Here is a 122020-nt window from a genome sequence, read left to right as displayed (position 1 = left end):
TACCACAGCTCACAGCAATGCCGGATCTTCAACCCACTGAGTGAGGCCAGGGATGGAACTGGCAACTTTATGGTTCCTAGTTGGATTGTTTTTGCTGTGCCATGATGGGAACTCCATTTCTACACATTCTTTGTATTCATTAGTGCTGTGAGCTAAGAATGGCAAGCTTGAAATTTTTTGTGTGTGGAGGGGTGTGCCCTCGGCATGCAGAAGTTCCTGGGCCAGGGATCGAACCTTAGCCACCAAGCCCCAGAAGTGACAACGAGCCACAGCAGTCAGTGAGAATGCCGAATCTTTAACCTCCAAGCCACCAGGGAACTCCAACCTTGATTTCTTTACAGATGAGAAGTGGAGGTTCAGAAAGGTGACTTGCCTAAGGTCACTAGATTGTTTTTGGCTATACACACTGACCCCAGGGAACCTCTTTAATATCCCTTCTCACAGTCACAGAGGTATAGAGTGTTGTGGCTGAGAGGGGCTGCTTTGTTGTACTCCACAGGTCAGATCTGCACTCTGCCTCCACCTAGGTCAGGGGTCCTGAGAAAGCATTCTTAAAGAAGTGTTTTCTCACAGAAATCCAAAGGAACTGATAAGTGTAAAATTGAGGGAAGGAAGGGCAAGATTCTGGACAGAGGAAGCATCACACGCAAAGGTCCTGTGGCACTGAGAAGCAAGTCTAGATGAAGCTCTGAGGCAGGAGGAACAGGGTGGCAGGAGAGGATAAACAAAGAGGTGGGTGTGGGGGAGCCAGACCCGTGGGTCATATTCTTTTCACTCATTAAATACCTAAAGACTATCTTTTTTTTTTGCCTTTTCTAGGGCGGCTCCCACAGTGTATGGAAGTTCCCAGGCCTGGGGTCTAATTGGAGCTGTAGCCACCGGCCTACACCAGAGCCACAGCAACGTGGGATCCGAGCCACATCTGCAACCTACACCACAGCTCACGGCAACGCTGGATCATTAACCCACTGAGCAAGGCCAGGGATTGAACCTGCAACCTCATGGTTCCTAGTCGGATTCGTTAACCACTGCGCCATGATGGGAACTCCCTAAAGACTATCTTTTAAAAGTTCCAGAGTTCCTGCTGTGGTGCAATGGGATGGGCGGCATCTCTGGAACCCTGCGATGCAGATTCAACCCCCAGCCTGGCACAGTGGGTTAAGGATCCCGCATTGCCATGGCTGCAGCATAGGTCTGTGGCTCTGATCTGATCCCTGGCCTGGGAATTCCATATGCAGTGGGGCAGCCAAAAAGAAAGAAAGAAAAGTTCAAATATTACAGATAAAGCTGAAATCTTACTCTCATTCCAGCCCCTCTAAATTTAAAAAAATTAATAATTTCAGTATTGTATGTTCTATGTAATTCCTTATGAAAACATTGTATTATTCTGCAACTTGCTTTTTTCCTTCATCCTCCAGTAAGATCCATCTGTGATGTCACATTCCTTTTACCAGCTATCGGATGTTCTGTTTTATCTCTTCCTCTGCTGACAGATGTTTAGGTTGTTTCCAATTTCTCAGAATTACAGATAAGGCTGCAACATCCACTCTTAATCATGTCTCCTTGGGCACAAGTGTGTATATTTCTCCAGATGGATACTAAGAGGTAGAACTTACTGGATCCTGGGTAAGCACAGCTTTTCTAGATGCTGCCAGATGATCCTCCAAAGTGGTTGTAACAAATCATATTGCTGCTGTTTCTAGAAGTCCTTTATAAATTTACACAGTCAAATGTATCACTCTTTCTTGATGGTTCTTTCCTTCCGTGTCATAAAAAGGAAAAGAACCTCATGTTGGTCTTTTCTGCAGCTTCCTACCCATTTGTTAAGTTATTGTCTCCTGTCTATAAATTAATTGTTTCTGCCTAAGTTAACCAAAGTTGGTTTTGTGTGTGTGCGTTATTTTTTTGGCTGCACCTGCAGCACGTGGAACTTCCTGGGCTGAGGATTGAACCCATGGCACAGCAACAACTTGAACTACAGTAGATCCTTAACCCACTGAGCCACTGGGAACTCCCAAAGTTGGTTTTTGTTGGTTCTGTGAGAACTAAGACTCCTGACTAATAGAGACATTGAGAAATTTTTAAAATATATTTTATTTTTATAAAGTTTTTTGTCTGTTTTTCTTTTTTTCTTTTTTTTTTTTTCTTTTTAGGGCTGCACCCGAGGCACATGGAAGTTCCCAGGCTAGGGGCTGAATTGGAGCTACAACTGCTGGCCTATACCACAGCCACAGCAACTCAGAATACGAGCCTCTTCTGCAATGTACACCACAAATTATGGCAATGCCAGATCCTTAACCCACTGAGCGAGGCCATGGATCAAACCCACAACCTCATGGATCCTAGTTGGGATCGTTAACCACTAAGCCATAAAGGGAACTTCCTGCACTTGGATTTTTAACCCACTGCACAACAGCGGGAACTCCTGTTTTATTGACATTTTAATGACTTGTTGACCTACACGTCCATTTATGCACCAACTTCATTGTTTTAATTACTACAGTTTTATAACATCTTAATATCAGATAGAACAAATCCCTCCTTCCCCTCTTTTTCATTCTTTCTTTCTAATAGTCTGAACTATTATTGCATATTTTTCCCTCCCTCTAAAGGATGACATTTCATGAAAAAAAGAAATTTTGACTCAATTGCATTAAAACTGTCCAGCTGGGAAGAAAAAAAAATTTACATTGGGTCTCTCCATTCATGAATTTTTATCTGTCCATTTAGTGAAGACTTTGCTGTCCTCAGGAAAGCTTTATAAGTTTTCCACAAAGGGCTTACAACAGGTTTTGTAGGAGTTTGTATAGGCCTTGTTGCTAATGTCAATGAGATCTTTGCTCATTGATCCTTTTATTTATTTTTTATTGAAGAAACTTTTTTTTTTTTTTTTTTTTTTTTTTGCTTTTTAGGGCCACACCTGCACGCTAGGGATGGAATGGGAGCTGTAGCTGCTGACCTACACCACAGCAACACGGTATCCAAGCTGTGTCTGCGACCTACACCACAGCTCACATAAATGCTGGATCCCTGACCCACTGAGTGAGGCCAGGGATTGAACCCACATCCTCATGGATACTAGTCGGATTCTTTTCCCCTGCGCCACAACAGGAACTCCCTCAATGATTCTTTAAAATTGGTATTTCTGGTATATGAGAAAGTTGCTGTTATAGATACACTGATCTTCCACCAGCCTCTTTTCAGTACTTTTTTTTTTTTTTTTTTTAGGGCTGCACCTGTGGCATGTGGAAGTTCCCAGACTAGGGGATGAAACAGGTGCCACATCCACAGCAACACCGGATCTGAGCTGTGTCTGCATCCTGCAGCTCTTGGAAACTCGGGATCCTTTAATCCACTGAGTGAGGCCAGAGATCGAACTCTCATCCTCATGGATACTAACTGGGTTCTTAACTTGATGAGCCACAATGAGAACTCCAATCTGGATTATTAAGGTTGTTAAAGTTGGAATGATAATGATAATATTTAATAACCCCAGAGCACTATACAAGTGTTACTTAAAATTCCTCACTGGCTTTCATTATCTGTGAAAAGATCAATCCTTGCACCAACCCACCTGTCTCTTTTGTTTGCTTTTTAGGGCAAAACAAGTTCCCAAGCTAGGGGTCAATGCAAGCTGCAGCTGTGCCACAGCCATAGCAACCTGGGATCCGAGATGAGTCTGCAACCTGCACCACAACTCACAGCAATTGATCGAACCCCCATCCTCATGGATACTAGTCAGACTTGTTACCGCTGAGCCACAGCAATGGGAACGCAAACCTACCCGTCTTGTGATAGTTCTGTAGCTTCTCAAGACCTTCAGGGCTGATATGGGAAATGTGGTCTAAAAGGCGTGTAGCACCCTCTTGTGGGCCTCTGGATGAAAAGACGAACTATTTCCAAGAGAAGAAAAGGAGCAAGATTGGAGGAGCCCCAGAGTGCAGAATTCTCTGATCTTAACTTTTTCCTTTTTTTTTTGGTTTTTTTAGGGCTGCACCCGCAGCATATGGCTAAGGGTCAGACTGAAGCTGTAGCTGTTGGCTTACACCACAGCTATAGCAATGCCAGATCTGAGCCATGACTGCAATGTTGGATCCTTAACCCACTGAGTGAGTCCAGGGACAGGACCTGCATCCTCATGGATACTAGCTGGATTCATTACCGCTGAGCCACAATGGGAACTCCCCCTATTTTTTATTTTATTATTATTATTATTATTATTATTATTATTATTATTATGTCTTTTTGCCATTTCTTGGGCTGCTCCTGCGGCATATTAGACTAGGGGTCTCATCGGAGCTGTAGCCGCTGGCCTATGCCACAGCCACAGCAACACGGGATCCGAGCTGTATCTGCTACCTACACCACAGCTCACGGCAACTCCGGATCCTTAACCCACTGAGCAAGGCCAGGGATCAAACCCACAACCTCATGGTTCCTAGTCAGATTTGTTAACTACTGAGCCACAAGGGGAACCCCCAATTTTTAAATTAGCATTTTTTGAGTTCCCTTACGGTGCAGTGGGTTAAATATCCAGAGTTGTCACTATAGCCTGGGAACTTCCACATATCATGGCTAAAAAAAAAAAAAAAAAAAAAATAGAATTCTTCGAAATTTCTGGGAAAATTGTATTTTTACAAATAAAAACAACTTCAAATATGTCCAGGAATCTCCCTATTTAAAGGACTCTCCCTCCTGTGAGCCACAGCACCAAATCCACACCTCAGAGTTGTAAGTTTGATTTTATTATGCCACATATTGAGCAGGACACCCAGGAAAACTTTTCAGGCTACATATCCCAGGATCTTCTGGGATTTTTTTTTTGTTTTGTTTTTAGGGCCGCACATACAGCATATAGAAGTTCCCAGGTTAGGGGTCCAATGGGAGCTGCAGCTGCCAGCCTACACCACAGCCACAGAAACGCAGGACAGGAGCAGAATCTTCAAACTATACTGCAGCCTGAGGCAACGGTGGATACTTAACCCAGGGAGTGAGGCCAGGGATCAAACCCACATCAGTCAGGTTCTTAACCCCATGAGCCATAAGGGGAACTCTTCCTCTGTGATTTAATCAGCTGACTTAGACAACTTTTGTAGGAATTTGAAACTGCTGCCCAAGGCTGATGTCAGCTAGCTCTGTCTTCACTTACAGCTTCAGTGTCAGGAAAGATTAATAACATTAGCCAAAGAGTTGGTGTTTGTCTCAGCTGTCACACGTGGATTTTCTTTCATTTCTAGCCCATGTCTTTCTCTTACTGATCATATTTCACCCTCCCTGATCATCTCGCAATTCCTCTAAGGATTCACCAAATCCAAGTGAAGACATGAGGCAGGAACAACAAATATTTCAGTGCCTACCATATTCCAGATACTGTGTAGATACGACTGGGAGAAGAACACATGATTTCTGCCCTCCTGTAATCCAGAGTCAACAGGGGTGGGTGTGGACAGTTATTTGCATGATTGTTCATTAACCTATAACCAGAAACTCTGAAAAATGCTCTAGGAAAAAGGAGCTTGCTGAAGTCGTAAACATTGTGTTTTTTGGCCATGTATTCATAATTATTTTTCTATTCTTCACCTTGTTCGCCATTTTATTTACTGGCACACAGTAGGAGCTTCACTCATATTTGAATATTAAGTAGATGAATTTTTTCTTTTTTTTTCTTTTTGTCTTTTCTAGGGCCGCTCCCGAGGCATATGGAGGTTCCCAGGCTAGGGGTCCAATAGGAGCTGTAGCTGCTGGCCTACACCAGAACCACAGCAACATGGGATCTGAGCTGCGTCTGCAACCCACACCACAGCTCACGGCAACGCCAGATCCTTAACCCACTGAGCAAGGTCAGGGATTGAACCCACAACCTTATGGTTCCTAGTTGATTTGTTAACCACTGAGCCACAACGGGAACTCCTAAGTAGATGAATTCTTGGTCACAAAGGATGTATGATAAACATTTGTGGGATTGACTGGAACTGGTCAGGTCTTCTAGATGCTTCTCCAAGGGTGTGGATTATGCCAGCTCTGTGCAAAAGTGGAGCTACTTAGCCTATTAGGATTTTAGTTTATAGCCAAAGCAGCCCTTTTGATCTCTCTTATCATTACCATGAGATTTCTTGGAACTTCATGGAACAGAGTAATCCCTGTTTCAGCTAACAGCCTTTCCATATCCAATTGCTCACTAAGTACCTGCTGATGATAATCAGGACTGTGAGAAGCCCTTGATAAATATTTTAAGACAGATTTAACTTTTTTTTTTTTTGGTCTTTTTAGGGCTGCACCCGCAGCACATGGAGGTTCCCAGTGTAGGGGTCAAATCGGAACTACAGCTGCCGGACTATGCCACAGCCATAGCAACGCCAGATCCAAGCCACATCTGCAACATACACCACAGTTCACGGCAACACCGGAGCCTTAACCCACTGAGCAAGGCCAGGAATCCAACGGCAACCTCATTGTTCCTAGTAAGATTCGTTTCAGCTGCACCACTACTGGAACTCCTTAAGGCAGATTTAGATACTTCTGCAGCTCCCATTTTAAGAGAAACAGCCCCAGTTCCCTAAGCAATTTCTCATGTGACATGGTGAGTTCCTTTATCAGCTAGTTTTGCTCCCACTTAATTTTTTTTTTTTTGTCTTTTTGCCATTTCTTGGGCCGCTCCCATGGCATATGGAGGTTCCCAGGCTAGGGGTCGAATCGGAGCTGTAGCTGCCAGCCTACGCCAGAGCCACAGCAACGCAGGATCTGAGCCGCGTCTGCGACCTACACCACAGTTCACTGCAACGCCGGATCGTTAACCCACTGAGCAAGGGCAGGGATAGAACCCAAAAACTCATGGTTCCTAGTTGGATTCGTTAACCACTGCACCACAATGGGAACTCCCCACTTAAATATTTTAAGGATGATTTGAGTCTTGCCTTCCCCCTCCACGACTGGAGGCAGGAAAGTGCAGAAGGGGCCTTTGGGACTTCTGCTGTATGGTGACCACCAAAGCCCTTGCAGGGAGTCACCTCCAATTGCAAGGGAGGAGGAGATTATTACCCTCAGGGAAAAGGGGGATGATGGGTCCCTCCAGGGTATGGGGATGGAGATTAAGAAAAACCCTCAGGAAGGGAGGGGACAATGCCAGGCCCCTTCTCAGGCAGGAGCAATACCGGGGACATTTAAGGAAGGGTCATCCGACCCTGGGGGTGGGGGGCGGGTTCCCCGTAGGGAAGGGTGATATGAGAGAGGACCCCCTTAGGAAAACGGGGTGTCCTTCTCCCTCAGGAAGGACAATGTTGGGCCCCATCAGGAAGGGGACTGACACCAGGGTTCTCTAAGAAAGTCGGAACAACTCTGGCGTCACCCTCAGAAAGAAGAGAAGGTGCTCCTCCTCAGCAAAAGGGAACGTCTCAGGGGTGCCCCTCAGGAAGGGGGAAAAGACACCTGGATAGTCTCAGGAAAGGGGGATGACACTGGAGGACCCCTAAAAAGTGGGAACGGCACTGGGGTCACTTTCAGGAAGGGAGTGACTGCAGGTCCCCTCCCTACCTCAGGGTTCGTCGCACCTGCAATAGTCCAAGTTCCTCTGCTCCCTCAGATATCGAGTTCGACTAGCGAAGCGGCCGCGCCTCTCATTGGATTCTTTCTTGGCTGATGACAACCACGACAGCCAATCGAAGCACGGTGGAAAAATCTCCTGCGCGTCTTTGCCACGCCTCCTACCCCGTCTGCGCGCGCGCACCTTCCTTCCTGCTGTAGCTCCTAAGACCTACTCTAGGGGGCGCACAGGAGTAGGAGCGCCCAGTCCTACCTCCTTCCTCACCTGTGACCCATTTCATAATGACAGTACCTATTTCACAGGGCTGTTGCGAGAATTAAATGCAGTAATTTATGTAAAACAGTTTCTGGCACATTGTAATCTTCTGGCAAACCTGGGCTCTTGTTATTTGCATTTTACAGCATGAATCTGCTCAAACGAACTGGAGTAGTTGCAACCAGAATCTAGTCTGTGTGCTTATCTATCATGCTTTTGCAGATCCCAGATAACAAATACCGGCTATTTCTTTCCTGATTATGAAATAGCTTCCCCTTGATTATAAAAGTAATATATACTCATTGCAAAAATTCAGAAAATATGTAAGACTACAGAAAGAAAACACTGGTGCCTTTTAATCCCATCACTGTAGACACAATATTTGATGAACAAGTTGCCTTTTCTACGCACATATGTAAGATAGTATAATGCAGAATATTTTGAAACCTGTACACCTCACTGTGAACATCTTGTCATTTCAGTAAATATAGACCCATCTAGTTTGTTTGATTGTGGGTTTTGTTTTTTTTTTTGTCTTTTTGCCATTTCTTGGGCCGCTCCCACGGCACATGGAGGTTCCCAGGCTAGGGGTTGAATTGGAGCTGTAGCTGCCGGCCTATGCCAGAGCCACAGCAACTCGGGATCCAAGCAGCGTCTGCAACCTACACCACAGCTCACTGCAATGCCAGATCCTTAACCCACTGAGAAAGGCCAGGGATCGAACCTGAAACCTCATGGTTCCTAGTTGGATTCGTTAACCACTGAGCCACGATGGGAACTCCTGTTTGCTTGTGCTTTTTTAGCGCCGAACCTGCAGTATATGGAGGTTTCCAGGCTAGGGGTAGAATCAGAGCTATAGCCACTGGCCTAAGCCACAACAACACTAGATCCGAGCCGCATTTGCAGCTCACCAGCTCGCTTGATCCTTAACCCACTGAGTAAGGTCAGGGATCAAACCTGCATCCTCATGGATACTAGTCAGATTCATTCCCACTGAGCCATGAGGGGAACTCCACAGTTATGTTTTTGATAAATATTGTCAGACCACTCCAGGAAAGCTGTATGTGCCAATTTCTACCAATACTAACGAGCTATGAAAGTGCTTTGTTCACACCAGGATGGTGTATCTTTTCATTATTTGCCAATAGGTGAAAAAAGAAAACTGTCACCTTTTAATTTTACTTCCTTATATTTTGATGCTGTGAAAGAGGGGAGAATATTACCCACATCTCAGGATTCTGTGCATGTGAAACAAAATAGCAATAATAATATAAAAGTACCAGGCAGCTATCATTGTCAAACAGGCATTGGGGCAAGTGAGATCCCCGCCTTATTTCCCTGAATTTTTCTGACACTGTGAGATCACTTCTCAGCCTCAGTTTCCTCATCTGCAAAATGATAGTACATATCTCAAGGAGAGCTGGAAAGCTGATAAAATAATCCAACTAATGAGTCTCACATAGGGCAGAGTCCTCTAAATGCTGGGGAAGGTGGAGCCATTAGCCCCAGACCACTGAAGCCTGCAAGTGGCTGATGTCAACTTCAGAGAATGATCTGACTCCACCCCTTCCCCAGGTCCCCCTGTCCTGTTGAGATTACAAGGCCTCTCTGCCCTTGGTCACCTTTCCCTGAGGAAAGATGAACTCCCCAACAGGAAGATTTAAAGAGCCAGCTGACGGTCACATGGCACCTCTATCCTTTGACTCACATTCTCAGATTGTCACCAAGTTCCAATCAGGAAGCATTTGGGACATTACACCTACACTTTTACACTTGGAGAAACTGAGGACCAGAACCAGAAGGCTCACCCAGGCCACCCAGCTAACCCCTGCAGGATGGAATTGATACTGTTGTCTCCTGACCCCCAGCCCAACACCCTTTCCCCGACTGAAACACTCTTGGGAAAACATCTGTGTCTCCTCATTGCTTCTTGTGTAAGATTCAGATTCCCTGGAAACTTTTACCTAGTTTTCCAGCTTTGCTCCTCCCCCTCAGGGTCCAGGCTGGCCCCTACTCCTCTGGGCAGGGATACCGCCTCTGAATCTTTAAGCCAAAGTTGAGCAGTCGAAGCTTTGTATGCATTCAATTCTCTATGTAAACTCCAGCTTATGGGTCAGTACAGCACTGTCTGATGCAGTAGCCATTCATTACACGTGGCTACTTAATGTAAAGGAAAATTAAAAGTCCAGTTCCTCAATCACACTAGTCACACCTCAAGTGCTTAATAGCCAGGTGTGCCCAGCAACTACCCCGTCAGATATCACAGACATAGAACATTCCCATCATCACAGAAAGTTTCACTGGATAGCCCTCTCTAGCCTAGAACTTTTGTTATCCCTATTTTATTTATTAATTTATTTGGCCTGCAGAAGATCCTGGGGCAGGAATGGAACCCATGCCACAACAGTGACCTGAGCCACAGCAGTGACAATGCAGAATTCTTAACTGCTGGGCCACCAGGAAACTCCCATTCCCATTTAGTAAATGAAACAATTGAAGATCAGAGAGATCACACCCAAGGTCACACAGCTAGAGCTGGGATTCAAACTAGTCCTTGGCTGCTAGAGACAAATAGCAGAGCAGGTGGGTCAACCTCTCTTGAGATTCAGGGAAGCTGCCATCATTATCTTTATCCATGAGGAAAGTTTTGCTCATTAGCATAACGAATGTCAGAAATGTTTTATTGGTGAAATCAGGGCTTATTAATTAGCCTGATAAAGGTTGGAAAAATGGGCTTCCATGAGTGGAATTAACAAATATGTGGATTGGTTAAAATATCTGAGACTCATTTGCTTCCTAACCTTGCATGAACATGTTAAAAAAACAAGAGCTAAAATCCTGAACCAGTTCTGTGTGAACTTGGAGGATTCAATTTGCCTGATACACATTATAAGGGCCACAGGATTTAGGGTATTCAAGTTTGTTTTCGTGTTTTTGTTTTTGTTTTTGCTTTTTAGGGCTGCATCTATGGCATATGGATGGTCCCAGGCTAGGAGTCGAATTGGAGTTGCAGCTGCTGGCCTATACCACAGCCACAGCAATGCGGGATCCTTAACCCACTGAGCAAGGCCAGGGATTGAACCTGCCTCCTCACAGATACTAGTCAGGTGTGTTCTTTACCACTGAGTCACAATGGGAACTCCTTTTTTGGTTTTGTTTGAATGCAGCGTGAGGGCTGCAACACTGTAATGCTAGATGCTGGGAACTCATGGAACTGAACAGATGTAAATTCTCTTACGCCTGTGAATCAAGTTTAATGCCTGTACGGCAGAATTTGACCAGAGCTTTTATCATGACCTAGCAACCAGATGTTCAAGGCGTGGTCAGTCAAGTTCCCTTGGTTTCTGGGAATGACTCTGAGGTACCAGAAGAACCCGAGTTGCATCAGATAGGTTCCACATGAGAGAAACAAGGCTTACCTGGGTCTGCTGGCCTCCAAAGACTGTGTGGTCTGAACTTACGACCTGAAGCTCCTGGCTCCTGCAAAGCTGTCTGCCCCCTTCAAGGTTTAACTGCTTGGGGAGGGTTTGGACAGAGCCCACTCCTTACCCTCACCCTGCCCCAGAGAGACAGCAAGATGCACATCTTGAGAAAAAGGAGGGGGGAGTTTGCCTGTGGCGCATGGGGTTAAGTATCTGGCGTTGCTGCTGCTGTGGCGATGGCTGGAATCCCAGCCCAGGAACTTCCGCATGCCTTGGGCGTGCTGAAAGCAAATTAGTTAATTATTTTTTTTAAAAAAGAGAGAAATAAGATGGGAAAAGAAGCCACATCAGCCATGAAGATCGGTGAAAGGCTCGGTTTAATTAGAGACAAGATCGAAGGACTGATTATCGATCAGCAGACCGACTGATTGATCGACAAAGTGGACAACACTCTAGCAGCTCACGGGGGTTCCTGTGGCTCCCCATCTGGGTCCCAGTCCCCAGCTGCCAATCTTGCCCGGCCGGTTGGCAGAGGGGAGGGGCAGGCTCAACCAAGCCCCTCCCCCCCTTGATGACTCCCTGTTAAACAACAGCGCTGAGTCCACACTTCGGGGTCTATGTATGGTACAGTTTGTATAATACAGTAGGAATGGAGACTCCCTCCAGGAGACCCCCACCCCTCCTTCCCCTGACTGAGTCAGTGGGGGAAGGGCAAGTTTATTTTCCCTTTTTGCCTCTGTAGAATAATTTACAAACCAACCTTACAGTATGTACAAAAAAAAAAAAAAAAAGCTAACGAAAAAGAAAGAAAAAGGAAAACCAAAAAAACAACAAAACAAAACAAACCCACTCCGGTCACCGGCTGGGACTAAAACTATTAAAAATGAACCCTGTACAGCATCATGGGGGTGGGAGCGGGTGGCACTCCCCACTGGGAAGGACAGATAGATGGAAGGCTTGGGGGAGCTGGAGGCTACAGTACCGTGTGCTCAGAATCAGAGGGGAGGGAAACGAGAGAGGCCGGTCCTGCCCAAGTTGCAGAACCAGGCCAAGGGCAGAGGGGAGGGGGCAGAGGGGGTTTCTCCTTCCAGACAGTCCCCCATGGCTTGGAGAAAAATGGCCTTGCATCTGTCTGTTGTATTGCTCAGGGAATAGCTTAGGGGGAAGGGGGAGGCTTGGCAAGGTGAGGGCAAAGAAAAAATGACTTTGGTGCCAGGGTGGGTGAGGGCTGCCCAGAAAGGGAATGTGGGTATACACCGTTATTGCTTCCTCCTAGGGCAAAGAGTGGGGGGGGAAGGAGGATGCTGGGGAAGGGGGGGAGCCCAGGATGGGGGCTCTGGGCCTGGACCCACCCCACCCAAAGAGCAGGTGGGAGCCACTGCAACCCCCTCTCCTATGGCAGTGGGAATCATTAAGGCAGAAACAAGAGGAGAAGCAGCTGGAAGCAGGGGTGCGGCTCTAAGCCGTCCAGCCCCACAGGGAAAAAATTCAAACGGAAACCCAAGTGGAAGGGGAAAGGGGTGGCAAGTGGTGGGGGGAGGGGGAATCAGACCTCAGACCCCAGGTTAGTGATATGAATGTCCCTCCAAGGCCCCACCCCTGAATCCTAAAGCCCACAGCTCCTGCCCTGCCAGTCCCCCGTGAATCAGTATTGCCAGGTTTGTGCAAAATGAGGCGGAAGACTTCCGAGGGGAGGGCAGAGAGCCAGAGAGGGGCTGGAGCTGGGACCCCTCCAACCCTCCACCCCCAGAGCCCCCCTGCCCCCGAATGGCTATTCCTGGCTGGGTTCTAGAGACCCTCCAAAATTCAGAAGAAAAATCTGGAGGGAGACCCTACACCAGGCAAAGAGCCCAGAGAGGCCGGAAGACTAAGCCTGGAACCTAGGGGGGCAGGTAGGGGGGTTGGAGATGGATGAGGGGGAGCCGGGAACAGGAGCATCTACAGTTGCTGTGTTTCATCCTGTTTTTTTTTTTTTCCTTTTTTTAAAAATGTAACAATTAAAATTCCAAAAATAAAATCCCTTCCAGGACCTCAGCCCCTTGTTTCCCAGCCCCCACCTCCAAAAAGAGGCCCCGTGGGTGGGGGTGGGGGGAAAGGGGCAAAAAAGAAAAGAGAAAAAAAACCACTTTTCTGTTTTCTTTTTTCTCAGGAGGCCCAAAAGTCTTTGAGGCAGTGGAGGAGGTCGGGGGGTGATGGTAGTGGCAGGAGGCAGGGTGGGTAACAGGGTGCGGGGGCTGAGGCTCAGGTAGGGCCTCCAGCTGGCCCCCACCCTCCAGGAGCTGAAAGTGTGGGTGGATCCTCGGCCGACGTCCCTGTGCAGGCACAGCACGCCCTCTTGGCAGCCTGATGCTCTTTTTGGGCCCCCACCTCGGCTGCCATGGAGGGGAGGCCCAGAAGGCCCGGGTCCCCCTCTGGAGGGGGAAGGGTCCTCAAGGCAGGCAGAGGGAAGCTCTCAGAAGACAGGGCAGAGGGGCTGCTGCAGCCCACAGCATCCAGGGATGCATCTGGAGACGTGGGCCCGTCCTGGCCACCCGTAGCCACACTATCTGCTAAGTCTGCTCGCTGTGTCAAGTACATTTCCTCTACCTCCAAGGGTTGCTCAGCATCCCGGGCTGTGGACAATTCCTGCACTTTGACTGTACCCGGGCCAGTGGACACCTCCTCCTCCTCTTCCTCCTCCAGTGTCAGCTCAAATTGGAACTTATCAGGTAGGGGTGGGTGACCTGGTCCCCCGGGCTCCTCCTCCGGTGGTGGTGATGGGCTCTGCCTAATGGCGCTGTAGTACCAGTCCCGGTTGTCCTCCAATGTGTCCAGGATCTCTTGGGCATCGGGGTGGACCAAGTCAGCCCACGTCTCCCACAGTGGGTGTACAATATAGTCGATGAAACCAACCTGAGGGAGAGAGGAGGAAAAATAAACTGGGGGTCTGCTGGCACAGATGGCACTGCTGGGTTACAAGATCTAATTTTTTTTTTTGGCTGCTCCACCCATGACCTTCAGAAGTTCCAGGGCCAGGGATCGAACCCAAGGCATAGCCAGTGACAACATGAGGTCCTTAACCTGCTGAGCCACCAGGGAACTCCTAATAAAATTTTAGAAATGCTGTTACCATTTGACCCAGCAATCTTGCTTCTCCCAATCGACCCTGGAAAAACTCTTATACAAGTAAGGGAAAAAAATCACCTATGAAGTATAAACAAAAACTGAAAACACCTCCATATATACATCAGTTAGAGATTAGTTTAAAAAATCATGGTATGGGAGTTCCCATACCTGACTAGTATCCTTGAGGATTTGGGTTTGATCCCTGGCCTTGCTTGGTGGGTTAAGGATCTGGGATTGCCATGAGCTGTGGTGTAGTTCGCAGCCAAGGCTCAGATCTGGCATTGCAATGGCTGTGGCGCAGGTTGGCAGCTGCAGCTCCAATTCAAATCCTGGGAACTTCCACATGCCACACAAGCGGCCCTAAAAAGCATAAAAAAATATTGTGGCACATAACAGATATTCATTATAGCATTTTTGCAACAAAGAGAAACTAGAAACAACTTCATGGCCAACTATTGGCTAACACCCTGATATCATTTTCTCTCCTTATTGACAGAACTTGATTTTTCTTGTGAGAGGCAGTGCCTCCAGCTGAAAACTACATTTCTCAGCCTCCCTTACAAAAGAGCAGGTGGCCACATGACCACCTGTGGATGGAAGACGCTGGGGAGTGCCTCAGCTGGCAAAGCCTTTCTTCCCTGGAATGTAGCTAGAATGGCTGGAGTTTCAAAAGCATCTGTGATCACAAGAGACACCTCTGAGTAGAGAAGCCCCATGCTTCAGATAGTAGATGAGAAACACTAAAAATTCCGCCTGCCAAATTTGTGGAGCCAAAGAAAGCCAAATTCCTTTTCCAGACTTTCCATACATAAGAGAAAGAAATAAATGGGTAAAGCTTTTATCCTGTTTGAGTCACCATGAATTCCTAACTACTAAACATTTAATGTCCATCAACAGGGCAATGACTCCCGAAACTGTATCAGGCTGCACATGTGGCATACACAAGTTCCCAGGCTAGGGGTCGAATCCGAGCTGTAGCTGCCAGCCTATACCAGAGCCACAGCAAGCTAGATCCAAGCCACGTCTGTGACCTACATCACAGCTCACAGCAACAATGGATCCTTAAAGGCCACTGAGCAGGGCCAGGGATTGAACCTGAGTCCTCATGGATACCAGTTGGGTTCATGACCGTTAAACCACAATGGGGACTCCCACCATTATTTATTACTAGACAGTAGTGGAAAAGGATAAACTTAATCTATATGTAATAGTGTGGACAGATCTCCAAATCCTTGTTGGGAAGAAAAGATAACCTGTATAAAGATAGTTATATATTGATACAATTTGTATATTTTTCAAAAAGCTAAACCACAAACAATTGTTATTAAATTGCCTGTAAATACAAATACATAACAAAACAAATGAAACTGGTTTTCATCAGGAGTTTGTGCATTCCCCAGGGACATTTGGAAATGTCTGGAGACATTTTTCCTTGTTACCACAGGAAGGGGAGGGTGTTCCTTGCACCTCGTGGGTGGAGGCCAGGGATACTGCTCAACACCGTACAATGCATAGGATGGTCCCACCATGGAGAATGGTCCAGCCTCAAATGTCAATAGTGCTGAGGGTGGAACACTGGATGGGAAGGGCACACACACCAAACTGGGAAGAGGAGGTCTCGCCAGGGAGGAGACCAGGAGTGGGGAGGATGAGAAACTCTCAAGTTCACACATTAGGACTGTCTTTTACGAAACTGTGTTTCTGTTCCTCTTGTAAATTAAATAGGCACATGATGAAGACACATTATTTCACCTCATTTCAAAATCCAGGAGTTCCCGTCGTGGCTCAGTGGTTAACGAATCCGACTAGGAACTATGAGGTTGCAGGTTCGATCCCTGGCCTTGCTCAGTGGGTTAAGGATCCGGCATTGCCGTGAGCTGTGGTGTAGGTTGCAGACGAAGCTCAGATCCCACGTTGCTGTGGCTCTGGCATAGGCCAGTGGCTACAGCTCCGATTGGACCCCTAGCCTGGGAATCTCCACATGCCACGGGAGCGGACCAAGAAATGGCAAAAAAAAAAAAAAAAAAAAATCCACCAAAACGCCAGAATAATATGAGTGGCCAGATTCCTGGGAAACTGAGGGGCTGAAAGGACATGAGGTCTATAACTAAGGGCCAGGTAAATGTTGTTACTGATGTGATGGCAGGTGCCACAAATGAGTTATTGGAACTGCCTGGTTGCAGGTCTATGACTTATGAGTCCACAGGCTCAGTTCCGTGGTTCCAGGGAGGAGAAAGTGTTGCCTATTTCCCATCATGATAGGAAGGAAAAAAGAGACAAGGAAAAACTTGACATTGTGGAGGGGCAGGTTAGGACCTTCTGGGCCTTGGAGCTTCCTTCCAGTGCCACCCTGAAACTTTACCTGAGACTTCTCCACTGAGGCCGTGTGCTTGTCGCACATGGGGCTGATCTCCATGCCACGCTCCCGTTCACGGTCACCCTGCTGGAAGAACTCAGCCATGATGCGGTCAGTCCATTGGCGGTACAGCTCCAGGGGTTTGGTGGGGTTGCTGAGGTCCGCACAGTGCACCATGTTCCGCAGGACCTGCATAGGATGGGGATGGGGGACCTTCAGAGGCCAGGCCCCCAACTCAGCCTGGGGCCTCAAGGCATCCTTATTGCCCCTTTGAGAGGAGGGGGGATAGAGGAGGGAGGGGGGAGATGGAGAGAGGTAAAAGAAGAAATGAGGGAAGAGGAAGATGAGTGAGGGAGAGATAGGAGCTTGAGGAGCAAAGGGCAGAGAGAGGCAAGGAAGAAGTGGAGGTAGGGAGACAGGGGTGGGGGAGATGAAGACAGGGGCTGATGAAGAAAAGGAAGAGGGGGAGTTCCTGTGGCAGTTCAGCGGGCGAAGAACCCAACTAGTATCCACGAGGATGCAGGTTCAATCCCTAGCCTCGCTCAGTGAGTTAAGGATCCAGTATTGCTGTGTGGTGCGGTGTAGGTAGCAGATACGGCTCAGATCTAGCATTGCTGTGGCCGTGGTATAGGACAGCGGCTATGGCTTCGACTTGACCCCTAGCCTGGGAACCTCCATATGCCACAGGTGCGGCCTTAAAAAGACAAAACAAAAGTTAAAGGAAGAGGGAATTGGAGGAGATGGGGGGAGATGGGGCGGAGAGATGGGAGTTAGAAAGGATTAGATGGGAGTGGAAAGAGATACAGGAAGATGGGCAACGGGAAGCTGAAGGCAGAGGGGAGGGGCAGCAACCCAAACCGAAGTGGGGAGGGGAGGGAAAGGGTACAACCTCCTTTTAAGGTATGTGTGTAGTGGGGGAGAGAAGCACCTGGATGCGGTCGGAGTAGTTATCCAGCAAGAGGACCCCTGAGCTGGTCACTTTTTTGGTTTCCACCATGGTCTTCAGGTCAGCCAGGAGGGTCATGTGCTTGGACATGTCCGTGGCCAGCACCTGTGGGCAAGGAATTGTCACAAAGGCTGTTGAAGCCTAGCCTCCAGCCGTACCAAGACTGACCAGACCCAGGCCTCTGAGGTTTGTCACTGGGCACAACCGGCTCCCGCAAGCCCCCCCATCAAAGGACGTCTCCCCCCCGCACGGGCCTTTCTATTCCAGGCTCTGGCCTGGCACTGCCCAAAGCCCCCTCTCCCCAAAGGCGACCTTTCCCGCTCAGGCCCCGCCCCTCGCCCCGCCCACCATGTCGATGACCATCTTGCGCAGGCTCTGCCGCTGACGCTTGCTGAGGTTCTGGAAGATGTCGCAGTTGTCTTCCTGCAGCAGCTTGAAGCCCACGGCCAGGTGGTGGTTCTCCAGCACCGACTCGTCATTGTACATGAGCGCCAGCTCCGAATCTGTGGCCCAGGCCCGGGGCGGGCAGTCAGGGGAGGAGAGGACCCACCCACGCAGCCCCCCGTCGGGGCGGGCCGGTGTGGGGTGGGGTGGGGAACGGGGTGGGACAGCGCAGGCCCCGCCCCCGCGGAGGGCCACTCACTGGTGTTGATGAGGAACTGGTTGGAGACCCCAGGGTGGTCCACGTCATGGATGGCAGCTGCGAAGAGGGCGGCGAGAATCTCCAGGTCCGTGAACACGGCCTGGGGGCGGAGCAAGGGCATCAGAGAGACAAGGGTTAGAAGGATGGGGCATCAGAGAGACAACATTAAAGACAGATGGGGGGGGTCAAGCAAGATGGGGGTCAGGAGAGAGAGGAACTGGGTCAGGGAGTGATGGACGTCAGAGACCAGAGAAGCAGACTGGGGATGTGCAATCAGAGAGAGGGAGAGAGAGGGGGCTGGGGAGATATGGGGACCAGGCCATGCTCACATCCAGCGCAGGTGTGGCCAGCAGCACGTGAGTGGACTGCAGCACGTCTGCCGCATGCAGGCTGTTGTGGTAGGCCACATCGGGGTGGTAGTGGTCCTCTAGGGTCAGCATGTAGGTCACCATCGTGTCCACCGGGATGCGGAACTTCTTCAGCAGGTCCCGCTCCTGAGGGCAGGTGTACAGGGCAGTGACCTCCACTGGCCCTCAGCTCCCCGCCCCTCCCCCTCCCTGGCATCCTGCCCGGTGCAGCCCGCCCTACCTGGAATATTGTGTACATGATACAGCTGAGGGAACGGCCCCCGGCATAATCGGACACACAAAAGATGTTCAGGCCCCACTTGTTCAGGTTTTCCAGTTCCTAATGGAGATAGAGGCCACAGGTCACGAGCACTCAAGGCCCAGGACCCTCAAGACTCTTTCAGTTCAGAACCTTGGTCTGAAAGTGGCACCATTATTGCTCACTCAGTGGGTGGCGCGCTCAGTAGTATAGAATATGCAGCCCAGGTCCTACTGGACTGGAAGATGATAAAACAACCCCAGCATCTATCTCAACAATGCTCGTACATTATCTGCCAAGCATTCATTGCATGAAGCGCTTGATTTGGTGTGGCAGGCAAGGGAACCCAAACTCAAAGCAGTGACATAACTTACCCAAGACCTTGCAACTCACAAGCAGAAAAGGCAGGATGTGAACCCAGCTTAGTTGATCCCAAAGCACAACTCAAACTTTGAGCTAAACTGCTCATGAGCGCCAGGAGAAAAGGAATATGTGCTGATTTTCCATGTCTCCCCAGAATTCAGCACAGAGTAGGTACACACTGGGTGACTGAATATAGCGCTGGCCAGTGCTAGCACGCAGAGGGTTACAATAAATATCAGCTGAGTGAGCCACTGAGTGCGAATCTTGTCTTGTCCACTGTCTAAATCAATGTGGGAGCCCTTTGGCTTAAGGTTTCACAGAAAAGCCAGGAAGCAGTTCCAGGTCTGGCCAGTAGTAGACGCTTCTGCCTATATTCCCTTCACAGGTCAATGCATCCAACCATCCCCCAGCTGCTGGGGCTGCAGCTTACAAAGACTCACAGCTGCCCCTTTTCAAAATCTGTTCTTCTCTAGGAACTACATAGAGGGGGTGAGGCCATCTACCCTGGGGACAGCCCCTAGCCGATGACTGACACAAGGGTATAAAAGGCCAGTGTGGGAGTTCCCGTCATGGCGCAGTGGTTAACAAATCCGACTAGGAACCATGAGGTTGCGGGTTCCGTCCCTGCCCTTGCTCAGTGGGTTAACGATCCAGCGTTGCCGTGAGCTGTGGTATAGGTTGCAGACGCGGCTCGGATCCCGCGTTGCTGTGGCTCTGGCATAGGCCAGTGGCTACAGCTCTGATTCAGCCCCTAGCCTGGGAACCTCCATATGCCTCGGGAGCAGCCCAAGAAATAGCAAAAAGACAAAAAAATAAAAATAAATAAATAAATAAACCAAAAAATAAAAGGCCAGTGTGCTTGCCTCAAGGTGGGCTCAATTCGGTGATGCTGTTTGGCCTCCAGACCCCGCTGCGGGCTCCAGCAGAGACCACATCCTGGCTTATTACCGCCAGCCTATCCTGCTTCCTTCACTCCCTCTCTCCTCAGAGGCTCATAAAGCAGGTACACCCAAATCCTTAGCTCAGGTCGACTCCAAGTCCAGTCCTTCTTTGGGCCCCAGGAGAACCCTGCCCCTCTCCAGCCCAGCCCCTGCTGAGCTCCCACCCACTTGGGCCAGGAGCTCCTCTTGATCGGTCTTCACCCCAAAGCGGGGAATGCTGGAATCCTCATTCAGGCTGCTGCTATGCATCATCTTTTTCACCCCGGTGATCTGTGACATGGGCTGGAACTGTGGCCCAGGGGGCAGGGGCTGCTGGGAAGGTCTCTGCCGTGGTGCTTGCTGTTTTTCATGATCCTTCATTGTGGGTGATGGGATCTCCACTTCATTCTGCTTATCTGCAGGGGGCAGAGGTAAGACAAGCATGAGTACCCCTACAGAAGCTCCCTCATCTGGACCGCTGACACCCCACCACCCCCATGCCCTGGGAAATCTCACCCAGGAGGGCAGACCTCTTCCAGGAGTCAGGCTGTTGGTTACTCATGGACTGGAAACCAGAGGGGAGGTGGGAATTCTTCAGGGAGGTGGTGGGCTGGAGTGGGAACCCCAGGGCCAGCCCTGAGCTGTGGTGTGGCCCCAAGCCAATCACCAAGTCTGGCAGGGGGACAGTGTGGGAAGTCAGGAAGAAGGGTGTGGATGCTAGAGGGAGCCGCTGCCTGCCCTGAATAGGCAGGGAACCTTCTTGGGCAGGGAAGACACCACCATGGTGACCGAGAGTGCTGGTGGGAATGGACAGCGAAGGGAGGTGGGAGGGAAGGGTGGTCTCTGGCTCCATAGACCCCACCTCCACCCCCTGGACACCAGCCTGCCTGGGGGCCAGCCCCAAGAGAGCCCTTTTCCTGAGCTCTTAAGGGCTTCCAGAGCCCAGCCAGGGTCACCCATTGTGACCTGGGGCCTGCCAGTCAATGACAGGGTCTAATGGGGGTCATTTACATGCCATGCTCTTATTGGCCAGATCTCAGAACGTGGGAGTACCGCACCCCCATTGGCGGGAGCTTTTGAAACTCTGAAACCTTCTTCCCTGCTTGCTGGAGGGGAACCTTTGGTGATAAATCCTGAGGGTGAAATTATCCTGAGTTGGTGGGGGGGATATCCTCAGAGCTTTGGGGTTCAGGATGAGTTGGGGGCCCCCATGAGCTTGAGGGTGCCAATGAATTTGGGGTATTCTACTGTCTTCAGGGTTCCACTGAGTTAGGAAACTAAGTTTGGGGTTTAGGAATCACTTACTACAGGTGGTCTTCTTTTTTTTTTTTTTTTTGGCTGTGCCCACAGCCCTGGGCCAGGGATCAGGATCAGGGATTGAACCCACACCACAATCCAAGCCTCTGCAGTGACAACGCAAGATCCTTAACCCATTGCACCACAAGGGAGCTCCCTACAGATTCTTAAGCATGAGAATCCTATTCATTTGGTATCTAAAGTTTGGGAAGATCTGGAGTTCCTATTGTGGCTCAGCAGAAATGAATCCAACTAGTATCTATGAGGATGAGGGTTCAACCCCTGGCCTTACTCAGTGGGTTAAGGATCTGGTGTTGCTGTGAGCTGTGGTGTAGGTCACAGACATGGCTTGGATCCTGTGTTTCTGTGGTGGTGGTGTAGGCTGGCAGCCATAGCTCCCATTCGACTCCTAGCCTGGGAACTTCCATATGCCAAAGGTGCGCCTTAAAAGTCAAAATAATAATAATAATAATAACAATAATAATAATAATAGGAGTTCCCATCGTGGCACAGCGGAAACAAATCCAACTAAGAACCATGAGGTTGCGGGTTCGATCCCTGTCTCACTCAGTGGGTTAAGGATCCAGCATTGCTGTGGCTGTGGCGTAGGCTGGCAGCTACAGTTCTGATTAGACCCCTAGCCTGGGAACCTCCATATGCCACAGGTGTGGCCCTAAAAAAGACAAAAGACAAAAAATAAAACAAACAAATAAATAAATAAATCTTTGCCCAAACAACTTAGCATTTCTAAAAGAACTGTCAGGCAACCAAGCTTGAAAAAAATAAAATAAAAAATAAAATAATAAGAAGAAGAAGAATAAAGTTTGGGAGGGTCTACTGGGGAGAGGAGGTCATACCAAGTTGGGGATTTGGTTGAATCTGGGAGACTTTTCAGCTTGGAGGTATTTAAAGGTTAGGGGGTCTTTTATGGACTCCTAAGCACAAGGGTTCCCTTAAGTTTGAGAACCCTACTGAGTCTGGGCATCTTTCTTGAGTGTGAGGGGTTTTCTGAATTTGGGGGGGAAACCCAAATTGGGAAATTCTATTGAATTTTGGGAGACTTTTTAGTCTGGAGGCATTATTTTATTTATTTATTTTTGGCTGTCCCCTGGCATGTGGAAGTTTCTGGGCCAGGTATTGAACCCAAGCCACAGCAGCAATGCCAGATCCTTAACCCACTGTGCAACAAGGGAACTCCCTGGAGGCACTTTAATTTTTTTTTTTTGACTTTTGCCTTTTCTAGGGCCGCTCCCGAAGCATATGGAGGTTCCCAGGCTAGGGCCTGAATCAGAGCTGTAGCCACCAGCCTACGCCAGAGCCACAGCAAGGCGCGATCTGAGCCGCATCTGTGACCTACACCACAGCTCACGGCAACGCCGGTTCCTTAACCCACTGAGCAAGGCCAGGGATCGAACCCACAACCTCATGGTTCCTACTCGGATTCATTAACCACTGTGCCACGACGGGAGCTCCAATATTTTTTTAACTAAAAAATTTTTTTTGCTTTTCAGGGCTGCACTTGCTGCATATGGAAGTTGCCAAGCTCACGGCAATGCTGATCCATACCCACTGAGCAAGGCCAGGGATTGAACCCAAATCCTCGTGGATGGATATTAGGTTTGTAACCCACTGAGCCACAACAGGAACTCCCCTGGAGGCATTTTAAAGTTTAGGAATTCTCTTTGAGTTTGAGGGTTTCTTGGGGCCTTGAGTTTGAGTTCCAATGGAACTGCACTAAGTTTGGAGGGGCTTTTCAGCTTGGAGAGATTTTAAATGTGGGGGTCCTAAAGAAGCTGAGGCAACACTGAACTGGGGGACATTGTGAGTATGGATACTTTGAGCATGGTGACCTTCAGGGAGTTAAGAGTCAGGGTCCTTTGGGCAAATGTGAGCAACAGGACCCAGGGTCTAAGGTGGCCCTCTGCAGTCAAGATATGCAACACCCCCACCTCCAACCCCAACACAAAGTGCTGCCCTTCACTCACCCAGGAATGTAGTGGAGATGTACTCAGAGACTTGGTTTCCTGACCTGCTCATCTCTGACAGGTGTGTGAGTTCACGGTTTAGCATCCTCTTGAACTTAAGTGAAGGAGGTAAGAAGGAAGGAATGATAGGAGTCATGGCAGGGCTTACGGGGAGGTCAGGCCCTCCCAGGAAACTTCTGAAGAACCCATGAGTCCCTCCTACTTCTCTGCTCAGCCAACAGAGCCCTCAGCAAGCTGCTGGAGAGGAGGGGTCAGCCCTCCCTCTCTTCCCAGCTCTGGATGGGGGTCCCCAGGCTTGGGGAGTCAGGACTCAGCATACCCCTCCCTGACTGAGGAAGGGGGTGCTCCTCTGGCCATACTTCCCCCCAAGGAGGAGCCAGAGGGGCACCTGTGGAAGGGAGGGGCTCCTGCCTAACGGGAGCCAATGGGGTGTCAGGAGAATCCCATCACCATGGTGATGGGAGTCTCCTTAGCAACTCCCCCTCCAACCAGCTGCTGAGCTGGGGAAAGGGGGGCAGGCTGCTGGCCCTTTAACCCCTGCCTTCCCAGACCTACCCCAGCCCAGGTCTCAAAGACAGGGACCCCACTTCCTGGGGTCCTGGCTCCCAGCCCCCAGCCTGGTTTGGAAGGAGCAAATGCAGTCCCAGAGTTCTGGGTGGAGAGGTTTGACCGGGGCAGGGAGAAGAGTGAGCTGAGGAAACCCTAACTGAGTCACCCAGGGGAGGGGGGTTCTCATCAGAGCCCCCTCTCCCCCAGCCTCAGAGCAGTGGGCAGATGCACAGATGAATGGAGCATATCCAGAACCAGGTTTGGGAGCTCCTCCTGGTCCCCTCATAGCACTTCACAGAAGCATCTGCTGTGACATTGTGCATGAGGAGAAAGGGCATCAGCTCCCCACCCCCAAGCTTTGCCAAAGCACCCCAAAAGCAGGGGAATACTGCCCAGAGAGGCAAGAGGGATGCTCAGCAGGAAGGCTGAGCCTACATGGCCCACAGGGGGATGGGTTTTCACTCCTCCCAGTGCTGCCAGAGGTCATGGGTGCACAAAAAAGACACACATACACACACAAGATGGACCCACAAAGTCACACAACCACACACAGAGTCACAGACTCCCATGCTTCACAGTTCCACACAGCCCCAGATACACAAATCAAGGATCAGACACAATAAGGCAGGCATGACACTGGGGGTCACACACAGCCCCAGATACACAAATCAAGGATCAGACACAATAAGGCAGGCATGACACTGGGGGTCACATGCCCCAGAAAAATCACATAGCTCTGGGCTCATAAACTTGACCCAAAACACAACACCACAAATCAGAGCCACATGATCTCAGCCAGGGCCACCAGGGCCAGGCCATGACCCAGGAAAACAAGCAGGCCCACACCACTGCAGACACACACACGAGTGTGCACTGACAGTCACACCCAGTGAGAAACCCACACTCCCAGCCACCCGCCATCCACGCCCAGCCCTGGTCACCAGGCTTAATCTCCAGGCTGCACACGTGCACAGCTGCACACACAAGCCCAGACTAGGGGCTGGAGGGTCCGAGGTGGGAGGGCCAGAGCTGGGTTTCCTGCCCATCCTCCACCCGGAGTTCCCCTACCTGGTCCCACCAGCCCACCAGCCACGGCTTGGAGCAGGTCTCGCAGAAGAAATCCACCAAGGGCATCTTGGAGTCTTAGCCCCGCTCAGGGCTGCCGCACACACAGGCTGGGCTTGGGGAGTCCCAGGGTCAGCAACTACCGCATGGGAGGGGGCGGGGTGGGGTGGGGGGGGTGCTGGGCAGGTGGGCAGTGGAAATGGGAGCCGCGGAGGGGCCTGGGCCGGCCCAGCAGGGCTGGGGGCTCCCTTCCCCTCCGCGCTCCCAGCAGCAGCCCTGGTTACATGGTCATTCAGCCCCTGGCCCTTATGGGCCCCCACGCGGCGGCAGCTGGAGGCGGCCAGGGACCCCTGCCCATGGGGGGAAAGGGTAAGGGTCCCGGGAGGAGGCTTCGGAGGCTCTGGGCTCCGTGTGTTCGCCCGTGTGTGTGCGTGTGCGTGCTCACTGCAGCACTGGCAGGCTGCATGCAATGTCAGGTGGTGCCGGGGGTGGGGGGGGCGTTAAAGGGGCATTGGAGCCCACGGGCCTCAGGCAGAACTCAGGTGGGGCTGCCAGGGATGGACAGGGAGGCGCACACACTCTCGAGAGGACATTCCCCCTCCGTGGACACACCCAGAGACAAAGACACACACCCACATGCTCCACACACAGACACACAAACACTCAGACACACCTTCCACACCAGTACAGCCACTTAACACACACACTTGAACACATACAGTCAAAAGCTTCCAATCCTATGCTGACAACACACACACAAACACATACATATGCACGCACACAGAGTCACAACTCTGATGTTCAACACATTTATTGGTACATAGCTGAGCACAGAGAGATACAAACGCCTTCAGATACACCCCTTCCAAGAACACAGACTCACATCCAGATGTTGAGACACACACTAAGGGACAAACACTCAGATACTGGACACACTCAACACTCCCAGAGACACACTTACAAACACATACAAATACCCATGTGGCCTGAGACACAAACATGCCCTGACAAATCCATAAGGTAATACTCACACTCACACCCACGGATACACACACACACCATTGTGGAAATACACCCACAGACCTATATTCAGAGACACAGTCACATTCTCAGATGTTCAACACACCCTCAGGGACACAATCGCCCTCAGACTGGCATGTTCCCAGACAAACCTCCACCCACAGGCATATGCAACCCCCCAACACAGACACTCCCACCCGCACATTCATTTCCTGATAGGCATCCACCCACAGGGGCTGCCACCTTGTGGCACAACTCCAAGGAATGTCATTCACATTGCCTGCTTTCTGAACGGTGCCCCCTGGAGTTGTGCAGTGCACACTCTGCACAGCTGTATATGGAAGCCTTGCACCCTTTCCTGCGACCCTGCAAGAGCGCATGCGTGCACACACACACACACAGTCACAAATACATGCAGATACACACTCAGGTTCACACCTGGACCAACTCACACCTCTAAATATATGCACACCTCTGGCACAGTCCCCACACTTACAGCCCCACATAATGGGCTGTGCACACCCATATACCCTCCATAGAATCACACGTGCATGCCACTCCTGATGAATCCTACTGGAACACTCCCCTCCCCACCCCAACATACTGCAGGTGTGTAGTCAACAAATTGACAGCCACACAAACACACAGCTGTGGATACACACTCTTAGACCCTACAAACAGACGATTTGCACCCCCCCAGAAGGGATGGTCGCCCATGGACAGTTGTACAACTAGACACACACACACATGTGCAAACACATGCACACCCCTGGGTCTTCAAGTCCTGGGAGAAGTGAGAATCTATAGGCGCTACAGATCCTGAAGCACAGCCCGGGGATTGATCCCACCCCATAGGCTCTAGCCACAGGTCGACCCCACTCACCAGCCCCACCCCATAGTTACCCCCACCCCACCCATCCCCAGCAGTTGGCCCCACCCCGCAGGCCCTGCACACCTTGTGGGAGGCCATCTCGCTGACAGAGCGGTAGGTCTGCATGGTCTCCAGCTGTTCCAGACACCAGTCCAACTCCTCCAATGTCTCCCGGGCCAACTGCTGACATGTCTCCTCTGAAGAAGGGGCAGCAGGGGCGGTGACTGAGAGAGTCCACATGGCAGACCTCCAGAGGTGATGGGGGCCCCAGGAGAGTGGGATGCTGGGAAAAGGGGTGAGACAGCCTTCCCCAGTGAGGGACCCCCACTGGGGTAGCAAGAGGGGTCCTTCTTATCCTCCTGATTAGTTACCTGACAGTGTGGCCTTGCAGACAGGGGTTGGGCCGCCCAGCGGGGACCTCCTGCAAAGAAATGGGGTTCTAACACCAGCTCAGTACCCCCAGCTCTGCCTTCCCCTTTCCATGAAGTGTGCTATTTTCTTTTTCTGAGCACTCTCTGTGTCCCATGTACTCTGCCATAAGCCTCTCACAGAGCCCCACAAGAACTCATTTTATTTTATTTTATTTTACTTTATTTTATTTTTTGGCTGCACCTGCAGCATATGGAAGTTCCCAGGCCGGGGATCAAATCTGAGCTGCAGCTGCGATGTACACCACAGCTGTGGCAACACTGGATCCTTAACCTGCTGGGCCACAGAGGGAACTCCAATAACCCATTTTAGAGATGAGGAAACTGAGGTTCAAGGGGGTGAGCTGGCTTCCTCAAGACTACACAACTGGTAAGGTCAGGTTCTATGTCTGCTTTGCTGACCATCCCTCCCTCCAGCTCCTTGAACCCAAGGATGGCTTTGTGTCCCACGCCCAGAGGGAATAGCAACTCTCAGCCACACTCCTACCCTCAAATAATAACTACTTCTATTTAGTGAGCATTTATTATGTGCTGGGCAATATACTAGCACTTTTTGTATATCACCTTCTGACTCGAATGAGGGACTGTTAAACCCCCATATTACAGAGGGGGAACAGGAGGTTCCAGAGGAGGGTATTTGTCCAGCAAGTTGGCATCAGGGCCAGAGTGGCCCAGAGGCTGGGGTGGCTGGCCACCCATGGCCTCAGTACTGAGTGTCCAGACCCCTTTATTTATAAAAGTTTCCATGGAGTTGCCATCGTGGCTGGGCAGAAACGAATCTGACTAGTATCCATGAGGACACAGGTTTGATCCCTGGCCTTGCTCAGGGGGTTCAGTATTTGGAGTTGAGCTGTGGTGTAGGTCGCAGATGCGGCTCAGATCTGGCGTTGTTGTGGCGGTGGCATAGGCCAGAGGCTACAGCTCCTATTCGACCCCTAGCCTGGGAATCTCCATGTGCCAAGGCTGCGGCCCTTACAAAGACAACAATAACAACAAGAGTTTCCATATCTAAGGCATTCAAATTGCAATGATTTAGTGGCTCAGAGAGAGCTGTTGCCTAAACAGAGGCTTGGAGAGGTCAAGTGCCTGCCTGAGGTCACATGGCAGTGCAGGGCTGAACCCAGGTGTGCTGAGCCTCCTGATCATGTGAGTTGGGGCCCGGCCTCCACTTACTTGTTGCTGGGAATGGGCACATTGGTCAGGAGTGAGAAGTTGCTGCGAACGCTCCGGAGACTGGCCAGCACCTGGGTCAGGGAGCTGCAGTGAGGAGAGGAGTCCACCCAGAGGGGCAGCCAGGGCTGGGCCCTTGTCCCCAGGTGTGTCTTACCTGGGCGAATGGCGTCACGATGAGGTCCTCTGCATGCCTGCAACAACAGGGGCAGGTCAGGGGTCCTCACTGTGGGCCCCTCCACCCAAGGACCTGCAGTGGAGAGGGGCTGGGGTGCCAGAGAAGCAAGTGGTGGGGCGGGGGCTGGGCCCAGGGTGGCTGGTGTGCAGGAGTCGGGGGTGGGGGGAGAGGACACTTAGACCCCACAAGGGTGACCCTGCTGTAGGGGTTGGTCCTGAAGGAAAGAGTCAGAGAGAAGAGCTCAGGTGGGTGGATGGTGTAGGGGTGTGTGTGCAGAGACAATAGGAGGGCCGTGAACACACTACAGGGGTGGGGCTTGGGGAGAGCAATGGAGGGGAGGGAATGGAGGGCTGGAAGGAGGTGGGGAGGTGAGATGGATACCTCGATGGGTAGAGGGCAGAGCCAGAGGCCTCAGTGAGAGGCAAGAGGGCTGAACAGGTCTGGGGGTGCGCATACCTCAACAGGTGGTCACGATAAGGGGGTCTTGCTTAGCGAAGCCTGGAGCTGGGGAGGAGGAGGGGGCTCAGCCAAGGTGGACACTCTGGGAGGAAATGCGGGCAGGGAGGGGCTCAAGTGGGGTTCCCTCCTTGCTGGAGGGACAGGGTGAGGTGAATGAGACTGGGCCCCCAAAACCAACTGGTCAGAGGAGGCTTGGGCAAGTTGAATGGGGGGGGGCTATATAGACATAGGAGGGGGCTTGGCCTGAGGGAGGGGCTCGGTGTGGCTGGGTGGGTGCAGAGATAGGGTGGGCGCTCATATCTCATTGGGTGGACATGCTATAAAGGGACTGAGCCCCTGGAGTTCCCTGGTGGCCTGGTGGTTAAGGATCCGGCATTGTCACCGCTGTGGCTCAGGTTCAATCCCTGGCCCAGGCAACTTCCACAGGCTATGGGCAAGGCCAAAAAAAGGGGGGGAACTGAGCCCTTGATAGGGAAAAGGGGGGCTATTATTGATTTATCACTGGGGCAGGACAGGTGTGGGAGGAGGGGCTTGGGCAGTGTCCGTCCCCCCCCCCCACCCCGCTCCTTGCTGGGAAAGGTAGCTTGCGTTAAGGCCAGGCCTGGAAGAGCTGGTGGGGAGGGATAGGGGGTGCTCACGCCTCGCTGGTGACCGACGAGTTCCGGGACATGGTCTTGGGTGACATGTCATAGTCGCTGTCAGAGCGGTAGAGGAAGGACTCTCGGCGTTGGCTGGTGGCCACCCCAGCGTGCAGCACGAGGCCCGGGCTCGCCTGCGAGTCCAGGGGGCTGCGGCCTGGTGATGGCGTCGGCCCATTCTCTGCCTCGAAGCTGCAAGGGACAGACAGGAAGAGGGCTCAGAGGGGCTGAGATGGTATTTGGAGGCGGCGGGGGGAGGGAGAAATAAGGAAACCAAGAAAATTCCTGGCAGAAAGATACCCCAAAGGAGACAGCAGACAGGGAATTACAGAGATCTGCTACTGGGTGCCTTTGCGTGCCCTGTTGCAGGAGCTGGGGGTCACAGCAGTGACCAAGACAGATTATATGCCCCTCACAGAGATGACACGGGAGGGCTAGACTATGAACAGGTTCACCTAGCAGCACTGCGAACCCCCAAAATTGTGGGATCCTCCTTGCTTCCCCTTGCCTTTGCACTCCAAATCAACCAAATCTATGCAGAATCTGTCCACTTATCACACCCTCTTTTTGTGTGTATGTGTATGCGTGTGTCTTTTTAGGGCTGCACTCACGGCATATGGTGGTTCCCAGGCTAAGGGTCGAATCAGAGCTTCAGCTGCAACTCTATGCCACAGCCACAGCAACAGCAACAAGGGATCCGAGCCACATCTTTGACCTACACCACAGCTCACGGCAACACTGGATCCTTAACCCACTGAGCAAGGCCAGGGATTGAACCTGCATCCTCATGGATGCTAGTCAGATTCGCTTCCGCTGAGCCACAACGGGAACTCCCCATCACCCCTTCCTTGACAAGCCCCACTTCATCACTTGCCTAGACCAGTGCATTCGCCTCTGCCCTGGTCCCCAGCTCCTGTCTTTGCTCCTCAGTCTGCTCCCCCAACAGCGGCCAGAGGGAGCCTGGAAACATCTGATTCAGGCTGTATCCCCCCTCTGCTCAGAACCTTCTATGGCTCCCAGATCACTCAAAGCAAAAGCCAGAGTCCTTGCTGTGGCCCCCAAGGCCCTACCCTGTGACATCCCACTCTACCCCTCATTCACTCTGCTCCAGCCATGATGGCCGCCTTGCCGTTCCCTGAACATTTCAGATTATGTTTCTACCTCAGGGCCTTTGCACAGGCTGTTTCCTTTGCCTGGCTCTCCACTGGCTTCTCTTTCACCTCCTTTAGGCTTCTTCTCAAATGTCGCCTCCTTAGGAAGGCCTCCCCAAACCAACCTATCTAAAATTTCAAGCTCTGCCCTAATACTTCATCGTCGTCACCCTTAAAATAAATACTACTTACCTGTTACATTCTATATTTTACTTCTTCACTGTGTGACTTCCCTGCTAGAACTAAGTTCTGCAGAGCAAGGATTTTTGTCTGCTTTTTTTCATTGCTGTACCCTTTTATTTTCTTTCCTTTTTCAGCGTCCCGAGTCAGGGATCAGATTTGAGCTGCAGTCTCAACCTAAGTGCATCTGCGGCAACACCAGTTCCTTAGGCCACTGTGCCAGGTTGGGAATCAAACCTGCATCCCAGCCCTCCAAATTCACCGCCGATCCTGCTGCTCCATAGCAGGAACAACATTGCTGTATCCTTTGGGCTGAGAACATGGCCTGGCATGCAATGGATGCCCAATAAATGTTTATCATGTGAAGCAATATACAAATGAATTTATTTTTTTCTTTGCTTTGGTTTTTTTTTTTTTGTCTTTTTAGGGCCGCACTCACAGCATATGGAAGTTTCCAGGGCAGGGGTCAAATCTGAGCTACAGCAGCTGGCTTACACCACAGCCATAGCAATGCCAGATCTGAGCCACATCTGTGACCTATGCCACAGCTCAGGGCAACGCCGGATCCTTAACCAACTGAGTGAGGCCAGGGATCGAACTCGAGTCCTTATGGATACTAGTTGAGTTCGTTATCTGCTAAGCCACAATGGGAACTCCCATGTAAATAAATACATGAACGAATGAATATATAGGCTGGATTGTGCCATGCAGAGAATTAGAACTAGGTGGATGACTGGAGATGTGATTTTATTTTTATTTATTTATTTATTTTGCCATTTCTTGGGCCGCTCCTGCGGCATATGGAGGTTCCCAGGCTAGGGGTTGAATCGGAGCTGTAGCTGCCAGCCTACGCCATAGCCACAGCAACGCGGGATCCGAGCCGCGTCTGCAACCTACACCACAGCTCACTGCAATGCTGGATCCTTAACCCACTGAGCAAGGGCAGGGGTCGAACCCGCAACCTCATGGTTCCTAGTTGGATTCGTTAACCACTGCGCCACGACGGGAACTCCTGGAGATGTGATTTTAGCTGCTGTGGTTGAGACAGGCCTCTCTGAGAAATTGAGCAGGGCCTGAAAGATGAGGAGCAAGCCACAGGTCAGGAGGTGGGACCAAGCACTGCAGGGTGAGCAAACAGCAAGTGCAAAGGCCCTGTGGCAGGATTCGGTTTTTGAGGAAGGATCAGCTAAGAAACTGGTGTGGCTGGAGTGGAGATACAGACGGATGACAGAGACATAGCTACAAAGAGAGTGGATATAGCCTGCAGGTGGTGGCAAGACAGACCCTTAAGAGGAGACAGGGAGAAGCTGGCTATGCCACTTCGCAGCTGTGTGACTTGGGGGAAAGACCAAATTTCAGTTTCCTCATCCACAAAATGGGGACAACCACCACCTGCCTCTGGTCATCCAGGTGACCAGTGTTAACACGGGTAAAATGCTCAGAATGCTCAGAATGGTGCCTAACACAGAGCTCAAAAAAGACACTGGCAGTTATAGGTCTATCCACCCCATATACACCACTTGAGGAGGGAACTCAGCAAGACAATAGATATGAAGATGTGAGGATGAGAGTGGGGAGCTGTGTGCCTGTGACATGCCATGTGACCTTGGGAAGGTCACTGCCCTCTCTGGTCTGTTACTCTGTTAAAGTGAAGGGGTTAGAGTGCTCAGCCGACTTCAGGCTATGCTCTGGTGGGTGCAAGGAGGTAGAGAGAAGAAATGGAATCTTTCCCTGCCTCTTTCTGGTTCTACTATTGAATGTCAGCCTAAGATTTTATTTGAATGTTCCCTCTGCTATGAAATAAGTCTGAAATTTTCTAGATCAGGAAAGTGACACCAGCTTCCATATATTGGGTCTTTTTTATGGACCAGTTCCCGGGGGGTAGGGGAAAGGGGGGGACTTCATTGACTCTATTTTACAGATGAAGAAAATAAAGTTCAGGAGTTCCTGTTGTGGTGCCAGGGAAATAAATTCGACTGGGAACCATGAGGTTGTGGGTGGCCTCGCTCAGAGGGTTAAGGACCCGGCGTTGCCGTGAGCTGTGGCATAGGTCGCACATGTAGCTTGGATCTGACATTGCTGTGGCTGTGGCGTAGGCTGGCAGCAACAGCTCTGATTAGACCCCTAGGCAGGGAACCTCCATATGCCGCAGGTGCAGCCCTAAAAAAGACAAAAGACAAAATAAATAAATAAATAAAAATTAAAAAAAAATAAAGTTCAGAGAGGAGAATAATTAGCTCTGGGTCACACAGCAAGGTCATGGTGGGGGTCAGAATTCAAACTCAAGTCTTATGATTCCTCCGATCAAAATATTAACCGTTGCCCTCTGCTGATGTGACCCTCAACAGAGCACAGTCCTCCCATTAGAGAGGGGTTTCTCAGCAGCCAGGCAGCCAAGATAAAAAGCGGAGTGGGGCTGGGGGCCCTGAGCATAGGGATTATCCAGTTGTAGGAAAGAAACTAGGAAATTTTTTTTTTTTTTTTTTGGTCTTTTTGCCATTTCTTGGGCTGCTCCCACGGTGCATGGAGGCTCCCAGGCTAGGGGTCAAATCGGAGCCATAGCTGCCGGCCTACACCACAGCCACAGAACTCGGGATCCAAGCTGTGTCTTCGACCTACACCACAGCTCAAGGCAACGCAGGGTCCTTAACCCATTAAGCAAGGCCAGGGAGCGAACCTGCAACCTCATGGTTCCTAGTCGGATTCGTTAACCACTGCGCCACAACAGGAACTCCAAAACCAGGAATTTTTAACAGTCAAAAATTCAAACTTTTTTTCAAAACAAACTTCAAAAAATGTTTTAAAAACACTGAAAATTTCTGCTCTGCAAAAGACATGTCAAAGAATAAAAAGATAAGCAGTAGACTGGGAGAAATTTTCTGACAAAGGACTTGTATCCAAAGTACATAATAAACTCTGGAAACCTAATAATAAGACAAACAACTCTATTATAAAACGAATGAGAGAGTTCCCCTTGTGGTTTAGCTGGTTAAGAACCTGACTAGTATCCATGAGGATGCGGATTTGATCCCTGGCTTTGCTCAGTGGGTTAAGGATCCGGCATTGCTATGAGCTGTGGTGTAGGTTGAAGAGGCAGCTTGGATTCGGCATTGCTGTGGCTGTGGTGTAGGATGGCAGCTGTAGCTCAAATTCAATCCCTAGCCTGGGAACTTCCATATGCTGAAGGTACAGCCCTAAGAAAGGAAGAAAAGGAGCTCCCGTCGTGGCGCAGTGGTTAACGAATCCGACTAGGAACCATGAGGTTGCGGGTTCGGTCCCTGCCCTTGCTCAGTGGGTTAACGATCCAGCGCTGCCGTGAGCTGTGGTGTAGGTTGCAGACGCGGTTCGGATCCCGCGTTGCTGTGGCTCTGGCGTAGGCCGGTGGCTACAGCTCCGATTCAACCCCTAGCCTGGGAACCTCCATATGCCGCGGGAGCGGCCCAAGAAATGGCAACAACAACCAAAAAAAAAAAAAAAAAGAAAGGGAGAAAAAAGAAAGAAACCAATGAAAATATGGACAGTTCTCCAAAGAAGATACACAGATGGACCAACTGGAATACCCATTCATCGTGGATGGGAATGCCAAGTGGTACAGCCATGTGCTCGGTTTCTTTCATTCTTTTTTTTTTTCTGGTCTTTTTAGGAATGGACCCATGGTACATGGAGATTCCCAGGCTAGGGGTCCAGTCCGAGTTGTAGTCTGTGACCTACGCCACAGCTTACGGCAATGCCGGATCCTTAATCCACTAGGCAAGGCCAGGGATTGAACCTGCATCCTCATGGATGCTACTCAGTTTCGTTAACTGCTGAACCATGATGAGAACCCCATGTGTTCAGTTTCTTAGGAAATTAAACATACACTTATTGTACAGTCAAACAAACCCACTCCTATATATTTACCTAAAATAAATGAAAACATATGTCCACTCAAAAACCTGCTGACTAATGTTTACAGCAGTTCTGTGCGTAGTCATCAAAACCTAAAAATAATCAAACCAAATATGTATCAACTGGTGAATGGATAAGTTGTAGGAGGTCCATGCCATGGAATACCATTAAGCAAAAAACAAAACAAAAACCCCACAAAAATGAACTGCAGATCTTCCTTGACTTATGGTAGAGTTACATCTTGATAAACCCATTGAAACTGAAAATGTCGACAGTTGAAAATGCATTTGAGGAGTTCCCGTCATGGTGCAGTGTAAATGAATCCGAATAGGAACCATGAGGTTGCTGGTTTGATCCCTGGCCTCGCTCAGCAGGTTAAGGATCCGGCATTGCCTTCAGCTGTGGTGTAGGTTGTAGACAAGGCTCAGATCCTGCGTGGCTGTGGCTGTGCCGTAGGCTGGCAGCTGTAGCTCTGATTAGACCCTTAGCCTGGGAACCTCCATATGTTGAGGGTGTAGTACTGAAAAGCAAAAGAAAAAAAAGAAAAAAAATGCATTTGATACTCCTAACCTATAGAACAAATATAGTTTAGCCTAGCCTACCTTAAATGTGCTCAAGGAGTTCCTGTGATGGCTCAGTGGTTAATGAATCCGACTAGGAACCATGAGGTTGAGAGTTTCATCCTTGGCCTCGCTCACTGGGTTAAGGATCCAGCATTGCCGTGAGCTGTGGTGTAGGTCGCAGACATGGCTTGGATTCTGAGTTGCTGTGGCTATGGTGTAGGCCAGTGGCTACAGCTCCGATTAGACCCCTAGCCTGGGAACCTCCATGTGCCGGGAGTGCAGCCCTAAAAAAGATTAAAAAAAAGACACCCCCCCCAAAAATGTGCTTAAAACATTTACATTAGCCTACAGTTGGGCAAAATCATCTAGCACAAAGCCTATTTTGTAATAAAGAGCTGAATATCTCATGTAATTTATTGACTACTGTACTGAAACCAAAAACCAGAATGGTTATCTGAGTCTAGAATGGTTAGAAGTGTATAAGTCATTCACCCTTCTGATTGCCTGGCTGACCAGGAGCTGTGTCTCACTGCTGCCACCCAGCATCAAGAGAGAGAATCAGATCACATATTACTAACCTGGGAGAGTACCAAAATTTGAAGTATGGTTTATACTGTATATGTATTGCTTTCACATCACTGTAAAGTTGCAATATCATAGATTGAACTATCATAAGTAGGGGATCGTAACTACCGTGAAATAATAAATACGTATATTTGGGAAGTTCCCTGGTGGCGCAGCAGGTTAAGGATCCAGCATTGTCATGCAGTGGCTCAGGCCACTACTGTGGCATGGGTTTGATCCCTGGCTTATGAACTTCCGCATGCCAAATGGGAACTCCCCGAGCTTTATCTTTTAAAATAAACCAGCAACCTAGTAAGTAAACTGGTTTCCTCAGTTCTGTGAATCCTTCTAGCAAATCACTGAACCCTAGGAGGGGTCGTGGGTATCTCTGATTTATAAGTGGTTGCTCAGAAGCATAGGTGACAACCCGGATTTGAGACAGACATCTGAAGTTGGGGAAGTCTTGCCCTTAACCCATGGGATCTGTGCTAACTCCAGTTAAACTGTAGTTCACTCAGTTGGTGCCCTCAGAGAACTGGAGAATTGGTTGATGTGGGGGAAAACACACATGCACACATTTGGTGTCAGAATTGTTCTGCAAAAGTAGAAAGAAACAGCAGTTTCCTTTTTAACTACTCATACACAAAATAACTTGGATGAGTCTCAAATGAATTTTGCTAAGAGAAAGAAGCCAGTGGTGCAGATTACATATGTCAAAACTCACAGAACTGACTAATAAGTGAATTTAGAAAAATTGCAGAATTTAAAATCAACACAAAAATCAGTTGCTTTTTTCTTTTCTTTTGCTTTCCTTCCTTTTGCCTTTTTAGGGCTACACTCACGACATATAGAAGTTCCAAGGCTAGGGGCTGAATCAGAGCTACTGCTGCTGGCCTACACCACAGCCACAGCAACACGGGATCAGAGCCTCATCTGCGACCTACATCACAGCTCATGGCAACACCGGATCCTTAACCCACTCTGTGAGTCCAGGGATTGAACCTGCGTCCTCATGGATGCTAGTCATTTTCCTTTCCACTGAGCCATGACAGAACTTCTCTTTTTCTTTTTCTTTTTTTTAAGGGCTGCACCTGTGGCATATGGAAGTTCCCAGGGTAGGGGTCAAATTGGAGCTTCAGGCACAGCCACAGCAATGCCAGAGCTGAGTCACATCTGTGACCTACACCAGAACCTGTGGCTCTGCCAGATCCTTAATGCACTGAGTGATGCCAGGGATCAAACCCACATCCTCATGGTTATTAGTCGAGTTCTTAACCCACTGAGTTACAATGGGAACTCACCCCAAATCAGTTTCTTTTCTATGCTCTAACAATGAACAAACCAGAAAAGATATAGTGGAAACAATTCCATTCACAATAGCATCAAAATGAATAAGACACTTAAGAATAAACTTGACTGGAGTTCCCACTGCGGCACAGCAGAAATGAATCCAACAAGGAACCATAAGGTTATGAGTTCAATCCCTGGCCTCATTCAGTGGGTTAAGGATCTGGAGTTGCCGTGAACTATGATGCAGGTTGCAGACGCAGCTCAGATCCTGTGTTGCTGCGGCTATGGTGTAGGCTGGCAGCTGTAGCTCTGATTGGACCCCTAGCCTGGGAACCTCCATATGCTGAGGGTGTGGTCCTGAAAAGCAAAAATAAATAAATAAATAAATAAATAAATAAATAAATAAACGTAACCAAGGAGATAAAAGATTTGTACACTGAAAACTACAAAATGTTCCTGAAGGAAATGAAAAACACAAATAAAAGGAAAGACATACCATATTCATGGATTGGAAGACTTAAAAATTGTCAAGATGTCCATATTACCCAAAGCAATCTGCAGACTCAATGCAATCTCTATTAAATCCCAACAGCATTATTTGTAGAAAAAAAAATCTACCCTAGAATTCATATGGAATCTTAAGGAACCCGAAGAGCCAATACAATTTTGAAAAAGAATAAAGCTGGGGGACTCACACTTTCTGATTTTGAAACTTACTATAGTAGAATCTAAAATATGGAACAGATGATCCTATCTAAAAATAACAAACAAACAAGCAAACAAAAAAACAGAAACAGATCATGGCCAAGAAGAGCAGACTTGGGGTTCCCAGGAAGAAAAGGGGAGGGAGTGGGATGGATTTTGGCGGTTTTGGGAATATAAACTGTTATATTTGAAGTGGATGGCAATGGGGTCCTACTATACAGCACAGGGAAATGTGTGTGATGGGGTTACTTTGTTGTGCAACAGAACTTGATGAAACATTGTAAATCAACTATACTTTAATAATAGTAATAATAATAATAACTTACTATAAAGCTACAGTAGTCACAACAGTGTGGTACTACATAAGGACAAATATACAGAGTAATGGAAAAGAAATGGACCAAAGACCAAAACTTAAGAACTAAAACTGCAAAACTCTTAGAAACTTCATGACATTGGGAGTTCCCGTCGTGGCGCAGTGGTTAACGAATCTGACTAGGAACTATGAGGTTGCGGGTTCGGTCCCTGCCCTTGCTCAGTGGGTTAACGATCTGGCGTTACCTTGAGCTGTGGTGTAGGTTGCAGACGAGGCTCGGATCCCACGTTGCTGTGGCTCTGGCGTAGGCTGGCGGCTACAGCTCTGATTCGACCCCTAGCCTGGGAACCTCCATATGCCGAGGGAGCAGCCCAAAGAAATAGCAAAAAGACAAAACAAAAACAAAAACAAAAACACTTCATGACATTGGATTTGACAATGATTTCTTGGATATGACACCGAAATCAGACGCAACAACAACAGCAAAAATTGGACTTCATCAAAGTTAAAAATCTTTGTGCATCAAAAGACATTATTCAGAGAATGAAAAGCAATCCACAGAATGAGAGAACATTTTTGCAAATCACATATTTGAAAAGAGATTAATAACTAGACTACATAAAGTATAAAGAACCCCAAAACTAAACAACCCAATTAAAAAGTGGGAAAAACACTTAATAAACATTTCTCAGGAGTTCCCGCTGTGGCTCAGTAGGTTAAAAACCTGGCTGCAGTGGTGCAGGTTTGAGCCTCTGGCCAGTGTAGCAGGATGAAGTATCTGGCCTTGCCACAGCTGCTGCATAGGTTGCAGCTGTGGCTTGTATTCAGTCCCTGGCCTGGGAACTTCCACATGCCATGGATGTGACCATAAAAAAAAAAAAAAAAAAAAAAATTCTCCAAAGAAGATATATAGATGGACAATAAATACATGAGAAGATGCTCAACACCACTGGACATTAGGGAAATGCAAATCAAAACCCAATGAGATACCAATGCATACTCATTAGGATAGCTATTATCATTTTTTTCTTTTTCAGCCAACCCTGTAGCATACGGAAGTTCCCAGGCGCGGGACTGAACCTGTGCCCCAGCAGCAATGAGCCACAGCAGTGACAGAGCCAGATCCTTAACCTTAGATCATGAGATTGGGCCTTTGATAATGCCTATTTTTTATTTTTATTTTTTGTCTTTTTGCCTTTTCTAGGGCCGCTCCCGCAGCATATGGAGGTTCCCAGGCTAGGGGTCTAATCAGAGCTGTAGCCACTGGCCTATGCCACAGCCACAGCAACTCAGGATCCAAGCCGCGTCTGCAACCTACACCACAGCTCACGGCAATGCTGGATCCTTAACCCACTGAACAAGGCCAGGGATTGAACCCTCAACCTCATAGTTCCTAGTCGGATTCGTTAACCACTGAGCCACGATGGGAACTCCAATAATGCCCATTTATTGAGCACCTTCTGTGTACTGGGTGCCAGGTTAGATCCTTTTAGGTATATAGAAATAACAAGAAGAAACTTATTCAGGATTTGCCTAGCACTATCAAAGTATTTTGTACACATTAACCCAATTAGATCTTCCACTAATTCTGTGAGTCAGGTTCTGTTAACATCTTGGTTCAATGAGGTGCTAAGAGGCAGCTCGGGGTTGGTGGTGCCTGGGTGGATCTGTGTGTTCTCCCTAGGCCCAGCCTGGATTTTTAGCTCTGTTGGGTGCTCGTGGGGAAGGGAGAGGAACATACCTCCATACTGAGGACTTTCTCCCTGGCCCAGGACCTGAAGTCACAGTTCGGGGAAGGTGAGACCCAAGCCCAGAGGACATCCAACTATCACTGAAGGCAGATTCTGCAGCCCCAGGTGACTCAGCTCACGTAAGCAGGAGCCAAGAGGCCAGGATGAGAAGAAGAGGTTCCCTGGGGCCCTGCTGTTTGTGCTTTCAGGAGCGAATGTCCCCTGGGCTGTGGAAGGTCAGAGGAGAGAGGACTGGACCAGTTGAATGCAGAAGAGTGTGTGTGCGTGTGAGGGGGGGGTCTCAGCTACCCCTTAGAATCAGACCCCAGAGCTGTGGGGACTTACCTCTCCCTGACTTGCTACTGCTCAGGGTGGCCAAAGTCAGGCTGGGGGTGGCTCCAGCCATGTTCCAATGGGACCTGAAGCCACAAGCCAGAGTCAAGGGCAGATGACAGGCCCTGACATCACAGTCACATCCCCAGACACTTCATCAGAAATGACTTGCCCAAGACTCCCCTTTGGACAGGTTGTCCACTGGATGTTCTTTTCAGATGAAGCTGCTACCTGCTTCTATTCCTCTGAGGCCCCTAGGCCTGCCCACCTGGGCTCTCAGAGCATCAGACTGGGCCTCTGGAGGACTGTGCAGCCCAGGGGCAGATCTAGGCTTCAGAGAGTTCTGCTGTAGCGGCTGATGGGAAACAAACAAGCAGTGGGGAGGGGTTGGGGTGGGGTGGAGGGAGGGGACAGCCAGGGAAAGGCGATACAACCTCACTGGTAGGAATCACAACAATGAAAGTAGCCAACTGCTATTGAATGTCACATGTTAGGCCCTCAGCTATGACTGGACAGGTGCTAGGGCCCCATTTTCCAGAGGAAGAAACTGAGGCACAGACAGGTTGAGTAACGTGGCTAGTGGTGAAACAAGGATCTGAACCTAGACAGCCAGGCTATGAAGCTACCCAGGAAATTGCTGGGTATCCATCTCCCCCAAGCCGGCCTGGCATCTCCCTGGACTCCCTGCCCCACTCCACCTGACTCTCTTGTAGGAGGTGCCAGGCAGCCTTTATGGAAAGGCCTGGCATTTGCTTTGTGAAGGTCACACGGAGGTTGGGGGCGGGCGCTGGTATGTGTCTGCCAGACAGGCGCGTGGTGCCAGGTGACATGGCTGTTTTGTGGGGCTGGGTGTGCAAAGAGGGTCTGTGTATGTGAGAGTCAGGGTGTGTGTGTGCCCAGGAGCACCAGGGTACCTATAGCTCTCTGTGTAGGTTTGTAAGTCTGTGTATGAGTGGGGTCTGGGTGTTTGCGGTGCCTGTGTGGATCTGTGTGTCTATGTCTGTGTGTCTGTGTGACCTTGGAAGAGGGTACCTGTGTGTCGCACATGTGCTGTCTGTCCCTGACTCTTCAGTGGCTATGAGGTATGAAGGCTACCGTGTGTGGCCCTGTACAGGCAGGAATCAGGCCTGGGTGTGTGTTGCAGTGAAAGCCTGTTCCTGCGGGCATCGCAGTGTATACCAGGCTGGGTGAGACCAGAGTTTCTGTTATGTGTTTGTCACCACGGCCAGGGATCAACTGCAGGGTTCTTCTTTGGGCCTCATCAGCCAGAAGACCCAGGCCTAGCATAGTAAACACCAGGTGACCTCGAGCACCCTGTGTGGGGGTGTGTCTGTGTTTATGTCTTGTGTGGCTGTATATGTGTGTCCCTGCCGGAGAGCAAGTGTGTGTCCAGATGTCTGAAGGGGTTGGTGCGGGACAGCAAGAACAACTCTGAGAATTCTGAGAAACTAAAGGTCACTTCTCCACCACAGCACTGTCCAGATGATTCTAAATACCGCCCCCCTGCCCCCCACCGGGGTCCAGTAGGAACCTCCTCCCCACCCCCACCCCAGCTTGGTTTTCAGCCTGGCAGCCCCAGCAAGGAAGGAGGGAGGGTTAAGCTGGAGGCACTGAGCAGAGCAGGACCGGAGGGACCTGGCTTGAAGCCAGTGGCCTGGGAGTGGAGCCCAGGTGACGCTGGACACCCATATTTGCTGCCAGGGTGAATGCCAGAAATCTAAGTTTAGGGGCACAAAGAGGGTGAAGAGATCCTATCTTGGGTAGGGAGGAAGGAGGCAGGGCCCAGCACCCATTCTGGGGGGTACCACCTGCAAGAAGCCCTCAGCAGCACCCAAATAGTTTAGGGCCAGGGAAGAGGGTGAGGCTCCAGGCAGACCCTGGAAAGCCACTTTGGGGACACCCCCAAAGCAGACTCCCCACCCACCCCACAAAGCAGCCAGAGCCCTCCAGTGGCAAAGGAGGGGACTGGCCGCAGGCCACCCACCTGACAGATCTGCCTGGAGGGTACCAACAGGTGTCCTCTTCGCTGAAGGAGAAGTGGACCAGGGACTCAGGGCCCGTGGGGGACAGTGCCAGGGCAGGGGGCCGGGGCCGGGGCCGGGCCCGGGGCGCCGCTGCACTGGAGCGCATGGGTGCCAAGCACCGTCGGGGTGCGCATGAGGACGGTGCGCGGTGGCGTGCACTGCTTGCCAGGCCCCCGAGGTGTCTGCAGCCACCGCCGGCGCCGCCTCCGCACCCGCCCTCCCGGTGACCCCCCTAGGGACGGCCCCGGGCGTTTAGGCGTCCCCTCGTGCGCAGCGCCTGGGCGGGCTCCGCGCCTGCCTCCTCCTGCGGGCCTCGGAGGGTGCCCGGGGCTCCGGTTTCCCGGGCTCCGAGCCCGCCTCTGGCCCCGCCTTCTCCCCCCCTCCCTGACGTCGAGCTGGGCCCGCTGGAGGTCTCCGAACGCCTTGAGTCCCAAGAGTGGGAAATAACTTGCCCGCGGGCGGAGTGTGGGGTCCGGTGACAAAAACTCAGGGCAGGGACGATGGGTGCGAGGGAGGTGGAGTTGGGGGCTTGGGGGGCCGTGGAAGAGAGGCTGGAGAGACAGAGAGAAACCAGAGAAGGGTACTGATTTCCCCCATCACGTTCTCCCAGACTGCAAGCTGGACCCCAAGAGGGGCTCCCAGAGGCCTCCACCCCTCCTCCTTATCTCTCCGCCCCTCTCTTTCCAGACGTGGGGCCGCGTCCTGTCCCTGCAGTGCCCTTAGCCTGTGTCTCCGGACTCAGGTTCTAAACAAGTGCATGCATAGAGTAGCGGGAAGAGAGTCAAGCAAAGGATCTTTCTGGGCTTCAGGGAAGTCTCTAGAGCCAGCCGGTGCCTACCTCCGGGCTGCCAACCTCCGCTTCCAAGACAAACGGACACTGGAAAGCCAGGCCGGATGTGGCCTTCAGTCTCCTTACCCCCAGGCTTCCAGCCCCTGCGGCCCACCCCGGGTCTGGCCAGGAAGGGAACTTCGATTTGCCCTCCTTGCCCGGTGCAGGCGATAACATCCCCCAGCCTGGGGGCAAGGCAACCCGCAGGGGGCAGCGCTGGCCCCATTTCACAGACCATTAGACTGAGGATAGCACAACGCAACGCAGGTCCTCAGGTCACCCTGGCTGGCAGGTTGGCCTCACTCCCCCAAAGCCCGACCGCAGCTTCAGGTCTGCACAGGAAGTGGGAGGAACAGTAGCGTTTATTGAGCGCCTACTGCATGCCTTATCAGATATCTCCACGGCAACCCCGGCAGGCAGAAATGATTTTTATCGCTGCCCTTTGACTGAAGAGGAAAGTGAGGCTGGGAGAGCCAGCTATGAATCCCAGACGCTGGCGCGCCAGATGGCCAGGGGGGACTCGAACCCACGGCCACCAGCGCTCACTTACCCAGCCCACGCCGGGCGGCTGAAATCCTGAAAGCTGCGGAGAAGCCGAAGGCGCCTGCGTAAAGTTGGAGACGGGCTGGCAAAGAAGACAGGCGAGGAAGGTGGTGAACGTGGGCGGCGGGGCGCACGCGGGGCCGGGGGCTCGGGCAGGAACGCCTCGTCCTCGGTGGCCGCCGCCGGGAAGGCCACCAGCTGCAGTTCGGGGATGCGGCCCAGGCTGCGCGGCTGCGCCATGGCCGCGGGGGGCGCGGGGCGGCCCCGCCTCGGCGGGCGCCGGGGAGCAGCGCCGCCTGCCCCTTGCGGCCCACGCAGACCAGCGGCCCTACCCCGGAGCCCACGGGCGCCACCCCGGCCGGCCGCCTCGGCCCTTCCGGCTACGCGCTGGGGCCGCCCCTGGGGCGGGGCCGCGACGGGGACACCCCACAGACCCCAGGGGCCCCCCACGGTCCCTCTGACGTCCTCACAATTGCCGGAAGCGCCTCTACAAACACCGGGGATGCCCCCTTAATCTCTGAGCCGCCCTCACACACACACACACACACCCCCGCGATGTCGAGAGGCCTCACTGATGGCAGGGGCATCCCCGAAGTCCCTCAGACTGAGATGCCACAACCCCAGGAAGTGCCCCTACTACCCCTGAGGTACACAACCCAGAGGTTCTCCCCCAAATTCCTGGGTTCCCCCCACAAAACCCAGAGTGCTCTGAGGCTCCCACAGACCCCAGACACTCTCATAGCTCCCCAGATGTCTCTTAGGAGAGTCCTCATTGCTACTGAGACATTCCCCCACAAACCCCACAAACCCCAGGGCACCCCAATAATCCCAGGATGCACCCGCAAATGCCACGTGTGCTCTGAGAGTCCATGAGAAGCCCCTTCAGATCCCAGGACAACCACCACGATTCCTCAGATGTCCCCCCACATTCCCTAGACACACCCCCTGCCTCTAAGTCATGCAGAGACCCCCCAAAAATACCCTCAGAATCCCCCCCCCCCCCGGCCACAGAGCATTCCCACAGACCTCCAAGAGGGCCCCCTCAAATCCTAGGGTCCCTCAGAGGCTCCAGGAATGCTTCCACAGCCCACCATCCGTAGCATCCCTGAGACCCCCAACATAATCTCAAGTACAGAGACCCCCAACATAACCTCAGAGGTGCCTTCAGACTCAGAGGATGCTCTCATAACCATGGAGATGCCACCAAAATCCTGGAGTGCCCCAAAGACCCCAGGGGTACAACTAGATTGCTCAACAGCTCCTAAGACGGTCTTCCAACCCTAAGCTACTACCCCCAGAATCCAAGATGTACTCACCATCCTTAGGGCACCCCAGAAGCTCTGAAGCTCTGAGTGTGCTCACTGCCCCAAGACCCCCCCATTGCCACCAGCTGCTTAGAATGTCTTTCTTTTTTTTTTTTTTTGTCTTTTTGCTATTTCTTTGGGCCGCTCCTGCGGCATATGGAGGTTCCCAGGCTAGGGGTCGAATCGGAGCTGTAGCCACTGGCCTATGCCAGAGCCACAGCAACTCAGGATCCGAGCCGCGTCTGCAACCTACACCACAGCTCAAGGTAACGCCAGATCGTTAACCCACTGAGCAAGGGCAGGGACCGAACGTGCAACCTCATGGTTCCTAGTCAGATTCGTTAACCACTGCGCCACGACGGGAACTCCTGCTTAGAATTTCTGAGGCACCTTTTAGAACTGGGGACCCCACAGCTAATGAGGCGGCTTCAAGAACTTGATGTCCCCTCAGTGCTGACTCAGTGGGGCCTGGAGGTAGTGGCTTTGCATACCCAAACACTGAGACTCTGTTGGGGGGCATATGATCCCATTTCACAGATGGGGAAACTGAGACTTAGAGAGGTGAAGATTCTTGAATAAAATCAGCCAGTTGGTTATCATTACACAGCCTATCCCACCTGTCTGCACTTCTTTGGGGTTAGGAAGGGGGAAGAACTCGTTTAAAATAAGAAAAGGGGGCAGGAGTTCCTTGGCAGCTCAGCAGGTTAAGGTCAGGCATTGACACTGCTGTGGCTCGGGTCACTGCTCTGGTTCAGATTTGACCCTGGCCCAGGAAATTCTGTATACTGCGAACACAGCCAAAAAGAAAAAAAGAAAAAGAAAAAAAATGGGACTAACCTCTATTTTAAATCTAAATTGCAGAGTTCCCAATGTGGCTCAGCGGGTTAAGGACCCAACTAGCATCCATGAGGATGTGGGTTTGATCCCTGGACTCCCTCAGTGGTTTAAGGTGTTGCGGCAACACCTATGTCACAGCTGTGGCTTGGATCAACACAGTTGTGTTCCTGCGGCTGTGATATAGGCTGGTGGCTGCAGCCCAGATTCAACCCCTAGCCCAGGAACTTCCATATGCTGCAGGTCCGGCCCTAAAAACAAACAAACAAACAAAAGCGAACTAAATTGCCTCTGTGAATATCCTTCCCTCTCTACCTGTTGGCTCCAAGGTCAAGCGGCTCAGAATTCGATGGCCTAGGCTTGAGCCTGGCCTCTGGCACTTAATTATTTGATCTTGAGCCAGTCACTTCATTTCACCAAGCCTCAGTTTTCCCACCTGTAAAATGGATAAAAGAGCACTACACACCTCATAGATGGACTTGTAAAAGGCTCAAAATGTTTCTGGACATAGTGAGCATCCAACGAATGTTAGCTACAATTATTTTTGGACAAAACATTTATGGAGAGCTTATACTTTTTTTTTTTTTTTGTCCTTTTAGGGATGCACGTGCAGCATATGGCAGCTCCCAGGCTAGGGGCCGAATTGGAGCTGTAGCTGCTGGCCTACACCACAGCCACAGCAATACCAGATCTGAGCCACGTCTGTGACCTACACCACAGCTCATGGCAACACCAGATCTTTAACTCACTGAGCAAGGCCAGGGATCGAACCTGCAGCCTCATGGATACTGGTCAGGTTCGTTACTGCTGAGCCATGAAGCGAACTCGCAATGGAGAGCTTATATTATGCCAGCCATGTACTAGCCAGAAGATACAGATGATGGTGATGATGATAATGATGACATAGGAGTTTCCATTGTGCCTCAGCGGGTTAAGGACCCAATATAGTGTCTGTGAGGATGCAGGTTTGATCCCTGCCCTTGCTCAATGGATTAAGGATCTGGTATTGCTGCAAGCTGTGGCGTAGCTCTCAGATGTGGCTTGGATCCAGTGTTGCTGTGGCTGTGGCTAGCAGCTGCAGCTCTAATTTGACCCCTGGTCCAGGAACTTCCACTTGCCTCAGGTCTGGCCCTAAAAAGTAAAAAAAAAAAAAAAGAATGATGACATAGCAGTTAAGCTTCAGAATGCTTCCTTTCAACCAGTGCCTTCAGCTATGATTTCATATAATTCTCACAAAACAATACTATTGTCCCATTTTATAGATGGGAAAACCGAGTCTTGGAGAAAAACAACTTGCTCAAAGTAGCATAGCCAATGAGTGGCTGACCCAGGCTGTAGTTGTCTGGTTGTCTCCCTTGATCACCTCCCTGAGTGCCTTTTTAGACACGTTCCTCCCTTCCCTACCCCCACCCCCCAGTTGCCTTCTTCATGAAGTTTTAATGCCACAGGTATCCTGTACATCTATTTATGTGCTGGGAGTATATCTGGGCTTCATATATAAAAGTAGGATTTTGGAGTTCCCTGGTGGCCTAGTGGGTAAAGGATCTGGTGGTGTCACTGCTGTGGCTCAGGTCACAGCTGTGGCCTGGGTTCAATCCTTGGTCTGGGAACTTCCACATGCTGTGGGCACACCCAAAAGATAAATAAATAAAAATAAGACTTTTTCCATATATTCACCCCAAGAACCAAATTTAATCCCCTTGGAGCCGATATCGCCTTGTTGAGAATGCAGTGGTTCCCAACCATGGCACTATTGACATTTAGCACCAGCTAATCCTCTGTCCTAGGGGCAGATAGTAGCAGTAGCAGAATCCCTAACTCCTCCTCACTAGACGCTAGTAGCACCCCCATAGCCACGACAGCTAAAATGTTTCCAGCCATTGCCACATGTTCTCTAGGGGGCAGAATGCCCCTGGTTGAGAACTGTTTCTCTAAACCCACTAAGACCCATGCTCTTGGGCCACCAGGACTCCTCAGTCCAGGAACACACAGAAAGAAATTCATATTTACCTGCCCCCAAGGTTCCCTGCACTGTTTTGCCGATTCCTCAGATCAGACTTTTTTTTTTCGTTTTTGGCCGCCCTGTGGCATATGGAAGTTCTCAGGCCAGGGATCAGATCTGAGCCAAAGTTGTGACCTGTGCCTCAGCTGCATCAACACTGGATCCTTAACCCATTCTGCCAGGCAAGGGATCGAACCTGCATGCCAGTGCTGCAGAGACACCACTGATCCTGTTGCACCACATCAGGAACTCCTTACACCAGACTTTGACAACACGGTTCTTACTAGCCCCATATCAGGGATGGGGAAGCTGAGACCCAGAGAGACAAGTGACTTGGCCAGCGTCACCCAGTCTGGAAGGAATACAGCTGGATTATGAATTGAGTTGTCTCGGAGGTCCCATTGTGGCTCAGTGGGTTAGGAACTCAACTAGTATCCATGAGGATTTGGGTTCGATTCCTGACTTCGCTCATTGGGTGAAGGATCTGGAATTGCTACATCATAGGTCACAGATGTAGCTCGGATCCAGAGTTGCCATGGCTGTGGGGTAGGCCGGCAGCTGCAACTCTGATTTGACCCCTAGCCTGGGAACTTCCATGTGCCACAGGTGCGGCCCTTAAAGAAAAGAAAAAAGGAGTCCCCTTCATGGTTCAGAGGTTAACAAATCCGGCTAGGATCCATGAGGATGCGGGTTTGATCTGTGGCCTCAGTCAGTGGGTTCAGGATCCAGTGTTGCTGTGAGCTGTGGTGTAGGTCACAGATGCAGTTCAGATCCCACATTGCTGTGGCTGTGGTGTAGGCTGGCAGCTGCAGCTCCAATTTGACCCCTAGCCTGGAACCTCCATATGCCACAGGTGTGGCCCTTTAAATAAATAAATAAGTAAATAAGTAAATAAATAAAACCAATCCTGACCATGGCCTACAAGGCCCTTCCTGATCTGTCCCATCACCTCCCTGCCTCACCTCTTTCCAGCACCACTTGCTCACTCTGCTTCAGCCACATGTGCCTCCCTGCTTTTTCCCCAACATGTGAGACACACTCCTACCTCAGACCCTTTACACGGGCTGTTCTCTCTGTTTGTCATTCTCAACTCTCAGGCACCCATATAGCATCCTCTTTCACTTCATTTAGGTCTCTGCTCAAATGTCACCTCCTCAGAGATGCCTTCCCTGACCTCAGGGTCCCTCATTTCTTTATGTCCGTTGTGTCACCATCTGGAATTATCAAATGCTTTTACTTGCTATTTCTTCCTCACTACCTAGTCTGGGAACCCCAGGACAGCAGAGACTGAGGCCATTTCATTCTTCACACCAGCCTGAAAATGCTCAATCAATGTTTATGGAGTGGGGAGTTCCCTGGTGGCCTAGGGGCTAAAGGGTCTGGTGTCATCCCTGCAGTGGCTTGGGTCACTGCTGTGACAAGGGTTCTATCCCTGGGCGGGGAACTTCTGCATGCCTCAGGCATGGCAGGAAAAAAAAAGTTGCAGAATAAATGGCTCTGTTGCAGATGAGGAAACTGAGGTCAGGAGAGATGAAATCCTTTCCCAAGGTCACATGGCAAGTTAAGGGGAAAGGCTGGTTTGGGGCTCTTACTCATGAGTGAAAACAGTGGGCTCAGACATCTTCCCAAACTCTGTCCTCCCTCTGTCAATCTAGTTCCTTCAGGCCCAAGGCCCTAATTTCCTGCAACTCAGAGGAGTTTGCGGTCAATCTGTTGCTGGGGAGAGAGGGGGGACCCTAGCAGCCAGGGCCCAGGACTGTGGTTTGGGGGACTCCCCCCTTTCCTTCTGCTAAGGAAGTACATTTTGAGGAAGTGAAGTTCTCAAGACACTATCTCCCGGCTGTCTGGCCCCAACGCCAGCCTTACTACAGCCCTGGGGGTGGGCAGATCTTATTCAGCAGGACTTACTGATAGAGTGAGGCAGAGAGAGGCATAATGCTAGCCCCAGGTCACAGAGCGACACAGTCAGCAGGGCTACAATCTGAATCTCACCCACTGGCCTGAAGTCCAGGAAACCTGGTTTTTAACCACAATTCTGCCCTTCCTCGATGTGTGGCCTTGGGCAAATCACTTGTCTCTCGGTTTCTTAGGCAGGAATGGAAAGCCAAAGAATAAAAACGCAGGTTGGGGAGTTTGTGTTGTGGAGCAGCGGAAACGAATCCAATTGGTATCCAAGAGGATGTCGGTTCCATCCCTGGCCTTGCCCAGTGGGTGGGGGATCCCGAGTTGCCATGAGCTGTGGTGTAGGTAGCAGAGGCCCCTCGGATCCTGCGTTGCTGTGGTGTAGGCCGGCAGCTGTAGCTCCGATTCGACCCCTAGCCTAGGAACTGCCATATGCCACTGGTGCGCCCCTAAAAAGCGGGAAAAAATAAAACCTCAGGTTGGTGTTGGGAGGCCCTGGCACGGGCATCATGATGGGCAAGCGTGCGAGGAGGCGAGATGGGAACTCCGCGTCCTCAACTTTTCCGCCAAGTTCCTCTCCATCCGCCAGGTGGCCCTTCTCCACTACGTACAGCCGGGGCGGGGGAGGGGGGGTGTTGGGGGCTGGGGTTTGGGGTGGGGTCAAGGATGAGAGTAGCGGCCTGGTCTCAGTCAGGGGTGGGCGAGAGCCTCGTCCTCAGCCTGCGGTTGACCGACCTGGCGCCCTCTCTCCCGGGCGCTCAATAAACATGAAATAATAATACGGGGCGCTGCGGCAGTGGCGGCGGCGGCGACTTGGCTCTGCTTGAGGACGAGAGTCCGGGAGGCAGGTCTGGACTCCGAGAGCACACTCAGCCTGTACCTTTCTTGTGACCCAGCAGAGGGCGCGCGGAGGAAGGGGCGCGAAGAGAGACTGACTCTCCGAAGCACCCGGCGGCGGGGATGTGGAAGCGCCAAGGACTAGGGGAGGAAAAGACCCAAGGGGAGTCCACCAGCCAGAGAGAGACCCCAGTCCGGCTGAGTCCACCCCCTCCTGGGGCAGGACAACGCCCCCCTCACTGGGGACAGTCTGGGGGGTCCAATTCAGGCGAATCCCCAACGCGCCCCACTTCACCACCAGAGTCCTTCTCTTCCTCCCGCTCCATCTGCCTCTTGACAGATCGTTTTTGGTGCCATGACTCAGCCCCACAGGGCGCCGGAAGCGCAGGCTCTTACATCCCCAGGTCTGGAGGGGGACTGTGGATGTCATCTCAGATAGGGGTTAGTGCCCTCTCTCTAGTGATTCCTGTGATTCAGGTCTGGAGGGCTCTCTGGATCCCCTTTTTGGTGCCCACGTGAACTCCAACGCAGGCAGCACTGGAACCCCCTGCGTGTGCTCCCTTTCTGGAGAACTGGGCTGGCGGATTGCCCATTCCTAAGAATCAAGATTCCCACTGGAGGCCTTTCAGTTTCCCCTTCCTCCTTCTGCCTGGTGGTGGGGGGAAGGGGAAGGGGGCCGGGTGCTGGCACCAATGTCCTCCCTCCCACCCAGCCACTGGAGGCCACACAGGCCCAGAGTGAAACAGAAACCTGAGCCCCTGTGGGGATGTGGTTGAGGTTCCCGTTTTTTCCCTTCCCACCCTAGAGGAGCAGGGTCTACCAGGCCCCACCTCCTCTCCCAAATCTGGGTCCCTGAGTGCCTATCTATGGAGCACACCCTTTGTAAGTCTTTTACAGACACCCCCAACTTCAGAGTCCTCTCCAAATCACTCCCACAGGGCAGTGCCAACAAAAGCTCCACTTTACAGTTGAGAAACTGGGGCTCAGAGAGGGCAAGACACTTGTGCCAGGACACACAGGCATCAGACAGACCTGTGCTGGCATCTCAGCTCTGCCACTTCCTGATTGTGTGAACTTGGTCAGGAAGGAGAAGGGGCTTCACCCCCCTGGACCTCAGTTTTCTCCAACAGGAATACCTTGTGGGGCACTGGGGATGCAGATGTGTGGAAAAGTCCTCAGCATGGAGCCTGAAAATGAGCCATTAAGAGATGGATCACACTAAGATAATGATGCAACCACTCAGCCACTATCCCCAGAGAGTCAGCACCCCTAGAGACCAGGGTAGAGGGAGTCCCTGGGGCCTAAAAAGGCAATAGCACCCAGTTTCTACTGCACCCCGCCCCTTCTCCTGGGTCTCTCAGGACAGTGACTTGAGCCAGTTTGGCTCACTGCCCCTGGGTCTTGGCATTTCCTGTTGACTCCAGCTTTGTTTTCCTTCAGCTTCTCTCCTGTTCCCTCTGGGAAATAGGCTGAGTGTGCTGGGCCCATGACATTCACTTCCTGGTGGGGGTAGGGGTGCTGGGGCTGGAGGTGCCCCAAATGGAGGTGGGTGGGTGACCTGGAGGCTGTGGTGCCTGCTAGAGGCCCTCAGAAAGAGCTAAAACATTAGGGTTCCAGCCTAGACAGATGTCCCTTAGGAACCAGAGGGGAGACCTGAATCTCACTGTCCTAGTGATGTTCCAAGTAGAAGGGACCCAGGGGAGTCAGGCAAAGTATGCAAAGCCATCAGTCATACATGTCATCAGAGCACAGAGTAGACCCCAAAGCATTATGGGAACACTAGGTGGTTGGAGCACAGCACAGTAGGACAGTTGGGAGTACACCCTGAAACTCAGAGCACCAACTCCCAGACACGGGGCATATGAGCAGCCGAGAATATGTCACAGTGTCTTAATCACAGTGTTTCAGGGAGCACAGACACAGTATGACACAATCACATTGTCCCCAGCAGTATACACATCACAGTGCCACCATCACTACATCCCAGAAACACACACTGTCACGATCACTGTCCCAGGGGCACACAGTCTCATCATCACAGTCCTAGGAGCATACACAGCCACAATCACCACGTCTCTGAGGCACAAAGGTCACGCAGTCACAATCATTGTACTGGGAACACAGTCAACACATCACAACACTATCCTAGAAGTACACACAGTCCCACTGCCACAATCATGGAACCCCAGAAACCCAGGCAGAGGATGCAGCCAAGGAAGCCACAGCTGGTTATCCCCAACAGCTGGAGCAAACTCAGGTCGGTGAGCGGATATCCAACACACAACCCATCGCTAACACTGATCCAGGAGGCAGGGACCCCCTCACTCTGTGGTGGGACTGTGTGCCCCCTGGGCACTGTTCCCTTCCTCTGGGCAGCTACTGAACCCTAACACTTCTGCCCTGAGAGGGGACTCCAACACAGCCCACAGGCCCCCAATCACAGTACTCCATCAAGAAACCTCCTTTACATTCCTGAGCCTAGCTACAGGGAAAGCCCAGGAATTCTGCCCCCAGTAGAGTCCTCCTCACTCCAGAAGGACGTTGAGAGCCCCCCCAGCCTTCAGGAAACATTGTGGTCTTACCAGACACCACCCTACATAGTGGCCCCAGGACATGCCCAAACACAGTGTATCTAGCCCTCAGCACAGAGTCCCCAGGAAAGCTCCGTCAAGCCGTACCCAGACTAGCCATTGCCCTGCACTGTCCTGTCACTAACGAAGGACACAGATCACTAAGGCTGCAGCCCTCAGCCAAGACCCGGTTAATGTCACACGCAGCATGGTGCCCCCTAAAGTCGACCCCAGAATCAGCTTCAGTAGGAACCTTCGGGTACAGTGCACCACCAGGGGTCAGGTCCCGGCCGCCCCCGCTGTAGAACTCCCCCCACCCCCACCCCCTCACTCGCACTGACCCCAGCCGCATCACAGCGCCCCCCTGTGGTCAGCAAGGCGAGTTTCGTTCTCTCTGCGCGCCTATTCGCTCCGCGCGCGTCCGCCGTCTTACCGCCTGCAGCTGCCTCCACCCGCGCTGCCGCTGCCGCTGCCAGTGCCGTGAAAGGACGAGGGCCAGGACATGCGAGACGTGCGCAGGCCAGGTCGGTCGCCAGTGTCCACGGCGTCGGCGCGCTCTATGGGCCGGTGTGGCGGCCGCTCGGGATCTGCGCGCTCCGCGCTGTCCGAATAGCCGCGCTGCTGGATACGGATCGGGGTCCGCGGCTGCCGCCACAGGTGCTGGGGGGGCGGCTTCAGGGTGGCCTGGCCCTCCCGGGGCCCGGGCAGAGACAGAGACAGGCTTCTCTCCGAGGGGGCGGCCGGGGGCTCCATGGCCCCGGCCCCCACTTGTACCTCAGGGGGCCCCGGCCTCTCCAAGCAGCACCCCTTTCAGCTATGCGCCAGCCGACGCGCCCGGGGCCCCGCGGGAGCGCCTGGCCTCGGTGGGGCCATGGCGCCCCAGGGACAGACCCGAGGGCGCTTCGGGCCGATCGCCCCCGGCCCGGGCTCCTGGGCTTCCTGTAGGCGCCTGGCGCTCCGCTCTGTGCCCGGCAGCGCTCTCTGCGCTCCGCGTCCCGCTCGGAACCAGCCCCGGCTCCTCCGCCCCGTCCCGCCTCTCCCCGCCCCCCGCCCGCCGCGGCTGTCAGCGCCGCCCCCCTCCTCCTCCGTCCGGGCCAGTGGGGGGCAGCCACCCAAGGAGGGGGGCCCTCCCCGCCCACGTAGAGTCCCGCTCCCCGCGGGGAGGGGGCTCGGGAACTCGGCTCTCTCCAGAGAGCCCAGCCTAGCCGCGGCGCGCATGGGTACGAAGGAGTTAAACGGTTAATCCGATCGTGAAGGAGACACCCGACTGGTTGCCGGTGTGTCAGTCAGTCCGTCCATCACGGTGGGGGTGGAGCCCAGTGCTGCCTTGTCTTCGCCGCTACCCCTGGCCAGGGGGAGGCTTGTGGGAAGTGGTCTCGGAGACACGGACCCGGTCCCTGCGACGGGCAGCGACGGTGTTCCGGGAATCTCCTGTTTGGTGGGTCGTAGGATGGTGATGATGTGTGCCTGGGGCGGGATGTGCGCGCACGTGGCCTCTTCCGAGGGTTGTGTGTGTTGTGTTGTCTGCTCGAAGTGTGTGTGCGCACGTGGCTGGCTGCTGCGGTCTGCTTGTTTCTCTGGATTTCGCTGTGTGTCTGCGTGTCTGGGTGAAGGATGTGTGTGCACATGTGCTGCCTGTTTGGAGGGTGTGCGCCTCTACAGGGTCTGTTCTGGTGGCTGAGGCTGTGCTTGTGTTCCCACGCGATTGGGTGTGTACTGTATCGGTCCGCGCTTGCGGAGTTGTGCATTCGATTCAGCCTTCGTTTGATTGTGGTGTCTGAGGGAGTCAATGTGTCGGGGTGTGTGTGTGTCTGTGGTCGGCCTGGGGCCGATTTGAGGTGTTTCTGGGGTGTGTCCCTTTGGTTCTGTGTAGCTCGAGGGGGACACCCGGTGGCTGATACCCCGACTGCCCGCCCACCGCTCTGTGTATCTCTGCCTCTTCTAAAGCGCTTCTGCAGGAGGTAAACTGAGGCAGGTCCTGGGCAGCCAGGGGAAGCACCCCTGTGCCCTTTTCCGGCGAGTAAACAGCCGCGCCTCCTCCCCGCTGCCCCCGCGGGCAAAACCCCCCTTCCGGTACCTAAATCGGGAGTCGCCGTGACTCACGCTCCCGCCTCCCCCAGCGCCGCGCGGAGCAAGCGAGCAGAGGAGCTAGCGGGATCCGAGCATCCTCCCCCCAGCTTTCCCCGCCCCGGCCCGGGCCAAGCCCTGGTGGTGGTGGCCGCGGGGCTCGAGGAGCGCAGACACTCCTGTGCCCCATCCCCCTGGCGGACGAGAGCTCGGCTTAACCCCTTCGGGTGCACGTCTGCAGAACCAAACCCCGCCCCTGTGCGCCCCCCTCAATGGCCCCCCCGCTCGCCCCGCGGCAGGCCGTGCAGTCTGCCATCGCCCTCCCTCTGCACTGCTCTTATTTAAAAAAAAAAAAAAAAAAAGTCTCCAACCCCCACAGCCGCTTTTCTCCCCGCCAGAGGGGGCTCCGGGCGTGGGTGTACTCAGAGCCAGAACCGCCCTCCCATTAGCAGCCGCAGGATGCACCAGAGGCCAGAACTGTGTCCCCCACTTCTCTCAGGGACCCTTCCCATGAGTGTACGCTCAAAAAGCTTCCAGGGGATGCCAAGTCCTCCCCAGATTATCGAGGGTCTTGGACTGGATCAAATTCTTGGTGGGTGGGGAGCCCTTGTGTTGGCCAAAGCTCTGGATGGGTAACAAGTGATGGTAGGAGGAGGGGGAAGGTCACAGCAAGGTTTGCAGAACAAAGAAGGACCAAGGCAGTGGGCCAGAGTTGGCAGCTGAAGCTGTGGCCTGAACCAGGCAGAGGCCAGAGGGATATTTGGGGGGCTGGGGAGGTTAGTAAGGGGGAATGACAGTCACTTCCTCTCCCATCTGGAAATGAACCATGTACCATGAAAAAGCAGACACCCTGGAGCCCTCCAACTGAGTAGATAAAGGGGTGGGTTGGGAGATCGAGGCTGCAGAGAACAGTGGCCTGGGGAGGCAGTGGGGGCAGGGGCCCAGCCAGCAGCCAGGACCAGCTCAGCTGTCTGGCTTTCAGATTCATCCTTGGCCCAAGATTGGGGTTGAAGAGCCCTCCAAGGACCCCAGATGAGAAAGTGCAGTGTGAAGCTGGGCTCAGGAGAAAGAAAAATGCCCCATCCAGACCTCCTCCAGGGTTTCACCATCCCCTTTTAAGGCCTGGAAGAAACTGCATCCTCTCAGAAAGGGAAACAGAGGTGCACAGCGGACTCGTGGGAGGCTTACTCCCTAGCCTATTCCAGCTTTCCAATCATGAGACCATCGTGGGGACTGGAGGGTTGAAAATCCTTTCGGAAATCCTGCCCCTTCTAACTCAAGCAGCTGCAAAATGGCAGAAGGGGTTTCTAGAGGCTGCAAGAGGTGCCTCTTGGAGGAGGGACATCATAACCTGACCCACCAGGTTCCAAGAGAAGTTTCAGCTAGTTTTGCAAAACGAAGGGAGCCAGGAGCTGGTAGCCCAGGAAAGGGCTGGTGGCTGGTGGCTGGACTTAACCCAGCTGGCCCTGTTCCTCCACCCTGTCTCCCAGCCTGGTCCTCTTCCCGCCTACCTGTCAGCTTTGGTGATGGAAATCCTCGGAGGGATCAGCAGTGGCAGCGTGGTGGGCCGTGGTGGCAGAGGGACCCCAGGGTCCAAGGGCTCAGGCTCAGTCCAGCCCAGGCCTGGGCCTGTGGAGAGGCGTCGGCGAGGGCGTCGGAGGTCAGCCCCCAGCATGTTGGCTTGGCTGGGTTCAGGGGTCTCTCTTGGCCTCTGAGGTGGGACAAGGGAGGGAAAGGGGTGCAGCCTGACCAGGCAGCTCTGAGCCCCTCCCCACAGTACTGTCCCTCTCTGGCCATCAGAGAGAGTGGCTGATGGGGATACAGGCTCCTTTGTCCATCTCACTCTTAGCCACTCGCTAATCCCTCCCACAGAGGGTGCCTTCTCAGCTCTTACATCTGAAGGATGCCTATTCTCAGCCATACATTTGGTGGGGCTCCCTTTTGATGTCCCAGTCCTGGGGATCTGGGCCCTCATGCCTTTACTCCGTCCCTCACTGCATAACCCCTCTAACATGTCACCACCCTCCAAGTCTATGAAGCCTCTTCTTGGCTTCAATGTCTGTGACCCCCCCCCCTCCCTTCCCTTACATCTGAGACCCTTAAGACCTCACACTCAGCACAGCCCCCCTCCACCCTACAATCCTCTTCCTATTTGGAAAGTCCCTTGAAAGACCCTGCCTTCTACTCCTCGGCTGAGAGCCTCTTAATCTGGGCAGCAGAAGAATAATGAAGTCAAGGGAGTAAACTGAGGCATCGGGGGAAACGCTCCCTGTTGCCTGAGGAAGCGCAACCAGGCCTAGTGGGCAGCCGTGTTCAGTAGGTGCCGCCCCGACCACCGCAGCCCAAGGCCCGCCCCTATCCCGGGCCCCGCCCCTCGCACCTCGTCGTGGGTCCAGGCCACTGACAGGACACTGCAACTCCTCTTCATCCCTCCAAACTAGCGCGCCTTAGGGGCTTCAGAGGCCATGTCGTCCGGGACCAGCGCCTGCTGCAGGACCAGGCCGAAGGCATCCGCCATTAATGCCCTGGAGCTCCCCCTGCCGGCTGAGCATGAAATCCGCCCCCGCTCCTTGCCAATTGCCTCTCCCGGGGCGTTACGTCAGCAGGTGGCTGACGCACTGCCTGTGGGTGACGTCACACGCCCGTTGCCAGAACGATAGCTGACGCACGGCTGGGCTGTGGACAGCGTCAATGCCGGGATTGGCCACTGGGGGGCCGGGAGCCTCGGGCCCGGGTCGCCCCAGCCCCCAGCTGTCCTCCCGCGGGGGCTTCCCCAGCCTGGGGATCCCTTAAAGAAGACGCGGAGCTCCCGCAGCCGACCGCGTGTGGCGCGTGGTCCGAGCCGGGGGCCGGAGGAAGCCTCTCCTCCGAGCTGTTGGGCTTTTATGCCAAAACCCGAAATAGCTCCGAGGTGCGGGGGCCGGGCGCAGCGAGACGGCGGCTTGGGCACAGATGGGGGACGCACAAGCAGAGGCGCGCGGAGACAGACAGGGACGCGTGGAAATAGAAACAGACAGACAGGGACACAGACGCAACTCCCGATGATGAGTGCGCTCTGCGGCCGGCGATCCCTGGCTAAAAGCTTGGGGGAGGGGAAGGATGGCTCACTTCGCCTTCACACCCAGGCGCTGCAAGTCATTGCTGTGTGACCTTAGGTCAATGACTTAAACTTTCTGAGCCTCGGTTTCATCTCTGTGAAATGGAATGGTAATCCTTACAGGTTCTTTATGAGAATAAAATGATATTATACCATATTGAATGCTCGCAGGACAGCGTCCTGAACTCAGTAAGTGCTTAATAGATGCTATTAACATTTGAGCCTGTGGGAGCCTGTTAGAACCCAAGTCGGATCCTTTCCCTCTTCTGCTCAGAGCTCTCCATGGCTTTCACCTTACTCAGAGAAGTCAAAGTCCTCAAGAAGAGGCCCACACGGTTCACCCTGATGTATTCAGTCACCTACCTATTCTCATCTCCTCCCACTCTCCTGGCTCACTATGCTCTGTCTACACGGGTCTCTTAGTTGTTTCTGGACACACCAGGCGCACTCTAGTCTCAGGGGCTTTGCACTTGCTGTTCTTTCTGCCTAGAACTCTCTTCTCTTAAATAGCTACAAGTCCTTTACATCCTCCCGGCCTTTGTGCACATCTCACCTTCCCAGGCATCTCTGGTGGCAATTCTCTTCACCCCAATCCTGTTTAAAATTGCTAGCCCCTCAGGATTCCTTGAACCCCTTTATCCTGCTCTATTTTTCTACAGCATTCATCATTTCATAACATACTATGAAATTTACCTATTGCATGTATTGTCTGTCTTGTCCCATAGTAGAATATCAACTGCAGGAGAACACAAATATTTTATCTTTTTGGGGTTTTTTTTGCTTTTTTTTTTTTTTAGGGCTGGACCTGCGGGCATATGGAAGTTCCCAGGCTAGGAGTTGAATTGGAGCTGGAACTGCTGGCCTATTACCACAGCCACGTTAACACCACATCCAAGCCTCATCTGCAACCTACACTACAGCTCACAACAACACTGGATCCTTAACCCACTGAGTGAGGCCAGGGATCAAACCCACGTCCTCATGGATACTAGTCGGGTTCCTTACAGCTGAGCCACAATGGGAACTCCCTATCTATTTTATTAATTACTGTATTTCTAGTGCCTAAAACTGAATCTTGAACGTAGTAGGTTGTTATTAAGTGTTTGTCCAATGTCTGTGTCTGGTTATTATTTTGAAGACTCAAGAGCATACTCATAATGTTCCTAGCAGGTCTACTATGGACTAGCTACTTCACCCCCTACTTTCCCTCTTACTTCTTTTTTTTACCTTATAACACTAGTTAGCACGTCAGTTCAATGTGAACTAGTAGAAGTGAATGTAAACATCATCTCAGCTACCTAGTGCTTAACATCAGGCAAACCCGTGACAATTGTTGAAAAATAGATGAATGATATAAAGATAGCTTAAGGTCACCTTCACTTCTCAGCCAGACTGAACTAGCCTATGTTCTGGGCTCCCACTCATGCTTATTCTGCCCCCATTAAAGCACTCCTCATTTGAGGTTGTGATTATTTGTACTCCCCACTAGAGCTCTGTGAGGGCAAGAGGTGGTACACATTCATCATGGTCCCCCCCCCCCGCCCCCATAGTCTCAGTGTATCCTGAATGAATAAATGAAGGAATGGATTAGACACTCAGGGAATGGTGCACCTTCTCCTCTGTATGCAGACAGACACATGTGCTCAGACAGGCAGAGAAAGAGCCATTGCAGTAAGGGCCATGCTTAGGCTCTAGTATTACATTGACAGATCTGCATTCAAATCCTGACTCTGCCACTTATATCTTTGGGCAAGTTGCCTAACCTCTTTAAGCTTCAGTTTCCTTATCTGTAAAATGGGGATAAAGTCCTACCTACCCGAGGAGGTTGTTGTGATGATGAAGTGAAGCAATGCATGTAAGGTTCTGAGCACGAGGAGGTTGTTGTGATGATGAAGTGAAGCAATGCATGTAAGGTTCTGAGCACAGTGCCTGGTTCTTAGTAGATGCTCACAAAACAGTAGGCCCTATCCTAATAATACTAATAATTATCACTGTTGTTGACTCATGTGGAGCTATAGAACAGATATGGGAGACAGCTACACATTCGCAGAGACCTCAGTTCCTCCCGTCTTTCCCCTCATCCTACTGGCCTCCTCGCTGTTCCTCAAACACTTCAAGCATATTTAGACCTCAGGGCCTTTGCACTTGCTTTTCCCTTCACCTAGAAAACTAGCCTCAGATATTCTATGCTCCTCTCACTGCCTGATCTCCCTGACTCTGCTTGATTGTTATAGATGTATATAACGTTCTAACAAGATATGTAATTTACCTATTATTTACTAGTTATTGCCTGTTCTTTGGTTAGGACATGAGATCAGGATATTGGTCTGTTTTTTTCCTCCCTGCTGTCCAGGACCTAGGACAATGCTAGCATACAGCAGGTGCTCAACAAATGTCTCTTTTTCTCTTTCTTTCTTTCTTTCTTTCAGCCACACCTGCTGTATATGGAAGTTCCCAGATCTAGGGGTCAAATTGGAGCTGCAGCTGCCAGTCTATGCCACAGCCACAGCAACGCCAGATCTGAGCCACATCTGCAAACTAAACCACAGCTCATGGCAATGCCAGATCCTTAACCCACTGAGTGAGGCTGGGGATCGAACCTGTGTCCTCATAGATACTAGTTGGGTTTATTACCACTGAGCCACGATGGGAATGCCCATCTTGAAATTCTTCATAATTTTTTTTTTTTCTTTTTAGGCCCACACCGGAGGCATGTGGAAGTTCCCAGGCTAGGGGTAGAATCGGAGCTACAGCTGCGGGCCTACACCACAGCCACAGCAACACTGGATCCGAGCCACGTCCGCAACCTACACAACAGCTCATGACAATGCTGGATCCTTAATCCACTGAGCAAGGCCAGGGATTGAACCAGCCTCCTCATGGATGCTAGTCAGATTTGTTTCTGCTGAGCCACGACAGGAATGTCTCTTCATAATTTTGAACAGGGGCCCTACACTTTCATCTGGTCCTGGGCTCTGCAAAATTCCATAGCCAGTCCTAGCTATATCCAGTGCCCAGAACAGCCCATGGTAGGTGCCCAAGGATTTGTGCAATGAAGGAAGGAATGGAGGAGACCAGGGGAGAGAGATGGAGATACACTCGCCACCACTGTCTGCACCACCACCCCATCTGCACATCCGCAGAGGCATGGGATGCAGGGCACCTCAGGAACTGGCCTGAGTGTCCAAGTGGAGGGGTGCTGCTAAGCCTGCCTTCCCCTGTCCTAGACATGGCTGGCTGGGAAGGGGGTCCAAATGGCAGTGCAAGCAGCTCTGGGCAGCTCTCACCAGGTTCAGGGTGAGGAGCAGCCTCTTCTCTCACCAAGCTCATCCAAGCCCCTGGCCTGGCCCAACAGAGGAGCACTGGCTTCACCCAGCCCGCACCTCCTTCAGAAAGACGTGGTGGAGTTCCCATTGTGGCTTAAGAACCCGACTAGTATCCATGAGGATCTGGGTTCAATCCCTGACTTTGCTCGGTGGGTTAAGTGTCTGGCATTGCCGAGAGCTGTGGTGTAGGTCACAGACAGGGCTCGGATCTAGCATTGCTGTGGCTGTGGCATAGGACAGCAGCTGCAGCTCCAATTCAACCCCTAGCCTGGGAACCTTCATAAGTTGCAAGTGCAGCCCTAAAAAAAAAAAAAGAGAGAAAGAGACCTGGGGATGGCAGCCAACAAGAGGAGAGGAAATGAGGATACATGCCCTCAACCACACCTTGCCCTAGACCAGTCAAGCCTGAGGAGGAACAGTTATGCCTGGAAGCTGGGAAGGTATCCCAAGGCCCCAGTCCGCAGGCACGTGTGTGTGCACGCACGCGCGCACACGGGCACGTGCAAGACATAAGACTTTGTACATGGCTGTCCATGTGCAACCGGAAAGGTAGAACTTTCTGGGAGTTTGAGTGTTGTGTAGCTGAGGCCAGACCGTACCTGTAGGAGTATGCATAATTGACAAGGTGGCACCACATCCGTCTACCAGTCTAGGTGGACATGAAGCTGGCTGTGTTTCTGTGTGACTGTAATATGAGTATGTGTGTGTGGAGAGGGGAGGGTATGTGAATGTAGGTGCAGCAGGAAGCAGCGTTTTACACCGGTTAGCAGTGTAGATTCTTGGAGTTCCCTGGTGGCTCTGTGGGTTAAGGATCCAGCATTGTCACTGATGTGGCTTGGGTCATTGTTGCTGTTGTGGATTCAATCCCTGGTTTGGCAACTTCCAAATGCCTCGGGCGTGGCCAAAAAAAGAATGCAGATTCTGGGTTCAAATCTCTGCAGAGCCACTCCGTACTATTGGGCCTCAGACACATTCTTCAGGTTCTCAGGCTTCAGGTTGTACATGGTGTTTATTGTGATTATGTTTGTCTGGATCAACATGTGTGTGTATGTTTGAAGAAGAATGCAACTCCTCTAGGAGGTCTTCTGGATGGATACCCAACCCGTAGTGGACCCCTCCATTTTTATCTCGTGACGCAAGCTATTTCTATCATCATCCTAATCATAATTTGTTGTTATATATTTATTTGTTTTTGTTGTTCTCTGTTTACTAAGTGTCAGCTCCATGGGGGCAGGGGGTTTTGTTCTGTTCACTGCTGTGTCCTCAGGACCTGGCACCCAATAGACACTGAGTAAATACTTGTTGAATGAGCTAATGCAGGGCTGTGTCTGTGTGGTATGGGGAGAGAGATGGGCGCTGGGCTGGGTTCCTGCAGGAACCTGTACTCAGGTCTGGTCCCTACTCTCTTCCATTCCCAGCTGTTCACAACCATTCCTTCAGCCATCCTCACTTGTATGGAAATGATGACACCCCATAAACTCCCTATGTTGCCTTTGAAAACATCTTTCCCCTTTTCTGGTTCTTAGAAGAATTTTTTTTTTCTTTTTCGCTTTTTAGGGCCAGGCCTGCAGCATATGGAAGTTCCTAGGTTAGGGGCTAAATTGGAGCTGCAGCTGCAGCTGCCAGCTTACACCACAGCCACAGCAACACCAGATCTGAGCCACACCTGTGACCTATACCACAGCTCAGGGCAATACCAGATCCTTAACCCATTGAGAGAGGCAGGGATTGAACCTGCATCTTCATGGATACTAGTTGGATTCGTTTCTGCCACACCACAACGGGAACTCCATTTTTTTCCTTTTCTTTCTTTCTTTTGCTTTTTAGGGCTGCGCCCACGGCATATGGAAGTTCCCAGGCTAGCTTTTCTGGGTCTTAGGACTCACTTGCCTCATCTGTAAAATGGGAGAGAGGATGGATTTGTTCATGATAAGTCTCCTATCTGATCTAAAGTGCTATGAAAATAATTGTAATGTAATCCCCTCTTTAACTTATTCAATATTTATTGAGTACTTACTGTGTACCAGGCACTGTTCTAGACCTGGCCCTGCCCTCATGGAGCTGAAAGTGAATGAAGGAAGGCAGATACAAACCACAAATCTCATTTAATCTTTTTTTTTTTTTTTTTTTTTTTTTTTTAAGGGCTGCACTCTTGGCATATGGAGGTTCCCAGGCTAGGGGTCTAACCTGAGCTGTTGCTGCCGGCCTACACCACAGCCACTGCAACTCGGGATCTGAGCTGTGTTTGTGACCCACACCACAGCTCACGACAACGCTGGATCCTTAACCCACTAAGCAAGGCCAGGGATCAAACTTGCAACCTCATGGTTCCTAGTTGGATTCGTTTCCACTGCACCAGGACAGGAACTCCAAATCTCATTTAATCTTGACCCCCGCGCCCCAGTCACTCTCTAAGCCTCGTGGAATTTCAGTCTTCACAGTCAAATCACCGCAGGCATTTCTGTTTACATATGGATTTTTCTCCCTTACCAGCCTCCAGGGGCAGCAGAACAGGGACCCAGCTGGTTTTGTTGGTTGCTGTAGCCTGACAGCCTGGCCACAGTACCCCGGCACACAGTAGGCACTTGCCAAATATGTGTTAAATGAACTGTGAAGTAAATGATGGAGTAACGGCAGACTCGCATGCGTGACCTCCCCAAATCCTAGGTGTGTCATCACCCAGATGAGGAAATCGAGGCTCAGGAAGGCAAAGCTGACTACCCAGTCCTACCACCACAGCTAAGCATTGTCTGGCTGTGGGATGCAGCAGAGGAAGCTTGGGTAGCTTAGAGGAGCATTCCCAGCCCCCCACCCCCTTCCCACAGGTGTAAGACATACAGCCAGGGAAGCACTGATGTGGAGAGGGCGGTTGGGAGACCCAGGGACGGTGCAAAGCAACTCGGGGATCTCTGTCTCAGTTCCCAGGACTAGAGATGCTGTGTTGGCAGGAGGTTAGGAAACGCTTGGCACTGTTGGGGGAGCTTCCGGCGCCCTGTCCCCAATTCTGGGAGCTGAGTCTCCTGGGATCCTGTTTCGCTGGGGCCAGGAAGTTCCAGTATCCGTAGCCAGGTAGAGACCCCCGTGTATACCCGGAATCCCCGACATCCGGGGTTCTCCCCACACACCCTCAGCCCAGAAGCCGGTCTGAAGCCCTCAGAGGGCGTACAGGGGGGACTTTGATTTTAATGGGGGGCACCTGACTTTTCTGGGGGAAAGGAAAACTCCCTCCGTCTTAGCCCCCTCCCTCTTGGGCGCCAGGTTCCCCTCCCCACCGCAGCTTTTAGCCCAAAGCTTACCTTGCAGGGGGACTGGGGAGGGGATGCCCCGCCCTCTCCGGCCTGGGGGGCGGGAGGGGACAGGGGTGTCCAGACCCTTTGTTGTTTGCTGGTGTGTGTGTGTGTGCACGCGCGATTGTGAAACCTGAGGTGTGGGTCCGTGCTCGCGCGAGCCCAGGCCGTGACGGCTGCTGAGATGCTGGACTGCCGGGGCTGGAGAGGGAGGAGGAGGAGAGGGGGACTCCCCCGCCCCCGCCCTTGCTGGTTTGAATGAAGCGCGAGGGGGAGGGGAGGCAGCGGGCGGGAGCTTTGTCAGGACGTGTCCCCTCCCCTTCTCCCGACTGGGGAATCCCCTCCCATCCCCCCTGCGCCCCCATTTAGAGACCTTTACTCCTCTCTCTCCAGCCTTTTCCCTCCAAACGCCCACTCTGGGGGAGTCTGGAAGAGGCGCCCTTCACCCAAGTGGTTGAAGCTTCTCCCATCCCCCACGCCATCGGAGCATCCTTTAATCTGAGATAATCCTGGCCCTGGCTGCAACACGGCCTTTTATCCTGGTATCAAAGCGTGGGTAGGGATATATGAAAGTGTGTGGCTGGGGTCGCCCAAGCTCAATGTAAGAGTCCTTAGAGCCCAGGACCAGAAAAGGGGCCCCAGACGAAAGGGGAGGGCCTGCTAGCGGTCCTAGAGCACTTCCACCGGGAAAGATTCCCCACTTGGTGTGAGGCCAGAAGCACTGGCCGCTAGTTAGACATTGGTGCCACCCAGCGGCCGCACGGGGAGACGCTGTGGATGGGCTCCCGAGACCAGTTAAATGAAGTCTGGGTGATTCCGAAGGGGGGCGCGCGAATCCCTTTTCAGGAGTGGCAGAAGGGAGGAGGAGGCTGTGGTTCGAGCCGGGGAAACACCAGGCCCCAAGGCAGAGCCACAGCACTCCCACCACCTCCAACCCTTCAAGGGCAGGGCCATATCCTTCCTTCACTTAGACCCTCCCAGGACAGGGTCCTGTACCCCTCGGACTGGGAAGGTCCTTCCATATCAGACAACCTCCCCAACACTGCTAAATCCCCCTTCACAAGGAACCCAGCAGTGGGCTAGGGCTGACGTCACTGCGGCGTGGCTAAGAGGACAATCCTCTCCCTCAGGCTCGCCAGCTGCCCACTTACGGCCGCCGTAAAGGCCCACCATGCGGCGGCAGGAGATTAGCGGGGCTCGAGGTTGGAGAACCCACTCACATACCCCCCAGGAAGTGCCCAAAGCAGGATGGGATGAGGTTTGAGGGAGAATCCCGGGAGTTGGGACACGTGCGCAGGGCTCTTTAAGAACTCGGTCGCCAGGGCCGCTGCTGGGGTTACTAAGGACGTGACGTCACGTGAGGGCGGGGGCGTGCGCGCCCAGACGGAAGCGGAAGGGGCGGGGCTCGGCGGTCCGAGTCTCCGTGCTGCCGCTGCAGCCGCTGCCGCCACCAGAGCCGGAGCTGGCTGGGCCGCCAAGGCAAGATGGTGGACTACAGCGTGTGGGATCACATCGAGGTGTCTGACGATGAAGACGAGACGCACCCCAATATCGATACTGCCAGCCTCTTCCGCTGGAGGCACCAGGTAGAGCGCGCGCGGCCAGCCCCTTCCCCCACTCCCGGGACTCTGCTTCAGAGTTCTGACTAGATACTGCTAGGAACCCGGCCATGGACCCCTGAGATTCCCACCCTACAGTCTGGACTTTCAGTAGCGCCCAGGGTTCTTCGATTCAACTCCGGGATCCCAGAACTTCCGGGACCCTTGAGTCCCTTGCCTGCTATCCGAGCCTCCCCCTTCCGATTTCTTCTTGGAACTCCCTAGGGCACCTTCTTCAGAGTTTAACTACCAAGACAAGCTTTGGGCGTGCCCCCCAGTTCCGTTCGGGACCTTCCATTTACGCTCCGAATCTTACCTCAGAATCTTGACCCTGATCCTATTCAAGTACCCCCTTGTGATCTTGGACATCCCATGGGCCCCTCCCAATCCCTAGAGTTCCCAGTACTTTAAGTTGTAAGTCTGTTCTTCCATCGGCCTTTCTGGGTCCCAGTGGTGATTCCCGTTTAAATCCAGAAATCCTCTAAATACAACAAGGAATTCTGCCCTTCCTTGAGATTTCTGTTCCTGGCGTGGGACTCCAGCCCACACCCAGGACCCCTTTCCTGGAACTTAAACCCGTGCCCATCAGTACCCTTAGTCCCATCTAGGACTGGCATTTTGAAACCTAGTTCCCTTTCAGATTGAACCACCAGCTCTACCCTTGATGGAGCTTCCAATTCCGGCCACTTTCCTTCAGCCTCACATACTGTAGACTCAGTTTCCCATTATGTCAGGAAATCCTACCCACGTGGCTTCCCCTCAGCTAGAGCCCCTGCCCCTTCTTGGTACTGCAGACCCAGTCACCAAACTCTCCCCCCCACCCAAGACAGGCTTCCAGTAGGAGCCAGCTTTGGAAAGCCTCATTCAAATGCAAGTCCAGGACCCAAACCCACCCCTTCTTCCTTCTGACCCTAGCATGGACTGCTGATCTCAGACACCCAGAGTGACCCTGCTTTTACCAGAAACCCTCCCAGTCTGATTCCAGATTCATTGCCCTACTTTTACTTATTTCCCAAATCCAGACTCCAGGATCCCAAAGTCTGTTCTCTTGCCCTTCTCCCACCCAGCAGTGTTCACAGGCCAGCAAAATAGCCCTCCTAAGATGTAATGTTCTAGCCTCCTGCTCCCCAAAATCAGAGCTCCAGCACCCACATTCCTGTGCCTATGAGACTTTGAAACTCAGGGTATATACCTCTCAGAACCTTCCAGTTAGGAATTCCTCACCCCATTTTTCCATGTATCAGCTCCCAGTCCTTTTTCTAGAAACTCCTAGAAGGGCTCTTCCCCTTCCTGCCAAGACACAGCATGAGTCCCTACATCTGCTACCCAGTGCTAGTTCCAACCCATTCCTTAAAGCAGCAGTCTCCTGGGTAGTGTCCCTGCTGGGCAAGCCGCTAGAGTGTAAGAAGGAAGTTCTAGCACTTCTCTCTTTCTTGCCATGTGTAACATTTTATCATGAAATATTTAAGATCTCTGCAAAGCTCTGAAGACTATCCTCAGGAACATGGATTACTGTCACATAGTCAATTTATGTCACTGTGTGGTGGATGTTCTGGTCCTGCTGGGCGGCAGGCTAGTGCCCCCTCTCCTACCTCGTCTTCCTCTCACCACGCCCTTCTCCCTCCTGGCCAAAACCCTTTCCTGACCTGCTACTGAGAGTTCCTGGGCAGCGGTGGAGAGGGTCGGAGGTAGAGAGCCTGGTGTCTCCAGCAGCACCAAGTTCAGTGGCAGGCAAGCCTAGGTTCTCATCCCAGCCCTGCCACAGGACACTGGTGCTTTACTCTAGGGGGAGCAAGACCCCCACCTCCACAAGTCAATCATAGGAAGTGAGTAAGCATTCCAGAGGGAAAGAGGGGATTCGAGAACAAATAGCCTGGAGTGCTTCTGAGCGCAGGCCTGCCCACCTGGGTTCAGATCCTGGCTCCTTCAGAATCACAGACTTACTGCCTGGCAAGTTGTTTTTTCTTTTTCTTTTCTTTTTTTTTCATTTTTGGCCACTCCATGGCATGTGACGTTCCCAGGCCAGGGATCAGATTTGAGTCGCAGTCGTGACCAAAGCTGCAGCTGTGGCACTGGCAGATCCTTGACCCACTGTGCCAGGTCGGGGATTGAACCAGAGTCACAGTGCTCCCAAGATGCCACCTGTCTCGTGCCACAGTGGGAGTCCTCCCAGTGAATTTGGATCGCTGTGTGCCTTCATTTCCCCAGCAGGGAATCTTCACAGTATCTACCCCATAGGGTTGTTGTGAGGATCACCTTTTGTATTTAATGTGTGTTAACACTCTCAGGACAGCACACGGATGGAATAAGTTCTGTGGAGACTTTAGTTTTTGTCATCGTTTAGGTCATTCACACTCATGGTAAAAAAAAAAGAACCTTAAGATTCCAGAGGGGACAGGTGAGTCCTCCCAGCTCCAGCTCCCTGCCTCCCTGGCTCCCTTGCCCAGAGACAAACAAGTACTGGTTTCTTGTGGCCCCTTCTAGTGAGCTTATGTGGCATCAAGGTTCTGGGAGCCTCGGTTCCCTTATGTATAAGGCAAGGTGTCAGTGACACCTGTGGCCCCTTCTCACTGCTGGGGCTTCTGCCCTGCCCAGCTGGGTACAGCCCCTCCCAGAGCTGTAAAGCCCATGCCAGGCAGGCTGCCACCCTCACCGCTCCAGGAGTCCTTTATTTAGCTTGGGCCTCCTGGAAGCTGCTCAGAGGATGCTGAGAAGATTTCGATGGCTACCCAGCAGAAACCAGCAGCGTGGTACGTTCCTGCTGTCACCTGAGGCCAACCATAGAGGGCCCCTCATATTGTAGCAGGAAGGCTCCAGGGCGACGCAGGCCCATCATGGAGCAAGAGAGGTGACAGAAGATGCAAGGCATTCCCTGCAAAGCAAGGGCTTTCTCCCATCTTCATCCACGTGGGAAAAGCAAGGCTTGTGATTGGCTGGGTTGTTCCTGTGGAGCAATAGAGAAGGGCTCAGGCCTCCCAGCTCTCACCCAGCATGGGCCCGGCCCTGTGCTAGCACCTAGAGATCCAACCTCGAATAAAGTACTGAAGCAAGTTAGCAGACCATCCTTGTGGCCTTGGCCGTGACAATGGTGTTAACAGTGGGACGTGTATACTGAGTGCTATGTTGCAAGTGGTTTCCTTGAAGTAACTCTTTTAGTCCTCTCAACAACTCTGTGAGGCCCCATTTTTTTGGAGGGGGGACACCAAGGCAGGGAGAGGTGTAAGCAGCTTGGCCAAGGTCACAAGCCAGTAAGTGCCAGTATGATGCAGCAGCAACCACTCCCAGTGACCCGCATTTACTCTGGGCTAAGCACTTTGAAGTACATTTTCTTATTTGAGCCCCTGTGTAGTCCCCAGAAAGAGATTGTCTGCCCGGACAGGCAGTAATGACATTAGTCAGCATGGAAATGCTGCTCACCAAGCACAGCTCTGGACCGTCTACTTTATAACCCATTTTGCTTCTCCCGGTGCAACCCTGTGAGGTTGGCACTGTTGTCTGCCTCTGACAGATGAGGAACTGAGGTTCAAGAATTGGCCCTGGGAACCCTTGGCCATTACATGGTGGCTGTGGGATATGACCCCAGGTCTAGGGCCTGAAGGACATCCACCAGTATCTCCTCACCTCATCTGATGATCACAGAGTGGCCGTTGGGGCTGAGTGGTTGAGTGGTTCTAGCAGGGGTGGGCTCCCTTTTTTTTGGGGGGGGGGGTCTTTTTAGGACTGCACCCGAGGCATATGAAAGTTTCCAGGCTCAGGGGTGAATTGGAGCTGCAGCCACAACAATGTCAGATCTGAGCCACATTTTTGACCACCACAGCTCATGGCAACACCGGATCCATTAACCCACTGAGCGAGGCCAGGGATCAAAACTGTGTCCTCATGGATACCACTAAGCCACAATGGGAACTCCGGGCGGTGGGGGGCTCTTGGGGAAGACTCTGATGAAGCTGAGACTTGGGGACAAGCAGATGGTGTAAGGGGAAGAGGGTTCCAGGTGGGAGGAATAGCATGTGTAGAGGCTAACAGGTAGGAGAGGGCAGGTCCATCCAGGGAACCACAAGGGCCAGCCTTAGCCTGGGCCCTAACCTTCCAAGGAGGCTTGGTGCCCTCTGGGCAGCTTGGGGGCAGGGGATCTGGGGTCCCATCTGAACCCAGATCCTCCAGATGGAGGTGTCAGGGAGGGCTGTGGGCAGGTGCACATGCGTTTCAAAGGCTTTGGCAGTGTCTCAGCCTGGAAAGCAGGGGGGATGGGGGGAGGACGATGATCAAAGATGGTGGTGCCTTTCAGGGCTCAGTTGAGCAGACAGTGCTGGGAGCTGGGGAAGGTGATGGGGTGGGAAATGGGGAGGCCCAGTGATCTGATAGAGGTCTGGACAGGGGACCAAGGAGATGGGATGCTATCATTGAGCTTGGGGTGCAGAGGAGGAGGAGATCTGGGAAGCAGCATGTAGGATGAGGTGGGGACAGGAGGCTGGTGGGCACCATGCTGGGCGTGCTGGCCTGGAGACAGGCGAGTGGGCCTCTGCAGATCCACGTGTAACACCAGATGGAGCAAAGTAGAGAAACACCTGGAAATGAACACTGTCAAGATTTGGAGGCAGTTAGGGAGGGACAGGGCTAATGGCAGGCCTCAGCTGGGTGCAGGAGGTGGTGGCGATCTTCACTGAGGGAAGACACAGCAAAAAAGCAAGTTTGGGGAGCTCAGGTGGGGAATTCAGTTTGGGGCACAGAGTTGGAGGTGACTGTGGGACGCCCGGCAGGCGGGGGAGGGTGGTGGAGTGTTACCGAGGGCAGCTCCAGGGAGGAGGGGAAGCCCGAGACCCTGAGGGGGTGGCCATGCCTCCAGCCAGCATCTCGATACTTTATTACATCCAGCCTGCCTTCCCTGGATCCCTCCTGTGCACCAGCCCCAGTTCCTGGCTCCGGAGACAACAGTGAACAGGTCCCCAAGCCAGTGTCTTTGGAGGAGGACAGTGCTTAAGACATGATAAATAATTGTCACTGGATGTTGTTGGGTCACGAGTGCTGAGGAGAAAGATAAAGCAGAGCAGAGTAGGGGAGGTTGTGACCTTCAGTAGGAGGGTCAAGGAAAGCATCATCTGTTGAAGTCCTTTGAAGATGATAAGGATGCAAAGGGGTTGGCGGGGCTGGTCTGGGGAGAGAGCCTTCCAGGCCAAGGGAACAAAGAGCAAGTGCAAAGGCCCTGAGGTTTGAAGTGGGTTCATGAAGGCAACCCTAACCCTAACCCTAACCCAGTGTAGGGTGAGCAGGAGGAGATGAGGGCATGGAGGTGACAGAACAGATCGTGCACAGCCTTGTGGACTGTGGGAAGGACTTGGGCTTGTGCTCAGCATGAAGTGGGAGCCATAGAGGGTTCTGAGCAGAGAAAGAACCTGCCCTGGCTCAGGTGTACCTCTAGGGGCGAGAGCGGAAGTTGGGAGTCCAGTGTAGGGAGGGTGGTGAGGCCACGCTCTGGGGCCATTCCCAGGTGCCACTGCCGGGAGCCTGAGGCTGGGGTGGGGCAGGGGTCAAGGGACAAGCCGTTCCCCAGAGCGATGGGCCATCCCCCTCCTGTAGGCCCGGGTGGAGCGCATGGAGCAGTTCCAGAAAGAGAAGGAGGAGCTGGACCGGGGCTGCCGCGAGTGCAAGCGCAAAGTGGCCGAGTGTCAGCGGAAGCTGAAGGAGCTGGAGGTGGCTGAGTGCGAGGGCGGCAAGGCCGAGCTGGAACGGCTCCAGGCCGAGGCACAGCAGCTGCTCAAGGAGGAGAGGAGCTGGGAGCAGAAGCTGGAGGAGATGCGCAAGAAGGAGAAGAGCATGCCCTGGAACGTGGACACACTGAGCAAGGATGGCTTCAGCAAGGTGTGTGTGGGGAGAGAGGGGTGTGTGGGAAGCTTTGCTTGGGGTGGGGGAGGTTCAGGAACAGAAGGCCGGGTGCCGGGGTCAGTGGGGGAGGGGGAGATGGGGGGCTGGGTAGGTGAGGCACCCCACTGGTACCCCTCCCTCTGATCTGCCCGAAGGCCCTAGTCCGAGGCCACACCTGCCACGCCCACGCTCCCACCACATTGAGGTTCACGACGCTGTCACCACCTCCACCCTGGACGGGATGGGCGATGCGGCCGAGGCCCACCCGGCCACGTTCGAGGCGCTCCATGGCCTCGCTCCAGCCCACTCCCCTTCTCGCCCCACCACAGAGCATGGTCAATACCAAGCCTGAGCAGGCGGAGGAGGAGTCGGAGGAGGTGAGGGAGCAGAAACACAAAACCTTCGTGGAAAAGTATGAGAAACAGATCAAGCACTTTGGTGAGTTGGGCACAAGGCCTCTCAGGGGGTTGGGGGAGGCCAGGTAGGTGGCGCCTGTGACAAGGGCTGGTCCTCTGCCTCCAGGGCCCTTCCAACACCTTGCCCATACCTTCTCACAGGCATGCTCCGCCGCTGGGACGACAGCCAGAAGTACTTGTCAGACAATGTCCACCTGGTATGCGAGGAGACCGCCAACTACTTGGTCATCTGGTGCATTGACCTAGAGGTAGAGGAGGTGAGTGGAGCCCACCCCTCGGGCTGGGGGAAGGCTCTGCTCTCTGTCCGCCACTTGGTGACGTTGTGCATGTTTTCTCCCTTGGCAGAAATGTGCACTCATGGAGCAGGTAGCCCACCAGACCATTGTCATGCAGTTCATCCTAGAGCTGGCCAAGAGCCTGAAGGTGGACCCCCGTGCCTGCTTCCGGCAGTTCTTCACGAAGATCAAGGTCAGGGCTTGAGTGATCAAGGCAAAGCAGGGGTGGTCCTTCTCAGGGAACCAGCCTGCATTCACTTGGGGGAGGCAGACCTGGGTCCACTCAGACTCAAGCCCCTGTGATCAGAACCTCCTATATCAGAGTAGTTCCTGCTGTGGCTCAGCAGTTTGAGAACCAGATGCAGGGCAGTCTGAGGGGGTGATCTAGAGCTCGGGGGTGGCTGTGTTGAATTTGAGATGCCTGCAAAACTCCCCACGGGAGGACACACAGGAGGTGGGTGTCATGAGTCTGCAGTTCAAGAGGCCATGCAAGTCTCCAGCATAGAGAAGTAAAGTGAGCTCAGAGAAGGTGGAGGAGGCCAGATGGAGCAGAGGAGAGGCCTGAGCCCCATGGTGCCCAGCAGACATGGGGAGCCCCAGGGCATTTCTGAAGACCTGCAGGGGTCGTGGCGGTGGGGGGCGGGGAGGGTTCCAGGCTCCCCAGTCTGGTCCAGTGAACACCCCTGCTCCCTGCTGCAGACAGCCGATCGGCAGTACATGGAGGGCTTCAACGACGAGCTGGAGGCCTTCAAAGACCGTGTGCGGGGCCGCGCCAAGCTGCGCATTGAGAAGGCCATGAAGGAGTATGAGGAGGAGGAACGCAAGAAGCGGCTCGGGCCTGGTGGCTTGGACCCTGTCGAGGTCTACGAGTCCCTCCCTGAGGTGCGGTCTCCCTGGCCCCTGGTGGTCGAGTGGGCGGCCAGTAGAATCCCCTGGGGTCCTGGGAACCCAGGCCATGACCCCACCCCCTGTACCCACAGGAACTCCAGAAATGCTTTGATGCGAAGGACGTTCAGATGCTCCAAGACGCCATCAGCAAGATGGACCCCACCGTGAGTAACTACAGGGGTGCTAGGCCCCGCCTGGGAAGCCGTGTCTCCCTGCCCCCCTCCAGCCCTGTCGCCTCCTGGGCTTCTCAAAGAAATAAGGGAAGTTTTTGTCCCTGTGAGGCCAGCACACGAGGCGGCCAGCACATGAGGCAGCCAACCTTAGTGCCACACACTCACATTTATTGGGCACCTGCTGTGTGCTCAGTGTCGAGATTGAGTGTCCCTCTCACCCTGGGGTGTTTATGAACATACCCAACTGACCTCGCCTTTACTGGCAACTCTAAGTGGCCCAGGGAGGAGGACTCCCCCCCTCCCCCCGAGCCTCAGTTAAACCAGTTTCTCTCTCACAAAATCCCCAGGGGGCGCTGAGCCCCCAGCTGGTAAAGGTCGGCTATTACCAGGAGCAGTAATAGCACTGGTTGCTCAAGTACTTGGAGTCTATTAGACCTCGGTTTGACCCCATTCCTGCTGCTTGGCTCATTGGTTGGCCACACTGGTTTCCTCATCTGTAAAATGGGTAAAAATCACAAGGCCTGGCTCAGGGTTTCTAGAAGTTTCTGTGGGAAAGAGCATCTAGATTAAAGGTCTTCAGACTATGGCTTGTAGGCCTGCTGCCCGTCTGTAAATAAAATTTTATTGGCATGCAGCAACCAAGCTCATTTCTTTTCATCTTCTCTGGCTGATTTTGTGCCGTTAACCATAAAGTTGAGGCGCTCTGGGTTGAGAGGTTTCAACAGAGACCACATAGTTTGCAAGTTTACTATCTGGCCCTCTGCCAAAAAAAAAGTTTGCTTACCTTTGTTCTAGACCTACACTGTTTAAATTTGAATTAAAATCAGAGTTGTGGCTCAGTGGGTTGAACCTGACTAGTATCCTTGAGGACACGGGTTCGATCCCTGGCCTCTATCAGTAGGTTCAGGATCCAGCATTGCTGCAAGCTGCAGCATAGGCTGCATATGTGGCTCTGATTCCATCCCTAGCCTGGGAACTTCCATATGCCGCGGGTACACATGGAGGACAAAAATGTAAAAAAAGACAATAAATAGGAGTTTCCGTCATGGCTCAGCGATTAACAAATCTGACTAGCATCCATGAGGACGCAGGATCAATCCCTGGCCTTGCTCAGTGGGTTAAGGATCCAGCGTTGCGGTGAGGTGTGGTGTAGGTCGCAGACGTGGCTCAGATCCTGTGTTGCTGTGGCTGTGGTGTGGGCCGGCAGCTCCAGCTCCACTAGCCTGGAAACTGCCATATGCTGTGGGTGTGGCCCTAAAAAGCAAAAAAAAAAAAAAAAAAAGACAATAAATAAATAAAATAAATGAACTTGAATTAAAGTTAAGTAAAATACAGGAGTTCCCAGTGTGGCTCAGTGGTTAACGAATCCAACTAGGAACCATGAGGTTGCGGGTTCAATCCCTGGCCTCACTAAGTGGTTTAATCCGACTAGGAACCATGAGGTTGCGGGTTCAATCCCTGGCCTCACTAAGTGGATCTGGCGTTGCCTTGAACTGTGGTGTAGGTCACAGACACAGCTCAGATCTGGCATTCCTGTGGCTGTGGTGTAGGCTGGCAGCTACAGCTCCAATTAGACCCCTAGCCTGGGAACCTCCAAATGCCGCAGATGCAGCCCTCCAAAGACTAAAAGACAAAAAAAAAAAGGTTAGGTAAAATACAAAGTTCTGTCCTCCCCTTGCATCAGCCACATTTGAAGTACTCGGTAGCCACGTGTGGCAGGAGGCTACGCTGTTGCAGGGTGCAACTCACAGACCAATTCCACGCCTGAGGACAGCTCTGATCTAGAATAAGCAGGAAGCAGGCTTGAGGATGTGCAGGGGACAGAGAGGCCACCAGTAGGTGGCAGCCCAGCCTCACCTACCCACCCTTCTCCCCACAGGACGCGAAGTACCACATGCAGCGCTGCATCGACTCCGGCCTCTGGGTCCCCAACTCCAAGTCTAGCGAGGCCAAGGAGGGGGAAGAGGCGGGTCCTGGGGACCCTTTGCTGGAAGCTGCCTCCAAGTCGGGTGACGAGAAAGATGTCAGCGCGTGACCTGCCCCAGGCACCGCCTGCCTGCCTGCAGGCCCCTGTGCAACCCTTTTCAGAAAACAAATAGATGCCATCTTCCCAGCTCCTGGCTTCCTCCACTTTTGCTGCTCCTTGACCTAGCCTGGAGGGGCCTGCTCACCCCCTCCACTGCCCCCGCCCCCCAGCGCTCATCCAAGTCTCTGCTTTGAGTCAAGGGGCTTCACTGCCTGCAGCCCCCCCATCAGCGTTATGCCAAAGGCCCGGGGGTCCAGGGAGGGGCAGAGGTCGCCAGGCTGGTCCGCAGGGTGGGGGTGGGGTCCCCAGTCGAGGAACCTGCTCCAGTCACCGTGGGCTGTTTTCACTGTTTGTCCACTGTCTCCTCTATAGTAAAGAGCAATTAGCTTCCAATAAAGGATTTCAGATGCTCCAAGGGACGTCCTGAGGGCTGTTGGCACAGCTCTTGTCTTGGGGGTGGGACAGAAACCCTGGTGAGTGTTGGGGGCTCCGCCTGTGATTCCCCCCCCACCCCAGCTTTGGCCTCTAGCAAATGGGCACTGTCCTCTATCCTCACTCCAGGCTCTTCCACATGCTGGCCCACCGCCTGGAACACCTCCTCAGGACATCTTTTTTTATCAGTTCTCGCTCTATTCCCGTTAAGTCTTTGGCTTATCCCATTCCTCCAATCCCCCTACCAGCCAATCAGGTACATCACCCCCTACATGTCTCTCCTACCACGTGGCCACCTCTGTCTCCGAAAGAGATCTTGGGTCTGACCACTGCCCTTCATCCTCCACCCTGGTCCAGGTCCCCCATCACCTCTGTCCTGGGCACCTGCCCCAGCCCTCGCCCTGTCTCCCCTTTCCTCACTGGAAGGGGGCAGCTGCCAATGGGTACCTATTAACACATGAGTCAGGGCACATCCCTCCCCTGGAGCAGAAGCCTAAACTCTCCCTGCAGCTCACCAGGCTCTGTACCACCTGCTCGGTCACCTCCTTGCTCTCATCTTGTGTCCTCCCCCTACTCTCCCTCTCACCAATTCCCTCCTTGAAGATCCATGAGCACTATCACTGTGACCTTGGGCAACTTAACTCTGTCTCAGTGTCCTCCTCTGTAGATTGAGTCATGTAAATGCCTCCCTCCCAGAGTTACCATGAAGAGTAAAAGATAATGTACAGGAGTTCCCTGATGGCCTAGTAGGTTAAGGATACTACATTGCTGCTGTGGCTCTGGTTCAGTCCCTGGCCTGGGGATTTTCGCATGCCACCGGTGCAGCCAAAAAGGAAAACAAAGGATGTACACGCACTCAGATGCACTGAAAATGTGGACCTTGGCACATTCCTGTCCATCTCCTTTAATACCCTTCCCTGCAGTCTTCCTTTAAAAAGTAATGAAATATTTGGGCCACAGGAAAGGTAGGGAGTTCCCTGGTGATTTAGTGATCAGCACGTGGCACTTACACCGCTGCTGCCTGGGTTCTACCCTGGTCTGGAAATAGATCCCACATCCAGCTGCTACCTGTCATGGACAAAAAAAAATTATAATAAGGACACATCAGTTTGTTGTTTTGTTTTCTGTTTTTTTGGCTGCATGCACAGCACTCAGACGTTCCTGGCCAGGATTTGAATCCACACTGCACCTGTAACCAGAGCCACAGCAGTGACAATGTCAGATTCTTAACCTGCTGAGTCATGAGGGAATGCCACATGTCAGCTTTTACTACTATTTTATTTTAACTCTTTTTTCTTAATTAGGGCCACACCCTTGGCATTTGAAGGTTCCTAGGCTGGGGGTCGAATAGGAGCTGCAGCTGCAAGCCTATGCCACAGCTGTAGCAACATCAGATCCGAGCTGCACCATAGCTCACGGCAACACTGGATCCTTAATCCATTGAGCAAGCCCAGGGATCGAACCTTCATTCTCAGCTTCATTAAGCTGAGCCACAACGGAAACTCCCATATCAGCTTTTAAGACATGAATTATTCAGGATCCAGTGAAGCCCATTGCCCACCTCTATGGGGAAACATCACCTCCTGGCAGCTGTTCCTTGCTCCACCAGAGCTCTTGCTCTTCCTCCTCCTGGAGGCCCTCCTTGACCTACCCTTGAGTCACCCCTCATGTCTAGCCATGCAGCTTCTTCAGCTTTCTGAATTCTTGCACCCTGTGTATTGTGGTCTCTCTCTCTCTCTTATTTGTTTTGGCTGCACTTGCAGCCAGGGATCAAATAGCAGTGACCCAAGCCCCAGCTGGCTGTTTTCAACCTGCTAGGCCACAAGGGAACTCCTGTCTCCTTTAGGCTGTGGGAACTGCCAGGGCACAAACTGAACCTTTCCTGGTCCCAAGACCTGCCCCTAAGGGGCCCTGGACTTCAGTAAGTTTTGTCAAGGGCCCCAGAATGCCATTGTGCCCAAGTTAGAGGGTGTCCAAGCTGACCGCCACCAGGGGGCAACAGTGAGCTGCAAACCCAAGTCGCTTTGCCTGATGCTTTTTTCCCCCCCCCCCCAGTCTTTTTAGGGCTGCCCCTGTGGCATATGGAGTTTCCCAAGGAATAGGAGCTGTACCGCCGGCTACAGCCACAGCCACAGGCACAGCAACGTCAGATCTGAGCCGCTTCTGCGACCTACACCACACTCACGGCAACACCAGATCCTTAACCCTCTGAGTGAGGCCAGGGAACTAACCTGCATCTTCAAGGATACTAGTCAGATTTGTTTCTGCTGAGCCAGCACAGGAACTCTGCCTAATGCTTTCTTAATAGATGAGAATGGCAGGTGGGGGATCTGGAGGGGGTTGGGTGGGGCAGGGGGATCTTCCTAAGGCGCTGAATAAACCTCACCCATCCAGGGTCCACCTGGGATCCATTCAGATTCATCAATCTGTTAATTCTTTACCACAGAAACTTTCAAAGAGAAAATCCGTATTCTTGATATTTCCTATCACCTCAGGTTCCAATATAACTCAGAACTGTTTGTTACTGACTCTTAATATTTCAATATTTTGTTCAGTATGGAATTTTTTCACATTAATTGTGTCTTTTGAAAGTGTCATATCAAAGGAGTTCCCATTGTGGCTCAGCGGAAACAATTCAACTGGGAACCATGAGGTTTTGGGTTCAACCCCTCACCTTGCTCAGTGGGTTAGGGATCTGGCATTGCCGTGAGCTGTGCTGTGGGTTGAAGACGTGGCTCGGATCCTGCGTTGCTGTGGCTGTGGTGTAGGCCAGCAGCTGTAGCTCTGATTTGACCCCTAGCCTGGGAACTTCCATATGCCGCAAATGTGGCCCTAAAAAAAAAAAAAAAAGAAAGAAAGAAAGTGTCACATTAAAACATTACCTTGATTACTGAATTGATGCCCTCTTTGCTTTCATGCCTTACCTGCCTTCCTCTAATGCCAGTGAGGATATAAAACAGCAAATGATTGGAAGTTCCCGTGTGGTGAAGCAGGTTAAGGATCTGATGTTGCCACAGCTGTGGCGAAGGTGCAGCGCTGGTTTGATACCTGGCCCAGGGATCCACATGTCCATGGTGCAGCCAAAGGAAAAAAAAATTAATAAGACTTCAAATGATATGAAGAGGTACACCGTAGAGTGCTGCTCTCTTTACTCATCCTCCACCCAGCTGGTTGCCTGCCTGCAGCCGCCTCGGGAACCCACTGTCTGGTTTCTCAGTGACTCCTTCCAGGGTTTCTTTTTGTAAGATCAAACCAAATCTCACCCCTTTCCTTTCTATATGAAACGGGGCACGGTATAGTGTGTGATGAGTCTTGCTTTTTTTCACGGTGTGGCCCTGCAGATCTTTCCTTATCAGTACATCCGCACTTCCTCATTCTCTCCACTCTGGCAGAGAGTTCTAGTGTATGCACATCTCAGCATTTATTTCATCAGCATTTTTTTTTCTATTAACACTTGTGGGTTTTTTTTTTTTTTTGTCTTTTTTAGGGTTGTACCTGCGGCACATGAGGTTCCCAGGCTAGGGGTCTCATCAAAGCTGTAGCCGCCGGCCTTCACCAGAGCCACAGAAACAACAGATCTGAGCCGTGTCTGTGATCTACACCACATCTCATGGCAACGCTGGATCCTTAACCCACTGAGTGAGGCCAGGGATTGAACCTGCAACCTAATGGTTCCTAGTTGGATTCGTTTCTGCTGCGACATGACGGAAACTCCTTTTTTTTTTCCATCTCTACTTTTACAAACAATGCTGCCAGCAATACTGCAGGAGTACAGGCCTCCCACTTGCTAAGCTCCCAGAAGCAGGATTGCTGGGTCTTAGGGACAAACAGAACTCTATTCCAAAGTGTTTTGCTGAACAGAATGTGATGCAGGGGCAGGTTTCAGGGATGTGAGGGAGGAGAACCAACAGATGTATGTTGAGTGTGTCTTTTTTTTTTTTTTCGTTTTTGTCTTTTTAGGGTCGCACTTTCGGCATATGGAAGTTCCCAGGCTAGGGGTCAAATCGGAGCTACAACTGCCAGCCTACACCATAGCCATGGCAACACCAGATCCGAGCCACATCTGCGACCTACACCATAGCTCATGGCAACACTGGATCCTTAACCCACTGAGTGAGGCCAGGGATCCATCCCACGTCCTCATGGATACTAGTTGAGTTTGTTACCACTGAGCTACGACGGGAACACCCATGTATCTGTTTTCTATGGCTGCTCTAAGAAATCACCACAAATTTAGTGGCTTCAAAACAAATATATTACCTTTCACTTCTACAGCTCAGAAAGCTGACATGGGTCTTGCTCTGCTAAAATCAAGGCATTGGCAGGGTTGTGATCCTTCTGGAGGCTGTGGGTAGAATCCATTTCCTTGCTGTTTCTAGCTTCTAGGGGCTCCCTGCCTTTCTTGGCTCACAGCCCCCTTCCTCCATCTTCAAAGATGGCAAAGACGAACCAAGTTTTCTTCCTTCCTTCCTTTCCTTCTTTCCTTTCTTTCTTCCTTTCTTTTTTCTTTCTTTCTTTCTTTCTTTCTTTCTTTCTTTCTTTCTTTCTTTCTTTCTTTCTTTCTTTCTTTCTTTCTTTCTTTCTTTCTTTCTTTCTTTCTTTCTTTCTTTCTTTTTAGGGCTGTACCTGAGGAATATGGAGGTTCCCAGGCTAGGGGTTGAATTGGAGCTGCAGCTGACAGCCTACACCACAGCCACAGCAATGTGGGATCCGAGACGCGTTTGCGACCTACACCACAACTCACATCAATATTGGATCCTCAACCCACTGGGCGAGGCCAGGGATTGAACCTGCATCCCCATGAATACTAGTCAGATTTGTTAACTGCTGTGCCACGACGAGAACTCCAGATGAATCAAATTCTACTATGTCACTCTGACCTTTTTTTTTTTTCTGACCTCTTTTTTGCCTCCTGCTTTCATTTTAAGGAACTTTGTGATGACCCTAAGCCCATCAGAATAATCCCTCTGTCTTTTTTTGGGAGGGACATAACTGTGGCACATGAAAATTCTTGGGCCAGGGATTGACTCCAAGCCACAGCAGCGACAACACTGAGTCCTTAACCACTAGGCCACCAGGGAACTCCCCCCTTTTCTTCTTTAATATGGAACAGTTCACAAATTTGCCTGTCATCCTTGCAGAGGAACCATGTTAATCTTCTCTGTAGCCTTCCAGGTTTAGGAGACCTGCTGCTAAAGCGAATAATCTCCCTATCTTAAAGCCAGAGGATTATCATCCTTAATTCTTAGTTCCCTTGGAGTTCCCACTGTGGTGCAGCGGGTTAAGAATCCAATTGCAGGAGTTCCCGTCGTGGTGCAGTGGTTAACGAATCCGACTAGGAACCATGAGGTTGCGGGTTCAGTCCCTGCCCTTGCTCAGTGGGTTAACGATCCGGCGTTGCCGTGAGCTGTGGTATAGGTTGCAGACGCGGCTTGGATCCTGCGTTGCTGTGGCTCTGGCATAAGCCGGTGGCTACAGCTCCGATTCGACCCCTGGCCTGGGAACCTCCATATGCCGCAAGAGCGGCCCAAGAAATGACAAAAAGACAAAAAAAAACAAAAAACCAAAGACAAAAAAGCCAAAACACAACCTTTTGGGAGTTCCCATGGTGGCTCAGCAGAAACGAATCTAACTAGCATCCATGAGGGTTCGGGTTCGATCTCTGGCCTTGCTCAGTGGGTTAAGGATCTGGCGTTGCCGTGAGCTGTGGTGTAGGTTGCAGACGCTGCTCAGATCTGATGTTGCTGTTGCTGTGGCGTAGGCCAGTGGCTCCAGCTACGATTTGACCCCTAGCCTGGGAGCCTCCATATGCTGTGGGTGCGGGCCCTAAAAAGATGAAAAAAAAAAAAAATCTGACTGCAGCAGCTCAGGTCGCTCCTTGGATCCCCTGCCCTTTCAGCATTGCCACAGCTGTGGTTAGGTCAAAGTTGTGGCTCAGACTGGCTCCCTGACCTGGAAACTTCCATATCCTGCGGGTGCAGCCATAGGAAAAAAATTCCTAATTTCCCCTTTCCACTTAGCGTAACATATTCACAGGTTCTGGGGGTTAGGGCATGGATATCTTCAGGGTGATGTTATTCCATGAGGCACCCAGAACTATCAGCAGTGGGGAGCTGCTAACAGGGCTAAAGGGAATGGAAGGGAATTAACCTGCAGGTTACGTGTCCACAGAGAAACAGCCACTGCTCCAAGTGTGGCTGGGCAGGGAGAGAGAAGGAACCCTCCTCCATCTCCCACCTCCCCTCTCCTGCCAGCTTCCCCTATTGGCAGAACCCACCAGAAGCTAAGGACATGGAAGCTGGGTGAATACACAGCTGCTTATAGGAAGCAAAGCTCCTGCCAGGAGCCTGGGAATGGCTCTGGGTCCTGAGGACAGAGCCTAAAGCAAGTTACTCCTGCAGCTTCCTGAAGGCAGGAATTCTTGTGTCTTGTTCCTGGCTAAATTCTCAAGGCTTAGACCACACGTGTGCATGCCACAGCCATTGCCCAAAAATACAAATAAATAATCTAAAAAACATTAAAAAGAGAAAAATGGTGGGCTAAGCTTGCTTCTTGGAGACATTTGAAACCACCTAGTTGGAAATGCCGTAACAGTCCATCCATGGGTGAAGAGACAAATAAATTAAAGCCTATTAAGGTGTGCAATGCTATAAAGCCGTGAAACCAAGGAGAGTGGCTCACACCAATGTAGATGAAATTCATGAACAGAACTGTGGATGAAACAAGCAAGTCATGGGCCAGCAGGTGGATAGGAATTACACCAAGTTCAAGGACAGCCTTCCTCTCCAGTCCTTTGCCTCCTCTGTTCTCTCTGCCTGGTGCACCCCTCCCCTGCCATCCATGTGGTTCCACCTCGGCTCCCACAGATCAGAAAGGTAGTCCTGGGCCACCTGCTCTCCAGTGACATCATCTCCCTGCTTTGCTTTTTCTATATCATGTCACCATCTGCCACATGATATATTTTTACTTGTTTATCCTTGGTCTAGGCTGTTGTCCCATCTAGAATGTCACACCATGAGTGCAGGGAATTTTATCCCTTCTCTTCTGTACTGTGTCCCCAGGGTCTAGAACAGGGCCGAGCACACCGCAGGTGCTCAAGTGATAGGTATTAACTAAATGAAATGCGGTCCTCATGCATGTCTGCTTTAGGGGACAGAAGGGACAACATCCACGTCCCTCCAGGGATGAAAATGGAGAGTGAAACTCTGAGCTCTTCCAAGGTACTTGTGCTGTTTTGTTTTACTACCTGAGTGGATGGCACACAGACGGTTTTTTTTTTTTAATTGGAATATTGGGGAGTTCGCTGTGATGCAGCAGGTTAAGAACCCAACTAGTATCCATGAGAATGCGAGTTCGATCCTCTCAGTGGGTTAATGATCTGGCATTGCATTGAACTGTGTTGTAGGTCACAGACATGGCTTGGATCGGGCGTTGCTGTGGCTGTGGCGAAGGCCGGCAGCTGCAGCTCCTATTCAATCCCTAACCCGGGAATCTCCATATACACAGGTGTGGCTGGAAAAAGAAAAAAAAAAGGGGATATAGGGAGTTTCCTTGTGCTCAGCAGGTTAAGATCTGTCTCTGATATGATCTCTGATCTAGGAAATACGTATGCTGATGGGTGACAAATATTTTTGAAAGGAAGGAAGGAAGGAGAATTAAACGTTTCTCCTCCTGGGTTGACAATTCTGGTCCTCCTTTGATGAGACCCCTTTCCCAGGTGCCAAGGCCAAACTCACTTTTTTTTTTGTCTTTTTGCCATTTCTAGGGCCGCTCCCGCGGCATATGGAGGTTCCCAGGCCAGGGGTCGAATCGGAGCTGTAGCCTCCCGCCTATGCCAGAGCCACAGCAATGCGGGATCCAAGCCGAGTCTGCAACCCACACCACAGCTCATGGCAACGCCAGATCGTTGACCCACTGAGCAAGGGCAGGGACCGAATCCGCAACCTCATGGTTCCTAGTCGGATTCGTTAACCACTGCGCCGTGATGGGAACTCCCCAAACTCACTTTCTGGGAGTTCCCGTCATGGCGCAGCGGAAACGAATCTGACTAGGAGCCATGAAGTTGTGGGTTTGATCCCTGGTCTTGCTCAGTGGGTTAAGGATCTGGCGTTGTCATGAGCTGTGGTGTAGGTCACAGACACGGCTTCGATCTGGGGTTGCCATGGCTGTGGCATAGATCTGCAGCAACAGCTCTGATCAGACCCCTAGCCTGGGAACCTCCATACGCCGTGGGTGCAGCCCTAAAAAGCAAAAACAGGAGAAAACAACAACAAAAAACAAACTGACTTTTTGTGTATATACTTGTCTGGTTTTTTTTTTTGTCTTTTTGCCATTTATTTGGGCCGCTCCCGTGGTATATGGAGGTTCCCAGGCTAGGGGTCGAATCGGAGCTGTAGCCACTGGCCTATGCCAGAGCCACAGCAACTCGGGATCCTAGCCGCGTCTGCAACCCACACCACAGCTCATGGCAACGCCGGATCGTTAACCCACTGAGCAAGGGCAGGGACCGAACCCGCAACCTCATGGTTCCTAGTCGGATTTGTTAACCACTGCGCCACGACGGGAACTCCGTCTGTTCTTTTTTTAAACCTCGAAGAAATGTGACCCTGACTTAATGCTCTTTGTTCTGACAAGATATAAAACTGTGCTGAAAACCCTGCTTCTCTGGAACAGTTTCTCAATAATCTGGGAAGGTGGCTTCTGGGCTATAGCCGTCAGTTTAATTTAAATAAAACTCTTTTCTATTCTTATTATTGATTGTTTTTGTTTACAATACCAAAATTTGCAAATGCTCAAGTCTCATATAAAATGGCATATTTGCCTATAATCTCCAAACCATCCTCCTATATATGTGTGTGTATATATATATGTATATATATATATATATATATTTTTTTTTCTTTTTTGCCACGGCATGCAGGAGCTTGGTGTGGGATCTCAGTTCCCAGACCACAGCTCGAACCCGGGATGCAGTGGGGCAAGCACCAAATCCTAATCACTAGACAACCAGGGAATTCCCCTCCTGTTAAGTCATCTCTATTTTGTCTTCTTTTTATGGCTGCACCTGGCACTTATGGGGCTAGGGGTTGAATGGGAGCTGCAGCTGGCAGCCTACACCACAGCCACAGCAGCACCAGATCCGATCCCCATCTACGACCTACATGCAGCTTGCCGAATCCTTAACCCAAAGAGTGAAGCCAGGGATCTAACCCACGTCTTCACAGAGACAATGTCGGGTTTCTAACCCACAATAGGAACTCCTAAGTCATCTCTAGATTATTTTTTCTTTCTTTCTCTTTTCTTTTTGGCCATGCCCAGGACATGTGACAATGCCTGATCTTTAACCTGCTGTGTCACCAGGGGAACTCCAAGTCATCTCTAGATTACTTATAATAACTAATACAATGTCAATGCTGTGTAGGTAGCTACTGGCACATGACAAATTCAAGTTTTACTTTTGGGAGCTTTCTGGAATTTCCTTTTCTTTTGATTAGTCTCCATCAACCGTTGCTTGAATCTGGGATTCAGAATCCAGGGATACAGCTGGGTGACTGTATTCCGTTCTCTGGCTGTACCACATTTTGTTTGTTCACTCATCTGTTGATGGATTCTTGACTTGTTTCCACCTGGTGCCTAGGTGATTTTTTTTCTTTGTTTTTGTTTTGTTTTGTTTAGGACTGTACCTGTAGTATACGGATTTTCCCAGGCTAGGGGTCTAATCAGAGCTACAGCTGAGGCCTACACCACAGCCACAGCAATGCCAGATCCAAGCCTCATCTGCAACCCATGCCACAGCTTGCAGTAATGCTGGAGCCTTAACCCACAAGGCAAGGCCAGGGACCCTCACAGACACTATGTTGAGTTCTTAACCTGCTGAGCCACAACCAGAACTCCTAGGTGATGTTTTTATTTATCTCTACACCTTTTGGGGAACCTGAAATATTTCACCTTAAAACAATTCCAGGGAGTTCCCATTATGGCTCAGTGGTAACGAACCCGACTAGGATCCATGAGGTTGTGGATTCAATCCCTGGCTTTGCTCAGTGGTATAAGGGTCTGGCATTGCCTTGAGCTGTGGTGTAGTTTGCAGATGCTGCTAGGATCTGGTGTTGCTGTGGCTGTGGTGTAGGCTGGCAGCTGTAGCTCTGATTCAACCCCTAGCCTGGGAACGTCCATATGCCACAGGTACAACCCTAAAAAGCAAAAAAATTAAAAAAAAAAAAAAAAGGAGTTCCCATCATGGCTCAGCGGAAACGAATCTGACTAGCTTCCATCAGGATGCAGTTTTGATCCCCAGCCTCACTTAGTGGGTTAAGGATCTGGTGTTGCTGTGGCATAGGTTGTAAATGTGGTTGGGATCCTGCATTGCTGTGGCTGTGGTATAGGCCAACAGCTGCAGCTCCAATTCGACCCCTAGCCTAGGAACCTCCATATGCCATGGGAGCAGCCCTAAAAGAACAAAAGCAAAAAAAAAAAAAAAAATTTTTTTAAAGGGGATTCCCTTACGGTGCAGAGAGTTAAGGATAGGGTGTTGTTACTGCAGAGCCTCTGGTCACTGCTGTGGTGGGGCTTGGATCCCTCAGCAACTTCCACAGGCTGAAGTCGAGGTCACAAAATAAAAACTAAAAGGTAATAGCCTTCACTCCATGCCTGGCTGTGTTCCGAGCTCTTTATATGATTAATTAATTTGATGATCCTGACACACACCTCGGAGTTTAGGACTCCAAGTTGACCCATTTTGCAGAAGAAGAAACTGAGGTAAGTAGAAGTTAAAGGACTATTTTTTTTCTTTTTTACAGCCTTGCCCACAGCATAGGGAAGTTCCTAGGCGAGGGGTGGAATCAGTCTATACCACAGCCACAGAAACTTGGGATTTGAGCCACATCTGCGATTTACGCTGCAGCTCACAGCAATGCCAGATCCTTAACACACTGAGTGAAGCCAGGGATCAAACCTGAATCCTCGTGGATCCTAGTCAGATTTGTTTCTGCTGCGCCACAGCAGGAACTCCCCTAGTCAGGTTTTTAACCTGCTGAGCCACAAAGGGAACTCCCAATGGGATTACTTAGGTTCACAAACAGTGGCAGAGCTGGGATTTGAACAAAGTCCTTCCAGCTCCAGCCTTCATGTATATAATTCTTTTGTATCCTCTGGAGATCAGTAGAGAATGTGCTATCTGGGGTTACTGGTGAGAACTTTTGGTGTGGAACTTCCTTGAAAGAATTCCCAACCCATTCTGTGACTGTTTGGGGAAGAGTCTGAACCCTCCCATTCAAAAGGACACAAAGGGATTTTTTTTTGTTTTGTTTTGTTTTTAGGGCCACACCCTATGGCATGTGGAAGTTCCAGGCTAGGGGTCCAATCAGAGCTACAGCTGCCAGCCTACGCTACAACCACAGCAATGCGGGATCCGAGCCGTGTCTGCGATCTACACCACAGCTCACAGCAATGCTGGATCCTTAACCCACTGAGAGAGGCCAGGGATCAAACCCGAAACCTCATGGTTCCTAGTTGGATTGTTTCCACTGTGCCACAACAGAAACTCCCACAAAGGGATTTTTGTTTTTAATTTAGCAGCTCCTGACTTTTCCCTGGTCTGGTAGGAGCTCTGGGGAGGCCCCTCTCTGTAAGCCTCTCAGAGGTGGGAATTTCCCTAGTTCCAGCTTCCTCCTGAAAACCCACTGGGGCAAGTGCCCAGTTGTCTCTGTTTCCCTAGGACCCAATTTTAGCCTGGAAAGTCCCTTGTCTGGAAACCCCCCTCAGTCCTAGGCAAACCCCCATGGTTGGTGGAGTAACCTGGAGCTTTCCTGCCCAGGGGCTGGACCCCATCTGTGACCTCAGGGCTGAGGAGCATCACATGATCCTTCCCAGTGGCCTCTGTGACCTCTTTCATTTTATTTTTACCCATGGCATGAGGAAGATCCTGGGCCAGGAATCAAGCCTGTGCTACTGTGGTACTCAGAGCCACTGCAGTGACAATATTGGGTCCTTAACCCACTGAGCCGCAGGGGAACTCCTGGGTGGCCTCTTCTTCCTTCAGATGTCAAATAGGGTGCTGGTCTTGAGGCAGGAGATAGATGGGCTTCAGAATAGCTGTTTACAACCAGCCACCTGTTCATACTTCAAGATAGAAATCACAACAGGAACAAGGTAAATAACTGGAATTTATCTTCTGTGGACCCTTTAATCAATGGTCATGGCAGCGGCAGAAAGGGGCTAAGCCCTGCTTGGGCAAAAGATCGAGAGGTCACATACTTCCCATCCTCGGGGTCAGGGAGACCCCAGTTAACACATGTGCAGAAAGACCCCTCTGGGTCAGAAAGGGAGGGAGCACCAGGCCATAATAAGTCCAGCTAACCTTCCCAGCATGCCTTGCTTTGGAATCCTGCTTGGCCAAAAGATGGGCAAGTAGACTGGGGAGAGCCCTGGGTCCAGTCAGGTATGAGAGATAAAACAAGATAATTGACCAAAGGAAAACAAAGACCTGGAAGAACTGCCCCATGCAACTGGTGTGCTCTTCATTCAGAGGGAGGCCCACACCCTCACTTCTCCTTTGTGTGTGTGTTACTGCTTTGCTTCTGCCTTAGAGAGACTACTTCTCTGTGTGCTCTCCCACGTTTGTACTCTGTTTCTAACAGTAAACTTTGTACCTGCTTTTATAGTCTTTGCCTCCTTGAAACATTCTTGCTTTCAACGGGGTCAAGAATCAGGCCAGTTTTGCTTTGAGCGTCTAGCTGGTCTAGTGGCTGATTCCCGGTTTTCACCCAGGCTACCCAGGTTCAATTCCTGAGCAGAGAATGAAGTTCTCCTTTCTTTTTTTTTTTTTTTTTGTCTTTTTGCCTTTTCTTGAGCCGCTCCTGTGGCATATGGGGATTTCCAGGCCAGGGGTCTAATCGGAGCCGTAGCCACCGGCCTACAACAGGGCCACAGCAATGCGGGATCCAAGCCACATCTGCGACCTACACCACAGCTCACGGCAATGCAGGATCCTTAACCACTGAGAAAGGCCAGGGATTGAACCCTCAACCCTATGGTTCCTAGTCGGATTCATTATCCACTGTGCCATGACGGGAATTCCTGAAGATCTCCTTTCAAGTCATTATTCACTGCTGTCTCTCCAAACAGTTTCACTTTTGAAGAATCTTAGAGGGCTCAGAGAACTCTAGGGTTTAGACAACATCCGGTCTGGGAAAAGGCAAGTTATTATTAGAATTTATTATTATGACTAAGTTTATTACCATTATTGTTGTTATTAATCACCCCACCTGACACTTCCTGTCGGTCCTTTCTGGGGTGGTGGATGCAAGGTCCCAGGTCCACCCTGCCCTCTGTGATCAAGCTTCCAAGCCCAGCAGAGGGTGCCCAACCTCACCTGAGCTGGCTATTGAAGAATCTGGCACACTCGGTTTCCTGCTGTTGCTATCCTGGTGGCAAAGAGGAAGCTGAGGCCAGAAGGCTGTGGTCAGTCCTTCCGCAGGGGGTAGACAGTATCCTGGGCCTAGATGTGTCCCCAGCTCATTCACTCAACCAGCTTTTTATTTTTCAATTTTTTCGTCTTTTTGCCTTTTCTAGGGCCGCTCCCGTGGCATGTGGACATTCCCAGGCTAGGCGTCGAATCGGAGCTGTAGCTGCTGGCCTACGCCACAGCCACAGCAACTCGGGATCCGAGCCACATCTGCAACCTACACCACAGCTCACGTCAACGCCAGATCCTTAATGCCAGATCGTTAACCACTGCGCCACGATGGGAACTCAACCAGCTTTTTAGCACCTACTGGGTGCCAGGCACAATTCCAGGCGCTGAGGACACAGTGGAGAACCAGATAGAACCCTCCCACCACCCCCCACTGACAGACCTCTCCTGCCCCCACCTCCCCCAGATTGTAGAGTTGATATTCCAGAATGGAAGCAGGCATTAAAATCAGTGCTCAGGAGTTCCCACTGTGGCTCAGTGGAAAGAAACCTGAGTAGTATTCATGAGGATGTGTGTTCGATCCCTGGCCTTTCTCAGTGGGTTACGGATCCAGCGTTACAGTGAGCAGTGGTGTAGGTCTCAGACGTGGTCGCAGATGTTGCTGTGGCTGTGGTGTAGGCTGGCGGCTACAGCTCCGATTCAACCCCTAGCCTGTGAACTTCCATGTGCCACAGGTTCAGCCCTAAAGAAAAAAGAAAAAATTAAAATGAAATCAGTCCTCAAAGAAACCTCCAGTGAAATGTCAGGTTGTCATAAGAGCTGTTAAGAAAAATGGAGTAGGGAAAGGGGACAGAGACACAGGTTTGCTGATTCAGAATGAGGAGTTTCTGGGGAAGAGATGAGGGTTTATTTATTGGCCTGGGTACTGGGGGGTTTTGTTTTGTTTTTCTTTGGTTTTGGCCTTGCCCTTGGCATGTGGAAGTTCATGGGCCAGGAATTTCGAACGCACGTTACAGCAGCAACCCAAGGCACTGCAGTGACAACACTGGATCCTTAACCTGCTGCACAAGAGAACTCCTGGTTTATTATTGTTCTTTCTTTACTTTTTTTTTCTTTTAGATGTAAACCCTTTATTTAAAAAAAATGTATTGAGGTATAGTTGACTTATAATGTTGTGTTAATTTCTGCTGTACAGCAAAGTGATTCACTGATACATATACACCTATGCTTCTGACCAAAGGGCTGTAATTCGGGGGTTCCAACAACCCCCTTCTCAGGTTCAATAAGGTGCCATAAAGCCTCCCAAAACTTAGAGACACATTTACTTAGGTTTACCAGGTTTTTTGTTTGTTTGGTTTGGTTTGGTTTTTGTTGTTGTTGTTGTCATTGTTTTTGCTTTTTACGGCTGCTTCTGCGGCATATGGAAGTTCCCAGGCTAGGGGTCGAATTGGAGCTACAGCAGCCGGCCTACACCCCAGCCACAGCAACGCCAGATCAGAGTCTCATCTGTGACCTACACCCCAGCTCAGGGCAATGCTGGATCCTTAACCTACTGACTGAGGCCAGGGGTGGAACCCACATCCTCACAGATACTAGACAGGTTTGTTACCACTGAGCCACAATGAGAACTCCAGGTTTACCAGTGTATTATAAAGGATATTATAGAGGAGATGAACAACCAGATAAAGATGTACATTGGGCAAGGTCTAAAGAGTCCTGAGTGTGGGAGCATCCTGCACCACCCTCACCCCACCCCCAGCCACAGCATATGGAATTTCCTGGGCCAGGGATCAGATCGTTGCCACAGCTTTGGATCCTTAACCCACTAAACCCTGGCGGGATCGAACTGGTGCCTCCACAAAGACAAACCGGATTGCTAACCCACTGCACCACAGTGAAAACTCCTGTCTGGAATGTGGGAGCTTCGGACCCCATGGAATTAAGGTGTGCTAGCCTCCTAGCATGTGGCTGTATTTCCCAACCTGAACGCTCTCTAAGGGAGTTCTGTTGTGGCTCAGCGGTCATGAACCCAACTAGTATCCATGAGGACTCGGGTTCTGTCCCTGGCCTCGTTCAGCGGGTTAAGGATCCGGTGTTGCTATGTGCTGTGGTGTAGGTCGAAGACTCAGCTCAGATCTGGCATTGCTGCGGCTGTGGTGTAGGCCCAGAGCTGCAGCTCCGATTCGACCCTTAGCTTGGGAACTTCCATATGCCATGGTTGTGGCCCTAAAAAGACAAAAAGAAAAAAAAAAAAAGGAAAAGAAAAAGAAAAAAGAAAGGGAAGAAAAAGAGAAGAAAAAAAAGAAAGTTCTCTGAATCCCGTTGTTTGGAGATTGCATGGGGGCCTCGTTACACTGGCACAACTGATGAAATCACTGGCCATTGGTGATGGAACTAAGTCCCTAGGCCCTCAGCCTCCCCAGATGTCAGGGTTTGGGACTGAAAGTTCAGATCCTCTAATCACGTGGTCAGTTCCTCTGGAAACTAACCCCCATTTCCCAAGAGCCACCTCATTAGCCTTGGCTCAGGTATGGTTGAATGTGATTATTAGGAAAAACAAAATATATTATTCTCACCTCTGTCACTCAGGAAATTCCAAGGCTTTAGGAACTCTGAGAAGGAAACTGGGGACTAAAGCCAAAAATGATTAGAAATCACACTGCTGGGAGTTCCTGTGGTGATTCAGCAATTAACAAACCCGACTAGCATCCATGAGAACAAGGGTTGGATCCCTGGCCTTTCTCAGTGGGTTAAAGATCTGGCGTTGCCATGAGTTGTGGCGTAGGTGGTAGACACGGCTCAGATCCTGCATTGCTGTGGATGTGGTGTAGGCTGGCAGCCATAGCTCTGATTTGACCCCTAGCCTGGGAAACTCCATATACTGCGTGTGCGGGCCTAAAAAGACGAAAAACAAACAAACAAAAAAACCCAACAACAACCAAAAAACCCACACTGCTATCACCTCTTTCATTCAGGAAATTTCAAGAGTTTTTGAAGCTCTGTGCCAGGAATCAGGAGTGAGTGAAGACAAGCAGTTCCTGTCTGTGGCTCATGGTTAAGGAAGCCAACTAGTATCCATGAGAACGAGAGTTTGATCCCTGGCCCCGTTCAGTGGGTTAAGGATCCGGTGTTGCCATGAACTGCAGTGTAGGCCGGCAGCTACAGCTCCGATTTGATTCAACCCCTAGCTTGGGAACCTCCATATGCCTCGGGTGTGGCCCTGAAAAGACAAAAAGAAAAAAAAAAAAAGAACAAACAAACGAACAAACAAAAAAACAACAAAAACCACAGGAAATGAAGACCAAATTCTTATTAAATTGAAATATCACACATGGAAAGGCCAACTCCTTCAGATGAGAATTTTCAGGGGGTTAGGAGTTTCCACTGTGGTGCAACAGGACTGGAGGCATCTCTGCAGCACTGGGTTGCAGGCAGGTTCAATCCCTGACCTGGCACAGTGGGTTAAGGATCCTGTGTTCTCATGTTGTGGCTTAGGTCGCAACTGTAACTGGATCTGATTCCTGGCCTGGGAACTCCATACACCACAGATCCAGTTGGGCCACAGCAGGAACCCCTCTCTTTCTTTCTTTCTTTTTTCCCAGTTGCAAATTATTCCCTTGTCAGGATGAACCACTTTTCATTCCCCAATCCCCAAGTTCCCAGCATTTACTACCCTCTAGGGGCTAGTCTAAGTCTCACACTGAATCTCCAAGCTGCCCTGTGAAGAACAGTCTGTTTTTCCCCATATTTTCCCAGCCTCAGAGATGAGTAGCCAAGTGTCCTTGGCCACAGCAGCTATTGCTCCAACTTTAGAAATTAATCTGGCTCTGGGCTTTTGTGATTTGTGACCTGGGAAAGTTACTCTACCTCTGTTAAAGAAAAAAAAAAAAATGCAGTTCCTGTTGTGGCTCAGCAGATTAAGAACCTGACCAGTATCCATGAGGATGTGGGTTCGATTCCGGGTCTCACTCAGTGGGTTAAGTATCCAGTGTTGCTGAAAGCTCTGGTGTAGGTCACAAATGCAGCTCGGATCTGGTGTTGCTGTGGTATAGGCCAGTAGCTACATCTCCCATTAGACCCCTAGCCTGGGAACTTCCAAATGCTTCAGGCGGGGCCTTAAAAAAAAAAAAGAAAGAATGAATGAAAAAAAGTTTTCCAGAGTTCTTTTGTGGCACAGCTGGTTAAGGATCCAGTGTTGTCACTGCTGTGGCGTGGGTTTGATCCCTGGCTTGGGAACTTCTGCATGCTACAGGCACAACCAAAAAAAAAAAAAAACCCAAACCAAAAAATAACAACAAAAAAACCATTATTTTGACACTTGTTAAAAACAATAAGGAAGACTTCATTCTGGACTATTGCAATAGGGGGACAGCAAAAAGGGAGAGAGTTGCGCTCAACTCTGAATACTGCAAAGACAGCTGGGGATTGCTAGCCAAAGAGCAGATTGAAGGGGTCTCCGGAGACATCAAGAATAGGCGGGATTTTTGCTAAACTGACATAACAGTGTTCTTGCTAAAGAGAGGCCAAGCGGAGTTCTTAGTGAGCTAACAATCCAACTGCAGCAGCTTGGGTCACTGCAGAGACACTGTGTGTTGAGGGATCTGGTGCTTCAGGTCACGACTGTGGCTCTGTGGCTCGGTTCAGTCCCTGATCTGGGAACTTCCATATGCCTTTGGTTCCACCATTTAGGGAAAAAAAAAAAAAAAGACTCCTGCTGTATAGCACAGGGAACTATATCCAATCACTTGTGATGGAACATGATAGAAGATAATATGAGAAAAAGAATGTATATATGTATAACTGGGTCACTTTACAGCAGAAATTGACAGAACATTATAAATCAAGTACAATAAAAATTAAAAAAAAAATAGATAGGCCAAGGATTTATACATCAACGGTGGGAAGAAACTTGATCAGATATCAAGGATTGGGAGATGATCTACAAGGATTCTTTGCTCAGACTGGACTGTGCAGCCCAAAGGTAGGACTGGGGCTAGGTTGAGGGGTAGCCAGGAAAAGGCTCAGAGAACTAAAGTTTGGTCAGGGAGAAATTCTTCCTCACTTCACTGTGCCTCAGTTTCTTTGCGGCTCCGTGGGTTAAAGATCCTTCATTGTCACTGCGGAGGCTCAGGTCACTGCTGTGGTGTGGGTTTGCTCCCCGGCCTGGGGAACTTCCACATTTCCACATGCTGCAGGCACGACCAAAAAAAAATTTTTTTTAATAAAATAAAATAGATAATTTAAAAGAGAGAGAGAGCCCTCAGAGGACTACAGATGAGATAAAGTGTGTAAAAAGCTCAGCGCATAACCTTCTCCGTAAATGGCAGGGACGTGCTATGTAGGGATCAAGTGGGACGTCCAAGCTGCTACCTAGAGAGCAAAGAGGCTTCAAAGGACGGAGCTAGAGGAGATCAGAAAAGGGATGTGAGCAGGTGGCCGGAAATTCCTCCTGTGGAGGAAGACGTTCTCACCTTCAAAGCAAGGCTGGCCAGGCAGATAAGGAAGAGGCTGGATGGAATGTAGGGCCATCTGGCAAGGGGGTTGTAGGACTGAATGGCGGCCCGCTGCAGCCGTAATCGCCGAAGTGAGGACCTAGGCTTGCACCAGATTCAGGTGCGGAAGCCTGACTTGGGTCCACCAGCGGGTGGTTAACTGAAGTCTCTGAGACTCTGTAAGACCTCACTCCTCCTCCCGACGCGGAGCGAAAAGTGAAGCCGGGACCAATAGGACCGCCGCCCTTGCAGAGAAAGGGAGGAGCAGAACGGCGGCCAATGAGTGTGCCTGTTTCAGGCAGCCAATAGGAGGAGGTGTCCCAGCTGCGATCAAGCGGCGGCGGCCCGGGGCTGTGGGGCGGGGTCCCGGGTTCGAGCCAGAGTTCCCGCTAAAGGGTGAGTCTAGATCGGGGCACGTGGGGGCGCGCCCAGGAGATCTTCAGGAATGACGCGGCCGGCGGGAGATCGGAGACTGACTACCCTGGGCAGGAGGTGGGTAGAAGCACCCACACTGCCTTAAGACTGGTCTGTACCCGGTGGGTGCACGTCGCGATTTCTGCCCCTACCATCGGGGTTTGGAGGTTTCAATGTTGCGGGGTGGGGGGTTGCGGATCTCACCCAGATCCCATCTTCAAAGCTGGGTCTGGGCCCAATGGTAACGGGGAAAGAGGAGATGGTCACCCCCAAAGCCCTATCTTCAGGATCTTATTTCGAACGTTAATAAGATAATAACATAGAACATTTGTCGATCGTGTATTGCATTCCAGGCCTTGTGCCGAGCTCTTTCCCTGCCTCACCTCGTTGAATCCTCCCAACAACCCTTTGAGAGAGAGACTGTTATATGCCCACTTTCCAAATGAGGAAACAGGCTCAGAAAGGATTCCTGACAATCCGACATTGTGCTATTACAATATTCATTTTTTCCCCATCACTGCTTAAATCAGTAATATCGGTGGAATTGCTGACAGCCCCTCTGGGAAATACTGGAGACCTCAGGGGGCCTGGGCCCTGGGCCTAGCTCTCAAAAAGTTCCAGACTGCTGGGAAGAGAGCTGAGCACAGCCCCTCCTCCACTCAGGGAGCCAGCAGGGCCTGCATGTCGCTCCTGGGGATGGATGTAGGAGGCAGTAATCGTGGCTTGAAAGAGGCAGAAGGATTATGATGATCAAACCAATAATTACTTCATTCTTGTTTTTATATGTTATTTTTTCATGTCTATGTCAAGGTACTAAACTGAAACAGGCAGAACAGTGTTAAAAAGGCACAGATTCATTTACAATGTCAGTTTTTTTGTTGTTGCTTTTGTTTTTTTGGGTTTTTTTTAGGTCCACACCCACGGCATATGGAAGTACTCAGGCTAAGGGTTGAATCAGAGCTATACCTGCCACTCTCTGCCACAGCTACAGCAATGTCAGCCTCATCTGTGACCCACTGCCACAGCTTGCCACAACTCGGGATGCTTAACCCACTGAGTGAGGCCGGGGATCGAACTTGAGCCCTCATGGACACTGGTTGGGTTCTTAATCCGCTGAGCCACAATGGGAACTCCTACAATGCTAGTTTAAAAAAAAAAGAATATGGAAAAACTAACCATAACTACAATAATCTGTTTCAATTATACAATATAAAAAAACATAAATTGTGAAAAAGAATGGATATATGTATACCTGAATCACTTTGCTGTATAGCAGAAATTAACACAACATTGTAAATCAACCATACTTCAATAAAACTTTAAAAAATGGAAAGGAGGAGTTCCTGTCATGGCTCAGTGGTTAACGAACCCGACTAGTAACCATGAGGTTGCAGGTTCGATCCCTGGCCTTGCTCAGTGGGTTAAGGATCAGGCATTGCTGCGGCTGTGGTGTAGGCTGGCAACTGCAGCTCCGATTTGACCCCTAGCTCGGGAAACTTCGTATGCCGTGAGTGCGGCCCTCAAAAGACAGGAGTTCCTGTCATGGCTCAGTGGTTAACAAATCCGACTAGGAACCATGAGGTTTCCGGTTCGATCCCTGGCCTTGCTCAGTGGGTTAAGGATCCGGCGTTGCTGTGAGCTGTGGTGTAGGTCGCAGACTTGGCTGGGATCCCGTGTTGCTGTGGCTCTGGCACAGGCTGGCAGCTGTAGCTCCAATTAGACCCCTAGCCTGGGAACCTCCATATGCTGCAGGAGCAGCCCTAGAAAAGACAAAAAGACAAAAAAAAAAAAAAACCTTGAAAAAAAATTTTAAAAAATAAAAAAAAAAAAAAAAGGAAAAGCATTCCCACTGGGGCACAGTAGTTTTAAGAATCTTACTATAGCACCTGAGGCCTCTGTGGAGGTGCTGGTTTCCTCCTCAGCATGGCACAGTGGGTTAAAGGATTTGGTATAGGCCACAGCTGTGGCTTGGATTCAGTCTTTGGCCTGAGAATTTACATATGCCGCTGGTGGCTGGTGCATCCATTAAAAATAATAATGAAGGAGGGAGGGGGAGAGCCTGGGAGTTTGGGGTTAGTAGATGCAAACCATTGCATTTGGAATGGATAAGCAATGAGATTCTGCTGTACAGCACAGTGAACTATATCTGATCACTTGTGATGGGACATAATGGAGGATAATGTGAAAAGAAGAATGTATATGGATGTATGGCTGGTTACTTTGCTGTGCAGCAGAAATTGACAGAACATTGTAAATCAACTATAATTTAAAAATTTTTAATAATAATTTTAAAAATAATACAAAAATTACAAATGAAAAAAACCCATGTAAATTGTTAAGAGCAGTAATCAAAATTGGTGAGGTGGATGAGAATTAAAAGTGTAAAGTTTACAAATTCTATTGAAGTGAAGCTGTTAGCTTAAAAATAGGGTGTTATAAGTGTGAGGTGTGTTAGGTAAGTCTCATAAAGTATCTTAACCTTATAACATTAAACTTAGGGTAAATACAAGGGAAAAATCCTGTAGTAATTACATCACAACACAAAGACAGACAGCAGGATGAGAAACAAGGAACAATGGATCCACAAAACAACCAAAATGGCAATAGTAAGTCTTTCCCTACAATATGGTAACAGTGGTATATAATTCACCTACAACTCTAGTTTAAAAGTTTGAAGCTGGAGTTCCCATTGTGGCATAGTGAAACAATCTGACTAGCATCCCTGAATGACTGGCCTAACTTAGTGGGTTAAGGATCCGGCATTGCCACAAGCTGCAGTGTAGGTCACAGATGTGGCTTGGATCCCGCGTCCCTGTTGTTGTGGGTTAGGGAGGCAGCTGCAGCTTCGATTCAACCCTTAGCCTGGGAACTTCCATATGCTGCAAGAAAAAAAAAAAAGAATATAGAAATTTCACAACCACCTCTTCATGGCAACACTCTCAGCATCTCCATTTTCCAGATGGGGAAACTGAGGCCCAGCATGGCTCCATGACTTGCCTAAGTTGACACAGGATTCATCCCCAGGTCGGTCTGACCACACCTGTCTGCCTGGTTCTTTTGGAAAGGTGGGTTCAGAGCTGATTTTGGTGAATTTGTCCAATATGGGGGTCTGGTGGTGTCATTCTTCATAACTGGCCAAGTAGTAGATGGGGACACATACTCCAATGCCATCAAACAGATGTGGAAACTGAGGCCCAGGGAGGGGGACTGGGGGAGTTCCCTGGTGGTTTGGTGGTTAAGGATCTGGCTTTTTTACTGCTGTAGCTTTGGTTACTGCTATGGCGTGAGTTTGATCCCTGGCCCAGGAACTTTCACATGATCCAGGCATGGTCGGGGAGGAGGGGGGCAGGGAATTGAGTGCCTTAATTTGCACAGTGAAGGGGATCCCGAATCTCTCCGCTGGATAGTTGGAAGGTTGAGGTACTAAACGGTGCCTCCAGGCTGAGGCGTGGGGACTAATAGGCTATTCCTTCTCAGGCAAGCCAGCAGTCAAGAACATGCCTCTGTGCCATTGGGGAGCCACCACCCGGGGCCAAAAGCCTGATGGGGATGGAGCCCAGCCCACAGCCACCACAGGAGGCCTGAAGGTGCTTCTCCACTGGGCTGGTCCTGGTGGTGGGGAGCCCTGGGTCACCTTCAGTGAGGTCACACTGACTGCAGAGGAGGTCTGCATCCACATCGCACACAGAGTTGGTGAGTCGGAGGCATTGGTCTTAGGGCAGGGTGGAGCTGGCATCCAATCTTCTGTGCATCTGTTCAGCAGACATTGAATGAGCACCTTCTGTGTGCCAAGCCCCAAATGCTGCCTTTGTAAACTTAATATTCTAACAGGGATCAGCAAGAAGAACAATGAATAAGAAAACTGTATAGGAGACCAGAGATGATCTCCTAAGAATTAAAACCTTGAGGAGATAAGGGGAGGAGTCAAAGGAATATCTAGGGGAAGTTGGTGCCAGACACAGGGAAGAGCCAGTGCAAAGGCCCTGAAGTGGGAACTTGCCGGCAACAGAGAGGAGGCCGGTGTAGCTGGAGGCAAGTGAATGAAGTGGAGGCAGCAGTAGGTGAGGGCAAGGAGGTGACAGCACAGGTCATGCAGAGCCCTCTGGGCCTCAGGGAGGACTTTTGGATTTTTCTTCAAGTGAGGTGGAAGTCCCGGAGGACTGTGAACTGAGGAGGAACGTGTTTGGACTCTGATGTCACAGACACTCTCAGGCTGCCTTGGGGGGAAGCAGACTGGGGTGGGTGAGAGGAACAGGGACACCAGGGCAGAGGTGACCTCCAGGTAGGAGATGATGGAAGAGAGGTCAGCCTGTGTCAGATCTTACAGTGCTAGAGTTTCCATTCTGGTGCAGCGGAAATGAATCTGACTAGGAACCATGAGGTTGTGGGTTCGATCCCTGGCCACACTCAGTGGGTTAAGGATCCGGTGTTGCTGTGAGCTGTGGTGTAGGTCACAGACATGGCTGGGATCCTGCATTGCTTTGGCTGTTGTGTAGGCCGGCAGCTGTAACTCTGATTCAACCCTAGCCTGGGAACCTCCATGTGCCGTGGGTACAGAAAGCAAAAAAACAAAACAAACAAACCAAAGAAACCCCACAACAAATCTTACAGTGCCTTCAGCACTAGAGGGAGGGAGTTCCCATCATGGCTCAGCAGAAATGAACATGACTAGGATCCTTGAGGATGCAGGTTCGATCCCTGACCTCACTCAGTGGGTTTAGGATCCAGTGTTGCCATGAACTATGGTGTAGGTTGCAGACACGGCTCAGATCTGGCATTGCTGTGGCTGTGGCATAGGCAAGCAGATGTAGCTCCAATTCGATCTCTAGCCTGGGAAGTGTGCAAATCCCACGGCCCTAAAAAGAAAAAGAAAAAAAAAAAGCCACCAGAGGGAGTAGTTTAGATTTAGACTTTTTCCTAGGAGCAGTAAGGAATGGTCGGGAGAGCCTGCAGTAGAGGTGCTCAAAAGTCTAATTTCTTTCGCCAAAGGAGGGGAAGTTCACTCCAAGGGGAATTCACTTACATGCCCCTTCCTCCAGGAAGTCCTCTCAAACCCCTTTCTCCATAACTAGATGGAGGCCCTCTGGTAGATTTCTGTAATACTTTGTACTTTCCCATTGGTGGCAGAATTTTATTTTATTTATTTATGTATTTTTTTGCCTCTACTGTGGCATGTGGAAATTCCTTGGCCTGGGATAGAACCCACACCATAGCAGTGACCCAAGATGCTGTAGTGACAACACTGGATCCTTAACCTGCTATGCCATAAAAGAACTCTTAATGGCTTATCTTTTTTTTTTAGGGCCACACTTGCAGCATATGGAAGTCCCCAGGCTAGGGGTCAAATCGAAGTTGCAGCTGCCAACCTATGCCACAGCCATGCTAGATCCGAGCCACACTGGTGATCTGCAACACAAGTTGTGTCAACACCAGATCCTTAACCCATTGAGTGAGGCCAGGGATTGAACCAGCATCCTCATGGATACTAGTCAGTTTGTAACCTGATGAGCCACAATGGGAACTCCTGATGGCTGATTCTTAAAGAAGTTGGACAGGTGGAGTTCCCAGACAGCTCCAGTGTTGTCACTGCTACAGCTTGGGTCACTGTTGTTGTGAGGTTTGAGAACTTTCATATGCCACAGGTGTGGCAAAAAGTTAAAAAAATAAAATAAAAAGAAGTTGGACAGGTTTGTTGGGTGATGTGAAACATGTCTGGCAGAGAGCCCAGAAAACCTGATCTGTTTGAGGAAGCAAAAGACTTTAAGAGTAACTAACTGGTGCATCAGTTTCAAGAATTTGGAAAGGGAACTAGGAATTGAAACCAGAGCATAGTTGTCTGGGTCCAGGTCATGGTTAGTCAGTGCTGAGGGGGTTGGGCCTTCTTAGGGGGCAAATGGGAACCATAGAAGGTTTAAGCCAGAGTGAAACAGATTGGTTCTTTAGAAATTTGTCTCACTGGGAGGCATGCTTCTTCTTTGAAGGGCAGAACACTTGGATGCAATAACTTTGGAGAGCAATTTGGCATCAGCCAACATGGTTGAAATGTATGTTCGCTGGGGGTACTCAGTTCCATACCTAGAAATGAACTCTACAGATACTCAACTCATGTGCTTCAGGGGATGCACACAAGAATGTTCAGAGCTGCCTCGTTTGTCTTAGTGAAAAGCAAGAGACCATTTCAAAGTCTTGTCTCCAGGAGAAATCACAAATCAGTTGCAGTATGGCTGGGCACTGGAATACTAGAGAGGCAGGAAAAGGGAATTTGACTAAAATTACACGTCATGTGTGAAACAAACCTATTGTAACATGAAAAAGCAAATTGCAGAAGGACACCTATGGTATAATACTGCATTGAGTTTATAACATTCACAACTATGTCATAGAGGATGGGAAAATGATCACCCCAAGTTCAGGAGTGTGGTTACCTCTTTATGGGAGGGAAAGGAAGTAGATATAGGTGGGGGTTTCAATTGTACTTGCCGAATTTATTTTATTATCTGAGGGCTAGTCCTTGGGTGATTATAAATTATTCTGGCAGCACTATTTCATATACAATTTTTAAGTGATATATATAAAAAAGATGCTTGGGTGGCCAGCGTGGAAAATGATAGCAAGTCTGGAGGCTGAACTAGGGCTGGGTTTTAGACTTGAAGGAAGTGGGTAGATCCTAGAGAGACGGAGGATGCAGAAAGAGCAGGACTTGGGACCAATCTGATGGGGAAGGAGTGGGAGGAATTGAGGACAAGGATCAAATCCTGGCTTAAAAACTGGGTGGAGGGGGGCGGGTTTGGGGACCTCACATGAGATCTGTTTGAAACAAGGCACATCTAAGGGAGCCTGAAATGTCTAGAGGGAGACAACCAAAGAGTAGTTGGAAATTTCTCTGGGGCTAGAGTTCAGAGACCAGGCGAAGTGCCATCAGGTTATAGAGCTTAGTCAGTTTATGATAAATTTTGCTGTGGTAATAAGCAGCTCCCCCAGATTCTTCTGGGTTAAGACAATGAAAATTTTGAAGTTCCCACTGTGGCTCAGTGGGTTAAAAACCTGATATAGGAGTTCCCGTCGTGGCGCAGTGGTTAACGAATCCGACTAGGAACCATGAGGTTGCGGGTTCCGTCCCTGCCCTTGCTCAGTGGGTTAACGATCCGGCGTTGCCGTGAGCTGTGGTGTAGGTTGCAGACGCGGCTCGGATCCAGCGTTGCTGTGGCTCTGGCGTAGGCCGGTGGCTACAGCTCCGATTCAACCCCTGGCCTGGGAACCTCCATATGCCGCGGGAGTGGCCCAAGAAATAGCAACAACAACAACAACAAAAGACAAAAGACAAAAAAAAAAAAACCTGATATAGTGTCCGTGAGGTTGGGGATTTGATCCCTGGCCTCGCTTGGTAGGTTAAGGATCCAGCATTGCCACAGGATGCAGTGTAGGTCACAGATGCAGCTCAGATCTGTTATTACTGTGGCTGTGGCACAGGCCAGCAGCTGCAGCTGTGATTTGACACCTAGTTCGGGAACTTCCATATACAGCAAGTGCAGCCCTAAAAAAAAAAAAAAACCAAGAAAACAATGAAAATTTACATAAAGTCTGTTATAGGTGAGATGGTTCCCCTCTATCTTGTAGCTTCAGCACCAGGCACAAGGGATCGCCAACATCCCTGGGGCAGGGAAGAGGGCAGGAAGGTTTATTTCTAGGCCTAGAAAAATGCACATTCCCTCTGTCCACATCCCATTGGTCAGAAACCAGTCCAGTGCCCCCATCCTAGCTGCAAAGGAGACTGGGAAATGAAGCCTTTCTGTGAGGCTACAGCATGGTCAACATATTGCATTGTCTTCTATTGGCCTAGGGGAGGAGGCCCAGGGAGGGACTGTGAAGGGAGACGGTGGGTTTAGGGGTCCACAGGGCTAAAGTAGCAGACACCAACTCCTGACTCGTTTCTCCCTGTCCAGGCATCAGTCCACTCTGCCTCAATCTCTTTGCCCTCTTCGATGCCCAGGCCCAAGTCTGGCTGCCTCCAAACCACATCTTGGATATCTCTGGAGACTCGAGCCTGACGCTGCACTTTCGCATGAGGTAGGTGCAGTCCCCTTGGGGGGCTTGTCCCCTTTTGTTCTGTCCCCTCCCTCCCTGGTCACCCCCATCTGGGAGCTGATCTGAATCCGTGCTAAGCCCCAATTGTGTCCTCTCCCTCCTGCAGGTTTTATTTCCGGAACTGGCATGGCATGAATCCTCAGGAGCCAGCTGTGTACCGCTGCGGGCCCCCCGGGACCGAGACCTCCTCAGAACAGGCAGAGCCGGGGGTACAACTCCTGGACCCAGCCTCCTTTGAGTACCTCTTTGAGCAGGTGTGAGCGGGGCTGGGGAGGCAGGACTATTTATGAGGAACCCAGGGCATTTGAGGAGTCCCCACTTCCGTCCCAGTTCACCATAGCTAATAGGTTTTAACATGTGTTATCTGGGGGAGTTCTCTTCGTGGCTCAGTGGTTAATGATCCCAACTAGGATCCATGACGATGCAGGTTTGATCCCTGGCCTTGCTCAGTGGGTTAAGGATTTGGCATTGCCATGAGCTGTGGTGTAGGTCACAGACGCGGCTCGGATCCCCTGTTGTGGCTGTGGTGTAGACCAGCAGCTGTAGCTCCGATTTGACCCCTATCCTGGGAACCTCCATATGCCACAGGTGTGGCCCTAAAATGCCAAAAAAAAACCCCTAAAAACAAAAAACATGTTACCTGGGAACCTGTGGCTGCCTGAACCAAAGAATCTTAAGACTCAGGATTACAGGGAAAAGGGTGATGTGATCCATCAGTGATGTTTGTCACAGGCATAGGATTGGATAGAGAAGAGGCTTCCATGCTGGGTCCTTCCTTTCCCCAGAGTGGCCAGAAGCTGAGGAATGAACAGGTTCTCATGCCTCCCTTCCTGCCTGATTCCCCCATCCCCAGGGCAAGCATGAGTTTGTAAATGATGTGGCATCGCTGTGGGAGCTGTCAAGTGAGGAGGAGATCCACCACTTTCAAAACGAGAGCCTGGGCATGGCCTTCCTGCACCTCTGCCAGCTCGCCCTCCGCCACGGTGTCCCCCTTGAGAAGGTGGCCAAGAAGATCAGGTATCTGGGAATGGGGCGGGTGGACATGGCCAGGCACCTGGGGGCCAGGGTGGACCTTGCATACCACCATGCCTTCGTTCATTGAACGAACATTTATCAAGCACTTACTGTATGCTGGTACTAGTTTTGGGTGGTGGAGACAACACTGAACAGGGCCAACAAAAATCCCTGCTGTCCTGGAGCTCACATCTGATGAAGGAGACAGGCAATAAACAAAATACAAAAGTAAAGGAGTTCCCATTGTGGCTCAGTGGGTTAAGAACCCGACTGGTATCCATGAAGATGCGGGTTCAATCCCTGGCCTCGCTCAGTGGGTTAAGGATCCGGTGTTGCCGTGAGCTGTGGTGTAGGCCAGCAGCTACAGCTCCAATTTGACCCCTAGCTTGGCAACTTCCATGTTCTGTGGGTGCGGCCGTAAAAAGCTAAAAAAGGAGTTCTCATCGTGGTGCATCGGAAACAAATCCGACTAGGAACCATGAGGTTTTGGGTTTGATCCCTGGCCTGGCTCAGTGGGTTAAGGATCTGGTGTTGCCATGAGCTGTGGTGTAGGTTGCAGATGCATTTCGGATCTGGCATTGCTGTGGCTGTGGTTTAAGCCAGCAGTTACAGCTCCAATTAGACCCCTAGCCTTGGAACCTCCATATTTTAGGGTGCAGCCCTAAAAGGACAAAAGACAAAAAAAAAAGTGAGCTATACTGGTGGGTAGGTGCAGGGCGGGAGAAGGGCTGAGGGCTAGGGCTTTGTGAGGAGCAGAGAGGCTTCCAAGAGCTGTGCCTTTTACTGATAATTATATTAATGCTCAAAACAATAGTGACTCCTCCAGTAATAATAATAGCCAACCCTCAGAGTTCCCTTGTGGCTCAGCAGGTTAAGGAAGCAACATTGTCACTGCTGTGGCACGGGTTTGGTCTCTGGCCCAGGAACTTCTGCATGCAGCAGACAGTGGCCAAAAAGGAAGACAAAAATTTAACACTCGAATAATCCTTATTTTGTGCCAATCAATAGTCCTAATTCCCTCTTTGCCCTAGAAGCAGGCACTGTTTGATTCCATTTTACAGATGAAGAGACAGAACACTTTAGAGCTTAGGGAAATGGCCCAAGAGCTGGGATTTCAGTTCTGTGGTCTCCTTAGAGTCCTGGGCCCTGGGCCTGAACACCACCCAACTTCCCAGTGCTGGTTCTTTATCACATTCTCTCCAGGGCAGCCTGCCTTTTTCCTAGCTGAGGCAGCGGAGGTTCAGAGGGGTTAAGTCACCTGCCCCACATCACCCAGCCTGGCCTGCAACCCAGACCCCTGACCGGCCTCTTCCTGTGGTCCCCACAGCTTCAAGGACTGCATCCCGCGCTCCTTCCGCTGGCAGATCCGGCAGCACAACGCTTTGACGAGGCTGCGCCTGCGGAGCATCTTCCGCAAGTTCCTGCGGGCCTTCCAGCCGGGCTGCCTCTCGCAGCAGGTCGTCATGGTGAAGTACCTGGCCACGCTCGAGCGCCTGGCGCCCCGCTTCGGCACAGAGCGCGTACCCATCTGCCGCCTGCAGCTGTTGGCCCAGGCCGAGGGCGAACCCTGCTACATCCGGGACGGTGGGCAGTCCTCTCCAGACCCCGAGCCCCAGGCGGCTCCGGAACCCATCACCCATGAGGTGCTGGTGTCAGGCACTGATGGCATCCAGTGGCGGCTGGTACAGGCAGAGGTGAGCGGGGGTCCTCTTCCATCTGGAGGTCCAGAGCAGCTGCGCGTGGCGGGTGGTTTTTCCCCACATGGTTCTCTGTGGGTGGCTCACTCCTGCTCAGCTTTAGCCTTTGCCTCTGAAGTGACTGGGATGAAGAGGGTTTTTGCCCACATGGCTCTGGGGTATGTCTGTCTGTGCCTTGGGGCCTGTTTCTTGGAGAGTCTCCTCTGCCTTTCTGCCCCCTGAGATCTAGTTTATGGGGTCTGTACCTCTGAAGAACCCCTATATCTGACATCTGAAATTCCAGCCCTAAAGTTCCAGCTTCTGGCAAGTGTATCTCTTCTTGGTGGGTCCCCTGTCCAGCCTGTGACACTGGGACTCACTGGGGGTATGCCTGACCAGGGTTACCTGGTCCCTTCAGCTTTCACCTCTTCCCAGCAGGAACATGCAGGGAAACTAAACAGGCATAGCTCTGCTCCATTCCACTGCCCCACATGCTGGTTTCCAGGGTCCCAGTGGTGGTGCTGGTGATGGCAGCAGCAGCAGGAGTCCCCATACTGGCCACTCTGGAAAGAAAGCCAAGGCCCAAGAGGGGGGCAGCCAGCCAGTGGACAGGCCTGGGGAGGCCCTGTGGACCTACTTCTGCAACTTCCAGGACATCACCCACGTGGTGCTGAAAGAACGCCACGTCAGCATTCATTGTCAGGACAAGTGCTTGGTGGGGCCCGGACCGGGGGCTGGGCTGGTGGGGCTGAGGGGGGCAGGGCACCTCTGGCGTGCAATCCTTGTCTGATGTCCCCCGTGGCCTTGGCCTGCAGGAGCTGACCCTGCCTTCCCGGGCCACGGCCCTGTCCTTGGTGGCACTAGTGGATGGCTACTTCCGCCTGACAGCTGACTCGAGCCACTACCTGTGCCACGAGGTGGCTCCTCCACGGCTGGTGATGAGCATCCAGGATGGGATCCACGGACCTCTGCTGTGAGTGCCCGGAAGGGCAGGTGGGCGGTGCAGGCCCAGGTGGTAGCGGTTGCCACCTGGACTGTGAGCCCTAGAGATGGTGGGGTTAGAACGAGGTGTGTGTGCTTTTGTGTCTCAGTGTGTGCACGTGTCTTAGGCTGTGAAAGCATGTGTGTTCACCCACATGTATGAATGCACACACATGTACACTTGTGTCTTAGGGTATATACCTCAGTGTGTGTGTTTGCCTGTGTGTGCGTGCATGTGTGCATGCAGGGATTCACTCACACTGCATCATGCACACATTCATGAACTGTGCAGAAACACTGTATTCTGGTCAGTATATTTGTTTCTCACAGGGGTACAGGTTAATTCTGGAACTGCTGTTTACTAGCATTGAATAAATAAGTACCTATGTTGTAGATATGGACAACCAGTTTTCATCCAGTTGGAGAAGGAAGTTACAGATGAGCAATGTGGTGCTGGATGGGGTTATCATCAGGAAATGTTTATTTTACTAGTTAAATATGAAAGTAGGTATTGGCGTTCCCGTCGTGGTGCAGCAGAAACAAATCCTATTGGGAATCATGAGGTTTCGGGTTCAATCCCTGGCCTCACTCGGTGGGTTAAGGATCCAGTGTTGCTGTGAGCTGTGGTGTAAGTTGCAGATGCAGCTTGGATCTGATCTTGCTGTGGCTGTGGTGTAGGCCGGCATCTGTAGCTCTGATTAGACCCCTAGCCAGGAACATCCATATGCCATGGGTGCGGACCTAAAAAGCAAAAACTACTACTACTACTAATAAAATAAGTATCGATGTGAGTATACAGTCGGATTAGTACACACACAGTTCCTAGCTCTGATGGTGCTCCCTTGTCCCCCCCAATCCACCCAGGGAGCCATTTGTGCTGGCCAAGCTGCGGCCAGAGGATGGCCTCTACCTCATTCACTGGAGCACCAGCCACCTCAACCGCCTCATCCTCACAGTGGCCCAGCGCGACCAGGTGGGCCTGGGGCGGGGGTCCTGGGCCGGGGCTGGGCGTGCTCCCTGCCTGGACCCCTGCTCACCGCCCCTACCCCTGCCACCCACTCCAGGCACCTGGCACGAAGGGCTTGCGCCTGCGGAAGTTCCCCATAGAGCTGCAGGCTGAGACGGTCACGCTAGAGGGCTGGGGCCGGTCCTTCCCCAGCGTGCGGGAGCTGCGGGCTGCCCTGCAGGGCTGCTCTCTCCGGGCTGGCGATGACTGCTTTTCCCTGGACCGCTGCTGCCTGCCGAGGCCGGGAGGTACCAAGATGGGGTGGGGGCGTCCACAGGGTGCAGGAGGCCTCTCCCTCTGTGCCACGCCTCAGTGATGGCTTCTACCCCCCAGAGATCTCCAACCTCATCATCACTCGGGGGCCTCAGGCCTGCACCAGGCCTCTCAACCTCAGCCATCTCAGCTTCCACCGGGTCCACCAGGAAGACATCATCCAGGTGCATGGCGTGGGGGTGGGGGAGTGGGCCCTTGGGGTGGGGCACAGGGAGGCAGCCTTGAACCATTGTCACGGAGATGTTCCACGGAGATGTTCCCCCACCCCCAGCTGTCCCACTTAGGCCAGGGCACAAGGACCAACGTGTATGAGGGCCTCTTGCGAGTGGGGGGCGGAGGCCCCGAAGAGGAAAAGTCGGATGGCAGGGACCCCTCCCCATCCAGTGGGGACCGTGGGCAGGAGCTGCGAGTGGTTCTCAAGGTGCTAGACCCCAGTCACCATGACATCGCCCTGGTGAGTGAACACAGCCAGGGGCTGGGGGAGCAGGATGAAGGGGTCTGCGGCCGCTTCAACTGCTCTGTCCCCACAGGCCTTCTACGAGACAGCCAGCCTCATGAGCCAGGTCTCTCACGTGCACCTAGTCTTCGTTCATGGCGTCTATGTGCACGGCTCTGAGAGTGAGTGGGCCCTGCCTCCCCCCTCCTCCCCCCCCACCCCGTCTTGTTTACTGCCCAACCCCACTTGACATACATCCTTCTTCTTCTTCTTTTTTTTGACCACACTGGTGGCCTGCGGAAGTTCCTGGACCAGGGATCAACCACAGCAGTGATCTGAGTCACAGCAGTAACAAGGCCGGATTCTTAACCTGCCGAGCCCACCAGGGGACTCCTTGACCTACATCCTTATCCCTGACTGCACACGGACCCTTGACCTCTACCCTGACCCCTGACTGCAGCCCAGTCTGTGCCCATCTGACTCTCACCTATACCCCGAATACACCTTGACCCTTACCTGCACTCTGATCCCTGGCCACACCCACCCTCCACCACCCAAACTCCATCCCGAGCTCTAGTTCCCACCTGAACACCTCTAATGGCCCAGCCCCTATATATCCTCTGACTGCATCAACACTGTGACTGCACAGACCCCAGCCTTGCTGGCCGCCCCAGTCCTCCCAGACCTCAGTCCCTGCTTCACCCCTACCCCTGCCCCGACTCTGCATGTACCTCACAGCTCCTTGTACAGGGTGACAGTGGCCAGCCTCTGATCTACCGACATCAACCCCACACATCTGTCTCTCCTGCCTTCCCCCCAACACTGGCCTGTGTGCCAACCCTGCACACCCCCCACTCCACATGCATCCCACCCCTGTGGGATTCAAACATTGCTCATACCCCACCTGGAGCTCCACTCGCCTGCACCCACCCTCAGTTCCCCAGTCCCATCATTACCTCGTCACTTACTCGCAGCCTCCTCTGTGCCACGGCCCCACTCTGGACCTAAATGCCACCATTCACCTTGGCCTCACCCCACGCCTGCCTCAGCCTGCCCTCTGTCCTGAGTTTCTCCTCCCCCCAGAGTCACTCCCATGCCTCCTCCACAGCCCTGACTACCCCCCTCCCCACCTACGATCCCAGCCCCCTGGTGCCTGGGAGGGTGAGCGGGTGGGCAGCACCTGCAGTGGCTGGGCTTTTACAGATATCATGGTGACGGAGTACGTGGAGCACGGGCCCCTGGATGTGTGGCTGCGGCGGGAGAGGGGCCATGTGCCTCTGGCCTGGAAGTTGGCAGTGGCCCAGCAGCTGGCCAGCGCCCTCAGCTACCTGGTACGTGGCCTGTGGGTAGGACTTGGGGCAGTGGGGAGGGCCAGGGCAGCCCCCGCCTTAGATATGGAGGCCTCGACACATCCATCCACATGCTATCCTGGGAAGATCTTCCCATGAGTTTCCTCGGCTCACACACCCCTATGGCTCCCACCTTCCTCCAGAGAGCACCTAACTCCTTCACTTGGCATCCAGGGCCCTGTGGGAGTCACCTCCACCATTCTCTTAGCATTCATCCCCAGCCCCTCCTGGTCCAGTCACCCCCATTTCCAGAACACTCTCTGTGTGCCCGGTTCTGTCTTAGGTCCTGGGGACCCAACAGAGAATGAAATAGACAGAAGTGTCTGTCCTTGGGGAGCTGGCATTTCCATGGGAAGGGGCAAATGAGAAATAATAATTAAGGACATGACATAATACGTCAGAAAGTAGAGGAGTTCCCTGGTAGCCTAGTGGTTAAGGATCCAGCATTGTCACTGCTGTGGCTTGGGTTCAGTCCTTGGTCCCAGGAACTTTGGCATGCCCTGGGCATGGCCAAAAAAAAAAGTCAGAAAGTAGTGAGAACTGTGAAGAAAAAAGCAGAAATGGAGATGAGATTTGCTTCAGTTTGGGGAAGAGGTGAAGTCTTAAATAGGTAGGTGAGTGGTTCAGGAAAGCCTCACTAAGGTAACCTGAAACAGGTGGGAGCTATGAGCACAACTGAGAGAAGTGCATTCCCGGCAGAGGGAACAGCCAGTGCAAGGCCCCGGGGAAGGAACATGGGTTTGAGCACAGCAGTGGGGTCCTCTGGCCTTTTGCCCCTGGCTAAAAGCCTTGGCCACCAGCTCTGGGAAACAGGAAGGACCCACTGGGCACCCAGTCCTGCCTTGTCACTGTGACAGTGCACTGGGATCTCCATAATGACCATGAGTGTCTTTTTCACATGGGCTGTCCCTGTGGGGACCAAGTGGGATGGAGGTGGTGCCTACACACCTAGGTGGCCACGCCCCCTTTTATACCCCACCCCCTCCCCCCAGGAAGACAAGAGTCTGGTTCATGGCAACGTGTGTGGCCGGAACATCCTGCTGGCACGGCTGGGGCAGGCAGAGGGCACCAGCCCCTTCATCAAGCTGAGCGACCCCGGTGTGGGCCTGAATGCCCTCTCCAGAGAGGGTGAGGACCTGGGTGGGGCTGGGCACAGGGATGGGCTTCTCCTACTTATTTTACCTTGGTGACCTCTGAACCTGGTCCCCCAGAGCGAGTTGAGCGGATCCCTTGGACAGCCCCAGAGTGCCTGTCCGGTGGAGCCAACAGCCTGAGCACTGCAGCAGACAAGTGGGGCTTTGGTGCCACCCTCCTGGAGATCTGCTTTGATGGCGAGGCCCCCCTGCAGGGCCGCGGCCCCTCTGAGGTACATCTGAGGACCCCTGGGCCCATCCCACAAAGGGGGCTGGCACCTGCCAGGTGTCTAGAGAGTGCATTTAGGATCCAGAGCTGCCTCTCCTCTGTCTGTGGGGGCTCACATATGTCGCCTCATGTCTCTGGGACTCCATCTGGTCATCAGTCAATTTCGGTGAACTATAGTCCTGACCCCATAAGGTCATTGTGGCACACACCACGTAGGTCACATGCCTCAGTTCTAGGCAGAGTGACCACAGGAATGATGAAAGCATAGGCTGTTGCGAGGTGGGGGGGGGGGTTCCCAGAGGGAATGCCCCTGAGCCAACTAACAGATGGGGCAAATCTTCCCAGAGGAGGTTTTAATCTAAGTGCAGAAATACGGAGTTCCTGCTATGGAGCAACAGGATTGGCAGCATCTCTGCGGTTCCAAGGGTGCAGGTTCAATCCCTAGCCTGGCACAGTGGGTTAAATGATCAGGTGGTGCTGCAGCTGTGGCGTAGGTCACAACTGCGGCTCAGATCTGATCTCTGGCCCAGGAACTCCATATGCTGCGGGGTGGCCAAAAAAGGAAAAGAAAAAAAAGGAAATATCAGTGTCCCAGGCTAGGAGGGGCAGCCTAGGTAGAGGGCACAGCCTGTGCCAAAGCCCAGAGGAGGTTTTGGTGCATTTGGGGAGCTGCAGTCTGTAGGAGCTTCCTAGGAGCAGAGCCGGGTGGCAGCCAGGGCAGGAAGGGCCAAGTGTGAGATGCTCCAGCATAGCCCAATCTGCTAGACTTGGATTCAAGTCCTGACTAGAGGTGTGGGCAAGTCTGCGTCCCTTTGCTGAAGTTCAGTCATCTTATCTGTAAAATGGAAATGACAAGAACAAGGAACCTGACTGGTCTAGCCCTACTGCTCTGTGGATCTGACTTTGTCTTTGGGGGAGGAGACTGAGGGGGTGCACTGATTGCTTCTGATTGTCCCCTTCCCAACAGAAAGAGCGCTTCTACCAGAAACAGCACAAACTGCCTGAGCCTTCCTGCCCAGAGCTGGCCACACTCACCAGCCAGTGCCTGACCTACGAGCCAGCCCAGCGGCCATCCTTCCGCACCATCCTGCGTGACCTCACTCAGCTGCAGCCCCAAAGTGAGCACCACTCCAGGGCTGGGATCCTGGAGGAAGGAGAGGGGCTGAGATCCTTGCTGACACAGGTGTGGTGCACCCAAGTCTCTGTGCAGAGGCTTGGGGTGTGTGCCGGTTTCTAATTCATTTAAGTTGGGGGGTGGGGATGCCCGGAGCAGACCTTAATGTTTTGCTTGAAGAAGGCCACAACTTCTTTGGATGAATTAGACCCTGGCAAATTTTTTCATTATTAAGGAAAAGGTTGTGCCCTTTACGTGATCTCAGAACATCCCACGTATCAGTTTTGGTGCAGCCAACTCTGCATTTTGAACAAGAAATGGAATTTTCCAGCTCTTGGGAAAAAAAAAATTCCTTACCTCTGGAATTGGATGGGGGTAGTAGTCGCTGGCTTTCTCTGAGCCCAAGTGTGGGCCTGCTAGAGAAGGGGCTGGGGTCGGGACTCACTCACTGTGGCTTTTCCAGATCTTGCTGATGTCTTGTCTGTGAACCCGGACCTGCCGACATCAGATCCCACCATTTTCCACAAGCGCTATTTGAAAAAGATCCGGGATCTGGGCGAGGTGAGGGTGGGGCCTGGAGGACCAGGGGCGGGGCCTGAGCTGTTAGAAAGCTCTGGCCTAAGAAGACCCTCAGCTTCTAGGGAGGCCCTGGGAACTTGAAAGGGAGGCCTGGGCCCCAAGGGGACCCATCAACATGGAATAGATAGGACCTAAGATTTTCTGAACAGACTTGGCTGGAGGTGGACCTGGGGAGCGGGGTGTGAGGGAGTCGGGGGGACTGACCCCCCTGCACGCTCTGGCCAGGGTCACTTTGGGAAAGTCAGCTTGTACTGCTATGACCCGACCAACGATGGCACTGGTGAGATGGTGGCCGTGAAGGCCCTCAAGGCTGGCTGCGGTTCCCAGCTCCGCACCGGCTGGAGGCGAGAGATTGACATCCTGCGCACGCTCTACCATGAACACATCGTCAAGTACAAGGGCTGCTGCGAAGACCAAGGTGGGCGGGTCCTAGAGAAGCGGTGGGGCGGGACTGGAGCGTGGATGTTGTCTGGAGGGCGGGGCCAGAAGGGCCTGGCCAATTAGAGCCTCCCATTTCCAGGCTGGAGGGCAGAGTGTATTCACCCGGGTGGGCGTGGCTGGGCCTCCTTTCCGTCTGGTGAGGGCTCGCTTGCCTGGAGATGGGTTCACACTGGGCCTAGTGTGGCGGGATCTTGGCTTTCCCTCTTCACCTTGGGATAGAGGGTCGCAGGGCTCAGGATGGGCAGTCCTTGGCCCAGGCCTCTAACGCCCTTACCGGCCGCCGCTCTCCCTTGTCAGGCGAGAAGTCGGTACAGCTCGTCATGGAGTACGTGCCCCTGGGCAGCCTCCGAGACTACTTGCCTCGGCAAAATGTCGGGCTGGCCCAGCTGCTGCTCTTCGCCCAGCAGATCTGCGAGGTCGGCCAGTCCGCCCCTGCTCCCAGACCCAACTCTTCGGCCTGCCTGGCCTGAGCTTCCTATCCCCTCTGCTTGCCTGACCCGCCCCTGGGCCTGCTCTCCTCCTTCCGGGTCCTTTCCGCGGATCACCTGGCCACACCCCTGTCGGTCCCGCCCCCAACCTGTCTAGTTCCCTCTGCTGATCTGGCTAAGCATGGCAGCACGGAGCCTCGCAGTTCGCCCACCCCCCACCCGGGAGAGCCTGTGTGGCCCCACCTCTGCTGTCCGGCCCTTTTGCCCAGCCCCACCTTCCATCCTGCCCGCTCCGGCGCCCAATCCCCCCAAACCTGACTTGACTGTCCCACAGTCATCTTGGTCACGGCCCTGGCCCCCGCTGATCCTGACTCGCCCCGCCCCCAGGGTATGGCCTACCTGCACGCGCAGCACTACGTGCACCGAGACCTGGCCGCCCGCAACGTGCTGCTGGACAACAACAGGCTGGTCAAGATCGGGGACTTCGGCCTAGCCAAGGCCGTGCCCGAAGGCCACGACTACTACTGCGTGCGCGAGGATGGGGACAGCCCTGTGTTCTGGTGACCAGGCGGGACCCAGCTGGAGGAGGGTGCCAGGGTCACCTAGAGCAGATAGGGTGGAAAAGACGGATGCTGGGGTCTCAGATGACAGGGCCTAGTTCCAGTAACACTGCATCCACCCCCCCTTAAGGGTCGGGCCCTAACTGGGGCCGGAGGGCTTTGGAGCCCCAGGTAAGGACTCCAACCTGGTCTAGCCCAAGGCCTGAGTGCCCTTTCTCCCCAGGTATGCCCCAGAGTGCCTGAAGGAGTGTAAGTTCTACTATGCCTCCGACGTCTGGTCCTTTGGGGTCACCATGTATGAGCTGCTGACCTACTGTGACTCCAGCCAGAGCCCCCCCTCGGTGAGAGCCAAGCCCCCACCCCCACCCCACAGTAGAGGAGTTAGTGAGTTCCCAACTCCCCCACTTTAGCAAGCATTTAACTCAGCTGAGCCTCATGGTCCTGTTCTGTAAAGTGGGCCACTTACACTGCAGAGGGCTTTGGCTGTGACAGAAACTCAAATAGGAACAGCTTATTCCACCATTCACATACTCCATGGGGACACTGGGGAAAGGGCTTCATGTAGACCTTCGAATGTCATCAGGAGTGGCATTTTCTCCATCTCTCTGGCTTTGCAGTTTTCTGTGGTAACATTTCTCAAGCAGGCCTTACCTCTGTTGTGGATACAGTGGAACCCCACCCCCCACCCCCCGGGCCCACCATCCCCCCCAGCCTAAGAGACAAGAGTTCTCTTTCCAGCATAATTCAGGACTCTCTCCAATTGGCCCAACTTGACTCACTTGCCTTCAAGGGAGCCAATGACTGTGTAGCCCTGGGCTGGAGGGGAAGAGCCCAGAGTGTATTAAGGGTTTATTCCCGAAGCCAATCAGAGTGCCTTTGTAAAAAGGGGGAGATTATTTTCTTTTTCTTTCTTTTCTTTCTTTCCTCCCTCCTTTCTTTCTTTCCTTCTTTCCTTCCTTCCTTCCTTCTTTCCTTTCCTTCTTTCTTTCCTTCTTTCCTTCTTCTTTCTTTTCTTCTTTTCTTCCTTCTTTCCTTCTTTCTTTCTTTCTTTCTTTCTTTCTTTCTTCCTTCCTTCCTTCCTTCCTCTCTCTCTCTTTCTTTCTTTTTAGGCCCGCACCCAGGGCATATGGAAGTTCCCAGGCTAGGGGTCCAATCTGAGCTACAGCCACAGGCCTACACCACAACCTAAAGCAACATCAGATCCGAGCTGCCTCTGCAATCTACACCACAGCTTACTGCAGCACTGGATCCTTAGCCCACTGAGTGAGGCCAGGGATTGAGCCCAAAACCTCATGGTTCCTAGTTGGATTCATTTCTGCTGAGTCACAATGGGGACTCCTGGGAATAAATTTCTGAAAAGGCAAAAACAACTTGCTGGGAAACTTAATAATAACAGCAAATGAGTTCCCACTGTGGCACAATAGCATGCGTGGTATCCGGGGTTCCATCCCCAGCCCCTCACAGTGGGTTAAGTATCTGGCGCACACAGCAGCCAAAAAAGAAAAGAATAATAATAATAACACCAAATACCTAACTCAGGATTACTCTATCAATGTTCATCTAACCTTCACAGTAGTGGCCCCAGGTGGTAGAACCATTTTACAGGTGAGAGATCTGAGGCGGGAGAGGCAAAGTCCAGAGTTACACAGCTAGCAGTGGTAGAGGTGTAATACAAACACCTGCATTCCAGCTTCAGGCTCCTGACCACTACCTCAGCAGCCTTGCCTCTTGAAAAGAGCTTGTCTTGTTTCTTCTGCAGAAATTCATCGAGCTCATAGGCCTCACCCAGGGGCAGATGACAGTGCTGAGGCTCACTGAGCTGCTGGAACAAGGGGAGAGGCTGCCACAGCCAGAGAAATGTCCCCATGAGGTGAGCCCCTCCCTTTCTCCCCTGCTCTTGTCGTTGGACCAGGGAGAAAGCAGAGATCACAGCCTCAGTTTTTCCTTCCCCAGATCTATCGCCTCATGAAGAACTGCTGGGAGGCAAAGGCCTCCTTCCGCCCCACCTTCCAGAATCTCATACCTATCCTGAAAACCATCCAGGAGAAATACCAAGGCCAGGCCCCCTCAGTGTTCAGTGTCTGCTGAAGCCTGCCTGCAGCTGTGCTTGGGGGGACTGGAGCTGATAGTACCCACAGAGAGTGTCCTCCCTCCTGCTCCCCACCCTCAGAGGAGCCCACGAAGGGGAGGTCAGCCTCACCGACTCCCTTACCAACTCGCCTTACCCCTGTCTGGGGACCCCACTCCTGAGAGCCAACTTTCCTTGTCTTAGTCTGTTTGGGCTGCTGGAGCAAAAAGCAGCCACAGACTGGGTGGCTTAAAAACAACAGGCACTTATTTCTCACAGTTCTAGAGGCGAGGAAGTCCAAGATCAAGGCACCAGTGTGGTCAGATAATGGCAGCAGTCCTCTCCCTGGTTCATAGCCTGGGCCTTCTTGCTGTGTCCCCACAAGGTAGAAGGGCGCAGGGAACTTTCCTTTGCCTCTTTTAGAAGGGCACTAATTGCATTCTGGAGGGCTTCCCCCTCATGACCCACGTACCTCCTAATACCATCACAGTGGGCATTAGGATTTTAACGTATGAATTTGGGGGGACATAGTCATTCCAATCACAGCACCTTCCAAGGTCATAAGCCTGACACAGGCTCATGAGGGACCCAGGACAAGCAAGGAGCTATCCCGGCCCTTGAATCTGATCTTTTTGCCTTCCTCCACCTTCCACCCTAGGAGGAAGTAGAAGATACTTCCACCCTTACTATCTTCCCCAACTGGTAGTACACTCACATTTCCTCTGCTAGAGGCATGGTCCGTAGGCCCTTCTTCAGCAAGTGTCTGCTCTCCTGGGGACTGCAGCTAGGGCAAGATACTCATTGCAGAAGAAGCCAGAATTAACTATGTAACCTTCACTCACCTCTAGCCAGCACTTAGACCAGGGCCTGGAACACAAAAGGCCATCAATGTGTATGGTAAATATATCTGAAGGATTTGAGGGGGCCCTGTGCCATGTAGATAAGATTGCCAGATTCACTTTTCCCGCTGTGTGACCTCAGGCAAGTGGCTTCCCCAATCTGGACCTCAGCTCCCAACTCTGAACTGAGGCTGTATCTGTCAAGTGCTTAGCAGAGAGCCATATAAACAAGTGCTTAATATACTTTTTAAAATTTTTATAATGTCTTAAAATTTCTATGATATTTTATACTATTATAAAATTTATCAAATTTTATATTTGATTTACAATGTTGTGTCAATTTCTGCTATACAGCAAAGTGACCCCATCATGCATGTATGTACATACATTCTTTTTCTCATATTAATCTTCTGTCATGTTCTATTGGGTATAGTTCCTTGTGCTACACAGTAGGACCTCATTGCTTATTCCTTCTAAATGTAAAATAAGACAAAAAAAAGACAAAAAATAAATAAAATAAATGTAAGATAAGGAGTTCCCTTTGTGGCTCAACAGTTAATGATCCTGACTAGGATCCATGAGGATGTGGGTTCGATCCCTCTGTGGGTTAAGGATCTGGCATTGCCCTGAGCTGTAGTATAGGTTGCAGATGTGGCTTGGATCCCGAGCTGCTGTGGCTCTGGCATAGGCTGGCAGCTACAGCTCCGATTTGACCCATAGCCCGGGAACCTCCAAATGCTGCCAGTATGGCCCTAAAAAGACAAATAAATAAATGTAAAATAAACATCTAACTTTTTTGTTGGTCTGGTATTTGCCAACATGTTTCTACTTAACAACTATACTTTAGACAGGTCAGCCACATTCTGAAAAGCAGTTATATTTCTTTCCCATGGGACTTCTCGAGACCCTGTGCATCACAGCTCACCTGACAGGACAGTTTGGCACTATCCTACTGATATTTTGCTTTTTATAACAGTTTTCAAAATTAAATATTGATTATAACTATAAATCTTCCTTTTTTTTTTTTTTGGATAGGTCATGTTGACATAGGCAGTGAAATTTTCCTCCTCTGTCCCTTAGCCACCACTGTTACCTCTCCAAGGGACAACTAACATCATCTGGTTTCCTGGTTGGGCTTCCAGAGGAAATTTATCCAGATACAAGGAAATCCGTACACATATTTTCACACCTTTATTTTTCCTACTTTTTCTTTTTTGGCCACCCCGTGGCAAATGGAATTCCTGGGCCTGGGTTCAGATCCAAGCCATAATTGTGACCTACGCAGCAACTGTGGCAACACTGGATCCTTAACCCAGTGTACTGGGCTGGTGATGGAACTTGTATCCCAATGCTCCCAAGATGCCACTGATCCTGTTGTGTGGGAATTCCCCTGTTTTTCCTTTTTGTAGATTAATTTTTATCTTATTTTTGTTTGTTTTCTATTTTTTCTATTTTTTAAATATTATATTTAATATTATAAATTTTATTTTATATTTTCCCATCTTTTGCAAAGTATGTGCTGCTATATAGAGCTCTAGCCTATATCTTTTCATTTTTTTCCCCATGTAATTGGCCTTGAAGGTGATCCCATATAGCCTGGCAAAAGTGTTTTTCTATTTTATGGTTGTGTTGTAGGTCATCATTCAAATGTCATCAGCATTTGTTCTCTGATGGGGTGCATGTAGTCATTTTTTAAAAAAAACTATTGGGAGTTCCCATTGTGGCTCAGTGGAAACAAGTCTGACTAGCATCCATGAGGATACAGGTTTGATCCCTGGCCTCGCTCAGCGAGTTAAGGATCCGGCATTGCTGTGAATTGTGTAGCTTGCAGATGCGTCTAGGATCTGGCATTGCTGTATCTGTGATGTAGGGTGGCAGCTACAGCTCCTTTTCGACCCCTAGCCTGGGAACCTTCATGTGCTGCAGGTGCGGCCCTAAAAAAGACAAAAATAAAAATTAAAAAAAAAAATTTATTGGAGTATAGTTGACTTACAATGTTGTATTAGTTTGTCTGTCTTCCTTCCTTCCTTCCTTTCTTTCTCTTTCTTTCTTTCACAGCTTATGGAGTTCCTGGGCTAGGGATCAGATCTGAACCACAGTTGCGACCCAAGTTGCCAGCTGCATTGATGTCAGATTCTTAGCCCACTGTGCCTGGCCGGGGATTGAGCCTGCATTCCCATGCTCCCAAGACACTGCAGATCCCATTGCCCCACAGTGGGAACCACACAATGTTGTATTAATTTCAAGTATATAGCATAGTGAATATGTTATATGTGTACATATATATATACACACATCTCCATTCTTTTTTTCTCATATAGGTTATTGCAAACTCTTGAGTAGATTTCCCTGAGCCATACAGTACGTTCTTTTTTTTTCTTTCTTTCTTTTTTTTTTTGTCCTTTTGCCTTTTCTAGGGCTGCTCCTGCAGCATATGGAGATTCACAGGCTAGAAGTCTAATTGGAGCTGTAGCCACCGGCCTTCACCAGAGCCACAGCAATGCAGGATCCAAGCCAAGTCTGCAAGTTACACCATAGCTAATTAACAGCAACACCAGATCCTCAACCCACTGAGCAAGGCCAGGGATGGAACCCATAACCTCATGGTTCCTAGTCGGATTCGTTAACCACTGAGCCACGACAGGAATTCCATACAGTATGTTCTTGGGCTTGTTTTTGTTTTGTTTTGTTTTGTTTAGGGCCACACTTGGGCATATGGAAATTCCCAGTTTAGGAGTTGAATCAGAGGGATAGCTGCCAGCCTGTGCCATAACTGCAGTGACACCAGATCTGAGCCTCATCTGTGAACTGCTGCAGCTTGTGGCAATGCTGGATCCTCAACCCACTGAGCAAGGCCAGGGATTGAACCTGCATCCTAACGGAGACTATGTTGGGTTCTTAACCTGCTGAGCCACAACAAGAACTCCTCATGTAGTCATTTGTAACCTTTTGCCATGCCCATGCTGCTATTGCAGTGAATAAACATGTGTGCACATCGTTTCACCCACATTAAAGGGTAACTGTAGGAAAAATTCCCACTGGGAATAGCAGCCTGCATGATCTAACCTGGTAATTTTGAAAGTCACTGACACTAGAATATATTTTGATAGTTGATAGGACAGGTCTCTTCTCATTCTTTTTTTTTTTTTTCCAAAATTATCTTGGCTTGTTCTTGGGCAGCTACTTTTTAAAAACTTTTAAGTTCCCTGGTAGCCTAGCAGTTAAGGACTCGGCCTTGTCACTGTTGTGGTTTGGGTTCAGTCCCTGGCCTGGGAACTTCTCCATGCCAAGAGAGCAGCCCAAAGAAACAAACACTTTTATTATGGCCAATTTAAAGCATACTCAGGAGGTCCCATCATGGCTCAGTGGTTAACGAATCTGACTAGGAACCATGAGGTTGTGGGTTCAATCCCTGGCCTTGCTCAGTGGGTTAAGGATCCAACGTTGCCATGAACTGTGGTGTAGATTGCAGACGTGGCTCGGATCCTGCGTTGCTGTGGCTCCGGCCTAGGCCGGAGGCTACAGCTCCAATTCGACCCCTAGCCTGGGAACCTCCATACGCCATGGGAGTGGCCCAAGAAATGGCAAAAAAAAAAAAGTCTTCACAAAAAAATAACTACAATGTCATGATCAGTACTGAAAAGTTTGGAGTTCCATGGTGG

General features: G+C 51.4%; 3 protein-coding genes and 1 non-coding gene across 11 annotated transcripts; 2 read left to right on the top strand and 2 right to left on the bottom strand.

Annotated features, from left to right (window-relative positions):
• Window positions 1–11576: 11576 nt before the first annotated feature.
• On the bottom strand, window positions 11577–54360 carry PDE4A (phosphodiesterase 4A). 4 transcript variants are annotated; one of them, XM_047777024.1, is made up of 15 exons: window positions 53814–54360; window positions 29816–30007; window positions 28698–28734; window positions 28544–28614; window positions 27314–27363; window positions 27027–27139; window positions 23438–23531; window positions 20346–20572; window positions 18856–18954; window positions 18597–18761; window positions 18268–18367; window positions 17973–18127; window positions 17607–17729; window positions 16685–16867; window positions 11577–14109 (listed from the first exon to the last, which is right to left on the bottom strand). In XM_047777024.1, exons 1-15 carry the CDS (start codon window positions 54131–54133, stop codon window positions 13459–13461), a joined length of 2580 nt encoding a protein of 859 aa, XP_047632980.1. In that variant the 5' UTR covers window positions 54134–54360; the 3' UTR covers window positions 11577–13458. The 4 variants fall into 4 exon arrangements, with proteins under 4 accessions (XP_047632980.1, XP_047632981.1, XP_047632982.1 ...); XM_047777025.1 differs by lacking the exon at window positions 53814–54360 and adding an exon at window positions 43939–44196; XM_047777026.1 differs by lacking the exon at window positions 53814–54360 and adding an exon at window positions 42520–42752.
• Window positions 54361–66536: 12176 nt separating this feature from the next.
• Window positions 66537–76810, top strand: CDC37 (cell division cycle 37, HSP90 cochaperone). The gene is made up of 8 exons (XM_047777023.1): window positions 66537–66743; window positions 72333–72614; window positions 72947–73055; window positions 73175–73290; window positions 73379–73501; window positions 74008–74190; window positions 74289–74360; window positions 76249–76810. The coding sequence occupies exons 1-8, from the start codon at window positions 66642–66644 to the stop codon at window positions 76402–76404; spliced, it is 1143 nt and encodes a 380-aa protein (XP_047632979.1). The 5' UTR covers window positions 66537–66641; the 3' UTR covers window positions 76405–76810.
• Window positions 76811–81925: 5115 nt separating this feature from the next.
• Window positions 81926–82028, bottom strand: LOC125126557 (U6 spliceosomal RNA). The gene has a single exon (XR_007134670.1). It is a non-coding gene; the product is annotated as a U6 spliceosomal RNA (small nuclear RNA).
• Window positions 82029–96042: 14014 nt separating this feature from the next.
• Window positions 96043–118647, top strand: TYK2 (tyrosine kinase 2). Of its 5 annotated transcripts, XM_047777019.1 has the most exons (26): window positions 96043–96269; window positions 98646–98753; window positions 99107–99212; window positions 99625–99840; window positions 104091–104214; window positions 104339–104486; window positions 105086–105249; window positions 106574–106940; window positions 107428–107637; window positions 107738–107895; window positions 108768–108876; window positions 108968–109157; window positions 109243–109346; window positions 109454–109636; window positions 109713–109800; window positions 110822–110949; window positions 111960–112095; window positions 112179–112333; window positions 113297–113447; window positions 113907–114004; window positions 114248–114440; window positions 114761–114879; window positions 115279–115451; window positions 115675–115792; window positions 117211–117321; window positions 117405–118647. In XM_047777019.1, exons 4-26 carry the CDS (start codon window positions 99645–99647, stop codon window positions 117537–117539), a joined length of 3558 nt encoding a protein of 1185 aa, XP_047632975.1. In that variant the 5' UTR covers window positions 96043–96269; window positions 98646–98753; window positions 99107–99212; window positions 99625–99644; the 3' UTR covers window positions 117540–118647. The 5 variants fall into 5 exon arrangements, with proteins under 5 accessions (XP_047632975.1, XP_047632974.1, XP_047632976.1 ...); XM_047777018.1 differs by lacking the exon at window positions 98646–98753 and having other exon boundaries at window positions 96043–96225; XM_047777020.1 differs by lacking the exon at window positions 98646–98753 and having other exon boundaries at window positions 96043–96258.
• The last annotated feature ends 3373 nt before the right edge of the window (window positions 118648–122020 follow it).

This window comes from Phacochoerus africanus, chromosome 4 (genome assembly GCF_016906955.1).
Source record: "Phacochoerus africanus isolate WHEZ1 chromosome 4, ROS_Pafr_v1, whole genome shotgun sequence".
Classification (NCBI taxonomy): domain Eukaryota; kingdom Metazoa; phylum Chordata; class Mammalia; order Artiodactyla; family Suidae; genus Phacochoerus; species Phacochoerus africanus.
This window is presented reverse-complemented; position numbering and strand designations above follow the sequence as displayed.

Bases quoted from the DNA above. Each gene is read 5' to 3' on its own strand.
- PDE4A (XM_047777024.1), bottom strand. From the start codon at position 54,133: ATGGAGCCCCCGGCCGCCCCCTCGGAGAGAAGCCTGTCTCTGTCTCTG. The intron at 27,140-27,313 runs GTAACTAATCAG...CCCCTTCTTCAG, and splicing joins CTGCAAGGCCACACTGTCAG to AGGAGACATGTCAGCAGTTG. The intron at 18,955-20,345 runs GTGGGTGGGAGC...TATCTCCATTAG, and splicing joins AAGAGGAGCTCCTGGCCCAA to GAACTGGAAAACCTGAACAA.
- CDC37 (XM_047777023.1), top strand. From the start codon at position 66,642: ATGGTGGACTACAGCGTGTGGGATCACATCGAGGTGTCTGACGATGAA. The intron at 66,744-72,332 runs GTAGAGCGCGCG...CCCCTCCTGTAG, and splicing joins TCTTCCGCTGGAGGCACCAG to GCCCGGGTGGAGCGCATGGA. The intron at 74,361-76,248 runs GTGAGTAACTAC...TTCTCCCCACAG, and splicing joins TCAGCAAGATGGACCCCACC to GACGCGAAGTACCACATGCA.
- TYK2 (XM_047777018.1), top strand. From the start codon at position 99,645: ATGCCTCTGTGCCATTGGGGAGCCACCACCCGGGGCCAAAAGCCTGAT. The intron at 107,638-107,737 runs GTGGGGCCCGGA...CTTGGCCTGCAG, and splicing joins ATTGTCAGGACAAGTGCTTG to GAGCTGACCCTGCCTTCCCG. The intron at 117,322-117,404 runs GTGAGCCCCTCC...TTCCTTCCCCAG, and splicing joins CAGAGAAATGTCCCCATGAG to ATCTATCGCCTCATGAAGAA.